This window comes from Caloenas nicobarica, chromosome 20, assembly GCF_036013445.1.
Source record: "Caloenas nicobarica isolate bCalNic1 chromosome 20, bCalNic1.hap1, whole genome shotgun sequence".
Lineage (NCBI taxonomy): Eukaryota > Metazoa > Chordata > Aves > Columbiformes > Columbidae > Caloenas > Caloenas nicobarica.
In genome coordinates this window covers 4,761,771-4,871,737 of record NC_088264.1, presented here as the reverse complement: position 1 = coordinate 4,871,737, position 109,967 = coordinate 4,761,771, and the positions used below count along the sequence as shown (strand labels likewise).

General features: G+C 38.6%; 2 protein-coding genes across 4 annotated transcripts; one reads left to right on the top strand and one right to left on the bottom strand.

The window, feature by feature from the left end:
- Positions 1 to 6,873: 6,873 nt before the first annotated feature.
- RALGPS2 (Ral GEF with PH domain and SH3 binding motif 2) lies at positions 6,874 to 109,518 on the bottom strand. Of its 2 annotated transcripts, XM_065648937.1 has the most exons (20): positions 109,438 to 109,518; positions 90,202 to 90,333; positions 86,950 to 87,057; positions 76,585 to 76,635; positions 75,304 to 75,387; positions 68,263 to 68,352; positions 65,196 to 65,288; positions 61,020 to 61,146; positions 35,505 to 35,642; positions 34,480 to 34,570; positions 32,180 to 32,247; positions 31,397 to 31,532; positions 30,379 to 30,530; positions 22,876 to 22,930; positions 19,187 to 19,264; positions 17,523 to 17,628; positions 16,731 to 16,823; positions 11,947 to 12,052; positions 10,773 to 10,864; positions 6,874 to 8,615 (listed from the first exon to the last, which is right to left on the bottom strand). In XM_065648937.1, the coding sequence occupies exons 2-20, from the start codon at positions 90,256 to 90,258 to the stop codon at positions 8,586 to 8,588; spliced, it is 1,755 nt and encodes a 584-aa protein (XP_065505009.1). In that variant the 5' UTR covers positions 90,259 to 90,333; positions 109,438 to 109,518; the 3' UTR covers positions 6,874 to 8,585. The 2 variants fall into 2 exon arrangements, with proteins under 2 accessions (XP_065505009.1, XP_065505008.1); XM_065648936.1 differs by lacking the exons at positions 19,187 to 19,264; positions 109,438 to 109,518 and having other exon boundaries at positions 90,202 to 90,323.
- On the top strand, positions 38,296 to 55,589 carry ANGPTL1 (angiopoietin like 1). Of its 2 annotated transcripts, XM_065649056.1 has the most exons (6): positions 38,296 to 38,620; positions 41,944 to 42,038; positions 45,086 to 45,943; positions 50,871 to 51,064; positions 53,309 to 53,579; positions 54,619 to 55,589. In XM_065649056.1, the coding sequence occupies exons 3-6, from the start codon at positions 45,118 to 45,120 to the stop codon at positions 54,804 to 54,806; spliced, it is 1,479 nt and encodes a 492-aa protein (XP_065505128.1). In that variant the 5' UTR covers positions 38,296 to 38,620; positions 41,944 to 42,038; positions 45,086 to 45,117; the 3' UTR covers positions 54,807 to 55,589. The 2 variants fall into 2 exon arrangements, with proteins under 2 accessions (XP_065505128.1, XP_065505129.1); XM_065649057.1 differs by lacking the exon at positions 41,944 to 42,038.
- Positions 109,519 to 109,967: the final 449 nt, after the last annotated feature.

Below are 109,967 nucleotides of genomic sequence, written 5' to 3'. Positions count from 1 at the left end.
GAAAAAAAAAAAAAGATAGATACATTAGCATTTTGCTGCTGGCTGTATTATTGTACAAGGTCTCTCTTTAGCTTAAAAAATGGCTCGTACTCATTTTGGGTTTTGCTAAACAGAATCTCCCCACACACTTTTTTTTAATCTGAAAAAATACACCTTCAATTTCCCCTTTGCAGATGTCCTCCGAGCAGGCCCTTTGGAATATTTCAGAATTAAAACTGCAACATCTTATACACCGGAACTTTTCATCAGGTCCCTGAAATGCTCTATCCTCTTAAGCACATTACATACAAACTGCTTCTTTTGAAGAGCAAGACAAAGACATTCAGTAAAGGCCCGTTTTGCACAGCAGCAATTAGCAGTCACTTGTACCAGCTCAGGGAGACAAGCGGGAGGTTTTATTTTGCATCTGCATTTTGTCCTTAAGTACCAAATTGAACTAAAAATGGTGACCTGAAAGAGGCAAATACCAGTGCAAAGATAAATATTACCCAGTAAAAATGTATGTTTCAGTAATAATGCTCAATTTAAGTGAAAAACTAATAAAACTACTACTCACAAGTTAGAAGCATAGATTCAGTCTTCTGTATTCCATTTATTTGCTGTTATAAAAACGTATCTCCCCACTGCTCAATCAAGGCACATGGTTCATGCCAAAACCATATCATCTACTTACATCTGGATATCATCCACTTACATTTTGGGTACTGAACATTCTCACTTACAAAAACGAAGCTTAACACAAAAAAGGGAAAATATCATCTCTTTTCAGCTGGCTTATTTAATGCATCTGTGGTTTGGTTTCTCCCACAGACACTAAGCCCTCTCGCTCTCCCCACACTGTGGTTCCTTCACATGCAAAGAGAAAAAAAAAAAAACAGAGATAAAGTTACAAAAGAATGAAAATCATTGCAGCTGGGAAGCAAAGAAGAGTTGAGGTGCCTTTCCCCGACCTGTCTTCTCCCTCTGCAGACTGGAGGCCTCTCCTGTAAGCGGCAGCCCAAGAGACAAGGAGATCAGGGAAGAGGAAAAGGACTCCTTGACATGTTCCTTGATTTGGGGAGGGAAAAAAAAAAGTATATACATCTATATCTATCTGCTTCCAAGAACTCTGATTCCAGGTACTTCTATCAGGCACTGCAGAAAGATGCTATAGCCTTTAAGCATTTAAAGGCAAGAAAGTATATGAAGGACGTGAGTCACAGATAAACGATGGAGCTGCCAGAGGAGAGAGCCAGACTTGGCATCACTAGCATTGTTGTACAGACATGTAGCTGGAATAGGAGAAAAAGTTTTTTCTGAGGCATCCGAACCAAGAATCACTTGACTGTCTGTGCCTCTGGATTGGCAGCCGCGGGCTCCTGCCTGAGAGCACACGGTCAGCACTCCGGCTAACAATGCAGCTCATCAGAAAACCTGTTTGTTCGGAACTGATGAGGAACAAAAGCTTTAAAAAGAAACAAGAAAAGGAAAATAGAAATCACCAGCTAATTATTTCTGTTCCTTTTTATGCTACTGAGCGCAAAGCATTTCCTCAAACCCTGTGATCTGGAAATCAGAAAAAGGTTGGTGGTGGGTGAGCGTTTACAAAAATCTACTTTATTCCTCCTTTCTTTGTAAATACATTTGAAATGAATTGTTCCATTAAGGATAAAAACAAACACCCACGACAAGGAGCCCAAGGCTGACAATCTGACAAGCGTTTCCCAACCTGACCCCGCAGCGTTTCCCACTGAGGGCTGTACAAACCTGTTCGGTAAAGGCTGAACAGAATTAAAAAGGCACAGAAAGTAAAGCAGCAACGCCAAACAAAAAGCTAATGCAAGTTAAGGCTTTGCATGCTATTAATTCATTCTTAATTTATCTTCCATGTAGCTGTTCCTTAAGTTAAGAGCCAATCTGCCCCATGACTGCTTTCAGTGAGTGCAAATTTACCACATCTGTAAGCATAGAGACAACAGAAAAAAACCATCATAAACTACCATGGAGAGAAAAACACACCACTTAACAGAACGATCTTTAAAACCAAACATAAATATCTTCAGTGAACTGTATTCTCTTGCTAGTTTGATTTCTTTTGTACCAACAGATAATGGTATATTTACATGCTATGTTTCAGAGGTTCATTGAAAGAAAGCTACTGAAATTCCAGCTGATCTCTGCATTGTTCTGAAAGACAGTCAAATTCCACCTTGCAAAACCTGGCTGCTGAACCAATGCAGTTTTTTAATGAGAAATTAAAACTTCAGACACAGGCCATCTTTCAAATCATTTATTTCAGTAGGAAAGATTTTTGAAACCTGTACTTAAATTCATTTAAACTAGCTTACGCAAACACACATTTTTCACACGCACACAGAGAATGAAGTATTAAAAAAGCTGAAGAAAAAAGCCCGAGGACACCCAAACTGCACATCACTCAGTGAGATCATAGTGCAATCCCTCTACCCCAGAACGCCTCACGCCAGCAGGGAATATTCAAAATGGCTTGTGTTTACTGCATGACAACCTTGATCCTCCTTCCAGTGATGCTTGGTCCTTGCAGGATTGTTATAAAACATATATATGTTTTCCTGGTGGTTTTCACACGTCAGTACAGCAGTATTTGAATGGATATGCTCCTGCACACAAGGAGCTAGAAGCGCCTGTAAACGAGGCACCCTAGAACTCTTTATTTCAACATGTAGTTAATTTATACACCGCTTTTCAGCTTTATCTGTGAACAGCTTTGGAATGGTAAGAAATACCTTCAGGAGACACATACGAAGGCCAGAATGCACCCGAATAAGGAGAAATAATATGCTAATCAAACACACAACGGAAACAGAATATTTACAACACTTCAGTCATTCAAGAGCAAGACCGGACTAACAGCCATAACCACGCCGTGACCTGCAGGAACTTGCACTGCATTACATTCCATACACCTTTTGTCTTAGCAACGTAACCTTCAAGAAGACTTGTCAGCTCTGTTCTGCAACAGGCACGGCTAATCTGAGTAACCTGACTTTTCTCCTTTGTCCTAACCCTTCCATCATTTTTGAAGATTCTTAGAAAGCGTAAGATTAATTTTCAAATTATCCTTCCCTTTCCAACATCTGAATTTCTAAAACGCTATAGTAAAACTGCTATGTTTTCCTAAAGATGTCTTCCAGGAAAACAAATATTTAATTGCTTAAGAACAACACATTTCATTTCATTTCCCCTTCCAAAGGTTATAAAGTCTTGCTACTAAATCTCTAGCAGTCGTTCCAGTGAAAGACAGTACTCTCTACATAGTGTTGGCACTAGAAATAAAACGTACAAAAACTAAGCTTATGGGATATTAAGAAAGAATAAGATTTAACCACCAATCTTCCTCTTTCCCCAAACAATTTTCTTCCTGTATTTATTTTACATTAACAAAAAGCTTGATAGAAATAAAACCTCTCGTAAGAACGTTATTAGATGTTTAAATCAACATGAGAGAGAGAAAAACAAGCTTCTTTCTAATAATGTGAGCTCTTAAGTTCATGTGGTCTAGACCACAACATGGACTACCCTTTGCAATTTCCTCCGCAACTAAATCTATTTAGAGACATACTAAAATAAAAATAAATTAATTTTGAAGAAGTCTGAACTACTTTGATAAAAGCTGAACGAGCCCAAGCTACCAAATACCTCTGCATTTTTCCTAAAAAAAAAAACGCTCTCCAAATACAGAAAAAAATACTAAAGCAACTCAAGCCACAGCTATTTTACACTGACCAAAACAACTAACTTCTGCAGAAACGTAATGACTGTAAGGAACGTTACCCCTTGGTGCATCAAGGAGACATTACGCAATCTGCCATCAAGCACTGAAATCAGGGAGTTGGTCTTCAAGTTAATAAGGCACTGACAAAAGTCCTCCTGAAATCCAAGCACTCGCCCTCTTGATGCATTAAAAATTAGAACGGTGGCTTTAAAAAAAGGATAAGCCCTACAAACAAACTCCATGTCCACCTGTATAGATTCTTTTAATGATGTCCCCAAGCCAAATCACCTAATGCACAACCCACTTTTAGAGGACAAATGAAGACGACACTTAAATAATAACAAAACTTTTAAAACTCGCCCTTGTTGGGATAATGAGCAATTAACTGATGTGAATTAGTACCAGCCCTGGTGTGTTGATGCTTCCAACAGGCAGCATGCTATAGCTGGCCATGGAAAGACTGGAGCTACTAATGCTGGTATCCAAAAAAAAGGATTAAAAAAATGAACAAAAATGTCACCGTGAGCCAGAAGCAGCAACACCCCCTGATTTATCTTGATTTGGACAAGATTTGCTACAGTTAACCAAAACCATGAGATCAATCTGCCTTTTATCAAGAGGGACCTCACCCCCCCGAGTGCCTTCGCAGCACAAAACCCCTGCAATTACTTCTGCTGGAAGGGACAGAATTTCCTTTTAACATTCGTTATGTCTGATACTAATAGAAAAGGACTATTATTGAAAACGTATAAATGCAAATAGAGGAGGCTGATGTTGCAAGAAAAATTTGATGAGATGAATTTACTTCTAGTGAGGAAAAGATAATAAAACCCTGCTGTGTTTTTTCTATGCTTTCTTTTGCTCCCAATATGTTTTCAAATACGCGTACTTCTATAAACACTTTTCTTGGTAAAAGCTCAAGTGCTCTGCAGTTGTGTTTTGAGGAGGAAAGTTCATCAGCTGATTCCCCAAAAGAGACATTGATTCCTCAAGCAGGAGCTAAAACATCTGCGTAACTAGGAAGCTGCTTCATACGCCAGCTGCGGAGTTGACAAATAACGTCTGCCATTACGGCACTTGCCTTTTCAGATCTTTCTTAAGTAGGATATAATTTTCACAGTGGTTTAAAAGAGCTAACAGTAACACAATTTTAAAGCTGGGTGCTAAAGCTTATTTGTTAATTATTTATACACATTCATTTAGCATTTGTAGTTCCAGTGCCTGTAACTTGCACCTAAATACTTAATGAATCGTAATAGCCTAAGTAATATTCTTCTGGCATGAAACGTCTGCAAAATGAAATATATGTCTGGGATGAGCTATGCTTACTCAAATTATCAGGGCTTTTCAAAAATAAATCTCCTTACTTGCTGTCTAAGAACACTGGAATAGAAGTCAGGCTGGAAAAACCTAGCCAAAACTAGTACGGATTAGGTTAGAAAGATAAAAGTTAGCCGTAAATATTCAACCACCAGTGCAATTTACGTATTTCTAACGTCTTGCACCAATTTCATAAACCGGGCATTCCCTGTTGCTCAGTCTTTCCCAAGACTGTCAGCTTAGCAGTCAGCAGGCGAGCAACGTTCACCTGCCAAGTCTCGCCACACAGATCTACTCTGAAGACTTTTTGCTCAGATGCCTCCAAATCAGGGCATCTTCAGTTTCCAAATCAAAACATTAAAGTGACAAATATTAGCTGAAGTATGTCAGCAGTTGTTAAGACGATAAAGAATTAGAGCAACACATTAAAATGAAAATCAAAGAGAAACTGCCAAGTAGTCTGGATGACAGTCTTACCTGAATACCACGAGCTCATTGCTGTAGTTTCCTCAGTACTAGTTTTAAATATTTTGTTTTGTAACCCCTTTTTTAAGGAGAAAGAGCATTACTACATTTCTCTACAGTGCATTTGACTTGTGTGAGTCTTCTCCAAAGCTTAGCTGAGGCAGCTTTCCCTCTGCGAACAGAAGCACTACCTCTTTCTGAGCACCATTTATCTCAAAGTAGGTCACATTTCAGTATTTCTGAATTGTTCTCTGTAGGACTACGTGGCTGAAGAGGAGATAAGCAATAGGAAAGTACTGAACTACTCATTGTAACAAGTGCCAATAATGTTTTCCATGTTGTCATTCATCATTCTAGTTATTCTGGCTAGAGATTTTAAGAAACTCCTCCCACAATATTCAATCTCTCCCACAAAACCCAGTGTATCTGAGAGTAGAAAACCGAGGAAGAGTAGGAAGCCGAAGAACAATGCAAGTTGGTAACAGAAACAATTCACTAAATGATGATTTGCGAACTGTTTTCCCTACCATCTTCCTACCATAAAAACCTAACTCAAAACACCTGCAAAAATACAAAACAGCTCAATAATAAATGACACCTTCTGACCTGGCTCTGTCTTTAGCAAAGCCGCACCATGTCAGGCTGTGGCTCCCAGTTGCATGTTTCCTTTCACTACCAGAACAACAGATAAAGTTATGCTGCAATAAACCTATAATAGCTTATTTAAAAATTCAAAATCCACAGGCTATTATCCACAATGCTTAAAAAAAGTACACACGTCGTTAAAAAAAAAACCAAACACTTAAGTTGTTGAGAAGAAAGACACATTAAGTAATTTTTAAAATCAGAAAAAAACCCCAAAAACCAAAAAAACCCCAACAAACCTAGAACTAAAGTTGTGCAAAGTCTCCTACAGTAACACTGCTGGCTACGGGGATGTTGTCTTAAACCCAACATGGGCAAAACTTGAGAGCTGGACGAAGTGCAGAGGGGTTCAGCACAAGTAACCCCTTCCCAAAATACAGGAGTTCAGGATCAGAACACACGACTCATTCCTCATCAAAACGACGACAACAAAATTTGCAAAGAGACACAAATTCCCACGGACCTTGTGGTGTAACTCCGCCAGAAGCATCCTGCTACTGTTTTCTTTCTACCAAGAGCCAATTCACAAGAACAGTTCTTGCAAATATAAACTAGCCTGATACCCTTTACGTCACCAAGTGATTGGCGTTTTTGTGTTTTGTTTGAGATTGTTACTGCGAGATTGGATTATCCTCCTTTTTTTGCCCCCCAGAAATCAGAAGTTAATCATTTCCATTAAGAGATTAATTTGACTCTGGAAAAAACCCCAAAAGTTAATTTATAGGCTTCTACTTGGATGCAATGAACAAACTGTACATTTTCAAAATAATCGCTACTAGTAGAAACCTTTATTAGATAGTCAGAAAACTCTGCCACAGACTGGTAGGTAGCTTGTTTCTTTTTAAAAAGAAGTATTCATGGTGGAATCTGTAAGTGTATTTACGGCCACTAAACCACAATGTCAATGGAACAGATAGTACTTTTTCACAGGCTTCAAAGTTCTGATATCGGAGTCCTATTTTGGACAACGTTTCCTTGCTTTACAAAGATCATATTTTTGAAGATTAAATAAAAACTAATCATCCAGGAAAACTTTATCTAGGTGACATGAAAGAAACCCAAATAAAGCAAGAATCAAAGTCTTAAGCAAAACACATATACAAAGCATGGCTCCCTTTTTACAACCATGTTTTACTCTGCGAGTAATTTCAGTGACCAAGAATTATTCTTGTCAAGGATGGAATTTTGATAGTCCCACACCTTTTTACTCCTTAGGTTATCCTACCTTCTAATAAATTGTTTGCCTGAAGATCAAAAGAGCTTCTGTATGTAACGTCTGCTTTAGGCCATGTTATCAATACCGCACAATGTCAATTATTTTGACCAAGACAGATATTAAAATCAGTTATTGCCAAATGAGAGCATGAACGCGTGAAATTGTGCCTCTATCTTTTTTTAACGTAGAACTTCTAAGTGATATCAAGAAACACCATTCACTGACAGTGGTCCCTAACTGATAATTAACAGATACCCGGAGAAGTAAAATGTCTCAGTGAACTATATCCAGGGGTGTTTTGTTTGGTTTGGGTTTTTTTTGTTCTTTTTGTCATTCAACCTTTGTATGTAGGAGACTGACAGCTGTAGAAACAAATGGGAAGAAAACACTCAGTTCTGACCCAACAGTGCTTTCAGTTTTGTCTCTTCCACACACACCCCGCCCCGACCACCCAAAACACGTGAACTACATTTTTAACCAGGAATTAGGTAACAACGTACCAAAAAATGTTTTGGTGTGTAAGTGCTCAGCCTTTGTGCCACTTGTAGGGAATACGACTCCCGTACAGTACTCAGGTTTGCAAGCTTACTGCTACTTTAAACTTGCTGTTGTTACGTTTCTTATTCTCGTAGGTCTGAGAGAAATAACATTGCCCCAGGGGAAGTGTGCCTGGGACGAGCTCCCATCGAGAACTCCAGGTATAGTCTAAACAACATCTCTAGAACATGTAGTACCTCTTACCTGGTTCATACATAGCTTTTGATGCAACTCTTCAATACCAGTTTACTTGTTTCCTTAAGAACGCCTAAAAAGGTGAGTTATTTTCAAAATTAGTATAAAGTTAAAAGAAACTCAAACTAGCTACAATCTATTTAACTCAAGCACAGCACCGCCAGAAGTTTCACACACACTATTTGGTGTTTCATGTTGTTTTTCCTTTCACTCTTTAAGGCAGTGGTTTCCACAGGTCAGTTCAGAGAACATAACGAAGCATGGTCCATGGCAATTCATGTTGCAATTCCATTTTTAATTTGGGGGACTCTACTCCCCAACTATTAGTGGTTTTGTTCAGGGCTCCAGAGTCCAGAGATCAAGTTGACAGGCTCTGTTCTGGCACAGAAAACAGCTGGCACGTTTTTCATCAGGACCTCGTTCTCTATTATGAGATGGTGCAAACTGTTCTTTTTTTTGTTCTGAATTAGCTTGTTATTCAAAGGTCATCAAGTTGGCAGGAACCTGAAAACAAAAATATAAATTATAACAGATTTTACTTTGGGTAGTAGCTACTTACATTCCACTGTTTCACAGACTAGCCACATGTTTAAACATACGTCACTGATGCTCATTCTGTCTCAAAAGAAAAGAGCAGGAATGCAACTACGATTCAGCGATACAAGTATACTTAGAGCTGTAGAAAACTCAGGTATAACCAAAACAATAAACTGCTGTGTGGTTTACAGTTTTATTATACGGCCTTAGATCTCACTAATTTTGATGACATTTAAGATTTAAGTTGTCAGCGAAACAACCTAAACATGATAAATCTCAGCATCAAACTACACAAGCAGAACCTTCTCACTTGAGTCCCAGCTAGAGAATTCTTGGCACACAGTTCAGAGATTGATGTAGACCCCCTAGTATTTTTAAGACTAATTTAAAAAAACGAGGCATAAACACTTGCCCGTGCTTTTCCCATAGGAAATCTGAATGCTGCTGCAGACATCATTCCCCTTCATGAAGATTAAAGCTGGTTTGCGTTATGTTAGCTTCTATCCCCATTTTCCCCCCAACAGGAATTTGCCCGACAGCAACATCTCTTGTTTACTCAGGTTATTAAAGAGCCACCACATTCCTGATGACTGTCCATAAATACCCAGTTTGGTCAGATTCGAAGCGAGCATTTCTTACTTTGCATTTACCATTTGCCTGTACAAGCAAGAATTACCAACTGGGCTAAAGTTCCATCATTAAAACTAAAAATAACACCTGTTAAAACAGTTCCTAATATTTTTCAACCAGGTAGGTGTCTATACTGTATCAAAAGCACATTCAAACTCTGAGTCTTTCTTAGGGAGTCATGCTGTTAACAAGCGATCAGCATTTTCCATTTGAAGCAGTACCATAAGGCACCTCTTTAGGGACAGCACCGCTCAGGAGCCAAATCATGGTCAAGAGACAAATTTTACAGTAACCCAACCTTTGTAACCTAATGTTTCTGTGAAGCACTGCTTCTTCCATGGGAGTGACTATGCTGCAAGAACCCATATAGTAAGTACAACTACATAAAATGTCAGAAAACGAAAAACATGCTACAAATTATGGTAGCAAGGGTTTTGGCCATTTAACAGTAGTTTTTTCTTCATTAATACTCCCTTTTTATTTTTTCTTTTAAAATCTCCTCTACTTATCTTAACTTTGCTGTCATATTTTCCACAGGAGGCCCTGCCAAGATCCTTAAACCTGCTGATTCGCACAAGCTATGGCCCGAATGCTTTAAACAAGTTTGCATTAAACAGTACTGTTAAGCCCTATTGAATAAAAGCTCTCCTCAGAGGGCAGTTTTCAGGCTTGCCTGGAAGTCATCCCTTTCTTGCAGACTCTTTGCCACTATTTGCTACTATTCCCACCGTCTACAGCCAGGAACACTATTTCCTCTTTTTTGCACTGTCTCAAATACTTTCAAGCTTCTGCAACCCTCTTTACTCCTTAGATTTCCGTCAGAAGCAGAACTGAATGAAAAAGCACAGAAGGACCCAGAAAGGTCCTTTTGTTTCCCCTTGAAATTCAGTGGTACTTTTGCCCTGAGAACTCCACAAACAAATGTGCAAAGGAAAAGGGAGATTTCAGGAAGACGAAATGGTAACTTCAAAATTATTTTGCTCATAAAAAAGGTCAGTAAGAATTTATATGGCAACAGAGTTTACCAGGAGTTGGAGTAGCCTTATCTTCCTTTTTGATTCATGAAAAATTCTACTTTTGCTGTCAAAGTCTGCCAAATGTACCCAGCACTAACCTGACCAAATGGCACTACAGCAGAGTTATCCGGAATGGATATTGAATGCTATGGTTTACAGTTTATATAACTGTAAAATAGCCTTTTTAAAATGAGCAATGTCAAAAATACTGCCACTCGGACAGATATTTTGGAGCATCCCTTCCATTTCCCCAATTGCTCCAGTGAGTCTCAAGATAGCCTCAAATCTTTCTTCATTACCACAGAAACTCTGAGGACTTGTTTGCCATGGGGAAAACAGAACGCTGAGGCAAATCGATAAGCTTGTGAAATCCATGTACAGGCTGCTCAGAGTAGTTTACTCTTCATACGAAGTGAACAAAGTGACGCCTCGGTCATCGTGAAGATCTGTCAGTTCATATTCCATGTCCTGCTCTCACCTGTTGTCTGTTGCTTTGGCAGGCAGCGCTCAGGTGTTTAAACCAGAGCATTGCATTCATTCTGTTTCCAGCTTGAAATTTATACGAATTGCCTGAGTGAGAAAGGTAGAGAAAAAACTGATAAGGAAATACAGAGAATATTATATACTTAAATCCTATCCATATTCAAGTAACTCTAACTAAAACATTATGAAAAGATTTAATAGCAGAAGGTTCCTGTAACTTTACATGTTGGCAGAAGTGCAACTTATTTCTTTGACCTAGTCCAAGAGAAGTTTCAGCTCAACTGTCTTCCTTTCCAACATTCTAGACTTCGACTAACCCCAGTGTCAATCAGGAAAGAATAAAACATTTCTCAGAACCATACAACAAAAATGTTTTTGTTTGTTGCCATTACTGCAATTTGTTTATAATATCATTTCATAATTTTTTAATGAAGTGCAGGATAGCACTGAAACGCACTCCAGAAAGCTACATTTAAAAATATTTGAAAGTTGTTCCTAAACATACCGTTCAGAAAGGCCAAGGATTACAAAAAACATTTCAGGTTGCGGTTGCTGAGTTTAAGCTGACGAGCACTCCTAATTTACATGACTGTATCAGTGGTGCTAGAATACATGCTTGGAAATAAAATGTAAGGAGAGCTGAAGTAGACAAAGCAATAAATAATGTTTAGCTCCTTTATTAGAACTTCTCATTATCTCTTTCTGCATAATTTGAAGTGCTATGAAAAAGTAACGATTTCTTCACAGCTTAAATTGTCCAGATCTCTTAGCATGTTTTGTTGTGGAGTTTGTTTGCTCCCCTCCCAGTAACAGAGCTACATTTGAACGGGCAGTTTGGGTTTTGTTTTTCATTTGGAGAGGAGAGGGGACTGGTTAAGCACCTAGCGTTGGCTGAATAATGGAATTTTTTTAATTGTTACATTTCCACATATGTGAAAATGCCTCTAAGTGGTCTAAATATAGTTTAAAAGAATAGAGATGAATACCTCCAATAAAAATTACAAGTGGATTTGTTAGAGTTTGGAGAGTTCCTAGAACTTAATGAAGACTAAGGATTCTCCACAGACAATTGTTCCAATGTCACTTAATTGCTTATGAAGACCTTGGCAAAACAAATGTTATTAATAATTCTGGGAATCACTGCAGTCTTGGTGCTGAGCATTGCTTACCCTTCTCGGAATCAGTCAACAGGAAGAGATCTGGATGCTCAGGGTCATCCGCCATCATCACCATCCAGCCCACCACCGACACATTCTTACTCGGCGTGGATTTGAACTGAAAATAGGAGCAGAGGTCTAAATGAAAGCCAAGCCAAGAAGCTTCAGCCAGACCCACTGCGCTGCACAGAACGAGTATTCAAAAGGGCAGTTCCTTCCAGTGACACTGTTAAAGACACAGAACAACTCCAAAGGAAGCACAGCACTTCATAACACTAAGAAAGTTTATGGATTTTATACGGAATTAGTGAAAAGAGAACTTACCGCAATGAACGATATTAAAATCAAATTAAAAGGAATATCACAATCCCCCAAAACACCTGTCAATAGACATCTAAACTATCACAGTAATTTTGACCACTCTTTAATTACATTACTAGAAACTGTAAAGCTAAAACAATCTCAGGGATGCTTTAAGTCATTACCATTAATTTATAGTTCCAGAATACTTTTGTTCTTCATCCTAATGCCACATAGCAGATTTACAACATTAAGCATCAAATGTCTTTTATATCATTTTAGAAATATTGCTCCACCATTACAAATCCAGAAATCTGCTTCAGCAAAAGGAACTGTTACAGCTAATAAGTTTGAGGGTATCACAAGCAAAGTAAGAATTTATAAAAATATTCTCTATATGGCGACATAATAACTTTACAAATTAAGCGTACCTGTCTACATTTTAAACCTCATTTTAGAATACATCAAAACTTTAAATGGACAAATGTTAGACCAATATACGAAATACAAAAAGTACTTTAACCAAATGCAAAAGAATTTAAGGGCCCGGTCTCTCTGTATCTTCTAAACTTTTGAAAGCATCATCTGTGTACTGTCCTCTTTACGTTGCCATAGTTACATTTGAAGGAATTGTTCCATCACGAGTTCCTACCAGTCGCGTCCAGCTGACATTTGCAGAATGTCAGTGGAAATATGAAAGCTTGGAAACTTTGAAGGGATTGCTTGCGCAGATAGCTCAAGCGTAGAAGTGACAATGGCTGTTCTTAGGAAAGACTTGCCTGCCAAACTTCAAAACGGATGCCCTTTTGTGATGCTACTGTGGATAAATACACGGGAAAGAACCATTCCTCATAAACCCTGTAGAACCACATATAGTAAAGTAACTCTCCTGCCTTTGCGGGGTGGACAAACTTGGTAACACCTCATAAGAAGAGGAAGTAAATTCTAAAGCTGGATCAGACAACATTTCATTACAGTGAGAGCTGGATAACATCCCTTCTTTCCAAATAGAACCCAAAATTTCTTTGAAGATTCCAGTCAGTAATGAAAAACGTTACAGAATTTTATCTGAAAGGAGGAATAAAGACAAGTAAAGGGAGTAAAATAAGGATATAGGTCACGAGTTCTTAAAAAAGAAAACAGATATTCAGGACTTGCTATGGACCCACTGAAGGCGTTGCCTCGAAAAATAAGATGACACAACTTACACTTAAAAGGGATCTCCAAAATGCAAACTTCCAAGTAGTCCTACAAAGCATTAATACCTCATTTTCAAAGAGGGGGAAATTGGAGTCACCGAGCAGTTTTAATAGGTTACAATTCAACGAAGTACCTCTTGAACTGCACTTGTTTCGAGAGCTCCCTGAAAATGGCACATTTACACTTTCTTATCTTAGTTGTTATCTACCATATCAGTAGGTGGACAATACATGAAATTACTATTGCAATCAAAACTGCTAGAGCTCACTTGTTTTTTCATTTTATCCAAAACAATTAGTTAATCATGGTACTTCTCCACAAAGTAAAAAGCTCCACACAAGGAAAGTATTTGCTGCCAGCATCAATCCCTCATCCCTTGAAACACATGTCCATTTTCCATCCCTCTGCAGGGCTGGATTTGTGTTCCATGTTTACACAGTCCCCAGGGCAGTTCATTGTCCACTGATGCACGGAGCCTTGCTAACAGCAAGTCGGCTTCGTTAACACGAAGAGAACGAAAGCTTCGTTGTAATTTAATGTTCCTGGTTTCTCTTTGCCTTTTTTTTTTTTTTTTTTAATACAGGCCACTGGAATGACACTCATACACATAAAACTACACAGCTCTGGTGCTAGGCTTCACAAAAATACATTTTTTAAGGTTGTTCTGAGCTCAAAGGCATTTATACATAAATCTTTGAATCAAAAACTCTGATTAATCAGTGAACAGACTTTTCACTCCAACCTTTTGACACCTACAAATCTCCTCCTCTTCATCTTCTGTTGAGATTTTACAGCTTTCTAATATTCATTTTCTCAGTGGCTGAACATCCTTCCCAAATCATCATCAGTCTTTATCAGGGTATTTCAGTGAAAGTGCCTGAGCAACAACTACCAGGTTTTCTAGAGTGCCAATAAACTGGTCTAATTCGGAACATAACATGGAATAGAAGGCTTGGAACGAGCGAGGGTTCATACTCGAGCATGAAGCCTCAGAAAGTCTCTGCTGCTTTTCCAAGTACGTACAAACATGGAAAAATCTCTCATGCATGCTATGTTGTCAAAGAAATCGGCAAGATTCTTCCAGTCTGATTACTATAAACAGGTTTTTTTATGGGTGTATTTGCATTTTTCAGGGTGAATGCTTTCTTTAAGACTCATTTTAAGTCGGCTATTTTTACTATTATCCTTCTCTAAAAGAATGCAAGTGCTATAGTTTAATCATGGCTGCTTGTTTGTGGGTACCATTCCAGCATATGAGAGAGAAAACATTGAGCATTCCACACGTGTTCCGCTGAGATTCTCCCGTACCGCATCTTGGGGCTCTGACATTCACGTAACGATTTTCCATTACTGTAGTAATAACTGAAACCTGTTCACTATTTAAAATACAAAACTCATATCTAGTACTCTTTCGTAGTAGACAGAGCACAAGAAAATGTTCCACATTTATGTATCTACAGCACCCTCTTCCTTTGGACTAGATTCACATCTAGAATAGACCATATTTGTCCTTGACCACAGGCATGAGAAGAAGAGCTGGCTTGCCCATGTCTGAAAAGAGAGAGGATTGCTTTCCCTTTTCACTGGATTACACTGGGATTTTTAGGAGGTAATTTTCCGAAGAGGTTGGCTATTATAAGCCTGGAAGAGATTTCAGTGGCGGTGCATTCCAAGTCCTCAGTCTCAGCCGCCTGAAGCAATAGCAGCAGCAGAATGGTCAAAAGCGTGACTGTAATCAAGACACATTTACCACGAGAGCTCTAGCCAGGAAACTCCATACGGCAGGCTGGCTCCTTCATTGCAAGTGTTCCTTTCCATGTCACAGAGGCCCTGACAAAGGAAGCTGAAGAGACAGGTGTTCACATGGCTCCAGAAGATGCTTGGAATATTTTACCTATGCAAATCTCAAATGTATCTATCTTTGAATGGGACAGGCTCCTGCCATAAGGTTTTCACTGATACCAGAGGCAAATGCATCCAAACACACATGCTACTTTAAAGACACCAGAGACAGGGTGCTGGCGAACAGGCCTTTGGGCTGGGCTACGATCGTCTGAACCGGTGAGACAAATTAAGAAGGATCAGTTTAGATTTCACCTAAGCAATCAAAGCTAGTGGGGGTGAGGCAGATGGGTGATGGCAAAGAAACTGTGCAAATCTTTCTACAAGTAACTAGCTGTTATTAAACGAATTTAAGTATTACAATACTGTTTCCTAATGACCTATTTTCATTAAAAGTGGAGAATACTCCATTATTTTGTAGATTCAGATGACATTACACATGAACTTACCACACAAACTCAAATACCCAGGAGTCTACTAATCAGAAATCTTAAGCTTCAAATCTCTACTCTCTGAACACAAAAACATTAGGATAAGAAAACAGTATTTTGTACCAAAAAGAAATAAGATAGTCCCCCTATAAGGATTCTAGGAGCACATCTCAGTTTGTAAAATTACATAAGCTTTATGTAAAGCAAATGTTAGTCAGTGACAGCTGTCAAATTATACTGAAATATATACTGGCCAAGGCAACTAGAAGTAATGGTTCTGAGTAGTGAATGAACTTGGAAAAAGATCCAAGTATCTCACATTTTACCCAGTTTCTTAACAGAATCTCTTGCGGCATCCTCTTCCATTATCGTTAACCAGTGAAAACAGGAACTATGCACGTCAAAACATCCCTGGAACACCTACAGAAAATCCTTTTACTACTTCCCCACATAGTATTTTTAACTTCTTCCAAATGAAGTTGCAGTGAATAAAAGGAAAGCCAGCACCATATGATATGCCAGATCTCTGTGTAACATGTGAGGTGTTTTGTACTCAGTTGTAGTTAACAGACTGCAGGATTAGACAGAAAAAGAGAGTAGTCTAATTTTACCACATATATGAAATCAGTACATGTTTAAGGTCATATGTAGTGACTTCTCAGTCTTTCCACATCAATGCTTGTTTTGATTTCAAGTAGCAAGAAACTGTTGCAAGATTCAGAAACCATCAAAAGAACCGACTCCTAACTTAGAAAAGCAGACACACTCAATGACATAACTCCCCTCCTTATAGACCAACAACCTCAAAGAGACCCATGGCATATGCAAAGCAGATGTTCTTGGTTTAGCATATGAATGTGCATTATATTTCCATTAGGTGATATCCATATGAGGTGACTGAGTGAAAGACAGGATAGTGCTGACTCGAAATCATGCAAGTCCCAAACTACTCTCGGTTTTTACCATCAGGAAATCACATTTTAATTTTGGCAGATGATACTGGAATACACCCGTTTTACATACGTGTTTTCTCTCTGTAGCCTTCAGAGATTTTGCAGCGTAGTAAAAGAGTTGGGTTCCACACAGTGCTACCCAGTATTTTGTCCAAGATGCTACCTAGAAAGAGAAAAAAACAAAAGTGCAACATATAAGTGAAACGTTTCAATAGCAGGCGTCATCCTCTGCAAGAACATGACAGTGCTAACTGCCCAGCCAAACCAGCATAATGTTTCCAAAGCTGCCGTTTCTAGTTAGTTGTGTGGGCCCTATGAATGCACTAAAAACCTAGAAAGCAGAAAGAACAAAAGCCTTTCCTCACGAATCTGAGAAAAGTTGTCTGCATCTTAGTCTCTACTTTCTGCAACCCCTATTGAAACCTTCATTGAGTTACAGTTGTCTCTTATTTTCCATTTTACGTACTGCTATAAGGTATCCTCCATTGTCGTAAATATGTATTTTGACTTACAATTCACAAGCATTTGCAACGCAAATATTAAGGGTTATTATCTACTGATAAACTGCCAGGATCCATCCACCGTTCAGGAAGACAAAACACCCCCCTCTCTTTTAAAGTTAAGTAAACGTAAGAAATTTTATGTAGCGTTACGCTTCTCTTCTACTCCCTAGACTATGGCTATAGCCTTATAAACTGAGTAAATCTGCCAAACAGAAGAATGCAAACTCTAGCAGTGACCCTAAACCCTAATCAGCAAGGCAGAGGAGATCTCGGGCACTTGAATTAGTTGCAAAAGGCCACTTAATTGTATTTCTAACTAGGCAAAGGAAGAAGGTGAGAAAGTGAATTAAAAATCTTACTGTAGGTTTTTTGCCTTCTTTCAACAAAGTCTTCCTCCTCAGCACACCTTGAATAGTAACTGCTCCTGGGTACAAATGAACAGCCAAATCTTCAGATTCTAGGGAGCTGAAAGGAGTATGTGAAGATTTGTGTGAAACAAATGTTTCCTAAAGTAGTTTTCCAATCATCACCAAAAGCTACTGCAAACATCTGTATTTTAATTTAGAAATGTCAACTTCTTATTTATTGGACTTCAATGTGGAAAAAGACTTCGGCTGTTACAAGGAATTGCTGTTGTGGAATTTACACTCGCAAGCAAAAGTGATCAGAAAAATTAATTAGCCAAGCAGGTAATCCTTAATTAAAAAAATTCAAACTCAAGACACAACTGAAATACAAGAACAATTGATTTTAAAAAGCAAACATTCATACAGTTGCTGTATGTGTTAAAACCTCTCCTTCAACCCTTGCAAGAAAGATTGAATTTTTTTTTGTTAGAAACACTGGAATCATTCACACGTCAAAAATGAAGCATAGCTCAAACATGCACAATCTTTGAAACATCAGAAAGCAAGAAGAGTGGGCAAGAGCAGTAATAAAGAGTAGAAACCCGAACCACAGCTTTAAGGTGTTTTAAAGCGTCTGGTGCTCTACCAATCATCTACCCTATATAGGCTCAAGGGCAACGGGCCAAAACAAATGCCAGGTACAGCACCGTGAAAAGAAAACTTCAGCTTTATTAAAATTACAAAGCTGACTGGCTTACAGAATATTTTCAATCAGAAAAAAATTACAATAGGAATCATTTCAGTAAATGTTAATCAGAGCATATAGCTAAATTGCTGAACCCAGCAACTTTCTAGAAAAGCCAAGAAATCGAGCAGCGCCTGAAACTGGTTTTGAAGCCAGGATTTGCTGTTTCATCCATCGTAACATTCATGAATGTTGAAAGTAAACTGGAAATCTAGTGAACTTTTTCATTGCAGCACCTACTGAGGATGATGATATGGAGACAACTTTGGACATTGACAGATGTGAACATGAGTCTAATCCCGTGAGACAATGCTTGCTTCTTAACAGGAAAAAAGTTTCATAGTTAACAGCCATCTCTTTTCCAACTACAGTGCCACACAGCTGGAGACAAAATTTGTATTTTAATTCATGAGAATAATCAGTTATATTACCCCGTCAGCCTGCAAATAATATTATATATAATAAGTTGGGGCCAATTTGAATGCATGACTCATTTTAGCCATATCTCTGATTTCAGGGAAGGGGGGCGGGGGGAAATCAACACAGAACTGCCAGCAAAGAAAATATCTCAGATGCCGTCCATAAGCACAAGAAGCAGCTTTGTTGTCCGCATGAGAACTACCAATACTGCTATACCTACTGGGGGGCAGTTAAAAAGCTACCTCTGGTAAAACATCTTTAAGCCTCAATATAAGATCCAATGGTTCAGAATTCAGATTTGCAGACCAGAATGAACAAAAGCTGTTATGGTGGGACAGATAAAGTCACAGAAGAGGAAAGCTTTAAGTCTGAAGATAAAGGTCTCTACCTTTATTTTGACATGTAAGTTAGAAAGAGAACATCAGAAAATACCCACTTAATTATTAAACCAAACCAAATCACCAACACCAGAGGGACAGTTTGAGACCCCTGGGTGCAGTGGGGATTGTACCTGCTGGCCTTCATGTGGCCTCGATAGCCATTTCGTGACACTCTTGTCCCCGGACCGAGAGAATGGTACAACCTGTGCCTGTTGGATTCCATTATAAATTGTACGTATTACATATACTTTCATCCACACAAACAGCATGACTGCTAAAACAGCACAGTATTTTTCTGTGTGTGCTTATCACAAAGCCACTTCTTCCACATAAGAAACAGAGGATAATGTTATTTACAGAAATGCATGCAGGAGTCGATACCATGGTTTTTTATTTCATCAGCTGTTCTTTTTGTCAGTTCTCATAATACTGAAGCATTTTACTGGCACTGAAGAATAAGACATTTTGAGAGCAAAGTCTGCATTTAATTCTTAGGGATTAAACAAATACAAAGGAACCACATTAATAACACTTGTATGTCTTTAAATTCTGACTATAGATCTTACTACCAAAACATTATTCAAATTCTATGAGTATGCACACACACAAGCTGTTGGGCTGAAAGGAATCAAAAGCACTATCAAAATATAACTGACACCGCTTAAAATACTGTTGCATTAAGTAACGTTGAAGTAAGCTACACAACATTTCAGTTCTCCAGTTCATACAAGCTTTAAACTTTACGTATAAGCTTCACATTTTCAAGTCCTTAACGTGATCTACACTGTTATCCACGGCCAAGACTTGTGTTCTAGACGTGCCTTTTGAATACTGCTCTGCTTCACTGAACCTAGTTTTTCTGGATCAGATCCCTTGTTGACTGAATTCCATTTAATTCCATAGAACACTCGCTTTGTCCTCACCTCCTATCTTTTATCCATTTTTTTTTAGTAGCTTGTGTTATACTGAAAGACTGAAAATCAGCTCTAATTCTGCAGAAGCAGGCAGTTAATTACAAGATCATGAGAATTTTGCAGGCAAAATCTCCTACACAGCGTAAATCTAAGAATCTGTCACGTGTGAGAGGGCTCTGTATTTGCTGGACAGGCCTGTATGTCTCAGAACGGGAAACCTAAACCAGTAGCGTCGTCATGTTTCAGTCTGAACTCAGGGTAGCATACAGGAGGCAAACAGAACAGTCTTAAAGAAGGGACACAGAAAAGGTCAGCAGCATTAAAGAAGAATGTTTTTTGCTTGGTTGGGTTTGGTTTTTTGTTTTTAAACCAGCTCGAACTATTGCCTTTGCTGCAGGAAGAACTATCAAAAAGAAACTAATGAATTGCCACCTACTAATCTATCCCAGAATACGCCATCATTTGTTTTTCAATGTAACTGATATCTTTGAACTTACTAAATATTTTCATTTTAAAATACATTTGAGATATTAAAAAAAAAAAAAAAAGATGAAGGAAAGAAAACCAAAAGATACGCTGTATATTTGCAATACATTTTCTTCTTACCTTTAAGCTTGGTTTTTTTGCATAACAAGGAGGTTATCACTCTTGCATTCAAGCTATTTCAGGGAAATCTTTTCAGAGACACTCAGGACAACGACCAATGAGACTGAAGCGTCCCTTACTATACTGCCCTTAACGTCATAGAGCTCTCAGGACTTGGATTTAGAGTTCTTCAAGTAATTCTGATTAGCCTAAAGGGACCCCCCAATGCTGAAAGCTCTTACTCAAGTTTCAGACTAAGTTTCTGTTGCACTTAAAAACAATCAGTGACTCTAGTTCTCATCCCTTCTGTTTTTCTCAGTTACAAACAACAGGAGGGCCAGAGAAAAAGAAAAAAAAAAGAATATTTTATACAATTCCTTCTGTTACCTGGGGAATCTGTGTGTGGAGTATGTAATTATGTCCTGTTAGGCATATTAGGCTGATTTAAGCCCTCCTACCCAAAGATCCTGTTCCTAAATCACTAAGGAATATTGGAATCCAACTTGCACTCTATAGGAACGTAGTCATTAGTAACACTGGAAGCACCCTGATTTTGCCAGCAGCTGTTAATTCCAATTCCAGACAACTAATGCTTCTCCCTCACTTAAAAACTCCTTCGTAAGAATGGGAACCCACTCTAGAGATCCCAACTAGAGACATCCTCTCTAGTTATCTTAAATTTTAATATTTACTTTTTAGTGTATTACCTATTAAAATCTAAAACACGCTTCACCATCTCGTAAAGCAAGGAACAGACACAAGGTTGCCGCGCATCTCTAGGAATTTCACAGGCGATGTTTCGAATGTCCGTAAGGAACCCAATCCCTCACGCCTGGAAGCAAGCAAGAAAACTCAGCCTTAAAAGCTTGCAACTTCCAGCAGAGTTCCCAAAGAGCTCTGTCAGGAGAGAGGAAAGTGCGGAAGGCAAGTGGAATTCTGAGGAGAAGCAATCTGCTGACATCGTTCTTTGACATGTAGCAGACCTTGTAATAGGGGAAGTCTGAGGCAGCCAGTGCTCGTTACAACCGGGATGAAAAACCTCTGCTTTGTCTCCAAAGTCCACACAATTCCGGGGCGTGTTACCTTTCTCTAAAAACATGAGCTTAAGCCTGAATCTTACTAAAATTTTTAAGTTTTTTATGCTACTTAAGGTAAAAGCACTCAGTTCATCACTTTGCCTAAGGCTTTCCCATGGAACTTTTTGGCTTTGAGAATTAACCTGAACTTGATTAATTCTGTAATGCAACAGGGTGGGAAAAGCAAGAAGAAAACCTTTCGAATGTTGCAGGTTGCATCACGGAGCACATAAAATTTACAGATATCCTTCCTGACCCGATGTTCTTTGTATGCTCATATGCAATGATCTTCTTTCTTATCTAATAAAATCATAAGGGCACTCACTCATTAATGTAATCATATTTAGGGCATGAGATATCAAATAGTTCACCTTTGGCACTAAAATATTTTCAAATGTTTCTTCCAAAAAGTAACATAGAACTTTGACCGCTTCAATGAATTTAAGTGGCATATAAAGTTGTGGTAACAGTTCCCAACTATACCGTTCTTTGGCAAAAATTTCTACCAAACGCAACTTCATAGCATGGCAGAAAAAGTCATCCATGGCAATTCTGAAGTTGAATTACCTGAAATTGAGTTACAGAAGCAAGCTAAGCACTGTATGGTGCATCTTACTAAGCTGTAGAAAGACGAAATTTCCGCCTTTTCCTATATTAAACTACAGCTGTTAGTCTTGTTCCTCATTCTCAAATGCAACATGGGAAACGACTGAAATGGTCAAGGTCACCTGAGCATTTGCAGGTATTTCGATAAGTAGCAAGGCACTAATTCTGAAGCACAAAATCAGAAATGCTGTGCTTTCCCATGTTACACTGGCGAGTAATAACGAAGTGAAGAGCACACATGAGAGAATGTCAACCACATTAACAAAGGGACCAAGAATGGATGAAATGTCTCTGGGAAACTGCAAATGGAAAAACAGATAGGTCACATGAACAGCATACACAGGATATGCAAATATATAAACCAGAAAAATCACTTAGGGCTTAATGGTACTGTGGTTGAGCTATTTAGAGGAATGCGTGCAATGACTGGGCATCCAGTTAGCCGAAAGCCCTATTGACCACTTGTAAGCAAAAGCTACTTCTCTCCTGCTTTAACAATTCCAGTGAACTTACTACAGTTTATTAAATACTCTAACCTACAGATCGCTAAAATAAAGCATCATTTTCTGGACTGAGAGAGAGTGTAAGCAGCAGTGTCTGAACAGAGAAATGCCGGTTTTGAGTGACAGTTTTTCTTACCTTTCAAACGCTGGCCAGGAAGTCTCTTCACTGAGTTCAGACCCATCACTGCTACCTTGAAAATGTAAGAATGAATGATAGTTTATTTCATCATCTATAACCCGAATATTTCAGTTACGTCTGTTTCTCCTCAGAATAGTTAAGAATAAACGTGTAAGAAATATTTCACTAAAATACTACAATGAAAATATTTTGTGATTTGCTTCAGGAAACTGAGGTAGAGATTTGAAGGAACTGGATGTGGAGAAGAGCTACTAAATGGGAAAGGCATCGTCAAAATTTAAAGAACAACCCAAATGCGGATGTGTCTGATTGGCACAAGTAGCACTTAAAAAGAAAGGTCACCTATTTAAATAATTCCTTATGAAATCACATATGGTCATGACAAAGAGGTGCAGCTTCACAGTAGTACAAGCTCATTGCTGAATCTCCAACACATAAAAAGGTTTTGCTGATTTCAGAAGCCTTAAACAACTTTTTAAAGCTAACTCACACATATTCTATGAGATCGCAACAGTCTTTCCGTTTGTGTTTCACAAAGTAATCCAACATTACTGCAAGTATTTTATTTTAAACGCTAGAAGTAGAGGGAAAAAAAAATCCAAGTATCTGATGCATCAACTCACAGCAGGTCCACAAATAACATCATAACTTTACAATTACGGTAAATCTCATCAGCCTGAAAATTAGTATTTAAATACAGACACGAGGTAGGGTCACCTGTAACATTCTTAAAAATAGAATATACATCAGTATACAGACACTGTTAACAGAATTCAGTAAATTCAGTTACTAACTGTACTACAAACAATGTCCAAGCCCTTTACCTTTCAGACCAGAGCAGCTTCCCACACCAGCTGCCATCCCTGCCCTCCACTTCAAGCCAACGTGGTTTTGGCTCCAGATGACCCCAGCTCCTCACTTTCAGCCTAATTCAACATCAGTCACCAGTAAAAGCCCATCTTTTGGCACACTAATTTGACAGCTTGTTTGCTTCACCTCCTGAATACCCATACGTAAAAGGAAGGATTGATTTACAATGATTTTCAGATCAACTGGAACAAAAGTGTCTGTATCAATGCACCTTACTGAAGGCTTCCCCACGGAGAAACAAAGGCTGGAAATGGGAACAAGTTCCCTGTAATTTTACACAGAAAAGCAGCAAGGAACAGTGATGTCCTGAAGCATAAAGATAGTCTGTACAAAGCTAAGTCTGGATATCCACTGAGTAAACACAGAGTAAAGACGGGGGCAACAAAAACTCACACACAGCAGGGGAAATCCCAGCCAAGAGCCATGAAAATCTCAGCATGGCCTGAAGTTCTCTCCATGCAAAATCCAAGAGAAAATTCACATCTTTATCTGCCAGCCAATTCTTACTTGTGTTCTTACTTCAAGCGACTGCACAGAACGCATCTGTCGACAAATGGTTGTTCTTGCGCCACAAGGCAGGGAAGAAGTAACTTTAAGAACAATCACAAGTTCTGTTCAGCGCAGTTGACATCTGACCTGCACCATGGAAAAGAGAATGTGTGGCCTGAACTCCACATTGTTCCATGCACTTTTATACAGGAATACTGCCAGACACATTGTGAAGTATCCCAAGCAAAACTGGAGTAACCAGCTGGAGTAAACTATCCAGATGCAGCCTGCTGTTATGGTAGGGGTCTTTGCAAAACTCCAAAACAAAGCTTATAGTTTCCTGGAAGAAACAATTGTCAATATTTTCGGCAAATTTTACTTCCACATCACAGTGAAAAGCTCAATGATTTATTTCATCAAACAAAAGCACAGCTGCACTGTGTGTAAGGCAACATGCAAAGTCTCTTCCAACAAACAAGCAATGGGGTTTAGGGATGCAGACAGAGAAGCAGACGAAACAGAATTCAGAGACAACTTGAAGCAGGTATTTTGGGTACGACCTCCCAGCTGACTGTCTTTGAGGAAGACTGTTTAGAGTAGAATATCTTATAGTAGGATCTTCCAAGTTCAGTAATCCTCTTAGCGGGTGGAATGACAATTAGGAAGGTAGGTTTTAAGTGTGATGTTTTCTCAGCATGATGATTTCTCGAGAAAGGGAATCCAGCATCCTGGACTGTGGCAAAGACAAGAGTGAATTTCTTGAGTCATCTAAACACCAAGGAGCACAAATAAGAGAATGGAAAGAATAGGAAGTGAGAAACTGGTGGTACTATCAGGTGCACTCACATCAAACTAAGGCACGAAACGCGTTATTCTAAGCAAATGTCATACTCCAGAACGGCAGGTCCTGGAATGTTTCCAAGACCTGATGCAGACCTTGTCAAATAGAGAGTCTCTGGTTTTTTTGGTTGGCCTGCTTATGAGTTTTGTAATAATACCGGTAGAAGGGACCTTGGGAGGTCATCGGGTCCAATATCCTACTCAAAATAAACCTAACTTGGCAATCAGATTGCCGAGGGCCTCATCTAGTCACGTTCTTCAAGGACGCAGTGTCTGCAGTCTCTCTGAGCAACCCGCTACTGTGTTGCTCAACCTGCACGGGAAAACAGTTTTCCCCGCACATAATCGAAATTTTCCTTGTTGCTACTTGGAGCGGTACGTTCTGCAAAATGTAATTCCTGTTTGCCCTAATCATCCACCCAACACTGAAGTTATTAGGGACAATTAAAGTCTTATTTAGTTCCTTATTACTGCATAGATTTAGTTTTATGTTAACAAGAAGTGCAACTTCAATATGACTAAAGCCCTACTTGATTGAGGCCCACGTGATAGAAACCCACATAATTAGAACCCACTATCAATACTGTTATTATGAAGTATTTTTTCTATTTAAAATAGGTTGACACATTAAAATTTTATCTGAAATGACAATTTGATGGCACCTATATTAGCTTTGGTGAGACAGTTATATTTCAATAAAAGCTAGTGTTGTTTTTTAAAACTGCCAAACAATCTAGAGCAAAAGAGCAGAAATGTCACCTTTTGGAAAGTGATAATCCTCGTTACAGTATCAGTTCAGTTACAAAACTTAAACCAATTTGGAGGATTCATAAAAGTCTCATTTACAACATTTGCTCTACACAGAATTTGTCAATTACACTTTTAAAAGCAATGTTAATTTAGAAAAAAGTGGGCCAAACATCACGGCTACTGATTTAACATTTCTATTGATGCTTAAACAGGTTTTAAAAAATTGTAACAAAAACCTGGAAAAGGCTGAGGTTTAGCATTTGACTAGCCTTCTTTATCATCTACATAGGACATCTCTAATGGAATTTTTTTCAGATTCTAAAAACCTCTAGAAGATTTTTTGTGCAACAAAAGTTCTGATGCTAAAAAAACCTCTTTCCTGAAAAGGAAAAGAATATACACTAAATACCGCCCTCCAAAACAAGACAGAGGTGAAAGGAACTTTTTAACTTACTAAAAGCTAGATGCCTAGCCAAATTCTGTTTAAACATTAAGTGCACTATTTGACTGTCACCTCAACTGGAAATATTTCATTCATTCACTACTTTAAAAATATATCACCTTCTTAAATTCTTCTCAAGTATGTACTTGATATTTGAGTTTTTCCAACAACCTCAAGCAGGTCTTCAGGTTAAACTTAAAAACAAATCCTAGGTAGTATCAATCCTTTGTATTAAATAATGTCCTACACAAGTTTTGGTTTTATGTAAGAAGCCACCTGACACAAACCACTATCATCCTAGTTTTCTCTATTGCTACTAAAATTAAAAATTTCTTGTCCGGTATTTAAAAAAAAAAATGAGGGTCACGTTTATCTTTCCTACATAGGAGGAAGGCTTTTTCCTGTCTTAGGAATGACAGCAATCAGCAAAACGTTTTTGTCACTAATTGCGCTGCTGCTGATCTGAGGAGTTTCAGGATTGTTTACATAGAGCTCTAGTCCTGCAGCTGAACACAGACAGGAATTTTCTGTTCCCATCTGTAGATGCGCATATCCATACGGCTGCGCTACAGCCAGCCAGCCGGCGCGAGGCCAGGTTCGATTTATGCGATAGGGAATGTCTGCACCATCGCATACCCAATTTCCCCCCGGTCACGGCATCCACTCGTCGCTGAAAGTCTGAGGATATTGAGCGTTTTAACACAGGGTTCCTTTATCCCAGAGTTAGTCCCCAAAGTCAAACAGGTGTTAATATAAACAAACCAACCCCAAAGAGTTTAAAAGTATTCAGACTAAAAATTCTTTCCCCTTCTCAAATCTGCAACTGGCACTCTCTTGGCTCCAGTTTCACAGTGTTTCCAGAGCTCTAGTCACTATAGCTGATGACTGACTTGACAGAGCTGGAAATTCTAAAGTGAAAAGAGAAAAAAACCTAGTCTAGAGACCTGAACATCAATTGCTGTAGCACGGTACAGCCCAGCTAACATCACCGAGACGGACGCCATGCCCTAAAATTATGTTCTGCTTTGAGGGTCTATGACCATACTGAAAATCCTCGTGTGGATTTGAACTAGTTTGTTACCGTTCAACTATTGTACAATAAAGCTTAAATACATCAACTTTGGCTTGCTAGTTAACCAAATAAGAACGGTGTGAAGACTGGCAAAAAACTCAAGTGATATGCCGCCAGAGAACCAACACAAATCTAACACCATCACGGATGGTGAGTTTCATCTTGAAAAGCTAATGAAGGCAAATAACCAAACGGATGAAGATGGGACAGAAACGGGTGGTTTGTACAGCTGCATTAATCACCAAAAAACCCCCACCCCAGAGCATATGCCCTGGACCAAACAATACCAATAGGGATTGGGGAAGAAACGGGGAACTAAAACGCCTGTATCCCCTCTCTGCCTCTCAAATCCAGACATCTCCATGTGTATTTTTAACCTGAAGTATTGTACAGCTCTTCTATTGACCCTACCACTAAAGCAGCAGTTCACACTAGCAGACCGGGGTATCCACATTTAGGGCAAGAAACATGTATTTATTAATTTAAATGGAATATTCAAAACCCCCCATATTCCTTCTGCCTGAAACCCTACCCAAACTTGGATCTTGTGACGCAGACTGCTGGTGACTCAGAGTCTTAAACACCTGAACAGCAGGGTGAGGAATCAAACAAACGTTGGCTCTGTAGAGTTCTTCCCTACTGTATAGGCTGCCAAAACTGGGAAAATAAATGCTTACACTGTGTTCCTACACCCATACTCCATGCATTTAAGGAGAAATATAATACCTGTAGAATTCAAGTACTTCAAGATGGTGACCTAATAGAGGAATTCATTAAAATGTTGATATTCTTGTTTGTATTTTATGCCAGTTTTGGTTTGAAAATGTGCCGTTCTTACAAAGGCACTTTCCTACATTACTTAACATTGATTTAAAATACCTTTATTTGACTCTGCAGCATTAATTTCTCTGATTGCATTAGAATAAAGGCTCAAGTTCTTCTCAAGTGATTGGAACGCACAAATGAAGGCAAATGTTCAAGAGCCTTAGTTTTTTCCAGAGCTTTCATCCATATCATTGTAGATTAAGAAAAATAAGTAGAAGAAAATACTTTGAGAAAGAAAACACTCCAAAGTCACAAAAGAATTTGCACCCAACACTGCTACAAACATAATCCATAAACATGTTTTCTTTGAATTTCGGAATACCTAAAATTACATTCTCAATTTCAGATGAGTATTTCTCTGTTCATACTTGAACATCTGTTCTTAAGTGGGATAGGTGTGAGACTGCAGCTTTGAAAAAACATCTCCTAAACAAAATTACTTTGCACCCGGTACATTCGGTGGTGTAAGAGGAGAAAAGCCATACAGAAGCAATATAAGAAGAGAGGAGTCTATTTTACACCGTCCCTTTACCTCTACAGAATTATTTGGACAATTAGCCATTGTAAACAAATTCAGCTTCAAAAAACAAATTCAGTAGCGCAGCTGAGACAAATTTTAAGAACTGGTGGAAATCCAAAACTTCAGAGAACATTAATGAAGGAGAGTGAACATTGCTGCAGAGATACTTAAGAGATGCTTAAGCAAGAAAAGAATATTTTAAAAGTATAATGAAATCAGGGAGTATCAGAAAACTGTGTATTCTTAAAAAAAATCTTAAGAATAAAAGGAAGTTTCATGCTATTTCTGAGTTGAACCATGATCTAAGTAAAAGCATCTTAATTTATCCTATTTTTAGGTGAGGACGTGACAGCAAGCAAACACATGCAGGGAAACAGCTGGTAAGAGTGTGCAGGTGGTTCCTTCAGCCCAGCCAAGAGCAACGCTCACACCTCAGCAGGACAAACTCAGTCTTTTGAAAGAGCGTATTACGGTGACCTCATCAAAACGGAGGGATCGCAGAACAAAACCGCAGTAGCTTTAAGACTTACTGATGGCAACTAGTGAGGGTTCTTAATGAACTTTCACTGCAAAGAAAAAGCATCTGTCCCAAATTACTAAAAGCAGATGGATTGTCTGCACAAAGCAGGCGTATTTTCAGTGGTATTCATCTGTTCGTGTTCTCATGTGTTACCTCTCAGAAGTCTCTTTGCAGCCCACAGAAATAAAGTGGGGTTTTAAGGACACAAGTCATATAACCTGTTTTTAGTCACCCACCTAAGAGTGAGATGAATCACGTACTTGAAAAATCTTAATTCTTTATGCGATTATAAAGAGCTCCAAATGACCAGCTCAAATACAGCTGTCTAAATTATGAACACCTACAACTTCAGAGACTATTTCCTCTTGTTACAGTCCTGAATTCAAGGGAACATTTCCCATCTGATATTGTTTATACAACTGATCAGGTGTTTCTTCCTTCTAATTAGGATACCCTTGGCACTGCTGGAAAAAGATTTCTCACTTTTGTTCAGATAACAAGGACCTATGTTATAAAGAAAAATGGCAACAGAACCAGATGTACATCTCCCATACGCTAGAATAATATACACGACTGCTGAACACAGTCACATAGTTCTAGGAACAAGAATTGTTCTGAGAGGCACCTGCCTTGCCCTCTCTCCACTTTAGGGATCTACACGTAACAGGAAAAAAGAACCACTGCTGTCACATAAGAAACTCAGGAAGCAAGAGTTCTCAGAAGAAGAATACCCTAAATATTCAAAGATAAATAACTCACCAAAATGAAGTAGATTCTGATATTCTGAAGTATCTGAAAGTTAAATTGCTGTTTACTGCTGACAAAAGTGCAGAGTATTTAGAAATTAAGCTCTTAAAGACTGTCAGCAATTCATAGTTCTCACGAGCAATTTGATACACCTTCCCTCCACTCCCATCAAGGAAGAGGAGGAATAACGGCAGCTGTATCATTGAAGAGAATATACAAAAAAAATTATCTGCTTTTTAAAAATTTGTCCACATCTAGTTCATGCTGTATAAATTATGCTGCCCTTCTCCACTTACATTTCTCGTTTCTTCTAAAATGGAATTTTTATTTTAGAATAGTAACACTGCCTGTACAATTCCCAACTAAAAATGCCAAAATCTTTATGGAAAGACCATGTACTACACAGGTGTGTTCACTGCTCCTACCTATTGAAATTCCACTAGAAAGCGTGGAGCTTTCTGCCTGCCCTCGTGATGGGATGTGAGGCTCCATGACGCTGTCATCCAGGAGGTGCCTTGGTCCTGCATTGGGGAATGTTGCGCTTTTGAATTCAGCCGTATTCATTTTGTGTATGAAACTAAAAAATGAACAAGGATAAAAATTGTTACAACATTATCTTTGATACACTTCGAAAGCTGCTACTGTGTTCCAAATATCAAACTAAACCACGACTCAAGTCATAAGAAATTTTGCACAAGCTGTATTATTTATAGGAACTGCTGGTCTAAAAACACCACAGCGCTCTTGGAGCAAAGAGAAAGTCAGAAGTACTTTAAAAACTACTTTCAATATCCTATGGTATTTTTGTCTTACAACACTTACATAATTGAACTTTAGAATTTCATTTTAGCTCATGAAAGGTAAACCTCCACAATATAAGCTAAGAGATGAATTCTGAAAAGCTACAATCTTGCATTTTTAAAATATGACAAAGGAATTGCCGGTACAAAAATTAAGATATTAATTAGAAGTACACCTGTATAGAAAAAACCTGAAGCCATTACTATGCAAAGTTATATGAAAGTCTACAAAGGCGGTCTCATCATAAAATTACCGATAAAGCAATTACTTGAGTTTGTATTTGAAATAGTTACACTGGCATTGAGTTGCTATTAGTGATAGTCCTGTCATTCAGAAAGAGCCTATTTTGTCTAACTCATTGGCTTTTCTTATCATCGTAAGAGCCACAGTCTTCCTATTTTGACTAATTCTCTTCAGCTGGGACACTATTATAGTGATATTAGTGATATAGTGATATCACTATTATAGTGATACAGTTATATTATATAGCTCATTATAGTTCTGAGCTTGCTCTCTTGCCACAAATTGGTCTCCGAGTGAAGTTCTGTGTACAAATCATGCTACTTTTCCAAAGCAAAGCTTTTGTACTGAAAGACGATACATCACAAAGTTTAGGATTTTTGGGTTAAATAAAATGCTGACTTGTATCCCAGACTGTGACATTTCCTGTGTCCGTGCGGTATCAGGTTCCTCGGCGAAGGGGGGGTTGCTGGTAGCAAAGCTCCTTCAGCTGCAACGCTTTTCCGTCCACTTTGTGGAGATGCTCCAACTTCAGAACCTGGGAACAAAAAAGACATTGCTCCTGAGTAACGTTAGAACTTCTGTTGCAGTTATTTCTAAGAAAATTGTGCAAAAGTTGCACAAAACTTCCTAACCTCAATTTGTAAGAGATAGCCTGTAATAAAACTCATTGATAATTTAAAAAAATGAACTTTAGGGGTTGTTTTTGCATGGGATTAAAAATGAACACACTTATTTCAAACAGACCGTCTAGTTAGAAGTATTTCGTAAGTTCTAAAGGCTGTTGCATTAGCTACATTGACATTAAGCAGGCTTCATTGATTTTATATTTCAGAACTCCAACCTTCAACCACTTTTGGCATTGATCAAAAATAATGCACATTTTAGCACGAAAAGTTTAGATGAAGGCCTTTCTGTCTAGACGCAAAGAATGAATATTTAATAGCTCTTCACCCCAAATGACACTAACAAGTTAGAGCCACAATACATACAGGAACCTAAAAAACCTGACGCAACTCCTTGAAAGAATTTCTTTACAGATCACCTTTAAACTTTTTATTACAAATATACAGTGTTTATACTTCACACTTCTTTATTAGCCTCAGGCAAATATTTTCCACATTCACAACTCAAAAATAATGCATTGGACAACCTGAAGTCTTCTCACATTTATTAAGCATTTACCTACTAAATCTTCTCTGGAAGCAGCAGAGTGCGGGGTGCTGGTCCCTGGTTCTATCTTTAATGAAAGTCTGCATTAAAGAAACATGAAAAATTACTTTATCAGAAGCATATAAAAGTTTTTGAACTTTTTTTTTTTACATTTACAACTGAAAGCTGCTTGTTTCTATAACTACGTGAAACACTGTGAAGTTAATACAAAACGCACAAAGTTATCTTTAGCACACACTTTTTCCAGATATTCTTTTCTTTTTTCTTTTTTTTTTTTTTGATACCACTGCACTAGCATAAGAATTGGGAAGAATATAAAGTATATAAGTGCCCCTCACCTGAGCTAAAATATTTATACTTACTACACTTCATATTTCAAACTTTTCTACAAAGTGCAATAGTGTGCTGGGCCAAGCCTTTTGTCTTTACTGGTCTAAAAGCCAAAATCCTTCTTTTGCATTTTGAAAAATATATTATCAACCTGATTGCATCCATAATTCAAGCTTTTTCTACAATAGGCACTTTTTAATGCTACTTCCACCTGTACTGCAAAGGAGCAGAGAACTCCAGGAAGATCAAACATTATCTTGTTCACACAGTTTGCAGAAGTAGAATCTTTCAAATTAGCAGAGTTAAAAAAGCATCTACTTAATTTTGGGGAGAAAAAGTTTGAAGTTTGGCAGCTCCTCTCCCTCCCATCTTCAGACAGTTTAGCAATGATTCATTACAATTTTAAAATTTAATTTTTTAAAATCAAATAAAAACCTTCAGGAAGAAGAAAATAAAACATGTGTTCAAGTAAAAATGTCTGTTCTCTAACTTAAGCCTTTTTGCAGACACCTTACGGGATAAAAAGCATAATAGTCACTTATAGTAAGAATAGTTCTTCAAAATACACTCCTTCCCCATAAAAACATCCGTTTGGAGATGTACAAAACCCATAGGTGTAAAAACAGACTTTCTGAACAGCAGCCACATTTCTGCACTACGTGCAATCGCCTCCATTTCCCTGCTATCAAAACGTGGGTTGTACAGGACGCAGAGACTGTAGCTCCTTCAGCAATAGAATTCCCACCAGTATGAGTCCTACCTATTGAAAGTGGAGGACGGCGGAGTGTGGAATTCATGAAAACAATATGCCACTAAGCAGCAGACATTACAGTTAAGAAACTTGGGTTTGTGTTTCCTTGGGTTTGTTTCTTTGTTTTATTTTGTTTTTTTCCTTCAAATGTTTGACCACAGAGCTTTACTCTCAGATAAGCATGCAATACTTTCAAAATCAGGCTATAGAACATTTCATGAAAAAGGTAAAGCCTTTTTGCATACAAACACACAGAGAACAATTTATAAGTCTTAGAAGGGAAGCCAAGCGCCTGAGCCCTCATTAACTGTTCTTTGACATAAATTCAAGAGTCCCCATTTGCTGCCTTTTAGTAAAACCAAGTTAGGGACTAAATTCGTAAAGTAGATTTGTTCCTCTTGTGTGCATATCCCTCCCACCGTTCCCACGGAGCTACACAAGCAACCAATTCAACACAATTGAGGTGACAAACTTCCAGGGCGGGCAGGATGGGAACGGGTGGGGGAACGTCCTCAAGCAGACAGCAAACAAAAACCTTCTTCATATGCAACAGATTCGCTTCAGGTTTTTTCCTGTCCTCGGGGCTTGTTCCCGTCTCTTGCCAGAGATTTCCATCCCCCAGTTTTGCTGGATGCCAAATCACTTAAGACAGTAATGATCTTTTAATTAAGGAAGTAGAAACCACTGTTTGGGGCGGTATACTTGGGGGAGGAATGGGTGGAGACAGAGATGGAGAATATCTTGCCTCTCTAAAAATCAAGCGTTTACATTTGGCTCACACAGTATAACCTAATCAAAGAGAAAAACAAAAACCTGAAATATATAAAAGCTGAAGTGTTAAGAATTTGGGACTAGACACACAGATAACTCCGTTCTGATGAAAAGTAACATAAGCTATCTCCAACCATTGGATCCATCCTGTCAACCAAACAGTGTTACGTGTGAGCCAGAAGTACGGAGTCTTCATCTGTGAACAGTCAAAGAGGTTGTCAGATCAAACCAACAGACCAAACAGACATGAAAGCTGGGGCTTGGTGCAGCCAGGCATGGAAAAGGCAGGAGATGTGCCATCCAGCACGCTGAAAATTGTCTTGAGCACAGGACCCAGCTGTAACCTCACTACTTGCAACTGGTGCGTCCGAGACACACGATTCCCTTAAAAGTGACAGGCTTCATGCTATAGAAGTTATTTCGTAATGAGTTAAGGTCAGTTATAGTGTTTCATACTTACTTGTAATTGTCATCTTCTACGAACTTTTGTAGTTCTTCTATGTACTGCACTGAGTTTAGATATTTTTGGACATGAGGCAACAGAGGAATATCTGGAGAACAGATGACATTCATTATCACTGCTTACCAATAGTACAAAGTTATTTTCCAGAAACTAATTAAAACAGAATCAGATCTCTTGCCTTTTTACGCGAGATGGAGGTAACAAACTACAATCCCTACCAACGTTGAAATTTTTGTCCTTTGCTGCAATTCTCATGTGTTGAGCTGACATCCCCCATATCCATAAAGCGGCATTTGTGTCTCCCTAGAGCTGCTCTGCTTCTCAGAGAACACGCAAGGGAAAAGTGAGAGCACATCCCTGGCCAAACTCAAGTCCTGAACCCGCAGGATTGTATCCGAGGACTCCTTCACAGCCCATGTTCTCATTATATTGAGCTATTAAGCCATAATCCTGTGCTTATTCACATTCCGCCATCACTAACGCAGCCTTATGATTTTACTACAACTTGAAGAGGACTGTGAAGGAGATCAACTTTAACCAAAAAAAAAAAACCCCCAAAACCAAACACCCCTCCACACACACATTATCTGATTTACGAACAGAACTATAAATGTCCAAAAGACAAGATGAACATATTTTATTATCACCAGTAAAAGTACTACCGCAAAAGCAATCCTACTCTTTTTCAGAATTCATAGTCACAAAATTATGAAACACAGGGATACAAGTTCATAAGGTACTGGTAAAACTACCATTGAGTACAATGTATTCCGCATTTTAAATCAGAAAGTACGTACTGCAAAATTGTGTGTGATGTAAGAAAAGGGCAATTTTATTCTCTCTTCATGCTGATGCTCTGTCATAACCAACAATATTAGAATAAACTTCGACTTTCAGATTGAGAGTGAGCATTAATGTCATTCAAATGGGTTGGGTCTAACTCACATTGCATTACAGAAGACAAATATTAAAGCTTTTAAAGTTGTTCTCTTTAATACTGCAATATTTACACGCTGGCTTACCATATTCACATGACTGCTGTAAATCTGAGATAATTCGAAGGATATTGTTCATTAAATTTGTTCTTTGCTCACTTTCCAGAATGCTCCCTGTTGACGGGTACGCAGAGTCAATATATGTCAAGTCTGACAGATAAATACCTGAAAAAGATTAGAATTAAGAGTTTCTTTATTTACTGTCTCCCATTTAGCAGAAAAACCCAGGAAGTATTTTTGAAGAACTTTTGCTTTCATTGACTAAACATGCATGCAGGTTGACAACAGCATTGCAACAGATTATTATTTTGGATTTACCTGAGAAATCATTTTGACGAGACCTCTGAGAGCCTTCGGAGCTCAGAGTAAAAGAGCAATAATGCTGGGACTTACAGGAAAGTGTATCATTGTGCCACCCTTGTCTGGGATTGAATTTGTACTCTCCTCAACCACTGAATCCTGTTGTCAGCCTTAGCTGTATTTGCAGATGCTGAGGGTCCAAGTACAGCCGGGTTTCTGTTTTCAAGGTCTCATTCTCTGTACGACAGCAGCAGAGAGGATCCTTTCCTCTCGCATCACACCAGGCACATACTAGTTGACTTTGTCTCTGACAGGGTCATTATTCCTAAATCTAAAAGCAATTACAAGGACATGCACAACTATTCACGAACATAATCTTCTGCCTCATTGCCAATTAATTATTGCCTTGACAAATATGAGCACACTAAACCCACGATTCTAAAATATATGATCAAAATTATTAATGATTTTAGGAACTCTACTATTTCATTCCTCTAATTCATCAATTAAAACAATAACAGAAGGAAAATTCATATTATCTATAACTCTTCAAGCTGAACAGAAACTCAAACTCAACCTGCAGCAACACGGGAAAAGTTAACTAGGCAAAAACTGCACTCAGATGGAAATGTGGTACAAATCCCACAGTTCGTATTAATCGCAACTCCAAAGATCCAACAGCCTTATCGATAAGTCTCTTCAATCTTCTACCTGCTTTCTTCCCCACCAACATTGTAACCTCACTACTCTTGCAATCGCTTGATCACAGAGAGGAAAATCCTCCTCCTTACATGTTAATGCTGCAGATAAACTGCCTATTTTCATTCTAAATTCAACTCAGTTTCTTGCACTTCACCCAAGACTAATCATTTTTGTCTCAACTAAATGAAACGTATCCTGACCAGCTCTGCTATTAAAAGGAATTGCTCTTTATCTCCTGCATCTTCCACAAGACATCCGAATTTAAAAAAAAAAATCCCAACTTAAACATATTATTTAAGAAACTTATTACAGTAACAGAGAACTTCTAAAATTATATTTGCTTCATCCTCAGCCTTGTATAACCAGAATCATAACAAGAAGTTTGGCTTTACAGGTGGAAGACTATTAATACAATCTCACAAGAACAGCAGTTGTGTTTGTACAGCACCTCGCTGGTACAGTCCTCAAAGGGAAGCGGGGAAACTCTGGGCATCGCTCCAAAATCAACACACACACACGCGTGTGCACACACACACAGAAACAAATTAAAATACTTGTGGTTGAAAGGTGACATATAAAAAAGCGAATAAAAAGCTATTACACATGACCTGATATACTACTAAATTTTGCAGTTTTCTATTCTGCTAGAATCAGTTTATTGAAAAGCAGAAAGGATAATCAGAAACATCAGATAGTCACATTTATAGTGCTATGCTATCTAGACTGCATAAGATGTCCCAAACCTAACTTTGCTAAGCAACGGCCAAACAGGCCTGCAAAACTCCCCAGACCCCAAACCTGCTCAGTCTTCCACCGAGAGAAGTAAATCATATTTACTAATTATAATTAAGGAAATTCACTATGAATAGGCACCTGCAACGTTACGCACGATTTTGTAAAGCAACGTATTTGTAGGATTGTCTTTCTGAATGACTTGTGCAAGCTCTTGAGGTTTTTTTTCCTTTCAGCTAAATCAAGAGCTCTCCTACAGAAAGCTGTTGTCTAAACTTACTCGATGCATTTCTGTGAAGTCTAAAATAATTTTGAAAGCAGAGTAGGGTAATTCTCTTTCAAATATAATTGGCACGTCCTTTGTGAAGAAACCAAAAAGGTCAATGAAAGCAAACTGAATGTACTTAAGTGCTGGCCGAATACTGACAGAACTAAACCCCCTATTCTGCATTCCTCACAGGGCATAATCTCTGTGGCTTTTGCTACTTTAACGCCAGTTTGATGTTATCAAATATTCTGATACCTACTCAAAACCGTCACACACAGGGTTTTAACATTTTCCACATGTACCGGAGACTTCGTGCGTTTAACAACTGGAACTGTTTCTTATTAAGCGAACGTCAAGAACTGAACGCGACATTCTGTTGAACATTCTTCTAGACTATAAATGGTTCATTTTTCCTGTTGTATCCAGCCAGGCTGCCCCTTTTATTCCCAGCAACACAAATCGAGGTTTTTATCAGCCTGAAAGAATCTTTCTTCTAAATGAAGCCCAGTACTGTAATAACTTGAAAGGCATCTTTAGGCAGCGTAGTAAAAATGTTTGATTTGTAATCGCCCGCTGAACTCTTGCACAGTCTGTTGCCATATGGTACCTCCCTTCTCCTGGCAAACAATCTTTCCTTGTTCCGAACTGCTCGGCCTCCCTACCCCCTCCTTTTCTGGAGGCTACGGGTAGGAAATCCGAAGGAGGAGTTTCTTCTGCGCTCAGTGTGTTCGTGGTGACATCATAGGTGGGCTGAACGTCTAAGTCGAGTGTGTGTTTGTTTAAAAAAAACTGTCCAAAAGTGATGTATATGGAATCTGGGTCAGCTGTAGCTGGTTAGTGCACTTCTGCATGTGAGACTCAAACACTGCCGTTTCAAATAACGTTTCTTTCTCTCTTCTGGAATTAAACATGCTGGAACGTTACTTTTTTTTTTTTTTAAATAATTAGTTAGCTTGGTTATTGTATGGAGAAACCAAATTCCTCAGTCCAGCTTGGATCTAATAGAGAAAGACAAAAGCAGTTTTCAACTCCAACTGCAGATTAACAATCCACAGCATCGGGTAATATAGGAAGAGAAAGCAACTTAGCCTCTGGATTTTGTCTGCCACAGAAGCAAAACAGCTGGAAGATTTTTTTCTTGGTAAGTTTTTAAGTTATTCTTACTTACAGAAGTTTAATTTTGAGCTATTTGTGAATTCTGCATACATCTCCCTCAACATACAACTGTGAAGAAACAAATCTCAGCCTGAGAAATGTCTGACAACTAAAATATAAACCTTGCTTTTGTGGCATTTGGTAGACTTTAGAAATTTGGAAAGAATTAAAAAGGACTCTGCATAAGAGCAGAGAGTAACTCGTTCCAGTTGTGAGGATGAACAGGACTCAGTTGTTCAGCTGTAAATCTTCTGTAGATTTTGTTATATACAGTTACAGAAAATTAGTACCACCAGATTCTTTGCTAAGCATGTAATTGGGGTATTGTGAACATGTTCATATAAAATTCTGATCCTACTGGAAAGCAAAAGCCAAAAATCCTACCGAATTCAGGGCAGCTGGATTTCACCCAACACCAGAGCATAGACCTAGCATTACTCGAACTAGAAAATGGATACCTCAATAAAACCACTGTAAAAAGTCCCAAGTAAATCAATGCACATCTGTAAGCAGCAATCATTGTATATAATTTCAACTAAATTTTCATTTATGGTACTTCTGAGCAGCAGAAGTAGTCTGAGTTTTACAACCAACCAAGAAACCCAAGTCATACATTGATTTCAGCATATAATCAAGTTTGTAGCACAAACGATTGTGCAGCTGCAAATCCAAAGACTCTGCTGCAACAGGCACAAATCCCTTCCTTTAACAATTTGTGGAGCGATGGGGAAGTTAATCGTACCTCAAATGAGCAGCAGTTTGTATCTAAATAAAGATTCATTTCATAAACATGAAATGCAACAGACCAGGCAACACTGTATTAAGTGGAAAATTGAGAGGTTTGTTACAGTTCTTTGTGGGGAGAGGGAATGATCCAGTTGCAAGTCAAGGATGAAAACAATAAAGCTATTTACAAACAGAAGAAAAAAAGTACAGATAAAATGCAAAAAAGAATTGCTAATACATCATTTTCTACTTTTTGCCTTTCTTCATGATGACTTGGAAATTAAAATACAGCAATTAACCCAGAACAATGGAAAAGAATTTAAGTTACGTATTTGTATTAATCAAACTCTCAAAAACGTCTGACACGTAAAGAGAGAAAGAAGGGGGTGATGCTGAAAGAAGAAACCAAGTGTTGCAGAAAGCAAACTTAAAGGTTTAGTAGATATGGGAGGGGGAAAAAGTCTGAAACAGTCTTGACAAAAAAAATGGGATGGATCCTTTCCAAGTTCTTGAGCTCTTTTTCTTACTATCTATTTGTGCTTCTTTATATATTAAAGAGAACAATCTAAACAACAGCAAACCCCCCACCTGAAGCCCACATCGTGTGCTTTGGGCTCCACTCTCAGTTCATTCATGATTAGTCAAGGTTTTGATTTACGCTGCTCAGAACAATTCCTACGTCTTTTCCAAATGAAAACAGCTGAGTCAGTACTTTTAAAGCAATAAACTGGCTCTGTGCGAGGTTTTGACTTTTTTGTCGCTGTCTTCCAATTTTATAGTTCAAATATTGAAATGCCTATTTTAAACGAATAACGGCCTACTAATATAATGCTGGTGCCACAAGAATGATCTGACGCGATGGAAAAATACACCATTTACAATTTTACAGGGAATCCCTTCAAAGAGTGGAAATCCCGAATCTTCAAACTTCTGCCAGTATACACACAGCTTTATCAGGTTTTTCATTATTGTTTTACTGGGCTTAGTTTGCTGTTCGTAACGTGCCCTATTAGTCTGGTCCTTAAAATTTATACACCAACGAATGAAATAAAATTTCCTACAGTACAAATTGCTAGATGCTTCCTGTCTTCAGTATCTATTTTAGAGAGAATTCCAGAGCCCCTAAATAACACGTTTCCAAACACAAAACGCATCACTCCATTGTACCTGCCTGTTAAAAAGGTGCAAAGACACACAATGGCTACAAAAAGATATAAAGAAACCCTCACAAAAAACCAAAACAAAACAAACTTCACCGAAAAATCTGGAATTTCTAAGAATTTATCATTTTTAGGAGTGACACGTTTTCAATGACAACTTCAAAAAACTTTGAAGATTTTTAAATTGCCTTTCCTAAAAGGAATCAGATCGCCATTAATCTCAGAGAAGTAGAATTCTGTGACTCAATACATCATGTGTCTGACTCACAAAACCCAAGAACATATTATTCCTGGATCCCAGTCAATACAATTGAAAGCAATCCTGTTATTTCAGCAGAGGCAGAAGGACTTACCGGAAAAGCACTTGTTTAAATAGGGAAAACTAACTTACAGATACATCAAAAATCCACATGAACATTTCTCCTATAATAAGACTGCTTTTACCACATCAGTAGTACTTCTAATGTTACAGACTCCGTTTTAAGTTAAAAAAAAAAAACCTCCACAAAAATCTCCACTTACTCTGTGTAGAGATAAGGGAACACATATGGTTTTATGGATTTTAGCTGCTTAGACAAAGCTTAACAAAAAATGAAGTATGTGTAACATCAATAACAGAGCTTTCAGATTAACTGGTATCACGTTCAGAGGATCTTTACTATGGGCATTTTCATTTACTTTCTGAAAAAAACCCGTTTGTCTCTCTTCCTGTTTTAGACATTTATACATGGAGGTTTAAAAGAGAGGGCACATTGCTATTTATCATTTAACCATTTCCTTTTAATAAATATTCTGAATAAAAGTACGTACTGATACTGCACTTTCCATACAAAGGGAAACCTATATTCACATTTACCTGCAACACTTGCCTTACATTCAGCCGTAACACCACATGCTGCCCAGGGAGAAGGAATCTGCGTCAGCTCTGAAAGAACAGATTCTAATTTGTGTTGTGGGTCTCCAAATCCTACATCCTGCTGAACGTGAGAGTCACAGCAGTACAAAGAACAAATAGTTTGCTGTGTAGAAAGTAAAAAAACCGCCAAATATAAACTAGCTTCCATGCTTCCTCATCCCTGCAACTCTAGTATTTGTAAATGATACAGTCTTTTGGGCGGTAACACAGCCCATGTTATAGTAGTTTCTCAGAGAAAGTTAAAAATACTAGCTACTGGTTTGTTTTGCTCTTCTAAATTGGAATGTTGTTCCTTCAAATGCTTTTTAAAGTGATAAATCAAAGACCTATTTTGGAAACAAGGGGTTTTTTTCACGGGGTAAGTCTGGAGAGAGACAGAAACCAGAAGAAAAGGAAAGGCGTTAAACGTAAAATGGTATTGAAGGCCTGTCCGCAGCTGGGAGTATTTCTGACAAGATGCTGCTGAGGTCTGTGTTGCTCTGAACAGCTGCCCGTTCTCCCCTGCAGAAGCAACCAGACATCTCTGCCAGCACACACGGAACAGCACTGGGACAGAACGCCGGGACGCACACCCGGGTGACACCCAAACACGACAGAACCAAGTGAGTGACAGGCTCTTCCTTGTTTAAAACCACGACGGGTCATAAGGAATTAAATAATGCATGTTAAAGCAATAGTAGCTGGTTTTCCAAGGTCTGCACTCAGGGATTCCAGCAGCCCCACGCAGCACAAGCAACTCCAGACTTGCAGGAAGGTTTTAGGACTGGTTTTGTTTAAACCGATCCCTGAGTCTCAACCACTTTCTCTCATAGCAGTTATGACATTAAACATTTAAACCTGGGAATCTCTGACATAGTGTCTGATTTTAAAAGCCCTGAAGCTATTTCACAACTCTAATATTTGTCATCCTTAAGTCTTACATATTAGGCTATCATTCTGTGATATTTTGGATAAACAGTTTCTATTTTTTTAAGCTGCTTGCCCAGAACACCAGGATATTTCTGAAGCAGTATTTTCATTTCCTTCTAAGCTGATTAAAACTCCAGGTAAATATCTTCCTCAGAACCTATTATTGTATAACAAGCTAGGCATTAAGCTGCTCAAACACACCAAGCAACATCGTAAGACATTTAATTTTTTTCATTTCCATGGAAGCACGTGTGTTCCCTACCATGTAGATTCTCAGAAGGGACTGATCCATGCTTACCCGAATGCCTCAGCTTAATGCAAGACATTTGAATTATTCCAAAATTTTAGGGTATTACCTTATGCAGCTGTTGCATTAGGTTATGCTATATTAGACCATTTAATTCATTTTATGGTCTGAGAGCATGTATATATAGACAGAACTTCTAACTTCCACATCTAAGCATAAATGTTCAAAATGAACACATAATATTAAAAGAAGTGCAGAAAGCAGACTGCTGCAGAATACATGGTCAGAAAGTGGGCTGTATTGCAAAATGTTTGGTTTTGAAAGACCCATTTAACGTATTTCAGGGGAAAAATGTGCTGCTGCAGGGAAAACCCCCAGCCATTCATTATTTAAGCAACTGTATAGGGTCTTTAAAGAGTACCAAGAACTAAAGTGCTACTCACCTCTTTGCACTATGAAGTAGCTATTGTATACTGTGAAAATAGTAAAATACTGGTCTTGTACTAGGCTTCATCCTTAACCATTGGCCATAAAGTCACTTTCCCTGCATCTGCAAACACTGAACGTGAAGTATTGAAAAATAACCCAGGAGATGGGAAGAGGTTTCAAACTTCAAGCACTTAGTTCAGCTCATCCTTGTCAAGTTAGGAACTGCACACACAGACCTGTTTCCCATCTGTTTACCATGATTCACGTGAAAAGTTAACCTCAGGAACTTCCAACTCTCAGCACTGTTCAAGCGATTAATATTTTGAGTGTTTGAAATTACCAAAGAAAAAAACACAATTAGCTCTGGAGAAAAGTGATACTTTTTCCTACTTTTTTTTTAAAAAAAAAAAACAACCCAGAAGTTACACTTTCAGCAGACAAATATTAACAGAACTTTGAACCAAGTTCTGTTTCCAAAAAAAAATAACTAGTAGATATCACAATACTTATTGCTATACACTAACAGTGAAACAAGCAGAAATAAGATTTTAAAGTTAAACATTCCCAAGCTTCTGTGTATTCCCTCCATTTATGTAAGGTAAGAAATTATTTTAAGGATGTGTCAAAAGCAAGTGTTTCCTTCTCCTCCCAGAACCAGGGTTTGCAATACAAAACCAAACCAAAAGCCAAATTAAAAAAAATGTTTTAGGCAGCAGTGGAATATTTGATCAAGGTTCCTAGATATAATCCCTGACTGCATGTACAGCATGGCTTGACGTTTGTAATCACTACTCTTAGTGAAGCCAAACAATAAAGACCTGATAGGTTTACTCTGAGATTAAGCAGACATCATTGCAGCAATAATATGAAAGCCAGAACCAGAACAGGGAGATGTGACCTGACACGAAAGTCACCTTATAATTGGTAGATGTGAATGTACAGGGAGCAGCCCTGGTCTGCTTCTCCTTCAGGGTGGCTGTTCCAGGATTGCCAAATGCACTTAAACTTGAACTTGGCAGGAACAGCATGAAAATTACTAACTTTCTCTGGTTTTACTTTATTGCTCTTCGTAACTATACAAAGGCCACTGTACAAGGCCTTGTACAACCCCTCATAGTCTGGAATGGGAAAGCCAGATCCACAGCTGAGATAAGGAGGAGTGATCTGCTTGACAAAGCAAATAGAACACAAAAAATGAGGGATTTTCCTCCTTGATTTAAGTGCTACCTTTGTTTATAATCTCAAATATATAAAAAAAAGTTAAAACCCCCAGCTCTGTCTACAAATATCCTTGGATTTTTCTCACTGCATTTTCATTCTTTACACAGTTTTAAAAAATACATTATATTCTTTAAAAAGTTAATGAACTTCAGTATGGTATTTCTATTGGTAAGACACCTCATACTTCAGTGTTATTTGGATAAAAATGTTCTCGAAGATACAAAAATAGTGTGACAACAATTTTAAATGTTCATCTCAAACGGCAACTAAGCAGGGACAAATGCAGAGCAAAGAGCATTATAAGGCTTTTCTTAAAAATGCTAAGTTACTTGAATATGTAATTTTCAGTGTTTAAGATAACTATGTTATGCTAATCTCCTGCATACAGTGTTCGATATAATCTGAATTCCCTAATTTCTAGAAGTATTTTTGAAAATGCTATCAGTCACCACTCTGTCTCCCTGCACCGCTTCCATGACGACATTCTACAAACACTCCGCATGTTCTATAACTTTGTGCATTTAATTGCAGTGAGTACAGATCTAAACAGCCAAATTTACAACGAAAGCATAATTCGTAATCCAAGCAGAACATTGTTTCTGAAAGTTTATTCATTGCAACAACTCTACTAAATCCAATACCTAAATTTTAAGGTTTGCTGCTCAAAACAGAAAGCTTTTATTTGAAGCTAATCTAATGAATCCTGACTTCAAGTGACAGATTCCAAAGACTTGTTTACACACATGTAAACACAGCAAACCCATCATTTTATGTAGTTTAAGCAGTAGAGGAGCCTTAGTTATGGCTCTAATTTAATTATTTTATTCTTTATCTGTTCAATAGTCTCTTCTGGCAGCCAACATACTTGATTCAAAATGAAGATATTTAAATGGACTTTGGGTGTACTATTGTTCCTGCTGTTGTCTATCGGGCGCTGTACAGAACAATCTACGCCTAATAAAACGTCCCAACGGAGGCACCCTCGCTCAGCAGACGGTGGAGAGGAAGGGAAAAAATGTGGTTACACATTCTTGGTCCCAGAACAAAAAATCACGGGGCCAATTTGCGTGAATACTAATGGACCAGGTACTGGCAACAGAAAAGACGAAGTCACGAGAATGGACATAGAGAACTTGAAGGATGTGCTGTCCAAGCAAAAGCGGGAGATTGACATTTTGCAATTGGTAGTGGACGTGGATGGAAACATTGTGAATGAAGTAAAATTACTGCGGAAAGAAAGTCGGAACATGAACTCTCGGGTCACCCAACTGTATATGCAACTCTTGCATGAGATAATTCGAAAGCGTGATAACTCACTTGAGCTTTCGCAACTGGAAAACAAGGTCCTTAATGTTACAACGGAAATGTTGAAGATGGCAACAAAATACAAGGAGCTCGAAGTAAAATACGCAGCGCTGACCGACCTGGTAAACAACCAGTCTGTGACCATCTCGCTGCTGGAAGAGCAGTGCTTGAGAATCTTCTCGCGCCAGGACACGCACGGGTCCCCCCCTCTCGTGCAAGTGGTGCCGCAGCACATTCCCAACAGCCAGCCCTACGCCCCCGTCCTGCTGGGGGGGAACGAGATCCAGCGAGACCCGGCTTACCCCAGAGACAGAGACGTAAGGCCACCGCCTGACCCGGCCACTTCTCCTACAAAGAGTCCTTTCAGAGTACCGCCACTGGCTTTAATTAACGAGGGTGAGTTACCTATCGCTATTTACCTAACCTGAGATTTCTCCGTTTGGAAGGAAACCATCCTGGCTATACAAGTACCTGGTACAGCTGGCCCTTTCTCCTAGCTCTGATTTTCCTCCCCCATAAGGAAAGCTTTAGTTTCTCAAACAGTCTAATACTTAAGCTACTGCTGCATAAGATGAATTTGTTGAAGTAGCTGATACTCAGAAATTAATTCTGAAGAATTTACGCCTTCGAGTCACAAAATATTGGGGTTTCTGTCTCCAGCTGCGTTTGAGTTATGGGAATGAAAATTCAATATTAGCATATAGTTTCTAGTATTTAGCCCTGCTTCTTTGAAGATGCCTACTAGCTACACGTTACAGTAACTAATTCATCTTAAATAAACCAAGTAATTTTAAGTCATTTTCCTTTATACTTACACATCTGTTCCCTAACACACATATACATTTGCCAGAAGTTAATCCTGCTACAAGCATTTTACTCGTATTCTGAGCTGCTTTAAAATGAAAATCTAAATCAGCCAACACAGTGGTGCAGTAAGTCTCTAAGTGTTTGGTTGAAATATTAAAGACAGTAAGATAAGTTTGAAAGGATAATTCAATCAAGACCAGATCCAATTAGATGCACTCAGCTTTGAAAATTTAAAATGAGGAACCACATTCCCAGTAATTTGATGTCAGTAGGGGATGGCAAGTTAAATTAATACCATTAATATTATGAAAATACATTCAGGAGACTGTATAACATCTTCACGTGTTACATTCTTCAGGTCATTATATAAATTATCATTAGAAACAAAACTAGTCACAGGAAAACCAACTACCTCTGAGCTGCCCTGAATTCTGATTCTCACTTCATTAAAATTTTGTTAGAATTGCAATAAAATAATAATTAAGGATTCAGAAAAATAAGGTTTTCTGAGACTTCCATTCAAGTGCTTGCTCTTGGCTTTTGTTAGCTTGCACACCAAAATGTGGGTGTGTTTTTGGATTGGGTATTTTTGACTTTCAAATTGCCTTTAGTCACAGTTGGATCCTAAGATGAAGACAAATGTTTATTTGTGACTGTTCTACAGCACTACAAACAACTAGCTGCTGATGTAAAGAGCAACTGCTTTTATTCAGGCAGAAAATTCAGGCACAAGCCCAACTAAAATGCCAGATGTCATGAGAATCTAAAATGCACATCATGACACAAAGGAAACCGCTAAAAAAACGGCGACTTCCTATTTCCCAGAAAACCCACGCTGGAAGGTTCTGTTGTAAATGCATCTTTTTCACTCAATATATGCATGCTGTACATACAAAATGAAGCAATAGCACTAAGTATTTCTCTCTAAACTACATACCATGGTTTTCACTAACCTCTTTACCCCTAGAAGTTTTGTTTTGGATCCATTTTTGCAAGGGAACACAAAGAAATCTTAGGAAATTTCTTGTAACATTATTCGACTTCCTTCGTTTAACACCAGATTCTTGAGTTTGCAGTTTGTTTCTTGCACTGCCTTGGGAAAATGAGGGTTAGAATTGCTACAGCTGGTAGAGCATCAATCATCAAAACCAAAACTTCTAAATTGCAACACAATGCCCAGTTATTATCTTTGGTATTTTTAAATTACATAAGCATATTTAATGGTGCACAGAACCAAAATTGTCTATGCCATAAAAAAAAGAACATTCCAGTCAGAAGATTATGACTATTTATAATGTATAAAGATGTCCAAAAAGTCCAATGAAAACCACAAAGTCCCATTTAGAAACAGGCCTGTCAAAGACTTGGTTATGGCAGCACTAACAACGGGACAGACGAGCAGGAACGTTCTCCCGCTGGATCTGAAGCAGCTGTACCTAACAAACACCTGCACACAGCACTTCACAGAAGGGTCAATGTGCATCTCAATATCGTGGGTAGAGCGTAAAATTCAAAATGTATGTGGAAGAGAAGGATGTGAGCATCTTTTCTGGAAAGTATTTTGGTTAATTTACCTTAAAATTGCTCTAAAAATTGAGAAAGAATAATGTTCCCGTGAATTCTAGTTTTTGCAATTACCTTAACCTTTGGAATAACCACCAGTGTCCCCAAATTTTACTGCCACTATGTTGCAAAGAGTAGCTTCACGTAGGCAGAGTACTTGAAAACTACAGACACAGAGCCCACTCAGCTGCTAACACCTCTTAGCTAATAATGTAACTGGTGTTTTAATATATGTCCCATTTTATTTTGGAATTTTCCTTTACTATTGCCCAAAAAAGCCTCTATATGAAGCTTACACAAGCAAAGCTCCTCTATCATCTGCTCAAGTTAACATTTGGCATCTTAAAATAAGATTCAGCCATCATTTTATTAAGCTTCCAACTTAAAATATTTCATCGCTTTCCTTCTCTACTACAGCTAATTTACAAGAGAATATGATCTGTACTATATCATGTCTAAACCACAATTTTAGAAGTGAAACGCTTAACCAATCATCTTGTCAGAGTATTTCTAACTTATAACTAATTATCTCCAAAACTTAGTGTACACAGTGTTAGGAAATCCTTGATGTGCATGAGATACTTATTCCTTTCATAGATAACAAAATTATAACAGAATACTTATGTTCGTTCGTTAGCCAGAGCGCCTCCACTCACACCAGCACTGTGGAGATTCTTACACAAATCTCAGCATTTCCACTGAACAAGAAATGGATCAGTTCTATGAGTGAACTTAAAATAAACACATATAACAAAGAAATTCTCAAAAAAGACTCAAGGCTATACGCCAAAAGCTATGGGATTTGTTGCATTTCTAAAAGCTGAAGTCTGTTACTTCTTCTACAACATTAATCTATGATAAGCACATGGAGAAATGTGAGCACCAAAGAGCAGACAAGCTGCATCTTGTGACCTTAATTCCAGCTGAATTTCAGAAGTGATCGGAGTGTATTATATAAACAGACCAGCACAATTCTGTCTGCCTTAAAAGCTACTTAAAATCACTCCAAACATCTGCTTGGGTCTCATGGAAAAAATGAGTCCTCAATTCCTCCTCCAGCAGAAATCACATGAAATAACGCATAACAGATCTAATTGAACTATTCTTCATATTTGATTAACATTACAAAAAGATACTACTCGACTGTTTACACTTTTTCTAATGCAATAATTGCTTTACAATCATACTCCTAGAACAACCACCCCTTGGTTTGAGCACCCAAATTTACTTTAGACAGTTCAAGAAAAGGGAACAAGACCCCAGCTTAGCCCAGGGGATTCTCTATCCCACTGGACATACTTTGCAATGTGCAAAATCTACATGGAAATTTTAATTGTGAACAAGAGAAAAAGCACTCCTATACCAACGCTACAGGATTTCTTTGCTAAGCTGCTCCCCGCATGCACTGCGAAGATGACAAATCCATTGTCAACCCTGCCGGTCCAGTACACAGCAGCACTTACAGTGACGGCTCCTCTGTGTCTGCAGCTTCTTGGTAACGCTGCCACAGCCAGAGACTCCAAGCATCACCTGCCTCAGATACACAAGCTTCCTGCACTCCAATTAATGAAATGCTTTATGGATTTCTTGCTAATTGCACACTTATCCAACCAGCACCTACTACTTTAAAATCTAAAAAAAAAAAAAAAAAGCAATATTTTTCAATTTGCTTTTCTCACACAACCTTAATCTGCAACGAAGGTCATTTTTACTCAACCTCTACTTTCGATTAAAGAATAACCTCAGCAACTTCCTGCTATGCTGCTTTGCACATTAGCTTCTTCTGTGACTGATGCATTTTCTCCAAACTTCCAAGCAGATTTGAGAAAATGAGCCTTCTAAAATGAGAGGAAAGCTGTAGGTAATTTATTTTCAGATTTCCTAAGTATGAGTTTTCACATACACTTAGGGCATCCAGCACTAACTAGCCACCAGAACATACCCTGCTTCTCATTTGTAAATAACCAGTCTCTCTAAATCAACTGAAGTATATGAACATTAATATAAGTATTTTTCTAAAAAGTAAAAAATAAGTATATGACCAAAAACTGAAAGGCAAACAAATTCAGCCAAGTTTTCAGAGATATACAAACTGCATACTTCTTACAGAAGAACCTTAATTCTGTAAGCAGTATGTGTAAAACCACTATTCACACGGCCTAAACCAGAGCTTTCAAGCAGCATTGTCAAGAGCAATTTTTGTAGAATCACAGCCTTGAAAACAAGCACGTGAGCCCTTTCAGCTGCTCCAAAGTCCTTCTCCACTGCTGGCATATTTTCTTCATCAGTATCCATTCACATGTATCACATCAGGATGACACATGAAACTTCAAAAGATTCCTATCCACAGCTAACAGGCTGATCCTAGAACTGGACAAGAACACAGAGGCAAAAAAGTTATGCAGTACAAGAATACTCTTTCAGTAAATCCCATGTCTGTAGACTTTGGCAGTAAGTATTTCTTATGGCAGCCCTCAAACTATTGAAGTATTCACGGGGTTGGGAGGGTGTTGTTTGGGTGTCTTGGGTTTGGTTTGTTTTAAACTTCCACCAGATTCAAATGGGTGCACTAGGACACTGCAGGAAATTTACGTCTCCTGTAAAAGTGGTACAGGAGAAAACAGCTAATGAAAACCATAGTGTACTTCTTGAATATCAAGAGTCAGAGTATAAATCTTTGACACGGTATGCAAAGTTAAAAATTGGGGTTTGGTAACCAAAGTCTAGTATCTGTTTAGGAAAATGAAATTTTTGGGTTTTTTAAAAAAAAACATGTATAGAATATTGACGTTTATTTATATATACACAATTAATCTAAGGCAGTAACTTTTTACACTGCTTTCCATGGCAGCTTTCCTTTAATTGAATTACTGACTTTCCATTACAAAATATTCTCGAACAATGGGCACTGCATAGCCGATCTGGAACGCTCACAGTATTTCTTCTCAAAAAGGTCCATTCAAAGACTGCCAACAAGCCAAGGAAGCCGGGCATTCCAACAGCGGGATTTATATGATCAAGCCTGAAAATAGTAATGAACCGATGCAGCTATGGTGCGAGAACAGCCTGGACCCCGGAGGATGGGCAGTTATTCAGAAGAGGACAGATGGATCTGTCAACTTTTTCAGGAACTGGGACAGTTACAAGGTAAATTCTGGAATGCAGAAAATCAGCTGCTTTGTTTGTGCGGCAGTGATGCTATTTGTTGCAATCAAGATGGTGCAAATGTTTCCAATGCAATTCTTCATTGCAAACAGCTGTACTGAACAATAAGCACTGAGGGGTTGGAAATAGCTGCTTAAGTTAGACAGTGGAATTAAATAACGAACCAAGATAATTGAAAAGAGTGGTCATCCCTTAGAGGCAAATATATTTCAGTGGGAATGTCCTATTTCACTCAATGCATTACTTAACTTCGTATGAAGTAACTTATTGTCTGAAACAGCCTGCACTTGTAACGCACAACACGACCGGGGAGACACATGTTGTTCTAGACAGTGACTGGGAAGTCATTTATTACAAAGAGCCGACTAAACACACAATTTCTATTAACACCCTGAGAACTACAGTGAATACTTGAAAAGCTTAATTGTCTCCCTTACGAATAAACAAGCTCAGCCAGCAGAATTATTCATTTAAGCACATTAATAGATTTGCAGGATCAGGGCCTCAACTTAAAAATACTCCTAATAATGAATTAAAGGAAATAATTTCTACCTTTCAAATTAAGTCAGAAATTTGAAGAGGTAGGGCTGGCAAAGGGAAACACATTCTTGTGTGTTATTGTGATATTTTGCACTAACGGGCATAATATGTAGGATGGCAAACACATGCTGCTTTGGTGTAATTACACGCTAGACAGGAAATGTGAAAATCCATTTTGTTGAGTATTTTAAATAATAACCATGTGCTGACTTCAGACATATAGGATGCAGCTTTTCGCTCTGATGCTGTGCTCACTTTAAATGGATCTGCAATTACCACGTGCGTTTTGTCTGAAGAGAGAACTGAGCCACGTGTACCTCAATTAGTAATCTAAAAATGGGAGCATATATACAAAGGAAATGACAGAAGATTGCTATGAGGATTTTCACTTTTTGTATTCTTGGAATTTAATCATTCAAATATTAATCATCCTTTAGTAACCGTCATTCAAAGCCTTTACTGCCCAGAAAAGCAAGTGGTTGTTTTTTGGTTTTGTTAGTTTCATTGTTCTGTTTTTCTAATATAAGGTAGTTACAGAGTATCTTATATAGTAACCATAAACATTTTACACATAATGTAAAGAAAACATAGAAGGGTGTATAAATGGTGTTTAATAATGGCTCAGTCTTGGGCAAGACTTGGCTCCCACGAGACCTCTCATTAAATCCCCGTGGCTGCAGACGGTACTCCTACGACAACGTCACGTACTTGAACGTGCACCTCTGCGACAGCTTTAAACTAAAGGCTGCCCCGCTGACACCAGACATGTCTCCCACACCCACATTCCTGCTTCCTTCCCCATCCCTGTGTGGCTGCACAGCTCCACGGCTGCCGCAAGGGACGCATTACAAATGCGGCCACGGGCCAGGAGAAAAGCACCGCTACCATTTTTGGAAGCAGCGTTGACGCCAGATCAACTGAAGCCACCTGTGAAACTGCAGCTTGAGCCTAGACTATTTATCTCCTGGAGACAGACTTGCCCAGAAAGTGATTCGAAGCAGGAAATGAACTCTAGGTCCTACAGCCGGAGAAGATCTCCAAAACTAGGAAGCGTCACAGATGTGATATACCTACCTTCGGTGCAACACCAAACATCAACAACACTGGTTTGCGGCAGGCATGAAATCTCACTTCACAGCTACCAGCCTGGTAGCTGCGATTTGAAAGGAAAGGCGTCTTTCGATTTCATTTCTAATAAATCTAGTGAAGAGTACAAATGAATTATGTGATTAAATTTATGGTAAAAAACAACCGCAGTTGCATTAAAAAGGCACCTGAACACTGAGACTGTTGATACACAAATATCTTTTCCAATCCGGAATATACCCCCTTAAATTTCGTTATCCATACATTCTTACAGATTCCCTTAGCTTTGTCAAGAAATGTACTGTCTCAGTTTCCCCATTTTCTCTCCCTTTATCTTAAAAAGAAGAGGACACCACAGAAGAGAGACAGTTTTGCCACCTTTAAGGATTTTGGTAGTACGTCACGCAGCTAGTGGTCCAGCTGAGTAAATGGGCAAGTGCAGCAAAATAAAGCATTTACGTGTATGGGTTGAGCCGTCATGGAGAAGCTCAAAGGCTTTCAGTACCCAAGTTCCACTGGTTTATAACAGTCCTGCTGATTAGCATTTTGCCAAACAAGGAAAAGTACGCTAATATCACCTTCTGATCTTCTTTTGTACAGAAAGGATTTGGAAACATTGATGGAGAGTACTGGCTGGGACTAGAAAACATCTACATGCTTACCAATCAGGATAATTACAGACTATTGATTGAGTTAGAAGACTGGAGCAATAAGAAGGTCTACGCAGAATACAGCAGTTTCCGTCTGGAGCCCGAAAACGAATTCTACAGGCTACGCTTAGGAACATACCAAGGAAACGCAGGCGATTCCATGATATGGCATAATGGAAAGCAGTTCACAACACTGGACAGAGATCGGGATATGTATTCGGGTAAGGAAACCAGGATGCATGTGAAAAGTGATTACAGCAGATTCCTTTAGTGATACCATCTTTAAAAAAGAATATAGTACCAAAAAGGTATGTAAATTCTGATAAAACAACTCTATTGAAAGATGCTTCAAAGCGATAAAGATAAAAATCACATTGACAGGGCCTCCTTCGAGCCCCTGCTCCATTCACAAATTCGAGTTCTATTAGCCTCATGGCAGGCACACTATAGCAAGCTCCACATGTAACTCCGTGACATCCCCTATGACTTTCCTGTGACTCCCTGCAGTCACAACACCCACCCCAGTGACCTCTCAGGTAGTGCTGTGGCCGCATGACAATAATCACCATGAACTAAAGCCTCTGAACAGCATGAAAGGAACTGCATTAGTGCACAGGCTTAGTTACGTCCCGATACTTGAGAAACGGGCAGATCATTTCAATCTCCTTTTCAATCTCCTTTTTTTGTTCATTTCCACACTCTTCCTCCAGCTTTCACCTTAAAGCCTCAGCAGCAAAAGAAAGGTTGGAGAGAGTAATACCTCAACAGTACAAGTGATTTTTGTCACCTCTCCCTCTTTCTCAACTGTCAATAAAGCCAGACAAATCTCGCAAACTCTTAAACAAGCCTGTAAATACACAAGCTGCAAACAACTCTGGGGAACTGTGGCCCTGTGTGCTGCTTGGGACTGCAGCAACTCACATTGCTTCCACTGAAGTATTTCTAAACAGCACATAATCCGAGTTCCTTCAGCGTTAGCTCATGGACAAGCACTGCTGCTAGTCTGAGAAAAAATGATCTCCTTAAGTTTTCAGCTGTCACATTAAATACAGTGTCAATAATCGCTCTTCCAGGCAACAGTTGCTGTTACAACAGAATTTGTCATTCAGCTAGAAGCAGCAATTGAAATGACCCCAACAGGCTACGACGTACTTGAAAGTAAAAGCTAAAATATGAACTAAGCCGAAATACAAAAGTGTCTGCTCATCTCCATTTTTCCTCTCGAGTGTTGAAGTTCACCTGTTTCCCTCTGTTCCACAGGCAACTGTGCTCATTTTCACAAAGGCGGCTGGTGGTACAACGCGTGTGCCCACTCCAACCTGAACGGGGTCTGGTACAGAGGAGGCCACTACCGGAGCAAGTACCAGGACGGAATCTTTTGGGCTGAGTACCGGGGAGGTTCCTACTCCTTGAAAGCAGTTCAGATGATGATCAGACCTATAGACTGAGGAGGAAAATCCCACAGTGCTCAAGTGATCATGTATAAACTTCTCAGCGCTTGAGTTCCAGAAAAATAAAATATTACTTTTTAATCATTATTTTGCACAATCTGCCCCTGCAAAAAGCAGGTCTACAGTTTTCCTCTCTTTTTTTCCCCTGTTGTGTCCCCCCTCCTCTTTTTTTTTTTTTTTAGAAACTTCTTCTACTGTGACAGACGGTGTTTTTTTAAACACACATTCACAAAAGCAGATGTTTGTGCTTGCGAAGCATATTTATCTTTGTTCAAGTCCAACATACTTTATGCAAACAGTCATTAAAGCTGGTAAAAAACTCCAGACATATGACAAGACATAAGCTTTTCACTTAAAAAGCTTATGCTTTTTCAGGTTAGCTCAAGCCTTAAATGTAAATATGTGAAATGACATTGTCTTGCTTTAATGTGAAAATTGATTAGTTATTTAACAATTTATTTAAAAATGTTGGTATTACTTTCAATGAGAATCTGACTTCACATTACTGTTTAAGATTTACTCCAAGAAGCTACACAAAAAATTGAAGACATTCTAGCTTTGCCAGCAGAGAGAGATTTTTTTGCAACAAATTATTTCAAAATGAAGTGGTGAATTAAACATAAAGTATAAAATTTCTTAGTGGTGTAGAGAATTCCTTAAGACCTGCATATCCTACCTTCTGTTAAACACTTAGTCAAAACGTCCTTAACATAAGAAAAATAATTGCATGAAATGACTGATACACTCAAGACAAAGAAATTGCTCAGTACCTTTTTTTTTTTTTTTTTTTTTTTACTTTCTACCTCCATATTCAAACAGTCTATTTAAACAAAAGTATTTCTTGATACTTCAGACTTAAATGACAAAATGAAGAGTTCTGATCTTAAAATCATGACTTGACACTTGGACACCCTCCCCTGCCCCAATGAGGAGTTTTCCTCCAACACCGCTTTCTGCTGACACAGGAAACCCAAGATCAGAAATCAGCTGAATCTGGTCTTCCTGCAACCCCAAACCTGGACTGCTCTTACGACATACACGTTTCCCTTCCCCTACACATATACAACTCTGATATTCTCTATACTAAATCTGTTATCTTTCTGGATATCTGACTTCCACCAGAATTAATATGTTATTTAAGAAGTTAATTAGAAAATACTTTTCCAACCTTTAACAAATTCCATAAGATATAGTGCATCAAAACAAGATCCTTCCAAAATCAGAAACAACAAAATTTCCACTTTCGGTACCAGAGTCTCCAAAACTAAAGCTTCTTCCTAGTACGTAAAATTATTTAAAAATTGTATTTAGCAAAACAGGCTACCTAATTTAATTTGGCATTGAACAGAAGTTAAATATGCTGTTCTGAACTGTAACCAATGTATTTCTTTAGCACCTCATACATCCCTTCAGGATTTTAAGGAACCTTGCCCCTATTTAACATAAGAATTCCTAATAGCTAAAAGAATAATCTTACTGCTACGTTAAATTAGTCAATACCAATTGCTATGCAAAACCTCATTTGTAGTTCAGAGGAGAGAAAACAGCATTCTGCTTTCAAAACATGCTCTCTGGAGTATTCATATATTAGCTTCATTGCTAATATATGGCTGCAAGGGTTGTAGTTACATCTTTGGTCAGAGATTAAAGCCAACAAGTCTCAACAATATTTAACTGAGGTTGGTGCGGTGGGTGGATGGGGAATCAGTCCCAGCATATTCCATTCCCAAATTCCAAGAATTTTAGCTGAAACAAATATTTAATATGACAATTCCAAAATTGTTCTTTGTATAAGGAATATTTATTTTTTACAAATATCATACAGACCTCATTGATTGAGTGTTCTATAAAACGCTTTTTAATTGCAAATGCTAAAAATTCAGACTATCTACAGTAGATTTCTTTTTCTATGGTAGCTGGATAGAAGAACAGTTGAGGTGAATTTAGAAGCTGAAAATGCCCTCCAAAACATTCCTTTAATGAACACTTCTGAGAGCTTAACTTCATTCAACAGATTTCCTCTCCTTGGAAGGGATCTTATTTTACCACAAGAACTTCTTGCCTGCTACAAAAACGGTGTTTATTCAGTGCAGTCAGTGAAAGGTGTACTTTAAGAAACCCCTAAGTAAAATTAGCTTGCACTCAGCCTTTAGATTAAATCTTATATATTAGACTTCTAAAAAGTGAGTCTCTTCCAGTCTAAAGCTGCAGGATGACATTAACTAAACATTATTACAAAATATACCCAGAAAGCTCAGACTGTACAAATGCTGTGCTCTGAAAGACTTAGTTTTAAGCTGCCTATTTAAGATTACAAGGAGGGAAAGCGCAGCTTCTTTTTCAGGTTGGTTCATGCTCTGTGCAGTAATTTACCACTTTCAAATGCTTGCAAGTCTTTCAGTTCCTGGCTTTTGGGTTGAATTTTCTAAGCAGTGTGACTTTAAAGTTCAATGTCTTCTCTCGTGCTTTTTTTTTAGAGAAGTTTTTCAAAAGAGGCTGTAGCATCCCTGTAGCTTACTGCACTGGACGTTCAGAACCGTCTGTCTGTGAAGGTTAGAGCTCTCACCGTTCCTGTACTGTCAGTCCAAATTTAACCAAGCAGACCTTGCAAAAGTTTAACCTGTACTAAACCTGAAACACAGTTTGCAAATGTATTTCCAAAGTCTATTGCAAGCAGTATCACTGAAGTAGCTGAATATTCATCAGATGAATACTTAAATAACCTGTTTTTGGCTTTCCCATTTCTGGATATAATTCCTGAAAGACAGCTATAAGAAAATATTTCACAAGGTAGTACTGCTTAGTTAAATAAAAATCTTACTTCTCAAGATATGGCTCAATTGTTTCATTGTGCAATCTCTAATTAATCAGAGCTCCGTAACACTCCCTTTGAGAACGGGTTTTTATTCTAAGGCAAAATAAGACATCACATATACAGCTATTTGTTTTGGCTACCTTAGGTGGCTGGGTGGTGCAGCAGCGATGACATACCCCACACCGCCTAACAGGGACCAAACGCTGGACATTTCTATTGGTGTAGCACAGCTCTTAGTAATCACATTTAAGCGAGTGAGTCCACACTGATGATGTGCTCCTCTCACTCGCATTTCTACAGCTCTGGAATCATATCACACTTTTTGCTGAAAGGAACTGAAAAATGTTTTTCTTCCCCCCATCCAGTTAAATGTGGAAGGACGTCTTCATGCCGTCCACAGTGAGTGAGCTGCGGTAATAAGACAATCTGTACTTCCATTCGCATTGCAAAGACTACACAAAAAAAGCATTTAAGCTTTATCTTATAATATTAAGATGGTAATGAAAAAAATCTCCACAGGCACATTTGATATTTGGTCGCATAAGGGTAAACCTAATAATCTCTGAAGGGTAAACCACTTATCCTTGAAATCACAGCTGAAATTCCCTTATATGCTCACTTTCCCTGTGACCTCCCACACAGGGTCTTTCACAACCAGTGCCAATATTTCTCCAGGGGGGATTTGCAGCAGCAAATATAACGGTGCAACAGGCTGGATTCTCTGCACTCTTCTAAAGAGCATTTTGGGGGCGCACAGCAACTGCGGGGTCTCTGCGCCAACAGTGAAGGGAGCCCCACTTCACACCTCTTTTTTCCATGAGGCGAAACGGACCTTATGATTAATCCCCCTCCCTGGTACATGCCATGATCACAATTTCAAACAGCAGACTTTTAGGTAAACTTGCATATGCATTTTAACCCAGGAGCAGCACTACTCCCCATCTACAACTTTATACTAGAAGTAAAAGAAGAAAAAGATCCTTTCAGGAGTTATAACCTATGGCTGGTAAGCTTAAAACAGTAAGTAAAACAAGCAACTTCGGTTACTTCTGTTCCATATGACTCTCAGATTAGTGAAAATCCCTTGGGAAGGAAATTTTAGAAATAAGACTCCTGCAAATCTACTCATGTCTTACTGGAGATTAAAGCTTTGATCAAATGAGAAATAATGGGCACAACAGCCAATCTTCCAAGAGAGAGCCAGCTTTATCATGACTGTAGTTTCATTGCAATTTTGTTCTTTTTGCCATATAATTAAACCTTACAAAATTAAATTTCAGAAGGAGTGCACCAGTGGGCATTTGCTACTCCTTTGGAGAATTAAAAAAGGCTTCAGGACATTCTTCATGTCATTAGTAAGAATTGATATTCTAAGAAACCGGGCCACAACACATTCTTTAACTACACCAAACACATTCTTTAACTACAGCAGGTCACGGCAAAGACTATTTCTTTCTTTCTAAGTAGAAAAGAAGTACACATTTCACTTTAAACTACCAAGTCAAGCCCAAAGCTTATTCTAATGCAAAATGAGACAAGAGGTTACTAATGTATTGAGAAAAACATCTGTAACTAAAGAGAATTTAAACCACAGTTTTCTTTTCACTTTTTTTTTTTTAAATAACACACTTGCACATAGTAAGGCAGTATTTTTAAAGAGTCAGGCAAATACACCCAAGCATAAACATTTCTCTGTACAGCAGTATTAGAAGACCATAATGGCAAAGGTCAGAGCATCATGAGATTAAAAAAATAAAAAAATAAATATCTGACAGCAGGTTGGCGTGGGACTTCTACGATGAGCAAGAAAACAATGTGAGTCTGGCTTCATGTTTCAGAAATCATGGCATACGGCTAAAAAGCATCTGGAAAGCTAGAAAGTGCATTTCAGAACCATATACAGTGTGTACACACTATACACGGACACATGGTGGGAAAGCTACAAAATGACAGATTTAATCACATTACATTATGTTTGGCTTCTTTTTTGCCCCCTTTATTTCAGACCTACTTCTCATAGCTACGTCAACAACCATGGCAGCATGTGATAGTGTGTCACGCTGGCAATTTCCACACCTGCACTTCAAAGTACTTTCACGCTGATTCTTCCATTCTAGGCACAAACAATTACCAACATCTGAATACTTGAAAATCCAGGAAAAGAACAGCTGTTAATACCAGGCTGGAACTGATAGATGTTTCTGGGAGGGATGTAACAGGGCAGTAAAAAATGAAAACAGAATGACGAACTCAACAGAACTACTTATTAAAATTATTATTGGTTCGCCACAGCAAAATATTTTTTTCTATGTAAGTATAAAGCATGTAAAATGCAAGCCTTTTGGAAAAACCTGAATATAGGCATTTAAGAGGCATCACTCTAGATTTTAAAAAATCAACGGTGGTATTTTCAACCAAATCAAGCCATGAAACAACTGAAATAATATTGTGACGGACACAGAGATCACAGCATAAAGACAACTGTCAAGTTATTCACCTTGAAAAAAATTAATAGCCCAGCTGAGTAAAGGAAGCATCAAACTTCAGGAAGGAAGAGATTACAGTTTAATAAGCCTTGGTGACCACAGGAGGTCATCTTGAATTTAGGTGTGAGAGCAACTCGTATCTACAAAAATATCAGCTATTTTTTCTGGAAAAGGAACAAGATGGGTAAACTTTTCCTTAATTTTATGTGACTATTGACATCTTATAATATCAAAGAAAAGCTATATTAAAAATAAAGGGCACACTTATCACTTTAAACAAACTAAACTGAGACATTAATTAAGTAGCACTAGATTAGCTTGGCAAAAAACCAATACATATAAACACATTTATCTAGTTTTCAGATACACACAAATATCACTTACTCATAATTATTCCATAAAGCTGAGTCAGTCAAACAACCCAGTTTCTCTAGTCACCTTAGTATATTTAAACACAGCAATATCTCCAGATTTTAGCGTGTTCCAGACCTTAAAATCTACATTATTTATCTCAGAGGCTGGTGATTTATAGTTTTTCATAAATTAAAAGCCATCATTACTATAACAGTCAAGTATTTAGCTCTAAGAGTGCTTGCAGGCACAACAGTCTAAGTGCTTCTCCAGAAGTCAGCGTATCTATACAACGTATGGGAAAATAATTCCCTAGAAAACTGATACTGTATGTAAAACCTGAAGCGTTTGTCAGGTTTACCAGGTATTTTCTTTTTGAAGCTCGTGAAGTTATGTCTCGCCATATACAAAGTCTCCAGAATCAACTAGTAGTTACAGATTCTTTACTGAAGTATTGAAATACCTTCACAAATGCTTAAAAGATGGTGTTTAATTGGTGTAATTACTGGAGAAGTACGTTTGTCATTAGTGGTTCCCGCTAAAAATACTTCAGCTTACCTAAATAGGGAATACAAGGAGTCATCTTCAAGCTGCTGATATAGTCTCTAAGCCTTTTGTAATTATCTTCTTTACTCATAACATACTCCAGCTTTTCAAAGGTGGCTTTATCCTTCCGACTCAGCAACTAGGAAAAAAAAAAAAGGCCAAACACAGACAAGCATTAAGTCTTATGATTTTAGTTTCTCTTTTACCCTTAAAAGCATGGATTTCCACCCCATGCCCCTCCATTGTTTGTTGTTGTTTTCCAAATAAAACTGCTTCAAAATTACAGCATTTACTCCTTAAGGGTGAGTGCTTGGAGAGTTTACCAAAAAAGTAGCTATTTCGGTTGTTAAATTTAAACTACCCTTTAAAAAAATTAGTCAGGTATGAACTTTGGTGTCCTGGAGGATCCTTCTGAAATAATACAAGTTTCCAAAAGACTAATCCAGCTAAAATACTGTACTTTCTCACATGCTGTCCACTTCTACAGTTTCTCAAACCAGTAGTTTATTCACTCTAATTATCCATAAGTTGACATTTCTTTGTTAGATATACTGAGAAATTTTATACTAATACGGCTTCACAAAAACCCAAATTCCAAAATATGTTCTTATTTTTGATTTGAGAGCAATCTCAACAAATTATTCTCCAAAGAGTAAAACAATGCCATTAAGATCTGATAAATATCTTTAACTAAACTACAATTTTAAAAACAATTAATGCAGATATACACATATCCACATACTTGAAGGTGTGGAAAAGAGTAACGATTTGATCCATATTTCTCGGCAGATGGCATTATGAACTTGAATACAGGGTCGGTATGTTGTTCTGCCAATTAGCAATCTTACTGGCTTTTAATATTACAGGAATATCCACTTCAAATACAAAACTTAAACTAGATTTTCTTCATTTGTCCATTCCTCCTCCCTCCCCCTGCCCCTTTCTTTAACAGATCTTACAGCAATTACGGTCTCTCTGTAAGACTGGGCAAGTAAGTTACTTTTAAAACACCTAGCTGAACTACTGCTGCGAAAACACATTAAAGGTTTCATTTCAATTCAGAGCCAGAATTTAAAGAAGAGTGTAAGATGTTCCCACTGAACATTTTGGCAGAAGACTCAGTGTTCTAGTCTCAGTGACAATTTTTCCCCTGTAAGATACCCCAATAGTGCAAAAATTACGAGGGTCAGAACACTACATTTTTATGCATATTCCCTTTTCTGGTCCAGTTAAAGATCAATCTATGTGAACGTGATAGAAGTGAAATGTCCCTTCTGTAAAGCTGTAACTTCACTACTGAAATAACTGCTCTTTTTATTTACATTTCCTATATCCCAGTCTTCATTAGGATAGCTAACACACCAAACTGAACACCGGCTTTCAAAAGAATGCCACTTTTTAAAAGTAAATTGTTTCCCAAGACATACTGATCTCTGACATTCCAGCAATTAATTTACATCTTCAGCTTTGGTTCCAATATTCAGACGAACAGCATCTCGTGTTCATTAAAACTGCAGACACCCGCCAATTGCAGGACAAGGAAACAGCAGACCGGCATGACTTCTTTCCAACCACCAGAACATGACCTTTATCTTTTGAAGTTTATCTCCTCAGACATGATTCCAGTTTAATCAGCCTAGATTAGCTTGCCTTTAATAGTATTTTAAAATATTCTGCCACCATTTGGTGTCTGGAGGGCTTTTGTAGTTTAGCAGACTGGAAGGCAAGACAAGACTAACCAATATAGCAATGGCCTGAATTCAGACTTGAATGAAACTAATGGTGTTTTCCTCAAAATCTTGTTCAAGTCTGATATAAGATTTCAGGCTCTTTGAGTAATCTCTAAACAAGTTGATCCTGTATGACTCGCCCTTGTGCTCATGGTGCAATTCACATCATGTCTCTGCTTCCTGCATTCATGTAGAAAAGTACACAGAACCCGACAATAACAAAAAAAGTGTTTCTGTGAGGGTAAGTAAGGACCCAGCTGTTATTTTTTCAGTTTTGGAGCTGCTGCTTTTTCTAAATATTTTTTCTTCCTTTGTCTCTTAGGCTCTAATGATGCAAAGAACAGTATGGAGACGTGCAGAGACAATGGAAGCTCTAAGGTTGATAGTTCACAGCAGGAGGGAAGGATCCAGAGCCTTCCAGACGGCACTTCACTTTCCAATTATCAAATGCCAGCACTGAAGATCACCTTTGTGCGACGCAGGAAAGGACAGACAAGGTTTCGGGGCGCTGGCAGAGCTGGGCAGGATTCACCTCTCCTAACTTTAGATGTGTAATCATTATTTGCTTACACTGCCCGAGTCCTAGCTGGTCATCTAGCCTTCCTTTACAGTGAATGGAGAGAACTAGAATATTCTAAGTATCTCCTTGGAAAGGTTCAAATTCTTCTCAAGTTTCAAACAGGGCAAATCACACATGAGAAGCATTCATTATTCTCCCGAGTTCAAAGTGTGGGCAGGCAATGAATGAGAACAATTTTAGACATATTCAGACGTATCGTCAGAAGACATGAATTTCATCTTTTTATAGTAACATTAGATTACCAAGCAAACATTTAACGGCTCTTTTCAACTCTAGATTCCAACCATATAAGGTGAGTTTCTTTTTCTTAGGGAGTTACTTGTGGTTATTTTCCTAAGTTGAGTTGACGGCAGGTTGTTACAAATTATCTCAGAAATGGAGAAGAAATCCTTCCTTCCTGAAGGTTTTGAAGGTTACTCAGATGACCTGGTGACTCAAACAGCGGCTTGGTGTGCCTTTTCACATCTTTTCTTGTTTTTAATATACAGAAAGCCAAAGGCTTAGAGGTACACTCACTTGGGATTGTACGCGAAACACCCCGGAAATGTGGAAGAACTTCAGAAACTGGCACATACGCCAGCGGCCCACAAATAATCCTCCTAAGTGCAAACTAGGATATCTGGGTGACCAAGCAAGAAAAGAAACTGGGGACACCCAGTTCTGAATGGCATCATTATGGTAGTAACTAATATGGTTATATGAATATATCGTTATAGTCGACATTTGTTTCAAGTCACGCACAAAAAGAACCCAGCACAACTTGGCATCACAGTTATGTAAAACTGGTGAGGCATCAATTCATCGACATGACAAAAAACAGGAAAAAAAAAAGAAGTTCCCCTCAAGATCACTTTGCAGTGTTAACTTCATTAAGATTTCCTTAGAGAGATTTTTTGGTATTTTGAAACAATGTCTTACTTAATTGTACATTTCTAAAATGTGTCCAGAATTCTAGATGAGTATCTCAGCAGGAGTGAATTATATTCAATTTTGGTAACATTTAGCAACTGAACAACGTTATTATTCTGTTATCACATTTCTTGTAACACGCAAGGATCTGTTGCTATGTCTTCGGTCAAAGCTCCTTTTAATGACCTCCTGCAGCAGAGTATTTCAGTCATCTGATGATTTCTATCACGCTTGAAAATGTCACAGTTCATGTGTTTATACAGCTGGACAACTGCACAATGTATGGCTGACTCAAGTGTAGTATTTTCTCAGTTCTGAGGTATCAATGAGCAAAAGTAATTCCTAATGTTCTTCTGATCACGGATACAACTACACAAAAAATAACATTAATTTCAGCCAGAAAACAGATGTCAAATAAAAACATTTCTAAAGGAAGACATACTTTTATAACTGTACAGAAACAGACCTACAAATATATTGTGTAATGTAGTTACATCTATGCAATTAATGCTGAAAAATGAGGAAAATGGCTAGAGTTAGTTATCAGTCAGAGAAACTACAAATCTCTTTATGGAAACCGAATCAAGAGTTTCTGGACATCTGCTCTCCATAGCAAAAGAATTCCAACAGTATAAACCCCTAAATGATTAAAGTATGACCCACTTTGGCATTCATAATTTTCCAGCAACTAAACACAAAATAGCTTCTAGCCAAATTAGAAGCCTCTGCGTTTAGCAGAATCTGCAGGGAACTATTTTTCAAAGGAAAATATTTCTATACCAAGCAGAACAAAAACTCGACAGGAAACCACAGACTTAAAGAGGCACAAGAAACATTATGTACATGGTACAAGAAGATTAAAAGTATCTGTAATATTAATAATTATTGCATCCTTGAAAACAAGCTACAGAATGTTGTAGTCTCCTAAGACCAACTGAAAACCCCCTCGCTGTCCCGCTGCTCACTTACCGCCCACGTTTTAGTCAGCCTGAAGATCGGGGCGCTCTGTAGGCCTGACACAACTGCCATAAGAGCATGCAGATTATTCAGCTCATACAGTTTCTGCAGGCAAAAATACATACGATAACAATGAACAACATTCCAAGTGCTGTCAATAAGGAATACAGAATAAACAAATTAAAAATAAAGAAATCTTGCATGGTCTAAAATGAAGAGTTACTTACAGTGAACTACTGTGCACCTACACCATACTTATAGCACCTCCTAATTTGTCATTACTGCATCTATATAGCTTTGGATTAGACTATACTAGCTGTTTCGCAGTCCAGAGAGAGCCCTTTCAAAAAATAATCTATATATGCATACATCTTGGGACATATATCAGAAGTGCCAGAAATTTTCTGACATTCAAACCCAATAAATTCCTTTCATAGCATTCAACAGAATTTTCAGACTTAAGGATAACCCAGTTGTGAATGATGTAATTGTGGCAGTATTTAATATTGTAAATGCATTTGGCACTGCAGGTTTACGTAGCTACAAAGGCTGCATCAAAGCAGCCAAAAAAATATTGTTGCAGGATGAAATCAAGCAGGTAAATTTCAAAAAGCCACGTACCTGGAGTACTTCCCTCACTGAAAGACAATTTTAGGGGTATGACAACTAAAATTAACTAGTGGAAAGGAACAACGACATCAAAATTGAGAACAGAAGACAGGGAAAAGCATTTTCTTTAAAACTCTCTGCAAAACACTCCATATAAGTGCATATTCTTTCTTATTCGGAATTTCCATCCCCTCTTTTTTTCTTTCCCTCTGTGTCCAAAACCATCAATCTGCCTTGGCCAATTAACTACTGGTACTACTGTCATGAAAGCTTAAAAATAGTCTGGAAGAAAAAGCTATTCCTTAAGCTCTTCTGCAGTATCAATTATTCCAATAGCTCTGAGCACCCAGAGACCTGGACTACATTCAGGGATTTCTGGTGGAGCATACACAAACTGCGGTTTTAGCCCTGACAAAAAGACTGTGATAAAGAGGAATGGATACTCAATCACAGTACTGAAAATCCTATTTAACCCGTTTGGAAGATTCACCAAGGTAGGCTAGGATTCCAGCTAGAAATGATACAATAATATAAAGAACTCTTGACATTCAAGAAATGGTGGAAGCCTTTTTTCCTCCTTGAAACTCAGCTTACCCAAGTTTTCATTGTTACAATGCCTTTCATGAGATAACATGACAAAATTTTAGACTAACTTGATTCTGAATAAATGCTAAATATCAGAGGACACCTTATATTTGGAAGGCTGAAAGTGATACTGCAAGGATGGTTTCGCAACTACTTGTTTTGGAGCAGGGTAAATAATTCTCTCTCTATTTAACCACACTGCTAGAAAACTAATAGCCTTTTGTAGAACAAAGTCCTCACAGGTACTAAGAAATGTCACGTTTTAACGCTTGCTGTCAGGTCACCCTAGCAGCAATTTCGGTCTGGGTGCCCAGAACCCTATGGTTCCAGAATGTCTACTGATGAACAAGGGTCTTTCCACACCTACTGAAGAAGTGTTTCCCTCTCCTACTCCTCTTTTGGGAGGCTTCTTTAATAGCTGTGCATAAAGGGCAATAAGTATTTTGTGAAGTGAGGATATTTGTTATATACCTGCTGTTCCTGCTATATTTCCGAACAGTATTGCTGGTGTTTGTCCCTCCACTTACACAATAACCCTTCCACCTGCTACACGTGTCCCCGAACAAGGTAATGAAGTTCACTGTCCCAAAGGTCAGTGTAGCTGATTAAAAATGAAAAAGGGCTTTCCTAGCTGCTGCCAGCACTGAAACAGAAGTCATAATCAATGACTTCAGTCATGGTCTGGAAAATTCAGGGGAATACAATTAATAATTCCAATTAGTTCATGCATCAAGCAATATAGTATGAGATACCACTAAAGGACTGCTAGCTATACAATAGACAGCTGTCAGCATAAAGAATTCACTACAGAGTGGATTTACAACTTCTCTAAAGAAAAGTTAATTAGTGTGACCTCTGGCAACAAGCTGCTTTGAAAAGAGCTTTGGTGTAAACAGAAAATCCTTCAAGCAGTGCTAACTGCAGTAACGTCAGGTTGGCAGCCACAAGCAAAGCCAAGGTAACATACAGCAAGTAAATCAACAGTTTCTGACCACAGCATGATCACTGAGCAAAGTCTGTGGAATCTCACAAAATTATCTTGCTTTGCCTGAAATTTATAGTCAAATCCCATGGAAGTAAAATATTACTTCATTAAAAATGTGCATATCGAGACAAAGAATTCATTTGCGAATGAATTCCAAGGTAATTAACAAAAATGTTACATCTTTTTTTGCAGGTAACTCAAGGTAGTCACAGAATTAGCTGTATTAACAGTCGGCTACCGTCTGACAGGTAAACTTGAAAAACATTCCCCTCTTCACGCTACAGTGAAGAAGTTTCATGATGTTTGAAGGGCCAGGACTCTGGTTCATCTACGTGCAAGTCAAGATTCGTTGACCCTTTTCTTATGAATGTCAGTCCTAAGGGCTTTCAGGAAGGTACGACAAGATGAGAGCTCTAAAATGTATTCTGAGTTCAGGTATGTTTCTGAAACAATATTTATTAAGTTGGTATTATTCATGCCACAATTGGAATAGTAGATAACAGACCCTTTCCTTCCCATAGTAAAAGAAAACAAACTCTGTTCTGACTGATGCTGTTTGAGCTGGTTCTACGGACAAGTGTTTTGGTTTAACCAATATTAGAAAAATGCATCCAGTAAATATTATCTAATAAACAATATCTGAAATAAGGCACCTTTGCATTTCCTTAGGGAAGCTATTTTTTTGTAAACAAAGGCTTCCATTTCAGGACTTGGGTCTGTCACTATTTCTGACAACTTTGTTACATGCAGGAGCCAAACAGCTGTTCACGTCAACAGATACAACCACAGCTAAATCCGGTATCAGTTAAATATTTACCCAACACGTATTTCTGAACTGACCAACTTAAGAACTTTCATCATGGTGAATCCCGCAACTCCTCCCCCAATCCAAAGTCTTACCTTCGCAGTTTTAATATAGTGGCTCAAAACCTCAGCTCTTATTTTTAAAGTTTGTGCATGTAGAATCTCTCTAACAACCCAGAAGCTTACCTAAAAAGAAGAAAAATCGCCTTTTTGAAATACAGAGCGACAACATTACGCTTTTAAAATTTTTATTTCATGAATAATACATTAAAAGTCTCGCAGCGCTCAACTTCCATCTATAAAGTTGAATACATACTAGAAGATGTAAATGCTTATACTATGAAATCCCAACATAACCCAGATACTAATAACAAAAAACTTTCTTCAAAATGTTTTGCTCTGTTATTCTGCTCGTTGTTACCCAAGACACCTTCTACCACTACAAGATAAAGCAGTTGCTTAAATCAAATTAATAAATCCAACTTATATTTAGCACTGAATCTTTTATCTTGTCTCACTCTTCACCTTTCCTGTTTCATAACCAGTAGCGACACACTCCAGTGGTTTGTTGGAGAACATATGTTCTGGTGCCTGCTTTTCTGAATAAGTGTGTGGGTGGCTAGAACTTGCCTTTGTAAAATCTGTCACATCAGCTAGTTGCATACAAAGGCATTAGGATCCGCTTTTCTAATGGGGAAGACTCTTCTGCCGCCAGTACATCTCCGAAACCTCAGGAGAATCAGTTATGGACAATCGATGCAAACAGACTCATTTTAAGTTTGAGGATGAGAACTCACAGACACAAAACAAATGGCAAAACTCTCAAACAATGTCCTCCCAAGAAAGCAAAATAATGAAGTTTTATTAAGAGTCTACAAAATGAAAGAATACAAAAACTAAAATTGAGATTTATTTTTTGGTTTTAGTTTTCCATAGCTTCAAAGCTGCATTATCCAGCTCTCAGAGAAGTTAAACAGCTTCGACTACAGTTCACTGACATTTCCAAATTCTCAACACCTTTAAAAAAATAATCAGGCCAGTATCACCTGAACAAAACTGGAACATACGGTAAGAAGCCTCTGCTCTAACCCGGCGTTTATAGTTTGTACACTTATTGCTGGCTACTCAAATTACCTGCCAGTATGCAGCACGCTACCATACTAATTCGGTAAGTTTTAAAGGACTAACTTCACTGTTATATAAAACCCAATGATCTATTCCGTATGGTATGAAGGATGGTTGCTGCATTTCATAGTTACACGAATGCCTCATAAAGCTACACTTTGAAATGTTTTGTTAACAAGTCTAAATTCTAATCTTTCCTCTGCTCCCCCCACACCCTCTGTCCTCACATACTTCAGTACAAAGAAAAATGATAGAAAATAAACACCTTCATAACTGTAATAAAACAGTAGCAAAGAATTCGGAAATGACAGCAAAAACCGTATCTTTTATTCATGTGTTCACTACAAGTTAGGAAAAAAATGAACAACTAGCACGATACAGCATGACTGCTATTTATAAAGCTACTGAAAACAGTGTAAGAACAAACGTATGCCCTCATACAGAAACATCTTTCCATGTGTCATGCTGGTTTGATTTTTTTAAGAGTGATGCTAAAATACTTCTTGTAAACTAACATTGTGTACGTAATTCAGCTTCCTGCCCAAAATTTCAATTAAAAAAATGAAACAGCCTGTTTATCCTGTTTCACTCGGTACAGTATGACAGCCCTTTATTCAGAACAGCATGAGACTATCGGCACCTCCAAAATTGCTACATTTTCAGTGAAGCTACAGGGATCTGATGAGAACTGGGATGTCAAAACACAAAAGCTCTTTGGAACCGGAAAATTGAAGAATTAGAGAAAAACCATGACAAAACCCACAAACATCTTGTATAACAACTGCTTTCCTTTGGTCTGTTTGTCTAAGGTTGTATTAGCCAGGAAAAAATTAGCCACAGAGCTCAGTTTTCTTTATCCTTTCTTTTCTTCTTTTTTTAAAGCAAACCATCTCCAGATAAACTCTGTTACCCTGACAAACATAAAAAACTGTTCTGAGTAAAAAGCATTACTATAAAATACATAAGTGCCGAATAAATAAATACTAAAGTATTTGACAGTACTTCAAAATATTGTCAAAAAAAGTTAAACCACAGTTTGATGTTCTGCCGTAGTTACACAGCTTGAGAAAACCAACTTTTCCTTTGACTGATGAACGAGTTTCTAAGGAGATTCTTTCCCTTTGAAGATTAAGGCAATTTAAATTTTTTAACATAGATTTTCGTATCATAAAGAAACAGGTAGAGACAACACATGTATTGCTATGCCTTAAAGTCCCAAATCTGCTTCTTCTCAAGTTAACAGAGCATCGATGAAATAGGAGACTTGCAGTAGGCCAGAGTACGAAACACTTGCCCAAAATACAGAGCAATGCTCAATCATTTTCATACGGACGGAAAAAACAAGTGATTTTCTATGTTGGCCCTGACTGTATGGAAGTTCACGAGTATCAGTGACTTAATCACCGTGCTGTGCAAGTACCCCGCTCACCCGAGGAAACCTGGGTCAGTCCCAGCCAGACCGAGTCTCAACACTTCCAAGGTCTTGCAGGAAAAGCAAACCGGAACAAAACGCAAAACTTTCTTTGAAGCTTAGAGCCATCCAGTCCCTTCAGTGACAGAGTAAGCGGGAGATAAAGAATTAAACACACGTAACCTTTTCCACTCCAACCACCTCCAATCCTCTTCGATGTGTTTTTACTGGTATTGACATTCATTTTTGGCTGGTCTGAAAAACAGACAACTAAAAGAACTCCTTTTGTTTCAGCAGGTTACTTTTTTATTTTATCCAGGTTTGTTCTTCATGTAAATCATACATACATCTTCCCCATACACGTTTCGTGGTTATTTTACTTCCAAGTCCTCTCTCACTGCATTCAAGTGACATCATTTCTCACACTGTCCCAACAATATCCATCACTCAGATGACCCACAGCCTTTGGGCATCAATGCCTTCGATATCAGTTCAAGACAGCACTTAACCCTGGACATATGTTTGCGCATTTATATTCTTCCCCTATTAAGGTCAACCTAGAGAAACATGCTTAACTTTTGAATGTGTCTTTTCTTGAATCACAGCTTAAGCTTATTAAATTATCCCATGTTTGCCTTCTCTGAAATACTAATTTTGTTATACTGGTGCTCTTAAGTTCATAGCCATTGGTCCCAAAATTAATTGTGCTCTCTGTGCTAATAAGTAAATAGGCAAATTTGAGACTCTTTAATAGAGTTTCTGGATCATTCGTCCAAATACCTGTTAAAAACATTCTGACACGCTACACAAAAAGCATGTAATGTAAAACGGACAGTGCTGACCGCGTGCCACTACAGCTAAGGTAGAACCCCGTTGCGTTTTGGTTTGTTTCCAGAGGAAGCACACCAACCTCTTTCCCCCTCCACTTTTAATCTCTGATAACCCTGGTAAAATTTCACTAGCACACTTCAGTACAACTCGGCAACACTACAATATTCAAGACAAACTTCCTCTCCTTCACAATATTTGCATCTGGTTTTAAAGAAAAAACCAACAAAACCAGTTTCATAGAGTTAGGAAAACATAATATTTGCCTTTTTCAAGCGGGAACTTTTCCTTTTAAATTGTTCCAATGTATTGAATCCAGTTGACAAGTTTCTCCAACGTTTTAAGCTCTGAGGCAGCACAGTTCCACTCCCATTTAAATAAAAACCTTAAGAAAGGACTTTTTGAATACAGATAATCTTATAACCAGGAGAGCAACAGTTACTTTTACATAAACTATGAAACATTTTCATGTCAATGCCATTTTCAAAAGGTAGCAAACAAGGGTTTAGTAAGTAGGCAAACTCAATGATTTTGCACTCTGACAGATTTACCAGTTACAATAGTAGTGTGCCCATACACATATAACTTTCAGAAGAAAGCTGGAAAAGGCAGCGACCAGAGTTTTTTTTAAAATATACATTAAAAATTTGCGTATTTAAAAACAATAGTTAATAGCAGATGTGTAGATCCACACAGTACCACATAGCACTGTATTCAAGAGTCCTGGCACGGAATGATTCACTTGATTTCTCTTCCCTGAACTCAATCTGTTTTTACAGGCACCACACACAATTATCACATAACTAATGCTGGAAATACACCACTTCATTCTCAGTGGATTGCAATCAACTGCACATAGTCATTACTGTTTCCAAAATGCTATCAGCAGACCAATTTGCTGTGAAACAGCTGTTAGTGATTTAATATTCTCTTCACTTACAAAGTGAGAGCTGTTCATGGTTTTCTTTTGGCAAGGTGGGGGAGAAAGGAAAGAGACAGTTGCATAATGCATAATTCTAACCCAGCGAAATTTCAAAGGTTAACAAAAGTTTGATGAAATGTATTCCAAAAAGTCGCAATGATTTTCTTGATTACTTATTTTAGGTCTAAGCACTAGAAACCCCCAGGTAAGTGGGGCAGGTGCCCAACAGGATCTGCAGTCTGCTGAGCAAGCCCCTGGGGTAGAACCCAATGCCAAGTAGGCAAACCAGGCAAAGACGACTAATTGATTCCTCCATTGTGCTGCCTTATTCCCAGCTGCCACTGCCTATCCCACAGGAATTCCTGGGTTTCACTGCTCCCTAAAGGATGGTGAATCTAAACCTGACATTACTATTGGACTAAGTCCTCCAACGTGATGGATTTGGAATCACAGGCCCACACCACATCAGAAGTTATCCAAAGCACCGTCTCAGCAAGTCAAAAGTTCAGGTACTAACATGAATAATAGGAACCTCTTTATTACCTATTCTTTGACTCTTCAAGGCAGAGTTTCTCCTACAGGCTACTACAACTCTTACATCAGTGTTTTGCAAATGACACTTGAAAAAGAGCATAAACAAATGAGAAGGAAAAAGTAGGAAATAAGACCTCGAAATCTTTTGGCTTTAAAAACAGTTCAAGAGACAGCCTAAGCACAGCAACATCCGAATGCGATGGTGTTGACAATGTAAAAAACAGAAAAAGAAGCTACTTGTCCAGTTCCAGGAGATTTAATGGTGACTTGCAATGATTCCAAGTATGACAAACACAAACCTTTTTCATTTTTTCAGAGATAATCAATGGAATAGAGTCTCAAGAATATCACCCATCAACTAATAATCTAGTAAACAGATTTGATAAATGCTCCACAGAGTAAAATATAGAACCATCTTTTAAAAAAATTAAAATCTAAACCAGTTACAAAAGCAAAAAGTCATTAGGATGAATAAGGGGAGACTTAAGACAGGATTACAATAATAAACCAATGGGATTTTGCTGGTGTGATGGAATTCCTATTTGTTAATCTAAAAATACTTTATTTAGAAGTATTCAAAATACTGTTTAACAATAGAGTTAGCATTTCAGCAACATTAAGATCTTTAGCAGCTACTCTCAAAGTACAATATTTCCTCCTGGCGCTGGCCAGCTGTACAAGGCAAATTGTCCTTCCCTGTGTCCTTAACATATTCTACAGGTTTCATATTTTTAAAGAGTGGTTCTGTAATGACGAATGGTCAGCTTACAGACAGCTGATTGCTCATTCCCATGATAAGGTTTCACCTCCTTCCTTCTTGCTACTAATTCTTTAATATATCTACTAATTCTTTAATATATCTGAAGTTGACTTTTCTGTTTAGCCAGTACTTCAGTACGTTACACAGTTACAAATGAGAAGCAAGGTCCCTGTACACTAACACAGCTCCTACTACAAAACCATTTCAGAATATTCAGCAAAACTAAATGTTTCTTTGAAGAAATAACTTTTATGAACAAACCAGACAGAAAATGTTGGAATGACTGGCCTATCGGCGAGATTAGGATAAAAAGTATTAGTGTAAAAGTAGCCTCAAGCTGCATATAGAGTCCAATAAAGGCGTGACTTCAAAAGCTAGATCAGGAAAATTTCAACTAAATGCAACCGAAAAACCAAGACTCCAACCCAAACTCCCCCCACTTCAACAAATGGTATTGTCACAAGAAGTTTGCAGTGCAAGATTTTTCTCTTCAGTCAAGAGGAGAATCATGCAAATGTCTAAAACCCATGTCCAGACAAGCATTTCAGTCATTATATGGTTCAGAAATGTTATAAGAGTTGTTGATGAGAAATAATAGGATTTGGTCATATCCTGGATGTGAGCAATAATGGAAAGTGAGAAAGTTCACAGCAATTGATAGAAAAAACAACCCTGAAAAGCTTGGAGGCATGGTCTGAGTTTTAGAGAATTATCAAATATGTCTGTACATCTGAGACTGGGCACAGAAGGTAAGTCTGAGTCTTGTAAGTTTGAGACATTATTAAACATTTACAAGAGGAGAGATGAGGGTAATAGAATTACTTCATCTGAAATACAAAATACAGCATTACATTAAAAAAAGCTTTACAGTTTGGAGACTTGGTTGGCTAACTATGTAGCTGGAGTTAAACAGCTTTAATTGTGGAGAGAGCTAAAACTCTTATTTTAAAAGCTGATTTTTACACAGGTAAGTTTTTAAGTAAGAAAGCCATAAATCTCAAATATACTTTCTAAAAAATTATGTGAAATAGAGCATTAAGCAAGAAATTTTGTACAGTAAAATTGTTTGGAATTTTTAAAGTTTGCCCAGAAACACCTTAAAAAGGTAACCACATCAACAAAAAGCCTCATATTTTCAGGGTCAAAAAACATGTATGTGGAACAAAAGACACTCAACTAAGACAGAAAGAAAATACATCCAATTACTACTCCAGAAATGCCGTACGGCAAGACTTTAACCTGCAATGATGATTCTGTCTTTATGTAAAGGACAGCCAGCATTTATGGGGAGGGGAAAAAACCAAAACAACCCCCACACTTAATATTTTCCTTTTTCATCAATAACTGCTATTTAAAACAACCACACAGTTATTTCTTCAGTACAGTTCTGGTCTTTCTGTATATCCTGAAGATACAGAACTCCTTCTAGCAAATACTTTCAAGTTTTCAAGTAATCAGCTATGATCAGTAATAAAAGTGATGTGCCAGAACACTTAATTCCCCAGATGTTTTAAACACGTCCATGTAATGACACTGGAAAAAAAAAAAACAACTCACGTGATTGAATCTTCTGGTGAAAGCAACAGCATTTGGTGCAGAACTGTATTTCTCTTTTTTATTCCAGCCACAGCTTGCCAGCTCCTGGGAGAAAAGGATGAAAATTCATTTTTTTAAATTAATGCATAACATATGTCCGGAGACGAGATAATATAGAGGGACAAACGTTAGAAGTTTCAAAATAATTTAACAGAGCAACAATACATTAAAGTAATAAATATTTAGTTACACTTTTTCTGCTTTCTTCTGTAAATCAAGATTCCACAGATGTAATTTCTGAATTGTTTTGAATAATTAATGTTTCATTGAATTAGGGGCTTTTGTAAAATTCAACTCTTGCAAGTAACTAGTAAAATAATTCAAGATCCATTTTGTTACCAGAGAAAACCCTGCTTTAAATACGAATCTGAGCTAGGGAGAGATGGATGTTTTGGTTTTAATTGCTTTCTGAGGATATCCAAAATCTACTGAGGAGATACACCTCATTAACTCAATCTAGACCCATCCTATTATTTTAGCTTCACATGTTGCATTAAAGAAATACCAAAATTGTCATATTTTGCTGCAACAATAAAAGAAACACTATTTCCAGTTTTCCCTTCCAAAGAAGTCAATTTTATTTTAAGCTGAACAACACTCAGCACTTAAGGAAATAGTATTGTGTAGTAAGAGGGAGCAAGGGGACTTGCTTCAAAAAAAACCCTGTATGCCTCAATCTAATAAATTACTTTGTCATTTATTATAGTCACTGTGAAGATTCTGAAAACATCAATTCAAGTCAGGCTGCAATCAGAAAGGAATACAGCATTATATGAAAACAAAAGAGAAAACACCAGTCATTAATGTATTATCCTAATATATCCACAGATCACATCCGTCTCAAACACAAGGTGCCACTACGGTCATTTTTCTTTTTCCAAAAAAAGATATGAACCGGTTAGGGAAACACAGGACAGGATGAGGTACAGCATGAGGCATCAGGAGCTGAAATCTAAAACATTACGATCAGAAGAGTCTAATCAAGATGTCTGCCATTCAGAAACATTAAAACCCACATATTTCATCTCTAGCACTAGCTGAACATATTTGAACACCAATACTTCATTCCCCAAACTATTAGTTCCAGATATTTTTGTTACAAAACCATCTGCTTCAGAGCTATATAAAGTGAGACAAAAATGAAGATTTCTTGATATACATACACTTTGCAATTCCAGAATTTATACACTGGCATAACTTTTTTCAATTTAAATTTGAAAACAAAACCAATGAACTACTTACCTCTGGCTGAATTGCTTTAAATACAGGTACATCCATCAGAGTTATCTGACCCTAAAAAGAAAAAAAAAAAAAAAATAAGTTAAGCTCAAAATTAGCCTTGCATTTCATTAGGTTGCTGTGCTGCATGAGAACTGTATTGGTTCTGTTTTCTTTTATTATTTGAGTTTCATTTTGTAGCTAATTTCAGAGGTTTCAGCTCCTATCACAGAGCCACCCTGCAAAACCACAGAATGAAGTGCTCCAAACTTTACATTTAATAAAATTTAAAAATAATAGTAAATTATTCTCAGGAGCATAATCCTGCACTTACGTATGCAAGTCAGAGCTTGAACTTAAAAACACTGTATAAGCAGCTATTCAAGAATACAAGGAATTAACTCTAGTTGCTCAAGGGCAGTCTCTCTTCAAACTCTGCATCTTAGTCTCGGTGTTACATAATTCTATTGAAACATCCCTAAAATTTTTCTATCAATACTTGAACCATATTTGAATAACTAAGTAATTGTTCAGTTGCACAGCAACAGTTAAAATTAAATACAGCCATCTCACTTCCAGCAAGTCAGAACCAATAAGTACATTTTCATTCTGGGATATCTGTTTGGCTTTGAAAAGGGTAAAGAGGAACTCACAAAGGCCAGGTTTTGCATTCTGAAACATATTCACAGGGCCTTATTTTAAGCATTCAATGTAGGATTGCTGTCCGCCTATGTATGCAAAGAGAGACCGTCCCTTTCAAAGAGCACGTAGGTAGCTCAGGAATGCCAGGGCCATCTGAGATATCACAAATGAACCCAGGGACCTCATTTGGTTTCCTCAGATGTGAATAGCACAGCTTTATTCCCATCTCCTTGAAAACAGCGGTTTCCCATTTGTACACTCTGTGGTACACACCAGCTTTGTGACTGTCACAAATCGCAATTTCCATTGAATGCTATTGTTGGATAATAGAATAGTTTTATAGATAAAGTCAACCTTGCAGAAAAAGTTTAACTAGGGTGCTCTAGTTGAAAGCAAGCAGATGCAATGAGATGTACCGCTTCTAATGAGATGAGAAGTGTTGTGTTTTGCCAAAGACAACCAAATCTACGTTTTGCAGCAGATCTCCTTGACCTCTACATCTATGGTATGAATTCTAGCAATCAAACATGACCATAAAAAAAATATATATAAGTCAGTCTCTGTAATCAACACACTGAACACAATCATCTGGTACTTTGCAGTACAACATCACAGAAGTACCAAGCCCTTTATGAGTGAGTTTGCTTTTTTACAAACTTTCTTGCCTGGGCTCTGCTTTAGTTGCTTGTTCCTTCTTTCAAACGATGTTTTAAAGCTAGATGAGCTTTTTCTAGTCCTGGGCTAAAGTGAGATTAAATCAGACCAATTTCACTGAATCCATCTAGTCACCTACAAACAAGACCATATACACTCACAAATGTGCACGTCCGAACACCTTTGTAGCCATAAATCCTGTACAAACTTTTACATAAACATGCCATTCTTAGTCTTGTAACAAACACACACTCACATGTGGTATGAAGCATATGACCTGTACCTATCATTCATTAATATCAAACTATTTAAATGCCAGTTTAAAAATTAATCCCCGAGCTACCATTTTTAAATATGGTTTCACAATCAACTGATCAGCCTCAGCGTTTGTCTTGACAGCACAAATTACCCTGTACCTTAGAAGTTTAGATTAAGGTGAGGATATTAGACACACATAACCCCCCCAAAGTTTGCTGTAAGCAGCAGTGATTAGTAAGAATGGAAATTCAAGAACATACTAGGCCAAAATATTCTTTGCCTTCAACATAACTTCTCTATTCCCTTGCACCCATAGCAACTAAAATAAAAACATAAACTTTTGCCAGAAACAAGATGCCTTTCAAACTGAAAGCAACCTTGCTAACTAAAACCATTCTATTCTTTAATTATGAAGCTTATGAAAAAAATGACATCCTTGAGGGAACAAAAATGGTCTCTCTTCCCAAAATTAAAGTGACTTTCAGAATTTTTGTTTGGTTGGTTTTAAGATCATCAAGGTGAGAAATGCAGAAATCTTCACACAAAGCCTTTTTTCAAGAGGGGTAGTTGTACCTTGCCACAAAAAGTACTGCCAGCCACAAGTCATTCCTAGCAGGGGAAGCGGGGAAATTTGTTAAAGCGCATCCAGATAACAAACTATTCAAATGCTGGTTAATAAAATTTGGCTTTTGAAGGATTTTGAACACATGCACAAATAACACTGGCAATTTCTTGTAGTCCCTCTTCCTAACCTGAGCAGGTTATCTGGGAAAGCACTAGAACCCTTGGACAGGGTGTCATCGTGCCACAAACCACAACGTGCTTGACAATGCTCGGCAACAGCTGAAGGGTACAGCGCGATCTTTACATTACACGCAAAAGAGCTTTAGAAACTTCTAAACACGTCATCGATGTCATTCTTGGTTATGTTACACTACGCCCGTATAAGCAAATATGGCTTCATCTTGACAATTTGAGATATCTAGGTATAAGGCTCTTTTGAGGAAACAAATAGGCAAGGCAAGTCTGCACTGCAGCAGGGAAAGATGTACGACAAGTAGGGGGAACAACATTTTTCTCCAAAAGCATGATATTTAAGGAGGGTGCAGGGAAAATCTGGCTAATTCACTTCTAGAGTTAAAATGGACTCAAACATAATAATCAAAACAGACAACACTTATCCTAAAAGGAGCTGAGGCACAAGTTAGTTTATTTCTAAATCTTACTTAAAAGTTTAAGATGATAAATTGAGAATGCCCAAGAAAAGGGCTTCCCTGTGAGGGCAGCACTTCTCTAAATACAGAAAGTCTGCACCACCGTCCAGGACAAACTTGCCTGATATTTGGGGGTGTGTATTACTTTTAAACTTCCCACTCAGTAGGAAGAAGAAAATCTATCCCAGACCTGTAAATCATCTAAAAATGTATCAAGGGCTGTGCAGGCACAAGCACCAAGGAATTACGCTTTCTGACCTGCAGAGAACACTCAAGAGACACAAGGACAGAAGTATGGATTCATTTCCCTCACCTGATCCGATCCTGACCACAGAGCAGCCACACAGTACAGCAAGAGTCAACTCTTCCTTTTGATTTCCAAGGTGAAGAAACCAGTCCTGAAAAGCCAGCCATAGAACTCGATCTCTAGTCTCCTGTTTGTCTGCTAAAGTATACCAAGCTTTCACAGAAATGTATTATTTTAGGTAAATCTGTGGCCAAATGAATGTATCGCTATGCTTCCCAAAAGAAGAAATGATTTAGGAATTTGGTTGGGGTGGGGAAGGTGATACCAGAAGAATGTGCACTTCAAGAAAAATTTATTACAGGGCATATTAAAACATTCTTACAAAAGACTCAGGCAATTCAATAGTTACTAACGTTTCAGTGCAAATCCTCTTCACTAAAACAAAATTACAGCAGTACAATAAAAGTGAGCCAGGAAACAGACTCATTGTTCACACAGAAAAGAGAACACTTAAAAACAAATGTTGTCTGTCTTCCCAGTCCTTCAGAATTTGTCATCTTAATCAACCTGAACTGCCTTAGCTAAATTAGAACCTAATTTGCTTCAGTAGTGCCTCCTAAACCAAGACAGGATCAATACACACTTTATCAAACAAAGACTGTTAGTGTAACTTCACATCAGAATTCACATATCAAAATAAATGCATATATTTCAAACAGGGAATGGTATATTAATATTGGGGAAAGAAACCCACACATGCCAAAATTCGAGATTAATGTACATTACTACAAAGATTTTAAAGTGCTATTAAGAACATTACAATATAAAAACGGTAACTCGAAGAGCTAAAAAAACCACCATAAACTTCTATCTTCTAGTATCACATTGATATTAGGCTGGTTTTTATTTCTGCCTATTCGGTTTACACATTTTGCTGCTTTCAGCAAAAGCAATATCCACCTTCAGTAACACTGGATCATGTTACCATTTGTTCAAGAAACATCCCTTACTGAGATTCCTTTCTTAGAGAACTTGCAATTTCCATTCCGAGTTCCAAGTACTTAGAAAATTGTTCACAATTCAAGAGTCAGGTGACTGATGGCTGAATACCTAATGGGTGATGGATAATGATGATGGATAAAAAGCCATTTGAGTTTGCAGATACGACAGTGTATCTCACATTAGGAGTTTAAAAATATCCTTGACAATTTTTTGAAACATTAACTTATAAGTCTAAAATTTAACTGATTTTTTTACCATTTTGAGGGTGTTTCCTCACTGCTAGGTGAAAAATAAAGCAAACCGAAAGGCTGTCATTCTAATTAATAGCACTTGAAATGACAAAACTTAGAAAATAATTTACGATATTCACATTAGATGCCATTGCTCAACTCTTAAAAAAAAGTTACTTCTACCATGATCAAATTAATTTAAAACCCCATAAACAAGCCACTAATTTGGTTTCTGCAGCGAAGAGACACAATGCACTAATTTTTCTCATTCCAGCTCCTTAACCCAGCCAATACAAATTCCTGGATAGCACCCTCTCCTAAATGCGGTTTGATGCTTTAATATTAAATCCAAAAATTTTAAGCGTTCACATCAACTTGTTACATGAAGCGAGCCAGCCATAACCTCTGTTTTTCGAGTTGTCAGCTGCATATATTAAAAAAAAAACCAAAACACATGTGCAATACAAAACCTTGAACTTATTCTTACTCATCTTTTAAATAAGCATCCTGATTACACAAAGAAAGCGAAAACTTGATATTTTCTGCCTTTCCAGAAGTCTATTTAATTCATTTACACGTATCAAAGAACTTCTTCCTTGCTCAGGCAATGAAAGAGCTGAATAGAAGTTTTGCATTTATGTTTATCCTAGATCCTAGATAAACAATTCTAGACTATGAAGAGGTATGTTTTTAATATACAACTAATATATTTCCTAATCCACAATCACTTGAAGAATGCTACAAGAGAAAACCATCCTTTAAGAAAGAGTGAATGATCATCTTGCAATCAAGGCACTGGGATGGCAGTCAGGAGGGAACTGACACCCCCTGCACAGCCATGGGAGCTTTTGCATGCAGTTCAAAGACCTTCCCGGGGGACAGTCCCCAGCAAAATATTTTAGCCCTCCTGTGTGTTGAGATGTTGGATTTGTTAACAAGTACTTCAAAATACTAAACTTATTAACACACAGTTTTATATACAGATAAAGAGATTTACCCCTCTTCTCAGGCAAGGTTGTCAGGCAAGAAATTTTACAACCAGGTGATTAAGAACCACATCTCGTTTTGCTTCTTTGACGAATATGGAGAGTTCGATGAAGTGATATTTTAAAATGTTCCCCAATTCCTTCTCTGTTCTTTGTGAACACAGATGGATTGCCCTCCTCCCATAAAACCCCGCCATTTAAGAACTTCTAGTTGCATTGAGCTCCTCTCCATGCCCCTCTCTGAAAGTTTCCATTCGATCTAGACTATAATCCCGCCTTTCTAGTCCCTAGACCTTCTCAAGCATGAACTGCTTATATCAGGCTACTTGCTGTATTGCAAGTTTTCCTGCCATGTACCTACCGTGAGGACAGTGCACTTCCCATAGAGCTCCTGGACAGAGACTCTCACTGTGAATAGAAAAACTAAGGTCCTGTCCGAGATGAAAAAAATAAAATGCCTGCATTTTGGTTATTGAAGAATACTGCCATAATCTGATTTTCCCTGAAGCCATGTTGGTTCAAGCAGCACTTCATAAATTGTTCCTTAATCTGAATTTTTAGAAGGAATTATATTTAAGCCTTCCAACTTGGCTCAGCACTGTCTCTCTGCACTGCCAGAATAACTTTCCTCACTGAAAAAATAGCTAAGCCTCTGTTAAGCACTGCATCGGTAAGAGAATAATTCTGCTGTCCAAGATGAACGCTGGGGGATAAGAGTTCCTGTGTTGAAACTCTACTTGTTTTCTCACAAAGTCTGCTCCAGCACTTTCATCATCAATAGTTCCTCCACATGCTATGATAAAGTTGCTGCTTCTTGCTCTCCCTGGGAGCATGCTTATTCTTTAGCATTCCTGTGTAAAATAAGGCTAAGAGGAACACATAGAAGCAGAAGTTCTTTTTCATCATAAGGTCCCATGGCCCAATACTTCGCTTTCCTGAAACCGCTCTCAGATGCAGACAGACTTGCCTCAAACTCCCTAATCCACCGACAACCAGGCTCAGGAGAGGCCAAAAGCAACATCGCTGCCAGGAACCGTGCAGCACAGCTCACCAGTAGCTGCAAGAGAACTCGCCAAGGGGACGGTGAATCTGCCAGAATCCCGCACAAGAGAGAAATGTCTCCTCGGGGGAACCTCAGGCCAGTTTAAGTTATTTTTGTTCTGTTCCAAGTGGCAAAAAATGCGTTCGTTGAACCTTACACATCTCAAGACTCATTTCTGCACTTTTGTTACACATGCAATGTGGTTCTACAACTCTTGAGACCTGCTTCCTTTACAAAACACGCTCTCGTGCTCTTTTTCCAGATAGAGGCAATTTGACATTTAACTGTTGTAAGAATGCGTCTCAGAAAGATTCCTTGTTTCACCTAAACATTTTAAAAATAAACTTTATTTGTATATTGTTTCCAAATGAAGCAACATTCCTTTTTCCAACATCCAGTTGACAAAGCTTAACTGGAATCAAAAAGAAAAGAAACACACATACATCTTAATGCAAACTCACTTCATAGTGCAGACTAGGGCAAAGAATAAAGAATCCTTCTTAGATAACTAGGTGGGAAAAAAAAGCAACAGATTTATACAGCTGCGCTTCCCTTAATTCTACCTCAAATATTTACACCACCGTGGCTAAGTTCAAGTATAAAATGGAAAAGTGAGTCAAAAAGTGCTAAACAGTCAAATAATTAAACAGTAGCAGTCTAAGGAATATGAATTTACTGTAAAGCAAAAAATAAATATTTCTTCAACCTGAGGTTTGCCAGCATCTTAATTTGGAGCTCATGTCCTCAAAGCATTTTCCTTTTTTCTTTCAGTCTCGCCAGCCCCCCCGCTTTCTACTGTCACTGCACCGCTAACATATCCCTCTCCCCCACAAATTTTGTCCTGTCCACTCCAAACCACACTTCTCCCTTCAAGGAAAAGGGACAGCATTCACTGCAGCCGTGCCGGCCCTGCACGCATGGACGGCTCCATCGCAGGGCCAGACACCGCTGGGTAATCCTGGCACCAACTTGTTTTGTGGCTTTTAGCTGTTTAATAAAGAAGTGAGCAGTGATCAGCCTAAAAGCAGGTATTTAAAAACAGAGACAGTCTCCTTATTAGCTACTGCTAGAAAGCTGTCTGTAGAATCCTTAGCAGGAAACAAATGTGTCCTACTTCATACTCAACGAATGGAATTCTTTTTCCCAAAAATTTATGCACATGCAGGCATTCAATACATGCCGTGGAAACTTTGGGTTTGTAAGCTGCAGGGGGATAAAGCAAACAATAAATTTGCAACAGCAGCAGCTACGCCTGAAGATCTCACCTGTTTCAGCTATAAATTCACCCTTTCTAAAGCGGCCTTCGACCTCACAACGAACTTAAAACACTCAGTTGGTAACAACGGTATAAATGGACTATAACACATCTATTAGAATAATAGTTCCCGTTACTGTTCAAACTCGACCACTTGGAAGGCTGGCATACTTTTGCTAGAAAGTTAGTAGGAGGCGGAACAAAGGACCATTACATGAAACGGCACACCAACTGTGCATTCGGGATAGTGTTAGATGACTGCCAACGGGAAGAATATGGAAATAAAATCACCAAAAATATTTACACTTTGGCTTGGCAAGCAGCTTCTTGAAAATACAGGATTACAAGCAATAGCTTTTGTAGTCCAACTTGCCTGTTACCCACTAACTGACTAAACAGATCAAGTTCTGAAGTAACAACGACATCTCTAACAGCGGGAACTGAAAAGACATCTGTGTCTCTCTTATCAGTATTGAAACCGCTAGCGTTAATTCTATTTCCAGTATCTCTCAAACTTAATATTTCAGATTTTTCCTCCCTTTTCTCTACTATAATTGTAACTGTCCCATCTGTACACAGTGACGCATTTTGATCAAAATACAACATGTCATATAAGGTGCGGGATAAGACCTCCCAATACCGATGTCAATTTTATCAGTTAACTCTCATCTTTATGCTACCTATGCACTGGAATTCTTTTTCATTCAAGCCAAGGCTTCCTAACCATTAATTAGACAGCTGTCTAATTGTACAGCAACTTGCTTTTATTGCTCTTTTACTGGCTTTATCACATTATCTTTCCTCTCCATGAGTAAGGCACTTACACAGCCCACAAATTATTTCCTCAGTTCACCACTTCAAAAAACATTTTTTTTAAACAGTATTCATTCTGCAGTCGGTAATAGAACTCAGCCTTCGCTAAGTCACAGATGTCAGTAGTCTGCTCTGCATCCGTTTCACAAGAACTGTCACTAAACTAGAAATTTTCTCATACTTTGAAAAGGCAATTGGTAGCACATCCACGCCCAATCTGAGAGGTACAGACCCACTATTCTAATTAAAACCTTACTAACACAGTTTTGCATTCTCCTCAGCGCTGCTATCCTCAAGAGCCTGGTCAAACTGTGACAAACTTGCCCGGGGAAACAAACATTAATGAAGAAGCGCAGCTGCATACAGAAACACTGAAAAATAAATGAAATTAATTATAATCTTGCCAAAGGGCTACACGCTGACTACTGACAATTTTTCTCAACTGTTCAGAATTCTATCTATAAGACATTTCAGATCCATTTACAGTAAGTGAAATCCAATATGAAGAACTAGAAACTCTAAAAGTGAGAAGGCTAAGAGTAAAGATGTTTTATTTCAGGGAACTGAGAAATACAGAAGAATTATACCAAGTAGTAGGAAAAAAAACCAACACGCAAAAAATACAACACAAAAAATACAGTCACAGGTTCATAACTGTAATGTGAAACGCTTAATGAAATGATTCCTATTTGTGAGTGGAACTCTACCCAGTTTGAAGCACAAAATGAAAACAGCAAAAACACTGGATTTTAATAAAGATTTTTATCTAACCAAGACTTACTAAGTAGGTCACAGTTTGAACACCCATGAAAGTAAAAGATTTCTGCACAGGACAGACGATTTAGTAGAGCAAAAGGAATATGAAATGTGATACAAGACAAAGCACCTTTGTATATTTTGCTGTCCAAGTGAGTGACAGCAGCTCCACAGAGACCAAGTGATCTGCTCTGCTCCTCACCACCATCTACCACCAGCTAAATAGCAATGCCATTCAAAGGAACCTGTAGCTGTTCCGGCCTGAATACATAATTCCACCTGAATTCATGCCCCTAGCCCCACACTCCTTAAGTACTTCAAATTTCCTTTACGTAGAGAAGTTGCAAGATAAAACTAAAAGGACAGCTAGCCCCAAAAATATCCTCCCATGAGAAGCAGGTGACTCATTACTCCGCTGTTTCTGACAATGGAGTAAGGAGGAGGCCTACATGACTCGGACCTCAGTCAGGAATAAATCCCATTAACTATCCAAGAAGAATTTAATGTGTAATACCACTTCATAATACAGATGCTTTAAATTTTCAGTGTGCTCACTAAAAATCAATTTAGCCACTAATAATTAATTGAAATAGTTATTAACAATTAAAAAAATAGAACAAACTTAATGGGAATATTTTGTGATACATACTATCATGTATCGATAACCTCCCCAGGCCAACTCATCATGAATGTCATCACTTGAATCATAAATATAGTACAAGCAATAGCTTGTCAGCAATCTTTCTAGTAACATACTTGAATCACTGAAATAGAGGGACCATCTGTCATCTTAACCTCTACAAGTAGGATTAAAAAAAAAATAAAAATCACCCCGTGTTTTGGTTGAATTTTTTTACTCATTTGGTTTTGGTTCTGCAGGATAGCCAACTCATCATTCTCTACCATGGCACCCAAAAGGAGAAAACATTCCCTAGACATAAGAATGAACAGAGTTAAAAATTAAAATATCTCCAGAAAAAAACAAGTACATGTCAAGTATATTCTTGCAACTGAAATATGCATGCTAGAATTAAGCTGTATCATATAGATTTAAGAATCTTTGGTCTATGTTACATACAAGAGTGTGAAAAGTGCCTCGACAGCATAGCCCAAAAAGATCACTTGACATTAAAAATAATTTAGACAATGAAGAACTATAGTGTAGGATCCATTTTTGAAACTCAAAGACAATGGAAGTTAGGCAAAAAAAATATAGAAGTGAAAAAGCAGAGGGAAAAGTAGCTAAAAAGACTCACACACAACGTAACAAAAATGTCTTGAATTGCTTACCGCATATTCTTCTGGTGTAACCTTTAGAACATCAAATACCACGGCATCAAAGCTCTTCTTCAGTTCAGCTGAACCTTTGTCACTCAAGGATTCAGAGCTGCTACTCTTCTGAAGAAACAAACAAAAACACTGAGGATATTTTGGTTTCTCCCCTCTTTTTGTTTTTACACTCTCAAAAACAAAATTTCTGTAGAAACATCACTGTTCACAGAATGTTTCTATTGGACAAATTATCAATTAAAAGTCAGCCACAGGACATACTTTCTCTTGACAAAGACTACTAAAAAGGTCAGAGACTTGTAAACTGACAGCATAATTAAATTCAAATTTTGTTGACATGAAAGTTAATAACAACAATAACAATATAGTCACACTGAATTTCAAACAGAAAAAATGCCACTATAGTGAGGAAAAAGACAAGGTCTGTCCCAAAGGAACAGTTAACATCAAAGACCAGTATCGATCTCTTCCTGTTTCTCTTACAAGTGTTAAAACGTACAAGACTTATGCTGTAAGCTACATATGTATTCCTATAGAAGACACTTAAACTATTTTAGGTTTTTTGTTTGGTTGGTTTTTAATGCTAGTAATTCACATTTGCAAAAAATACCAAATCCTAGAATATGAATCTTAATCTACAATATAGATTTAGCTTCCTTGCAAAAGACAAATACGGTTCAAGAAAAAATTAACACTTTGTATTAACACTTCATGTTTGTTTCATACATTTCATACGTTGCTTTCATATGCTTCATATGAAAACAATATACGTTAGGAATAACCGCCTCCTTTAGTATATAGATGCAAATCTAGATTCTGGTCAGTCGTTACAAGAAAGGAGGAGTTTTTTTGCATGGAGATTGAGATGTCACATCCAGATGTACACGTCACATCTGAACCCCAAGCATATTTATTTCAGAAACACGCATACAGCACGCAAACGCTTTTCTGCCCTGCGCTCTTCTCTGAAGACCTGAAAACCTATGCATGCTTCTTGATTCTCAGTTTCTCCTCACTTTCAGAAATCTGGTGTAAAGCAAACTCTTGACTAAAAAGGAACAAACACACCCAAGTACAAACCAAGGCATGTCTGTCTCATGTTGGAGACTGATGTATCTTTAACACCTGCATGGTGTCTGCTGATGCCACAGCAGGAGGGAAGATAGCACATGGTCACTGATGCCAGTAAATAGTTCTAATGTGCTAATGTCTTCTCCTGAAGACCTAACAAGGCAGTATTTTAGGGCTACACGATGTATTTGGACTTTGCTTCCCACTCACAGAAACGAGAACATTTGAACTCATCGAGAATTCAGCCAGCTCAAACTCCTGCCCATTTTAAGGCACTTTTGTTATAAGGACATGTAAAGAAAATACATCCTCCTCTAATAACCATGTTCAGTTTTAGTTAGGTTCTTTTAACAGTCCCACTTCTCTGAAAAACCTGACTTTGAAAACAACAATCAAACATCCAAGCCAGACAGACATTTTCAGTAACTAGCATACTTGGAGAAACATTTTAGTTACAAGTCCTGCTTCCTCCCAGTTTGTCAAGATAGGGAAAAAAACCCACGCACACTTGCTGAAAAAAGATTCACCTAACTTTGCCAACATATATTTAACTAAATTTTATCAGTCATCATGTAAACATCCCAGACTATCTCGGTGAGTAAAAAGAGAGCTTTCCTCCAAGAATATTTTTTTAGTTGCATGCCGACAAACGGTCAAAGATTCATAATCCAACGATAAGGGAAGTACAAGAATCTCTATAAAAACAAACAATGGTCTTGGAGACTGATGCCAGCTTTCTTGTTTAAATCTTCACAATGCTTCTGAAATTGTGCTGGTGATCGATTCCTTCTGATAACACAACACTCCAGTTTTCCTTTCACCTTTTTTTATGGTGCGTCCCATTTCCACATGCGCATGCAAGTGCATAGCACACATGCAGCTCTGCTACCAAAACACATCAGTACATATATAAATAAAACAAACATCTTTGGAAGTCCAAAGATTCATTCAAGGAAGCAACTGTTTTCAGGACTTTGTGGCTCTCGTCACTACTGACTTTGGAGAGTTCTTGAACATCTTGTCTTTTAAACAGAAGAGAAACGAAGACGACAAAAAAAAAAAAAGAAACTGAAATCCACTGTGGTAAAAACGTTTCACACTGTGACAAAAGCAATAAAAACAATATGCATTAGCAGTAAAGCTCACTGTCTCCCCTGAGTAGAATGCTTATGTTAGTATGCACACCTGTACAAGTCAAAGCATATATTCAGTCACCCTAAAGAAGACAGACAAATAACGCACCTGGAAAGATCACTCAATATACGCTGAAGGCAGATTTTCAGTTCCCTTTATCCCAGTACTACAAGGCATTAACAACAAAACCAAAACACCAAAAAACACAATGACGAACCACAACACTTGAAGGGGGAGTGTTTTGCAAAAGTTTTGGAAAAGAAAAAACAAAACACAAACCACACACAACAAAACAATAAGGTCTTGCACGCCCTCCAACATCGCTAAGAATTTAGGAATCAGTCACAACTCTCAACAGCTCCTCATCCGATCCTAGCAAAAAGAACTCAACAAGTTCTGGTATGAACTTCACTCCACTTCTTTTTTCCCCTTAACAAGTAGATGACAAATAGAGAACTACATTAACTTCAAAATAAGAGGCATCAGCACAGGAGGCCAATCTCCACTGCTTGGCTGATACGCACGCCTGTACCTCATGAGCTGTTCAGTTCTAAAGGGCAGAAACTTTGGTGGGCAGGAGGTGACCCACAGCAGTGCCTGAATATGGCCCAAGAGACAAAGGGAACAACTTATTCTAGCGCTACTGTGTCAGACCGTCCTGCGACACACACACAAACACCTGTCAAAGAACAGAACATTTCCCACAGGCCTTGCCAGCCCAGCTTATTGCACTAAGAGTATCTAGTATTGTTCAAGCTTGAAAAGAAAAGCTCTTGTCTAGATGTGATGGAAGAGAACATAAAAAGGCAGCTTTGGCTATGGCAAGGCTGTAAATGCTTGCTCATGCTTTATTTTGCTATACAAAGGTTAGAACTTGTGATTCACATCTAAACTGAGGCATGTGAAACCAACTCACAAGCCAAGAATCTGCTGCACCAAATCTACTGAAAGAAAAAACTTTCATTTTGGTCCTTTTTTTTTTTTTTTTTTTTTTAAATGAGTATTTGTGGTCTTAAGTATCCAATAACTAAGTTTTGTAACCCTTACCTCTGAGGCAGTAGCTGCAATATTAACACTGCTTGACTGTCCGTTCATTAGGTCCATACTGCCCACACCATTAATCTTCAGCCCTGCATTTACAGCGGCAGGATCATCTCCAAGGCGACTGAATAACCATTCCTACAAAAAGCAAAAAGTAATCAGAAACCATTTCATTCACATGTTTTAAACAAGATTCAGCATTAAAATCCATAACAAAAATAAAGTACTTTCTAAATGGCTACACCACTTTGAGGTCCAAACTTTAGATTCAAACACACATTCTAAAATTACTTAAAAACAACAAACAATTAAAGGTTCCATTATGACACATTACTTATGGGCAGTATAGATTTTCATACTCTTTTTCATACTATTTTCTATATACCAGGTACCAAAGTGTAAATGTATGCATTAACTAACTTATACTTAGGCCTGCAACATCCATTCTCATACAATTATTTTCCTTTGTTTACCAACTTCAAGAAGTATATTCCAGATATTAACTCCAATAGAAAATTTTTATAAGAAGTTTTCTGATAGTTTCCTATCTTATATACCTATTCACCAGCTTCAAGTGAAAATTACCGCATTAAAAGCAATTTAAGATTACAAGTGAAATTTACAATTTTCTCCACAAATTACCCAAATTATTGTTGTTAAAAAAACACATCCCCCACAATTAAAAACTCCACACGCCAAATTTTAATGCATCCTTGCAAGAATACCATTACTTTTCATTTCTACAGAGAAAAGGCTTCAAAGAAATTGAAACCTTTGGCATCCATTACCAAAACAGTAAGACTACCCAGTACCTAAGTGTTACAGAGAGTAAAAATTGGCTTGGGCTTAAATTTCACAAGATGTTAGTGCCCTCTAGTGTGAAAACAATTATAAATCAGTTTTCATAGGTCTATGCTTATAACAAGTGTGACTGTTTCCAAAGTTGCTATTATTAATGAAATTCACTTTAGGTTTGTAGTTTAACTCGGAACTATTACACATTGCAAATAAATGGAGGCGACAGGTAACTGCGTAATACCACATGACAAAATAGTATTACAGTATCTCATACTTAAGATCTCTACATAATGAAATAAACAAAATAAAGTAATCCAAAAAGCTCTATCTCCAAGTGACCTTATCCAGGTAGCCAGATAAACAAGCCTGGAAGACAAGAAACTGCAATATTTAAATAATAAAACATCCTCAAAAAAAGCAGTAACTTTAAAGTGTCATTTTAGGAATGCAATACAAAAAAAGGGCAACTGAAAGAGAGCCACACTGCAAATTTCAGTCAAACACTATAGCTCCTAGGTATTTGGGGGTATTAATAGTCCCCCTCTGAGCTACGTTGAGCCACCCACATGCTACCCTCTCTTGTTTCGTTTTCTAAAAAAACTGATGGGACTGTAACATTCATAGGGCAGAAGATGCTACATTTCACTTGAACACTATACTCCCAGCCCATACACTATAATTAAGACTGTCTTTCCTCTGCTAAATATACACTGAACTGCACTTAGATTTTAGCTGTTATTATACTAACAGACCATACATGAAAAATACCTCATCTTTGGCTTGTGTCACTGCGGTCCTGTCCTTTCCTATCTCAATTACACTTCAGATTGTCCAAGTGCTCAGCTCCCCAATGCCTCTTTCCCATAGCCTTTTCATTAACTGAATTACATCGAGTAATGCGAACTTCCAGTCTGTTTCTCTTCAATTTAATAAATGCCTTTGTGCACAGAAATGCATTAAATGTGGAATCGAAGGTGTTTTATATGATGCATAAAATACTTCAGCATGCATTTATGCGAGCCTGAAGCCTGGACACACTACATGGTATTCTCCTGCCCCTTCATGCCCTGCATACTGTGCAGTAAAAAGTAAAGTAAAAATACTGATAAAAAGATTCATCATACCCAAAGAATAAAAATGTCTAGACTAACCAGGGTCTGCTCTCTTCAATGCGTCTGAGTTTTTCTGCAATTCACCCAAGGCTGTATTTGATGATCATTCCACTACAGCGACTGACCTATAAACCCCAAAACAGGAGGGCAGCAGGGTGAAGATGAGCAAAGGCCACATGCCCATGAAGGTCAGAACAAAGCAGGGTGTGACTGACCACAGCTGGTACAAAGAACCTGACTTCATCTCAGCACAAAGGGGACCAGAGGGTGGCCTTTGTTTTAGATAAACAGCTTTGTCAGTCGAGAAGATCATCTGACTGTATTACACTTGAGTGAATCAACCAGTGGTGTAAATGTTGCTCCCTGAGTTCATTTACAAAGTTCACGTCTTCCTGAGTTACCTAGATGAGCATGAGGGGAGTAAGTACACAGCTGAGCCCAACACAGAGTAGAAAAAGTGAAACAACTGACAAAAGAATTTCAAAGAGAGGAACAGGCTTCAACTCATGTGTTCCTTTCTGGAGACTGGGGACACTCAGTATCATAGTGGTGAGCATACTGTAGAGACCACTAACAGGGATCATGTTGTTATTGCGTTTGAACTGTATTTTGCAATTGCCATATTTTGCTAAGTGTAACTTGCATTTGAATTGTGATTTCAGTATATTTTGTATCACTCTGCTCAATCAGAAATCCTGTGCAACACCCACTGTGTTCAGATAAGGAAATTTAATATTAAATGTTACACCCTCCATGTGTGGAATATCTAAAAGAACCTGGTTAGAGAGTATTTGACTCACCTAAACCTGAAACCCTTCCACAGAAAAATCCAGGGATATTCTTGTCTCATATTGGGTCAAACAATATCCCCAAAATATACTGTACAAACAGTATTTTAGAAGACTACCCTAATATTATATTTAAAACTTCCTGTCCAGAACAGTACAAAAGCTTTGAGGAATCATAGCCACAGCACAATTTTATGAATGGCTCAAGAGTCATAATGACTAAGATCCTTTTTGTTTACATTCATTACAGCAGTACAAAACATCATTTGTTTTGATCATAAATCCCCACAAAGAAAACATAAGTGCCTTGATGTATTAATCATCAACTATGAATGCAAAGCCACTACCAAAGACTGCAGGGACCAAAGCACTGTAAGAACCAGAAGAGCAGCTCCAGACTAAATCAAACTGAGCTCTTGATCTTGCAGGAACTCTCACTGGTATTTTCACAAACAGTACAGAAAAAGCTATTTATTTTTAAATAAGGAACAGAAGTGTACCGGCCTTCACTGAATCTCCACTCTCTCACATACACATAGTACAGCCTAGTTAGATTCAGCTACTCCCCACCAATGACCTCAAAACACTTCAGTGAAATCTTGGAGCCACTGACTGAGTTCTAATTCTGGATGTGAGCCCTTTGATTCTTAGTTAGAAGTGTATTTTTTTCCAGCACTGCTTGGCACTTTCTAAATTAACATTGCTTTTAACTACCTAACATAAGTTAGCAGCTTCAATGAAACAGAAATTCAAGTTCCTCAAGCAACTATCACATTTGCATAATATGCATCAAGACGGATCCTTCTGTCCGGGAGGTACTTTGTGGAACTACTTCAGTATCTTGGGTGCCTCACTGCCCACTTGATCAGAACTCGTTAAATACAAACCAGGCCAAATAATCTATAGTTCCATAACATTCGGGGCTACAAGAGTGAGCCTCTATTACTCATTTTTTCACACTGTAATTCCTACCTTACACAAAAAACACTCAGAAATGCTTGTGGTTTTGCGTGTGGGGTCCTGCGTGCGGGGTCCTGCGTGCTTCCCCTCTAAGTGTTTTGAGGTAAAAATCTCTCTGCTAAAAAGTCACAACAATATGGCCAAAATAAATCCAACAATAATAAATACGGCGAAGTTAAGATGCTGCCACTTTAATGCATTCTTTAAGTGCCTTTTCCTTAATCTTTATAAGGCACCAAGTTATAAAATACCTTTTAGTCTTTTTAGTCTGAGATATATATATATATATATATATATATATATATTTTTTTTTTAGATGAATGGAATATGGACCATATTCCCTGCAAGATCACTATATAGATGTTGTGAGCTCACTTTGGTAATGCGTTTGCCCTTGAGCAAGTGGGAATCCAGGTAAGTCTGCTGCCCCAACCCCCGGGACAGATGCCTCACATACCAAGTGCACCTTTTGCTGGTCTGCATCACGTCGGCATATACAAGTACTCATGCCATCTCCCATCAGGGCAAGGGCTGGTCACATTCCCCGTTCTTCCCTGCAGTTTGGTGCATGTGCACCCCAATGTTAATACAAGACCTGTGCACAGAAAGACTCTGTTAGCACAGGCACGTACTACCCAATACTGAAGGAAAAATCATTTGTTTGCCAGGCTGCATGTTGTCTGTTCTGCAACAAGACAGACTTGGGAAGCCGCACAAGGCTGCACTGTGATAACAAGAGTCATTACAGGTACTGTAGTGGGAAAAAATGCAAGGTAGTCTGAGCAGACCACCAGGCTTTTAATGCTCCTGAATTAAAAAGAAATCCATGACCTCTTTCTCTTGCCCCAGAATGCACTGTTCTTTATCACTTTCTCCCCATTAGAACCTGAGTCCATGGGAGTTATGCACAGATAGGTAAAGCTAGAAACATGTCTAAAGATGGGAAGAAAGCTTATCATCTAAGAGGCAAGAGCAGAGATAACAGCCTCCATACCAAAATAATAATTAAAAAACCCCACACACAAAAGCCCTACAATTAAGCAGGAAGTCAGCAAGGAATAGGTGACATGGAAAAGAATGTTTGTCTAACTATGAAAGAAGATTTTCTCAAGTCAAACAAATTGCATCTTCCAAACTATATTCTTCAGTTTTACACCTGACCCAACAAAAAAAAAAACTCAACTAGGTTACGGCACTGCAAGAATAAAGATAGTATAAGATAGTATGTACACAGCATTAAAAAAGAGAAATGAAAGCGACCTAAAAATATGCTTTAATTCAGTTTTCAGTAAGCATGATAGTGTTAAGAGGCAATACAAGATAGCCAAACTGATAAAAATATACATTTCCACAATAGGGATGAAATAAAAGCTCAGGCAACTTAATACAGCCCCATCCTCCTGCAGGAAATTTATCATTGAAGATAATCAAATTCCAGACCTAAAATTTCACATACTACAAAGTCTCCAGTCAGATGCATGAATCTTGGCAAAGCATTTGATAAGCTGCCACCAGTGAAGACTGAGATAAGAGACACTAGTAGAAGACATGTGTGGGGTAGAGGTATGATGAAAACAGAGACAGAGGAGCATAATACTAGAGTGGGAAGAGATTACTAACACTTATTAAATATGCAACACCAGTACAAATCTGAGAATCACGGATCGTTTGGAAATACAGGAAAGGAACATAATACAGGACAAATAACACTATCTGATGGACAGAAGATTGAAAAATGAAAGTCAATCATTAAAGCATAATTTGGGCTGATCCCTATAAAATTTCTCCTATAAATTTCAGCACATCAGTTGGAAACGACTGCCAGCAATGCTGTAAGCATGAAGTAGCCACATGAGATCAAGATGTTTGCATTAGTTACGGACAAATACTACCTCCACAGCATTTTGTAAGAGAGCTTGATGCTGTACTGCACGCAGTTCTGGTCACCTGGCTTCTAAAAGATTTTTGATCAAAATATATGCAGAGAAAGGCTTCCACATTCTCTGAAGACTCCATTGCAGAAGTAGAAACCAGGAGACCTTATGCTAACAAACTGAAATTCGCACAAGGATACACTTGCTGTGTTTAAATATCAGGAGCACAAACCAGGAGTAGGAATAAAAAGTAAATTTATGCTCCAAATCAGAATACAGTAATCAGGTTCTTGAACAGCCTCCAGAAAACTGTATTAAAAGCCAAAAACCATAGCTGCTTAAATTGATACTGGGCTCCTTCCTGAAAGAAATTGTGTCATATGGTGCCTGCACCAGCAGTAGCCCTAACCCAGTAACACAGACTACTTTTTTCATTGACTAGCCCTGCTGCAAACTCAAAGCACTTCTGTACTCATACAACTCAACCACTCCAAGTTATGTCACACATCCACTCTTGCCCTAAGCATCTATTGCACAACAATCACAGCAGTATCAGCTGTTGGAGCTCCAAGACACATGAAATTAGAACCCACAGAATAGCAACAAACAGAACAAGAAAATAATTTTATTAGGTTCGACAATGAAATTTTAAATACAAAAAAAAAAGCTTAATTTAAAACGGTCCTTAATTTAGGTTCTCTTCTCTTACTCTAGAAAAGGCTTTACCTGGACGAACAACTAAGTGGAATTATTATTCTTTTTTTAAGACAACATTACTCACAGACCACTTTCACTATCATGTGCGCTCACATTCTGGACAACAAAATCATCTTATTGCTGCTTTTACGCACCTCATTCTCTGACTTGGGCAGGGGGTTGAGAAAAGAAAGAGAGGTAACATTAAGGTTAGTAAGGTTCTGTCTCATTCATATCTTACTCAGTTTCCAGCTATCAAGATCCCTCCTTCATGGTGTTTCAGTACCCAATACTCTCCTCTATAATCTAAGGAACTGGTACAACTCATTGCTTCAATTTCCTCAAATGAGATAAAGAAAAAAAAGAAAAAAAATCAAAAATCCAGGAGAATATCCCTCCGCAGGGCACAAGCTACTTGTTTACCAAATCCTATTACAAAAATCAAACTATTAGCTCAGTTTGTAATCAACCTGCAACCAACTATGCAAAAATGTTTGTATATCCTAATGGTACTGAAGGCAAGCCTCAAATCCTTCTTAAAAAACAGGAAAAAAGACAAACCACAGGGGAAAGATTAATGATACAGTCTTTACAGCTCACATGACAACTTTAACTAACCAGGAACCAAAGAAATAAAATCATGCCTCCAATTACTTCCTAAGGATGCAGGGGCATGCTATTTTGCTTGTGAGCCACGCCTCTAGCAAGGAATGCAAAAATCATTAACTGCTAAAAATGTGCATATATCCTTTTGCTCTACACTGGATTTAGTGGCAATATTAACACGCCGGGAAAGCAGAACACAAACCTGGACAGTTTACTGGCCTTAAAGAAGTAAAGGCACAAGATGCCCATCCCACACTGACTGCCCTGCATGGTCTCACAGGTACAGAAAGGCTGCAGACACTGAAGCCAAGGGAGAACAGCTAAATATGTTCAAAGCAGGGGGAAGCAGTTTCTTCCAGATCTCACAGAAAGCATTGGGAATCTGACAATTTTTATATGCCTCTAAGAGTATGGCAAACGCTGACAGAATAAAAGCATTTACTGGTCTTTTCAGTATTTAGGAGTCAAGTTCAGCTCACTTACCCCCCACACAAGGATTCCAGTGTGCCTTTGATACAGTCTATCAAGCGGGATTTTTAAGATGAACTCAGCACTGTAGGTTCACAAGTGATATCCCATCCAAATTCTACTTGGATATTTGAGATATTCAGTGCATAACTGGATAATTATTATTCAAACGTATCCTTCAGCTTATGAAATGCAGCTGTGTTCATTTCTGCCAAATCAATGGATGCATGCATTAAAAATCGATTTAAGTACAGAGATACAGAAGCCGAAAACTTGGGTCCAAGAGCAAGGACATAGAGTGTGTACACAATACAGATTCGATAGAGAATGGTGTTTTGAATGTCAGTCTACTGTTTTACAGCAGATGATGCTATTTCTTAAGGAAATCATGAGGTTTAATGGTTCATTTAACTAAAAACAAAGTTACATTCATCTTTTTGTTAATCTTTTAACTGATAAAAAGTAATTCTAGAATGCTATAAATGCAAGAAATTCCACACCAACTGGGAATACAAAAACCATTATGTGACCATTCAGTGATGTTAACTCTATCTTTAAAAAGCTCAGAAACTGTCACCTTCCAAAAAAATCCACTATAAACCACTACTTCAGTTTGTACTATTTTAAAATGCATCACTTCAAGCAATCAACTTGTGGCAGGGGTATGTTCTCCTAGCACAGAAAAGAGGGAACGTGCAAGCCCTATGCAAACCCATCTCTCCCAGCCCTGCTACGTTTTTGAGAAAAGGTGTTACTGTGTTTTGATACTTGGTGATACTGGAAGACTTCATGATGTCACCACCAAGAGACATTCAATTGATAGTGCCCATAAGAATTTGGAAAATATGAACTGCAAAGAGTTTGGTGAAAGAAATGAATACATGGATAAATTTTTTACAGTTAAAAAAAAAATGTATATTTTAACTAAATATATTCAGATCTTTCAGTGTTGTTCCAAAGCCAAGATTATCCATATTAGTGAATAATTAAAAAAAACCCCACAACACGCCCCTCCGCCTCCAAACCAACACCACCACAAAAAAACCCAAACAAACCCACAACCAACACAAAAGCCACACACACACACAAAATGAGTAATTCATTTCCCCATTCTATACTACCAGGAAATGAGTTACCTCTGACCTGCTAAAAGAATGGCTGAAAAAGCTAATACCTTGGCTGCACTTCAAGAGTACTTTCATCTTTCATTTAGTTTCATATTCAGCTCACCAAGCTGGGGAAGCTCATTTTGGTCATGAATGTTATTCAAACATAAAGGAGAGTCAGTCACATCATAAACAGAGTATTGGTACCTTACTGCTGAAATATCACTGAAGTCACTAGTCACAATATGGTCAGGGTGTTTTTGGCAGGTGGGATACTTTTGAAACAGCTTTATCACGTAAAAGCGAAGAGATTTTAACAAGCTACAAAATTTATCTTCCACTACCTCCAAGACAGAGAAAAACAACCTCAACAAAACCAGCGAAGGTAGCCTCCAAATAAATGCGACTGTCAATAGGGATTTGCAGGACCTTTCCGATGTAAGAATCTAGTTTTTCCACAAATAGGGTAGGGTTTTCCAGCTGAGTTGTGTGTGGCCAATGAACACCATAAATCTGACAAAGCTACTGAATAGCAGGCAGTGAAGCTGCTCTACCACAGAGACTGCCAAATAAGCCAGCTCCCTCGCTGAGGAATGAAGCAAACTCAACACTAATTCGCCCTGGGACCCAACCGCATGCTCAGCCCCATCCCCAAAAAAAGAACACAATTTGCAAATGGCAACTCCAACCTAGCAAGATCCCTTTTTCTCTTCCAAGATGTGCTTTCTCGTTTTGGGGATTATTACGTTAAAAAAGCCAACCTCCTCTGCATTAAGAGAAGATGCTAATTATGAATTCCAAAAGATGGCAATTTTCTTCCTGTAAGCAAAGCACTTCTACCAACATTAGGAGAATCATAAATACAGAAAAAGCCACAAAGGAATACAGATCAGCTAGTATAATGATAAGATCACAGAAATACACCCTATTACCCCAGGGTAAAAAAAAGATATCCAATTCCATTAATGACCTGGAATGTAATAGGGAAAGATGACACCAGACAAAGTGACCAGCAAAAAAACTTCGGTTGCTGAAGCCCATCACTTCTCCTCATCTTCCTTCTCTCACTCCAACAAGTAAAACCAAGAAGATATCCGTGACATTCAGTACCAGTCTACACAGAAATCTGACACCTAAAAGCAACACAGAAACTCCAGCACATCCATCCCAAAACAGCAGGGGAAGTCCATCTTTTTTCCTTTTCTCTGGAGAGATCTCACTTCTGTCCCTGTCCTTAAGCTCCATTACTGCCGGATTCTGTTCTTAAGACTATCACTTCACATAGAGAAGTGGGGAAAAAAAAAAAAAAAGTATGTAAAGCCACAGACTTTTTTTCTAAGTCATAAAAATAAAAGCCAGCTTAAAAAAAAAAAAAAATAGGCACAGCAGAAATAATTACTTTAAATGCTCAACTTTCCTAAAATACACCTTTGTTTACAAATAAATGAGGATTTAACAAAAGTTTTGTGGGTGCAATAGCTTAGCAAGACATCTTTCATGTCAGCCACTTGCATTATTTATCAAGTAAGCTTCCCTTCTTAGCAGTATCACTTAACATAGGCTAACTAGATTTCTATGGCTATCTGACTTAGCATAACACAAATATGGCATACCTGTGAATTATCATACTACTATATGGATCCGCATAACAGATTTCACATTTTCCTAAGCTATCCTTTATAAAAGGCTTTTTGGCCTCAGCAATACCCTTTCAATTTCCAATTTATTATCTTATCTATAAGTTAGAAAGCTAAATCAAGAATTATTCCTCGACAAAACTGTCAGCCTCAAATCATTTGCCTACGTACTTTTGTTTCTGTAAGTCTAAATTTGCTTAAAAATTCATATCCATTTTGCATATATTCATTTTGGACTTATAATAAGCACATGCTCTGAGTGTACAACTCTGCTTCCACACCCATGGACATTTCAGTTTTCTCCCATAAGCTCATCAAACTGAACAGGAAAGGCATGCAATTTCACAGGACAAAAAAAAAAAAAATTTTTTTTGGTTTCTTTCTCTAGATGCTCTGGCACAACATCACCTGAAATACTTTAAAACTTTCCATAGCACATACAAAAAGTAATTTGAGATCGTGTAACAACAAATACACAGATACTTCTTTTCCCTCTCCTAGTCATACGGCATTTGTTACCAAAAAGAGAAGAAACTAAAGCAGTTCCGATTGCTGGTCTCTGACAGAATTTTTAGGTAGCTCTCTTTAAAATACCAAAGTCCCTGTATGATAACTTATACACAGATTTGTATGAATATTTCTTTTAAGAGAAGTCAATTTACCTTATCTGAAACATGAACTACGTCCTAATGAAGAAACCTTTTCACCACTAAGACAGCTTCAGAAAAGAGTCAAGATTGACTTAGCAAAAGTATTAAACACAAGTCACAGCATGAAATACAGCTTGAGTTCAGTCATCACACAGATCCCATCCACATTAAAAAACCCACAAGTCAGCATGTTAATTAAGTACAGGGCAAGCCATTACATGCAGACATTGAGGAAGCGCTATCTGCAAGCAGGTCCTAAATGACGCTCTCAGCTTATGAATAGCTGCTGTTCTTCAAAGGTAAAGAAATACTGCACTTCAAAAGCAGCTCTTCCACTTCTTTATCACTTTAATATGCCTCGACTTTATGAAACATTGTAGATCTGGCACCCACCTTAAATGAAAACAGTATCAAGCTTGTCCTTCTGTTTGATCTCCTGACTGCAATTTGGTTAACAGTGTTTTCCTCTCCAAATTCCTTTAGAAGTATTTGGGGTGGACACTGTGAGCACTTGAATAGGTATCGCCCGTACAGCTAAGCAACTTCCACCAATAAAATAACTGACTGCCAGCATGGCTACATCTACACAAGGGTATTAAAAAATAACCAAAGAACCACAGTTTTGTACTGTGGTTAGATTTGGTACCACTACATTTAGTACACTTATAACAAAGACCTTGTCCAATGTAACACAATATTAGACTGGATCTGAGAGAAAGTCATTGTCCACTAGTAAGGAGAAAAGCACTTTTAGAGAGGAATATCACTAAAACCTTCAAAATCTATTATCAAAGAGTTATCTGCCAAAATCTGTTCAAAATAAATCCAAAATATGCTTGGACATGGAAGGAAAGAAAACAAACAACAATACACAAAGGAGGATGAGAAGAAATTGTCTATCATAATAATCAAGCAGCACAGGGCAGCTAGTCAAACACTTTTCGAACAGGAAGCAGCAAAAACATTTCTATTACAGAGGGACATTTCCTATTATCATATAAATAAAATGGAAAATGGTTTCATTAGAAACTGCATACCTGACACCATCCATGCACAGCCTATTAAAAAGTAATAATAATAAACTCTTATACCCAGGTAATATTAATCCTATCCTAAGGCAGGCCTGCAAGACTCAAGTTTTTCTCTCTCATAACAAACATCTCAAGGTTCAGGCTGCTCACAGCCCACCATATTCATGGTTCTCAGAAACACATGGTTAGTGTGTAGCTAAGAAGAAATCTTGCTAAGCCTTCAGTAATTTTGCACTCTGAGCTCCAGAAGATGTTTGAAGATGACCTCAACTGCATGGAGGGATTGAACTCAATAGATTCTACTCTTCTCATACATGACCCCTCTCCAAAATGCCTGTTGGTATATTTCCATAAAAGTTTGGTCAATAAGAATATCATAATTATTGTGAATATCACAGTTATTTTAGATACCAGACAAGCCTGACAACGAACACCCAAACAAACTGGTCAGTCTAAAAATAAGTGACTATTCTAAAAATAAATGAGATAGCTGCCACTAGTCAGGTATACTCACCAATAAAGCACATGGGAAGACTGGCTGGAAAGCAAAGACAAGGCTGTTGGCAGAGTGTTCTGGACGTGCTAGCAATGGCATCACAGTTCACATGCCCTTTAACCACACAGGGAAAGTTAATTATGTGACAGAGGAGGAGAGGAAATACAATGATTATGAGTCATCCACTTAACCATATGCTTTATCAATATACCTCATGATATGAGAGTTACTAATTAGTGACAGCACAAAACAGTGATGCATTAATGGGAGAGAGTAGTCCAAATCTTTGGGGCGTATTTTATTTTATTGATTTAGCTCTTCAAACAATTTATGCGCATTTTGAAATCCAAAATGCACACCTAAGAAACTATTCAACTCTATCAGCATTCTAACACTTCACACAAGCAAGTTGATCGTGGATTTGTTTGGAATCCCCAAAATACTTTACAGGTTTCTGGATTAGTTTTTGCTTTATCAGTCAAACGGCTCTATTACCAAATTCCCAGTAACACCATCATCATGCCAAACTCGCTCCACTGGCCTACTGGAGAAGTTGCAACAATTGTTAAGTTTAGCCCTATGCAAAAGCAATTTTCAAAAATGTCACAAGTACCCTGTCATGCCTCAAATATTTCTGCATGAAATCTGAAACTAGGAAGTTTTGCCCAAGTTCCCAGAATTGCAAACCCAACTATGAATTCAGGATAGAGTTGAGATTACACTCTAACTCCAGAAATCAGCACTCCACAAGCTCAGCTATGACCAAAGCGACAACTGATCCACTTAAGTGATTTCAGCTGGTTTATGGGAGCTCTGATTTTGTACTTGCCAGTCACCTCCACCACTAACTGCTTTTTTTCATTCCTTTCTCTGCCATGACATCAGTGCAAGATTTTGTATGGCCAGAGAGTAAACAGTTTGGGGGAATGATCAAACTGAAAAATAAGGCAATGAAAAAAAAAAAGCAGCTTAATTTCCTAGCTGCATCTAAGCTGATGCATTTCACTCCACTAGTGTCCGCCAAAACAGTGTGAGAAGCAAGCAGTCAATAAATAAGCTGCCCCACCGCATGTGGGGTCACAACATGATTCAATTACAAACCAATTTAAATTAGTTACAAGTGTGGAGGACCCTAACATTATCAAGCAAGTAACAGATCTTAACAGCAATTAGAAGATCAAACAATTTGGCAACAAAACAAGCAGACGAGAAACACAAGCTTTTAAACAGCTTATAAATTCGAGTTTTACATGGAACTAAGAAGTCACGAGTCCACCTGTGCTCACTGGCCTCTTCAGATACAAACTCAGACATGAAGCTTACAAAGAAAAACTTACTAAACTGAGACTTTCAGCTTTTCATTGGAGGCTTCTGCCCGCCTATACATTATTCTGAAAAGGCTGTACCAGAGCAGAAAGTGCGCTTTGTACTAGTCCTGATTATTCGCTTATTGGTCCAACTTGAGTCACTCTGTGACATTCTAAGTCTAAATGAAAATATAATACCATAGTTTAGACAAATATCCCAAACCCTGGGCACCTTAATAATGTAATAAAAGCAATCCAATTTACAAACTGCATTAAGACCGCTTTTTCAGGATCTCTGCCATTTTTATCTAGGCCTTATTAGCTAAAAAATATACCTTCATCCCCAGCATGATCAATCTGAGCCTGTTTCAGTGAGCGCAAATTCCACAGTCTCAAAGCTGTCCCTTAATGAATAATGAGAGGCACAAATCAAACAGATTTTAATGCCACACTACTACAACAGTCAGAGTGTTGAGAGCCAGTCCTCGGTCACTTCGGACTGCTGCCAACATCACAGCTCGATTAAAGAGAAGGTAACACATATCCCAAAGCACCAGTGCCACTGACTCCTACTGAGACGGCTCCAAAGCCAGCAAAACCTTCCACACCACATTTTCCCTCCAAATCACTTTTAAATGGAGTTACTGCACGAAAGCCAGCACATTTCAGTCCCCATTTGCATTTCTTCTCTGCCAGTCTGAGCACTTCAGCCCTCAGACATACAGAACAAGCAACAGAAGTGAAGAGATTCATCAGCTCAAAAAAAAAAAAAAAACAAACCACCAAACAAACAACAACAACAAAAAAATCACTAAATCGGGATGACCATTTTTAGGCAGAGGACCCCAAAGAAAGCTTAAGTCTCCCTCTCTGCCATTTCTGCTTATAATCACCAGGCACGCTGTTCTTACCTCCTTAACAGACCCAGGCCAGCCTCAAGTTATACTTCATTACTTGCACTAGGAACTCCTATAACGGTCTAAAGCCAAGGGGAGGAGGGTCAGACATGACTTCCAGCCAAATTCTAGTCAGCTATGGTCAGGTTAGGAGGTCTCAATCTTCTAGTCAAAGATTTTTAAAACTGATTTTACTGCTTCAATATGATTGCTAAGAACAACAGCTAATAAACTCGAGTCACCAGAGGGCACTAACACTTCTACCTAATGGCAAATGCACTCCTTCAATTAAGAAGGCTGATAATTACATCCACATCATCATGTATATTTTATCTGGATTGAACTTCAGCCAGCTTGTTCTAATCCATGTCCAAATCTCAACTACATGCTGCTGAGGCACTGAGCTGCATTAACTGTTGTGGTCGCACTTGCAATATATGGGGGAGACGTACAGTCTCCCCAGATAGACCAGAGAAAATAGGGCAGGCACATGCCTCTCCCAGTTCACTTGCAATCTAAAACTTACATTGCCTGTGAAACGTATTCATATGTATACAGATAAATGAAATTCTGAAACAGGCACAGAGAATAGGTCACAAGTCCAACACCTCAAAGAAACAGAACAAATAGCTATTCTTAAGAGTTTGTACCAAGATGAATCCTACCAGAGTGGACTGCATGTAATATCTGCCAAGAGGAAAAAGGAGAGGGGCTTTAATTTAACCACCAAGCAGATGTATTACTCTCAAACCTGGCATCAAATCAACTGCCCTGTTACATGCTTAATCTTTAACAAAGAAGGCTGCTCTTTACCACTGAGAAATAAGCAGGTTTTTAAATCACAAATACGATGCATACGAGGAGCCGACATGAGCATCTCTTGACGTTCTGACCAGGCAGCTCTTGAGCCTCACAGCGTCAGGCAGAGGTGCACTGCAGCACACCCAGAGAGATTCCGGGGCAGGAAACCTTCACTTGCTGAGGCATCCAAGAGTCACAAAGAGACAAAACACAGCCTGACCAGTGCAGTCTTACAGAAATAAGGGCAAAGCTGCTGGGACCTGCAAAGTACACTGATGCTTTTTTTTTCCCCCAGCATTATTGCCCTGCAGTTCTACCCAAGCTGTATTTCCTGTAGTCGGGACTGTAAGACAACACAGGGGAAGGAAAAGGGAATCCTATCCTTACTTACAGAAAGGCACACAGTAAGCATGGAAGCTGTCACTTCTCTGCACTGAAGCCATGGAAAAAGTTACACTGGCAATAAAACTGGGATACCAAGGATTCTGAGAGCATTCTAAAGGCATCTCCATGGGTTCAAGGAAGACACCATCTGTGCCATATGACAGTCTATAACCCATCTGGAAGCCTGTAAGGAGTTTAGAAAAGACCTGCTGTTAGTGTACCAGAGAGCGACACACCTCCGAACAGTGAGCACAAGAAAATAAACATCAACCTTTTATGCATGTCAGGAACATCATATTTTGAAATACTTAGTCCTGGCCCACTAGATTTCCCCGTATTTTATTTTGCTATAAGACTCAGTGAACAGGTGAGTTTTTCTAGCCAAACTCTCCTACAACCTGAAGCAGAGATAGGAAACAGTCTCTCTTCTCCTCAGCCAGCAAGCAGGTTCAATGACCATCACTCACACCAAGCTCACTTTGGACAGTCACAGCTAGAAGCTCCAGTGTTCAGAACATACCATGTTCTGATCTTTTCTAACAAGAGCTGTAAAACAACACCCAAACCAGAAGTGTACCATGCCTTTGATGTCTTATACTTTGACAAAATGCAACCGATTACACTCCTCATCCTTAAAGGAAGTTTTCAGCTCAGCTTTATTGAATGAATGAAAGGAGGAGCCCAAATGACTCAACTCCAAGCAAATATAAAGATTAATCCTTAATCTCAATGAAAAAACAAAAAGAGGGGGGAAGAAACTGCTGAAGGTGGAGGTGTGTCCTTATCAATTCAAACCTTTTAATATTCAAAGACATGTCAAGCAGAACATTAGCACAGTAAGACATTATTAGTCTTCTGAAGTCTTAAATACATTTATTACAAACATAGCCTATTTTAAAATCAAAATTTACACAAGTCATGGAAGTTAAAGAGTTAGCCCTGTATCTTCATATTTGTTCACCGGTGCTGAGCAGCATCAAGATCAATAAAATATCTAAACACTGGGATTTTCAAGGCACAGAGTCACCAGCGAGATAGAGGTGTGGAAGGGAGAAGATCTCTCCAAAAATTCTGCACAATACAAGTTTCAGAGAAAAAATTACCCGATAGTAAATACAATAACCTCACGAAGAGATTTGGTTGTGTTTGGGTTTTTTGTTTGGTTTGGATTTTTGTTTGCTTGGTTTGGGGTTTTTTTGTTTGTTTGGGTTTTGTTGGGGTTTTTTTCTTCCCCTACACTGAGGAATCAAACATTGCTCATCAAAATCCAGCAAAATAAATTACAAGGTAGAATATTTCACAAGGGAGCTAACGGACTCCCAGTGACTGCCATACGTCTACCACATGTATTTGCAAGTGACTGCTCATCCCCCATCTCAGCCATGGCCACGCTAGTATTTCAGCGCAGAACACATCTCCAGCCTTGTCGGGAGGAATGTTTAATTCCAGACTAGCAGGAGTGCCTCTTTGTACACAGTCCAAACTCTAAATACAGATGTCACCAGAGGGCACTCTTTCAATTCAAGTGACCTATCTTTAGCAAACTTCTGAGCAAGACTGCAGACAACCCGCATGCAGGGATGCGCAGAGGCCGTACGAAGGAGCAGTAGTTTTGTTTCTGCAAAAGATTTGTCTTGGGAAAAAAAAAAAATCATTTATCCCAGAAACGTGAAATATTTTTCAGAGTAACTAGAGGCACTGCTAGTAAAGATCACAAGCAACTCTGAACCGCTGTACTATGCTATACTCTGGTATTTGAGGGTACAAATTCACTAAAGTTTTGGCACCTGTGTAGATCACACTAATTTACAGAATCAGGGCCCAAGCCAGTACAGCTGATGTAGATGTGTCCATGGAAGTCATCTGCCTACATTATCATAGATACTAAACCTTACAATAATACATGAAAAAAATACCTATATGTTGTTAAATGAAAGCTTTAGAAAAACAAATTTCTCTACTCCTCACTGTTCTGCATTAAGAGGATCAACAATTAAACCATTTGCATTAAGATAATACATAAGTATCAGCAGTCTTTAACCTTTGGTCCATGTATTATTTCTAATGGTCTGCTGAGACCTAATAAAGATTAAAAACCAAAAGAGGTGAGTTGAAGTTCAACTAACAAAAACATGCAGAACCACTAAAAAACACAAGAGGCCTACATATCAAAAAAGGTCGCAAACCACCATACGGCTGTTTGATGTGAATAGAAAGTTAAGCCCATTTTGCTACTAAAATCAAGTCAGCTGCAGAGGCAAGAAGTGATAAGGGAAAAAAAAAAAAGAAAATAATAATTGTGCATCCTACCACATTTTCCAGTCTTGAGAGAAACTCAAAAACTGTAGGCCTACGAAACATTTGATTGCCTGCTTATCCACCTATCCTATTTGAAAATAAATAGCCTCTATCTCTTCTAGCTCTCTGTGATAGTAAAGCCCCTTAGTTTAGCACAGGAACAGACTGGGGGCGGGAGGAGGAATCAGACCTGTGCAAAGGCACCTTTTGTCTGCATAGGGATCTCTTGAACAGATAAACAGCCACAGAATTTCAGCAGGAAGTACCTACTATTAAACACACGGGAACAAGTTAATTCAAACTATTACCTATCATCACCACTCATCTTGGTTTAAAGTATATCTGTATAATTGCTTTTCCAGCATCTGCTGCCAGGAAAGAAATATGCCAAACGCTCTGGATGTCAAATAAACAGCATTCACTTGTCCACTCTCTAAAGCAGATCCCCGTCTGCTACAAGGCAGCGCGCTCTCGGTGCTCCCAAATCACCCGGTTTTATAGAAAAGAAACGTTATGCCGGCTTGCTACCCTGAATTCCCCTCCCACCCCAGCCCGTGTGCTGACCCAGCCCGGGGTGCTGCTCCCCATGTCAGGGCGCCCCGGCGGGGGCTGCCCGGATAGCGGTATCTCCCCGCCGCAGCCGCCTCTGCCCCGGCCCCCCCGCCGCGCAGGGCCCCCCGCCCCAGGCGGGCACACGGCTCTGCCCGTCCGCACACACAAACACCCCCCTCAGCATTTATTCCCCCGGGGCCTCTCCAGCGAGCAAAGGGGGAGCAGCTCCCCACCCCCCCCCCCCCAGCCAGGCCGCAGCCCGCTCTCTGTCCCCTGGCGCAGGTAGCGAGGGGGGCAATGACCGACGCTCCGGCCTCGCTGCACAGCCACCCATCCCTCCATCTTGCAGCACGGCCGCGGGGGGCCCGCCGCCCTGCACACACATACACACCCCGCGCACACTGAGGGGGGAGAGGGCGCTGCCGAGCCGCCGGGCCCCGGCCCCGCTGCCAGCCCGCTCCCGGCCAACGCCGCCCGCGACACCGGCTGAGGAGGCGGCCGACAGGTGGGCGGCGGAGCGCGGGGCCCGTGAGGAGCCGGGTGACGGGAGGGGGCCGGGACCCTCCCCGGATCTGGGAGGGGACCGCGCGCCTCCAATCCCCGGCCGGCAGCCCTGCCGGGCCCGGCGTGCAGCCGGGGTTAAGCCTCCTTTCTCTCCTCCTCCTCCTCGAAGCCGGACAATGAGCCCCGCCGCGGCTCCCCGAGAAGGCGGGCGCCGGCCGCCCGCCTCCCTCCTCTACCCTCCACCTCCTCCTCCTCCTCCCCGCGGCGGCCCAGCTCACCTGCGACAGCGGGGGATGGACGAGCGAGGGCGGGGAAGCCGCTGGGGCTGCGCGCCGCTCCGCGCCTGCGGGCCGCGCCGGTGCGGGGGAGCCGGCAGCGCCGCCACGCGCGCACGCTCTCGCGCGCACATACACACACACACACACACACACACACACATACACGCGCGCGGATTGGGGGGGGGCAGCCCGGCGCCACGTGCGCATGCGCACCGCGCCCCCCCCGGCCCGGCTCGGGCGCGGACTGCGCATGCGCCGGCCCACCGGGCGCCGTGCGCGCGTTGCCGTAGCGACCAGGGGGCGCGCGGGGGCGGCCCCGCTGTGTGAGGCGCGGCCTTCCCGCCTTCCCGCCTCCCCTCAGCTGCCCCCTCACGGGGCCTCTGGGGCCGCCCTCGTCCCGCCGCCTCACCGCCCCCCGGGGGTGTGCTGCCGAGAGCGGGGCGGGGGAAAGAGCGACAGCTCTCCTGCTGAGCAGAGATAGCTAGGGCGAGGAGAAGGGGCTGGCTCAGAAAACCCCCACAAAAACAAAA

What these genes read in the sequence shown, in the direction of transcription:
- ANGPTL1 (XM_065649057.1), top strand. Translation starts at nt 45,118, where the DNA reads ATGAAGATATTTAAATGGACTTTGGGTGTACTATTGTTCCTGCTGTTG. An exon ending in GGAACTGGGACAGTTACAAG is followed by an intron (nt 51,065 to 53,308) that starts GTAAATTCTGGA and finishes TCTTTTGTACAG; the next exon opens with AAAGGATTTGGAAACATTGA. An exon ending in AGATCGGGATATGTATTCGG is followed by an intron (nt 53,580 to 54,618) that starts GTAAGGAAACCA and finishes TCTGTTCCACAG; the next exon opens with GCAACTGTGCTCATTTTCAC.
- RALGPS2 (XM_065648937.1), bottom strand. Translation starts at nt 90,258, where the DNA reads ATGGACCTAATGAACGGACAGTCAAGCAGTGTTAATATTGCAGCTACT. An exon ending in TTCTAGTGGAATTTCAATAG is followed by an intron (nt 22,931 to 30,378) that starts GTAGGAGCAGTG and finishes TACATTTTCAAG; the next exon opens with GTAGCAGTGATGGGTCTGAA. An exon ending in AGGCTACAGAGAGAAAACAC is followed by an intron (nt 12,053 to 16,730) that starts GTATGTAAAACG and finishes TCCTATTTTCAG; the next exon opens with TTCAAATCCACGCCGAGTAA.